The 142,432-nt window shown below is 42.3% G+C and overlaps 11 protein-coding genes, 1 long non-coding RNA gene and 1 pseudogene across 13 annotated transcripts; 3 read left to right on the forward strand and 10 right to left on the reverse strand.

The window, feature by feature from the left end:
- Positions 1–37,265: 37,265 nt before the first annotated feature.
- Positions 37,266–39,082, reverse strand: LOC143506533 (ferritin, middle subunit-like). The gene is made up of 4 exons (XM_076996345.1): positions 38,849–39,082; positions 38,579–38,725; positions 38,144–38,269; positions 37,266–37,610 (listed from the first exon to the last, which is right to left on the reverse strand). The coding sequence occupies exons 1-4, from the start codon at positions 38,951–38,953 to the stop codon at positions 37,455–37,457; spliced, it is 534 nt and encodes a 177-aa protein (XP_076852460.1). The 5' UTR covers positions 38,954–39,082; the 3' UTR covers positions 37,266–37,454.
- LOC143506549 (uncharacterized) lies at positions 38,150–38,662 on the forward strand. Its single transcript, XR_013128383.1, has 2 exons — positions 38,150–38,344; positions 38,542–38,662. It is a non-coding gene; the product is annotated as an uncharacterized LOC143506549 (long non-coding RNA).
- A 3,901-nt stretch (positions 39,083–42,983) lies between the features above and the next one.
- LOC143506564 (ferritin, middle subunit-like) lies at positions 42,984–44,308 on the reverse strand. Its single transcript, XM_076996364.1, has 5 exons — positions 44,210–44,308; positions 43,945–44,020; positions 43,573–43,643; positions 43,279–43,404; positions 42,984–43,140 (listed from the first exon to the last, which is right to left on the reverse strand). Exons 1-5 carry the CDS (start codon positions 44,306–44,308, stop codon positions 42,985–42,987), a joined length of 528 nt encoding a protein of 175 aa, XP_076852479.1. The 3' UTR covers position 42,984.
- A 1,805-nt stretch (positions 44,309–46,113) lies between these two features.
- LOC143506558 (ferritin, middle subunit-like) lies at positions 46,114–47,487 on the reverse strand. Its single transcript, XM_076996351.1, has 4 exons — positions 47,214–47,487; positions 46,834–46,980; positions 46,596–46,721; positions 46,114–46,456 (listed from the first exon to the last, which is right to left on the reverse strand). The coding sequence occupies exons 1-4, from the start codon at positions 47,316–47,318 to the stop codon at positions 46,301–46,303; spliced, it is 534 nt and encodes a 177-aa protein (XP_076852466.1). The 5' UTR covers positions 47,319–47,487; the 3' UTR covers positions 46,114–46,300.
- Positions 47,488–51,191: 3,704 nt separating this feature from the next.
- LOC143506575 (ferritin, middle subunit-like) lies at positions 51,192–53,381 on the reverse strand. Its single transcript, XM_076996369.1, has 4 exons — positions 53,145–53,381; positions 52,155–52,301; positions 51,895–52,020; positions 51,192–51,651 (listed from the first exon to the last, which is right to left on the reverse strand). The coding sequence occupies exons 1-4, from the start codon at positions 53,244–53,246 to the stop codon at positions 51,496–51,498; spliced, it is 531 nt and encodes a 176-aa protein (XP_076852484.1). The 5' UTR covers positions 53,247–53,381; the 3' UTR covers positions 51,192–51,495.
- Positions 53,382–55,084: 1,703 nt separating this feature from the next.
- Positions 55,085–56,608, reverse strand: LOC143506606 (ferritin, middle subunit-like). Its single transcript, XM_076996371.1, has 4 exons — positions 56,367–56,608; positions 55,938–56,084; positions 55,680–55,805; positions 55,085–55,476 (listed from the first exon to the last, which is right to left on the reverse strand). Exons 1-4 carry the CDS (start codon positions 56,469–56,471, stop codon positions 55,321–55,323), a joined length of 534 nt encoding a protein of 177 aa, XP_076852486.1. The 5' UTR covers positions 56,472–56,608; the 3' UTR covers positions 55,085–55,320.
- A 3,513-nt stretch (positions 56,609–60,121) lies between these two features.
- On the reverse strand, positions 60,122–62,008 carry LOC143506590 (ferritin, middle subunit-like). The gene is made up of 4 exons (XM_076996370.1): positions 61,772–62,008; positions 60,907–61,053; positions 60,666–60,791; positions 60,122–60,475 (listed from the first exon to the last, which is right to left on the reverse strand). Exons 1-4 carry the CDS (start codon positions 61,874–61,876, stop codon positions 60,320–60,322), a joined length of 534 nt encoding a protein of 177 aa, XP_076852485.1. The 5' UTR covers positions 61,877–62,008; the 3' UTR covers positions 60,122–60,319.
- Positions 62,009–65,094: 3,086 nt separating this feature from the next.
- LOC143506643 (ferritin, middle subunit-like) lies at positions 65,095–66,494 on the reverse strand. The gene is made up of 4 exons (XM_076996373.1): positions 66,232–66,494; positions 65,863–66,009; positions 65,609–65,734; positions 65,095–65,467 (listed from the first exon to the last, which is right to left on the reverse strand). The coding sequence occupies exons 1-4, from the start codon at positions 66,334–66,336 to the stop codon at positions 65,312–65,314; spliced, it is 534 nt and encodes a 177-aa protein (XP_076852488.1). The 5' UTR covers positions 66,337–66,494; the 3' UTR covers positions 65,095–65,311.
- A 1,919-nt stretch (positions 66,495–68,413) lies between these two features.
- aldh16a1 (aldehyde dehydrogenase 16 family, member A1) lies at positions 68,414–76,349 on the reverse strand. 2 transcript variants are annotated; one of them, XM_076996372.1, is made up of 17 exons: positions 76,042–76,344; positions 75,547–75,646; positions 75,289–75,415; positions 74,953–75,110; positions 74,536–74,613; positions 73,985–74,169; positions 73,715–73,873; positions 73,053–73,211; positions 72,674–72,830; positions 72,358–72,433; positions 72,071–72,176; positions 71,801–71,931; positions 71,541–71,708; positions 70,954–71,158; positions 70,641–70,826; positions 70,420–70,545; positions 68,414–70,300 (listed from the first exon to the last, which is right to left on the reverse strand). In XM_076996372.1, exons 1-17 carry the CDS (start codon positions 76,129–76,131, stop codon positions 70,118–70,120), a joined length of 2,394 nt encoding a protein of 797 aa, XP_076852487.1. In that variant the 5' UTR covers positions 76,132–76,344; the 3' UTR covers positions 68,414–70,117. The 2 variants fall into 2 exon arrangements, 1 of the variants encoding a protein (XP_076852487.1); XR_013128437.1 differs by having other exon boundaries at positions 70,161–70,300; positions 70,420–70,555; positions 76,042–76,349.
- A 389-nt stretch (positions 76,350–76,738) lies between these two features.
- baxb (BCL2 associated X, apoptosis regulator b) lies at positions 76,739–91,822 on the forward strand. The gene is made up of 6 exons (XM_076996376.1): positions 76,739–76,957; positions 77,079–77,109; positions 81,647–81,817; positions 82,932–83,067; positions 83,169–83,273; positions 89,172–91,822. Exons 1-6 carry the CDS (start codon positions 76,936–76,938, stop codon positions 89,325–89,327), a joined length of 621 nt encoding a protein of 206 aa, XP_076852491.1. The 5' UTR covers positions 76,739–76,935; the 3' UTR covers positions 89,328–91,822.
- Positions 91,535–96,675, reverse strand: LOC143506659 (uncharacterized). The gene has a single exon (XM_076996375.1). It carries the CDS (start codon positions 96,449–96,451, stop codon positions 93,653–93,655), a length of 2,799 nt encoding a protein of 932 aa, XP_076852490.1. The 5' UTR covers positions 96,452–96,675; the 3' UTR covers positions 91,535–93,652.
- Positions 96,676–101,049: 4,374 nt separating this feature from the next.
- Positions 101,050–110,051, reverse strand: LOC143508691 (uncharacterized; annotated as a pseudogene).
- Positions 110,052–126,343: 16,292 nt separating this feature from the next.
- On the forward strand, positions 126,344–129,797 carry LOC143508692 (uncharacterized). Its single transcript, XM_076997353.1, is given in 3 exon segments — positions 126,344–126,379; positions 127,151–127,890; positions 127,892–129,797. Coding segments are annotated over 3 exon segments (2,682 nt in total).
- The last annotated feature ends 12,635 nt before the right edge of the window (positions 129,798–142,432 follow it).

Here is a 142,432-nt window from a genome sequence, read left to right on the forward strand (position 1 = left end):
GCTCCACTCCATGGACTGCTCTGGGCTGCCACCCTGGGAGCAGTCCATCGCACTCTCGCCAGAACGATCGGAGGGTGGACTCCCCTTCGTAGTCCCGACTGTTCTTTCAGAGGAGGGCGGACTGTCCTCCTCCTCCTCCGTATAGGAGTCCTCCTCCTCTTCCTCCCCGCCTTCCTCTACGGTGGGAGAGGGACCTACGGGCGGAGGGAGGTATTCGTCTTCCTCCGACTCCTCCTCCTCTTCACCATAGTCGACGGTGGAAACGTCGCATAGCGACGGAGGGTAGCCCTCTTCCTCGTCGTCCTGCTCCTCCCCCCCACCGTAGTCCACGGTGGAGGCGGAGTCCTCTGATGGAGGGTAGTCATCCTCCTCCTCCCCTCCACCGTAGTCTACAGTGGAGGCGTCGTATAGCGACGGAGGGTAGGTCTCCTCCTCGTCCTCCTACTCCTCCTCCTCGCTTGGAGAGTCCCCCTCCCCAAACTCGCTCTCGGGGGTCCTCTCCATCCCGCAGAACACAAAGGAGCCCACCCGCAGGGGTGAGGGATCCCTGGAGGATGAGGGGTGATATTTTCCCCACAGCCGCACCGCCTCCTGGCGGACCTTCTCCGCAGACTCGGGGTTGTCATGCTCCCGAGCCTGACGCAGCAGGGACGCACACACCGGTTCCTCTTCCAGCTGTGCCAGAGTCAGCGGGGCTTTGCGGCGCGGGGGGGAGGAAGAAGAGCGGTGGTGCCGCTTGCAGGGCTTCTTCCCCTTCTTCGGCTTCGTTTTGTAGCCTGGCATATTGGTGTCTCTTGTCGGCTCGTCGTTCTGTGACGCTGGGGCGCTGGAGAAAGGACAAGACACGAGTCCAGGTCTCTGGTCCGAACAACACGTTTTATTTGACGTATATTGCGCAATAGCGCACGAAGAACAAACACAAAGCACACAACATGCAGACTATAGACAACGACGAACACAGGACACTGCGCGAGCACACATTAAATAGACAAACCACATTAGCCCCACGTGATTACGAGATTATCACATGACAGAGCCATAACCATGGATATCCACAGACGCAGACGATGCACGTAGACTACGTAAACACACGCCCAAAAGGGAGGGGCCGGGGTCCTCAACGTGACAGAAGCCCCTTCCAAGGGCACTACTCATCCCAGGGTGCCAACAGGACCGAGTGCCCCGAACCCACGACGATGGGCGGATCCGACGCGCTCAGTCCTGCGTCTGGGAGGTGACTGCCCCTGGCGAAGCATCCGTCATGAATCGCCTAGCACACCCTCCCTGGGAAAACCGGGGAAAAGACGTTAGACACAGTAAACGGAACATTCACAAACACACACACAGGCACGTTTACACACAGTGGCACAAGAGGGAAAAATGGGTTAGGCACACAAATGGGGAGACTAACAAAACACTGTTACACATACACACGATATAGGCGCCAGGCTTCGCGCCAGGAGGAGAGCGAGTAGGGGAGAGAGATCCGGAGCTGCTGGTGCTGCGTTGGGCAGTCCCCCTCCTGCCTTCGCTGCGAACCCTCCGCCGGGTGCAGCGCAGCGGGCGGACGTGCCAGGTGCAGCGCGGCGGGCGGACATGCCAGGTGCAGCGCGGCTGGCGGACGTGCCGGGTGCAGCGCGAGGGAGCTCCTCCTCACAGTCCATCATCTCCTCCTCACCCTCCAGGATCCCCTCCATGGACTCTGCCGGGCTCTCACCCCGGGAACAGTCCATGGGGCTGGCCCTGGAAGATCTGGAGGACGCATTCTCCCCCGGAGTCCTCCGCCCCTTTACAGTTCCCACGGAGGAGGGAAGGCTCTCCTCCTCGTCCTCCGTGTAGGGATCCCTCTCCGTGTATTCAGATATGCCAGACCCCACGGACGGGGAATAGTCCTCCGCGCCGTAATCTACGGTGGACGCGTCGTCCTCCTGTACCGTAGGAGAGGGACCTACAGGCGGAGGGAGGTAGTCCTCCTCTTCTGACTCCTCCTCCTCCTCCTCTTCACCGTAGTCGACGGTGGTGTCGTCGCCGCAGATGGACGGAGGTTGATCCTCATCGTAGTCGACGGTGGTGTCGTCGCAGACGGACGGAGGGTACTCCTCATCCTCCTCCCCCTCCCCAACATAGTCAATGGTGGGAGCGGAGTAAACAGACGGAGGGTAATCCTCTTCCTCTGCCTCCTCCTCGGAGTCCTCCTCCCCGAATTCCGTCTCCGGGGTCGAGTCCATGACGCTGATCATATTGGGACCCTTTTCCGGAGGCGAGGGGACGCGGGAAGGAGGGGAGTGTAGCTCCTGCCAAATCCATACCGCGACCTGCCAGAAGGTCTCCGCCAGCTTGGGGTTTCTCTCTTCTACCCTCCTGGCCGCAGCCAGCTGGAGGGCGCACACCGGGTCCTTCTCCAGCTGTTCTTGCGTGGGCGAAGATCCTTGGTGCGGGGAGGAGCCTTCCTCTCGACCGGGGGAAGGGGGGGGGGGGGGTCCTCCTCCAGCTCCTGGACACCCCTCCGCAGGGGCAAGAGCTCCCGAGAAGGAGAGGGATGCCTCTCCTCCCACACCCGCGGAGCTGTCCGGCGGTACTCCTCCGCCAACTCGGGTATGGAGGTCTCCCGTGCCGCACACAGCAGGTAAGAGCACTCAGGGTCCTCCATCAGCTGTTCCCGAGTCGGTGGGGTTAAGCGGCGCGGGGCAGAGGAGGAAGAGCGGTGGTGCCGCTTACTGGGGCAAAGTGCCTTCTTTGGCCGGGTGGCGTAGCCTGGCATCTTTTGGTGTCTCTGACAGCTCGTTGTTCTGTGACGCTCGTGGGTCGGCGAAGGACGAGACACAAAATCCTTCCTTTATGACTGACGTCACTTTTAATTTTGACAATGATTGCCCAATAGCGCACAGATAACAAAAAACTCACACAGCAACGTGTAGACTTTAGACAATGACGAGAACAGGACACTGCGCGAGCGCACATTAAATAGACAAACCACATTAGCCCCACGTGATTACGAGATGATTCACAGGTGAGACAGATTATCAGTTGACATAACCATAACGGGAATATATATATATATGTATGTATAAACATAAATGTGAAACCCCACTGTCTTCAGGTTGGCTAATGAATGATGAATGAATGTTCGATTTATATAGCGCCTTTCCAAATTCCCAAGGCGCTTTACAATTTAACACAGGTACAAGTCACAGACAACCAATCACACACACACCGGCGAGAAGCGGCAGCCAATTGCGCACAGCGTACTCTCTACCGGAAGCCACAGTCCCCTGGGGGACTGAATGGGGTGCAGGAAGGGGAGAGAGGACAGACCCTAGTGGCAGAGCACCATCCACCACTGGGCACACAAGCTCATGTGCGCGCACACACACACACACAGACACTACTTTTTTTTTTATTGAACATAGAGACATAGACACACACTCAGGGAGAATTTTTTGTTGACTGCCAATTTACCTAACCTCCATGTTTTTGGACTGTGGGAGGAAACCGGAGATCCCGGAGGAAACCCACGCAGACACGGGGAGAACATGGAAACTCCACTCAGATAGGGACTTGAACCCAAGACCCCAGTGCTGAGAGGCAAACGTGCTAACCACCAAGGCACCGTGTTGCCTTCGGCTAAGGCTGAAAACCCAAAACAAAAGAATAACCACTACACCAAATGACAAATCAAACAGCCACCAACCCCAACCAGGGGTGACCTGGACATGCACCATACAAAACTATAATATATACAAAAACAATGAACAGCTGCAACAAAATGCCTCAGAAATAAAGTCCACAGAAAGCTAATCTACTATTTAGGGTTTACAACCATGGTCCAAAGTGAGCACAATCAGGTTTCGACAAAACAGACGGCAAACGAGTCACATAAGAATTAGAACCAGAACGCCGCCTGGTGCAAACGAATGATCCATTTTTATTTTTCTGCGTTCCAACAGCATCCGCATTCCATTCACTTCCACATTCCGCGACACAGGTCTCAGTCTGTAAACCACCCCCTGTCGGGGCAGCGCAACTCTGTCTAGAAGAGACACTGAACACACATGCATAACAAAACAACCCCCAAATACACATGGACATAACACCCCCCCCCCACACACACACACAAAAACTAACCTCTAGGGCGGAGCTCAACACCTAGAGAGAGCGTCTGCAACCACATTCCCTCTATTCCCTTTTTGTGATGAATGGATAAATTAAAGCTCTGCAAAATCAGAGACCAATGCATGAGCCTCTGGTTTTTGTTGCACATGCGTTGTACAAACACAAGAGGGTTGTGGTCAGTAAATACTAGTATCGGATGAGGGCCGTCACCTAAATAGACGTCGAAATGTTGTAATGCCAACATCAAGGCTAAAGCTTCTTTCTCGATGGTGCTGTATGCCAGATGATGCCTCAGGAACTTCTTGGAAAAGTAACATACAGGATGGTCTATATTATCATCACCTTCTTGGAGGAGAACCGCTCCGACCCCAGTGTCACTAGCATCCACTTCTAACTTAAAGGGATTACAGGTTTTAGGAGCAGTCAGAACGGGTGAGCTGCTCAATAACAACCGGCATTATACTCATGGGACCACGAGAAAAGAGCATTTTTGCGGAGGAGATTGGTGAGGAGCGCCACCACCACTGCGAAGTTTTTACAAAAACGATAGTAACCCGCCATCCCCAGAAAATGCCTTAATTCTCGCCGAGTGGTCAGCACAGGAAAATCAGCAATATGCCCGCACTTTGGCATCAAGGGGTTTCACATGACATTGTCCCACCAATTTCCCCAAATATGACACAACCGCTCTACCGAACTCAATCAATCAATCAATCAATCAAAGTTTATTTGTATAGCGCTTTTAACAACTCAAGTTGTCGCAAAGCAGCTTTACAGGGTTTACAAGGTTAACAATACTATGGGTCCAGAACCCTAATGAGCAAGCCAAAGGCGACAGTGGCGAGGAAAAACTCCCTATGGTGGTGGGGAATAGGAAGAAACCTCGGGAGAACCAAGACTCAAAAGTAGTGTTGTCACGATACTAAGAATTACAACTTCGATACGATACTTTAAAAAGTATTGAAATTCGATACGATTTTCGATACCAAAGTCAGATACTGTGCTCATTTCCATTTTAAAGGCTTTTTATTTATTTTTTATAAACAAACAAATGAATATTGTATTTTGTTTCACAAATGTCAAATAAATAAAAGGTGTAGTCCCTACCACATTAAAACAGAAAAATAAATAATTGCACATTAATATAAATTAACATAAATAATAGTAGTGCACTCTGGAATTCACATTTAGAAGTTAAAAAAGGCTAGTGCAAAAAGTGTATTTTAAGTATACTTTAACTCTTTAAGTAACTAAAACTTCAGTATTAGAGTTCAGTATTCATAGATGATTGATCCATTGTAGTACAATCACTCTTTTTTTCTCCCTGTATGCTGTCGCACTTTCGGCTCTTAAACCAAGAATATGACATTTGCTAGGATACCATAATCGGACACATAATTTTGTATGCTATAATACTAGAAATGGGAATAATCACCAACCTCTTGGAATGTTTTGTACAAATATGCGTGCCTTCAGGTGTTTGGCCAGATTCGTTGTGTTAAGCTAGGTTTAAACTTTCGCGAGTGACCGTAGCGTGCGAGTCCACACACCTTGTCCGCGTGCTTGAAAATGCTTGAAACAAATAACTGTCTGACTGAACAGTTCTCTTGTATTACGTTAACAAATACGAGCCTCTTGTAATTCCAGGATGAAACATGAGAGAACGTGAAGACGTTAAAATTGGGCGTTTTGAAAATAAACAACCATTAAATAATGTGATAAAAAGCGAATAATTTCGAGTATATGTATAAATATTTAACTAAAGTTTAACGTGCTGGGAAATATTGAAATGGACCTTGAAAGTGACGTACAAGTGCTTTAATTCCACCTTGTTGGTGTATGAACCCTACAAACATGACTGTTCATTGCGCTGCGGCGCGCGCTAAGTTACAAAATTCTAGAGGTGCACGACCTCGCGAATTGACAGCGTGCGAGGCTACTGCGATTACATCATTTTCGCCGCGCGGACCCTCGCGCTGCTCGCGGGGCGTCAAGTATAAACAAGGCTTTAGCGCCCTTCGTTGAAATGTTCCGAAAGCACCGCCTGCAAACTGGCTTGTTCATGTCCTTCAGTTTTCCATCTGTATCTGCTTCGAATACAAAGTATTTCCACACAGCACTTCTGCTGCTTTCCTTGTTTAATTAAGACGAGCTGCGAACACACTGCGTTTGTTTTAGCTGCCATTTCAGCATTACCAACTGTTCTGTGCATTACGGCACCTTGGGTGGGTCAAACGAAAGCTCATTTTATGTAAAAAGAATCGATTGGCTCCTTTGGTTGGTACAGCTTTAAAGCACCGTTTGCAGACCGGTTTTGATGTGTCCACGGGGTTGCCATGACTGTCTGAAATGTATGCAAATAATTCCATATTTCGCTTAGTGCGTGTAGTTTTTCAACAAGCTGAGGACAGTCCGCAATATTGCTTGTATTATCAGCCATCGTACACCGTTTCTTCTTATTCTGCAGAGAGGAGGCAAGCGCTGCACTGCTGTACGCGCACACTGCCCCCGTGTGGCACTCTTTGGAAATACTGCTCTTAAAAAAAAAAAAAAAAACGCACTTAGTCCTATAGCACCGATACTAAGCAAACGGGGTATAGTACCGTTTTTAGTGACGAAGTATCGCGATACTACTCTAGTATCGGTATACCGTGCAACACTACTCAAAAGGGAACCCATCCTCCATTGGGCGGCCCGTTAACACACAAATACACAAGTCACACATAATTCACACAATCAGACTAGGTAGAAGGTAGAATTGAAAGTTCTGGGTTTTGATATTGTCACTGTAAATGTCTGTTGATGAATGCCAGGCTTTCATTCCGTGTCGGAGCAGTGATGCTGGTATTGTAGGCTCCGACTGCAGTGTTACTCCCCAGGTGAACCCCGGCATCAGCACATCCACCGGCAGCCAGACCATCCCCCAGGTGCCTGCAGGTGCCTGTATCCAATCGTCTTGGGTAGAGCCTTGCAAGAAGATAGATAATACAGACTGAGTGGACATGAATTTAAACCACCGTTGATTTAAATGTACGTAGCTCACGTGCCAGTGATCAGCATGTGGCTCCGGCAGACTAATCTATAGCAGCATAACTAAAGGGAGGGGTTCAGAGGTGACCACAGTCATGAGGGCTCACTGAGACATTGCTTTCCAGTCAAGTCATAGTCACAAATAGAGTGATGCCATGACACAGCTGGATGACAGCATCAACATCTCAGATCACCAGAAATCTCAACACCTGGGGGCCCCCAAGCCCCTACACCTTACAAGGGGAATTTTAGCTGAAGGCTTGACTAAACAGGTGAGTCTTAAGTCTAGATTTAAAGATTGGAACTGTGTCAGAGTCTCGGATTGGAGCTGGAAGGCTATTCCATAATTGAGGGGCTTTAAAAGAGAAAGCTCTGCCTCCGGCTGTAGTTTTACTAATTTTTGGAACTACGAGAAATCCAGCATTTTGGGAGCGCAAAGGGAGAGATGGGTTGTAGTAATCAATGAGTTCACTCAGATATTGTGGGGCAAGACCATTTAACGCCTTATAGGTTAACAGGAGAACTTTAAATTCAATGCGATATTTAATCGGCAGCCAGTGTAGTGCGGTGAGAGTGGGACTAATATGATCGAATTTCCTGGCCTTGGTTAGGACTCTAGCTGCGGCATTTTGTACAAGTTGTAGCTTCTTTATGGACTGTTTAGAGCATCCAATTAGAAGACTATTACAGTAGTCCAATCTCGACGAGACAAAAGCATGAACTAGCTTCTCTGCATCAGCTAATGAAAGTAAGTGTCTCAGCTTGGCAATATTACGTAAATGGAAAAAGGCAGCCTTAGTGACATTGCATACATGTGTGTCAAATGAAAGATCAGAATCAATAGTGACACCTAAACTTTTTGCAGTAGATTTTGGTGTTACTGAAAAACCATCTAGGGTAAGGGGAATATCAGCCCAATTGCTTCTAACAGCTTTAGGCCCAAGAATCAGTACCTCAGTCTTGTCAGAATTTAGTTTAAGAAAATTAGACGCCATCCAGTTTTTAATATCCTGGACGCAGTTCTCAATCTTGAGAGTTGTGGTGGTATCATCTGGATTAGAAGATATATACAACTGAGTATCATCTGCGTAGCAATGGAAGCTAATACCATGCCTATGAATGATAGTGCCCAGTGGTAGCATATATAATGAGAATAATATGGGGCCCAGTACAGATCCTTGTGGGACACCATACTTTACTTTAGAATGCTCAGAGCATTCGTTATTTACTAGCACAAATTGGTAACGATCTGTCAGGTAGGACCTGAACCAGGAGAGTGCTTGACCTCTTATGCCAATGAGTGTCTCCAGTCTATTAAGTAGAATATTATGATCAATGGTGTCAAAAGCAGCACTGAGATCTAGCAGTATGAGAAACAAAATGTGTCCTTTATCAGAGGATATTAAGAGATCATTCAGTACTTTAGTTAGTGCTGTTTCAGTGCTGTGATGAGCTCTAAATCCAGACTGAAATAACTCTAAGACGTGTTCTGTCTGTAAGAAGGAAGAGAGTTGTGAAGAAACTACTTTCTCTAAAATTTTGGATATGAATGACAGATTAGAAATTGGCCTATAGTTGGACAGTTCTTGGGGGTTAAGACCAGGTTTTTTAATTAGCGGCTTGATGACTGCAAGTTTAAATGAACTGGGAACGTAGCCCAGGCTCAGAGAATAATTTATTATAGTAAGCAACGGTTCTACATTGCTGTGCAGTAATTCTTTAAGTAGATGGGTTGGTACAGCATCTAGTATGCATGTGGAGGGTTTAGCAGATTTCACCAGTGAAATAAGCTCCTCACGACCAATTGGGGAGGAGGACTCTAACAGGGCATCAGAGCTGACCAGACAGCTGTCAAGGTGGATTGGCATGTTGACAGGCTCTGAGATAGCACTACTAATGTTTTCCCTAATTTTATCAATCTTATCATTAAAGAATTTCATAAAATTGTTACTGCTACACTCTAGTGGAATAAGAGCATTGTTTTGTTCATGACTCCTCGTAAGGCTGGAAACAGTTTTAAAAAGGAGTCCTGAATTGTTTTTATGTTTTTCTATTAATGCCGATAAGTATAAGGACTTTGCCATATGGAGGGCATGCTTATATTCAATAAGGCTGCTTTTCCATGATAGTCTATACACTTCTAACTTCATATTTCGCCATTTACGTTCCAGGATCCGCGCGGCTCGTTTGAGGCTACGCGTGTGCTCATTGTTCCATGGCGCTATTCTTCTCTCCGTGGCTCTCTTATATCGTAGTGGTGCAACTTTGTCTAAAGCTGTACGAAGGGAAGTCTCGACGTGCTCGGTGAAACGCTCTAGTCCTTCCGGAGCTACAAGTGGATCAGTGTTTGTCAGACCCGGTAAAATATCAGTGAGCGCGGCTATGGTGCTGGGTGTTATAGCTCGTTTAATTTGATAGCGGGGTGGCCGATGAACACAGTCAGTTAAACACAACTCGTATGTTATGAGGCTGTGGTCAGAAACAGCCTCACTCTGAGGAAGAATTGCTAAACTGGATATGTCAATACCAAATGACAAGACCAAGTCTAAAGTATGACTACAGTTATGCGTAGGACCCACCACATTCTGAGTGATACCCATTGAATCAAGAATTGCTTGAAAATGAATGCTAAAAGAGTCACACCGATTTTCAAAATGGATATTAAAATCACCCACTATAATCACCTTATCGGCTGATAGCACTACATGAGACAGGAAGTCTGAAAACTCCTGCAAGAACTCAGAGTATGAACCAGGGGGGCGGTAAATAGTAATTAACATAAACGACTGTGACACTTTGTTGCTTGTTAAATTTGAAACATTTGATACAGTGAGGATGAGGTGTTCAAAAGAATTAAACTTGAAGCCAAATTTTTGAGAAATGCCTATATCAGAGTCATATATTGTGGCGACCCCACCTCCTCGACCATTTGGACGGGGGTTATGGACGTATCTATAGCCAGAGGGAGAAGCTTCATTTAGGGCCATATAGTCGTCTGGTCGGGTCCAGGTTTCCGTCAAGCAAAGCATGCATAGATCATGATCGGTAATCATTTCATTAACAAGCAATGCTTTAGATGACAAAAGTGAAAACTCACACTTTTCCAAGTTCAAAACCAAGGAGGCATTTCCAAAACCTCCAGATGATGTTCCCATGTTTCGGTATAAATGACTGTCATCTAGATAGGCCACACAGTTTTGGACATCCCCCAAGGTGAGGTTCATTAAACACTGAAATGTGGCAGGCGTGCTACAAAGACCGAAGGGCATAACCGTGTATTGTAAAAACGCATCAGGGGTTGAAAATGCAGAGATGTCAGAAGCGCGCTTTGTTAGCGGTACCTGCCAATACCCTTTTAACAGGTCCAACTTGGTTACAATATTCGCAGAACCAACACAGTCGATACAGTCCTCCAGATGAGGAAGGGGGAAAGAGTCAGGTGTGGTGATTGCGTTTTATTGCGTTCACTTTTCGAAAATTGGTACATAACCGCTGAGTTCCGTCAGGTTTCGGAACCAACAAACACGGAGATGACCACGGGCTACGGCTGGGTATGGCCAAACCATTTTCCACTAAATAGGACATTTCCTGGGAGAGCACTGTCCTTTTCCTAGGGATTTACACACCAACATCTATGTCATGTTCCAACACTGTTGTATGGCCAGGGGCGTCCGTAAATAGGGAAGGATAATCTGTAATCATTCTCTTAATATCTTGAGAGAGATGGGGAACATCAACCAATTTAGCATCTAGTAAAGCTATAGCCTCTGAGTTTGGGAGACAGGCACAGGGAAGACTGTAAATGCCTAATTTGATATTGTCCATTTCAGGCGAGTAATCAGCGAGCGTGGGAGGAGATGCGATAGAAACAGGAGTCTCGTTGCAGGTGGGCGTTACCGAAACAGGGGTTCTGGCTTTGTAGAACTTCAACAAGTTAATGTGACAGACCCTGGTTTTTCGTTTTCAGTCTGGGGTAGTAATGACGTAGGTGGTGTCATCAACCTTTTCTTTCACCTCATAGGGACCAGAAAATTTAGCGGGCAACGGGGCCCCCCACAATTGGCAACAGGGCCAGAACTTGATCTCCTACTTTGAAGGATCGCAACACGGCTTTTTATCATATCTCGTCTTCATAAGATTAAGATTCAATACTTTATTGCCATGCAACTTGTGCTAGTTGCTAGGGATTTGTTTCAGTGTGCTCATTGACAAGAAACATAAAAACACAGTAAAAGACATAAATAACATATTACACACAAGATACATAATAAATATATATAGTAAATATCAAATAAAAGTATTAACAACTATATGTCTTAGTCACAGTGGCTTAATTTAAGGTGTTGGTGCAGTGTAGGGAGGCTATTTAAGTGCCTGATGGCGCTGCAGTATGTGCTGTTGAGAAAACGTGATGTTTTAGATGTTATGGCTCTCAACCTCCTACCTGATGGGAGGACGCTAAAGAAGGAGTTAGCTGGATGTGATCGATCATGTAGTATTTTCAGTGCTTTCCGACAGATGCGTGTTTTGTAAATGCTAGAGATGCAGGGAAGTTTGCAGCCAATGATTTTTGAGGCTGTGCGAACTACCTTGTCTACCTGCATCCTCTGCTGGACCGTAGAGTTGCCATACCAGATAGTGATAGAAAAGGTCAGAACACTTTCAATAACTGCATGGTAAAACTGCAACATCCCCTCACGGGCCACCCCAAACTTCCTTAGCTGACGCAAGAAGAGTCTCTGGTGAGCTTTTTTGATGATACAATTAAGATTTTGGTCCCATTTCAGGGAAGATTCTATTGTTGTGCCTAGGATTTTAAAACTATTCACTCGTTCCACTTCCACACTGTTTATGTACAGGGGCTGAGATGCCTTCTTTTGTCTGCGGAAGTCTACAACTAGCTCCTTAGTTTTAGCTACATTTACCTCTAGATTATGGATGTCACACCATTGCATAAGTGCTTGTACCTCGTTCCTATATGCAGAATCATTATCATCCGAAATTAGACCTACTACTATAGTATCATCCGCAAATTTTATCATTTTAACAGACTCAGTGTGTGATTTACAATCATTTGTGTACAGAGAATATAAAAGAGGTGATAGCACACATCCCTGAGGGGCACCAGTGCTTATGAATCTGACCTCTGAGGTGCTATTATGGATTTTGACCACTTGTGATCTCTGTGTTAAAAAGTCAAGAATCCAATTACAGAGGGAATTATGAATTCCCATCTGCTGCAGCTTATAAAATAGCTTGCTGGGCAAGATTGTATTAAAAGCCGAACTATAGTCTATAAAAAAGAATCTTGGCATAGTTGCCTGGGACCTCAAGGTGCTGCAGGATGGAGTGTAAACATAAGGACACACCATCGTCGACTGACCTATATGGCCTGTATGCAAACTGACCAGGGTCCAGGCTGGTCATTTTGGACAGGCGATCGCATAGTAGTCGCTCAAAGATCTTCATCACCACAGATGTTAGGGCTACCGGTCTGTAATCATTCAGGCATCTGATAATGGGTTTCTTGGGCACCGGAATAACAATAGCAGATTTAAAACAAGCAGGGACCCTGTTTTCCCTCAATGACCAGTTAAAAATATCAGTAAAAACAGAGGTTAATTCATTAGCACAGAACTTTATGATGGCAGATGATACAATATCTGGTCCTGCAGCTTTCCTGCTATTTTGTCTTTGCAACAGGAGTCTAACCTCATGTTCTTCAATAATAAAGGGGGGTTTGGAGGGATTGGTAATTGTTTGTCCAGCGATAACATCTTGCTGCTTATCAAAGTGACAGTAAAACTCATTAAGACTCTCAGGCAGCTCAGGATCATCACTGACCACCAATTTTTTACCTGCATAATTAGTTATCTGCCTCAGGCCCTCCCATACCCCTTTGCTATCTGTAACCATAAGATAACGGATAACGGATTGTGACGATACTAACGCTTTCTTAGCCATCGAGTGAGCCAACCGCATTTCCTCTCTTAGGGCGCACACGTAAAACACCCACAGACTTTCTTTCAGCAGGCAATGTCAGAGCCAACCACTGTTCATATAGGGCTTTTAAGGGCCCACGTACCACATGCCCAAAAACCAATTCAGAGGGAGTGAATCCAGTGGATTCCTGTACAGCCTCTCTAACTGCAAACAACAAGAGGGGGATCCCCTCATCCCAATCTCTTCCAGTCTCTAGGCAGTAAGACAGAAGTTTGATGAAAACGCTCGAGAGCTCCCTGTGATTCAGGGTGATATGCGCTCGACATCTGGTGTTTTATTTTCAATTCGGGCATCACCTGGGCGAATAACCTGGAGGTAAAATTTGAACCTTAATCGGATTGTATAACTTTAGGCAAACCAAAAGTGGTGCAGAACTTCACCAAAGCTTTAACCACCGATCGCGTATGTAAGCTCCTTAAGGGTATCGCCTCTGGATATCTCGTTGCAGCGCACATCACCGTAAGCAGGTAACTGTAGCCGGTTCGAGTTTTTGGCAAGGGACCTACACAGTCGATAATAATATGGGGTTGGACAGCGACAGGACGCAGCGGGGCAGGCGGTATCTTCTGATTAGGTTTTCCCACCAGCTGACAGGTATGACAGGTACGACAATATTCAGCAATGTCAGACTTCACGGTAGGCCAATAAAAATATTTCAATAGGTGCAGCAGGGTTTTTGCACCCCGAAATGGCCTGCACATGGGTGGTCATGTGCTAAAGCTAAAACCTGCGGTCTAAGGTCCACAGGGACCACCACTTGATAAACCATGTCGGTCATCTACTGCGTTTGGAGGAGACCATTTCCTCATCAACAAACCATCCATAACAAAATACCATTCAGCGTTAGAAGCACTCGCGACTGAGATACAGCTCTAAGGAAGCATCTGCCCTTTGGGCAGTAGTTAGTTGAGACCTGTTGAAAGTACTTTCTGACAGAGAGGTGGAGGTCAGTGGCCCTGTCCTTTTCAGTACTACGCTCGTATGCTTGTTCTCTACCTGTAACAGGCATCGCAATAGCCATAAAAGGTGTCGGACAGATCTATCACATCAGTGTATTTCTTGTTCTGAGCCCAAGTTAACACACATGCTGGAAATAATGGATGTAAATCAGTGCTTTGGGGTTCGGATACCACTTCAGGATGGCATGTGCCACAAAATACGTCATCCGCAATCAGCACATGCCGATCAGCAGTGGCACATGCCAATTAGAAGTAGCATGTGCCACAAAATCGTGGCACTTAGTGTGGCTAGTGCCACTCGATTTTGGCATCTGCTTTATGTTTGGGGAATGATTCTAGCCGATAGCCGGCTAACTAGCTCCAAGTTAAGAGTTTTTATGTTGTTTGACGATATCATGTCGAATTTAGATTATAGTGTGTTACACTGGTAACAGTTTACGAAGACATTATATATTAATTTGGCACCAGATTCAAACAGCAAGAGCAGAGAGAATAGATCTACATGTGGTATTCTTAGATCTGGCTAATGCTTTTGGTTCGGTACCGCATGCTCTATTGTGGAAGGCATTTGAATTTTTTCAGGTTCCAGATGAGAATACGAGGTTAGTTAAAGCTTAATTTGGAGACATTCAGTTATGTTTCAGCACAGAGGAGTTTGTAACATCTTGGCAACGTCTGGAAGTAGGTATAATGGCAGGGTGCACAATCTCACCATTGGCTTTTACAATGGCAATGGAGGTGATTATTAGGGCTTCTAAGTGGGTTGTAGGTTGGGAGAGGTTGCATGATGGCACCCGGCTCCCACCGATTCGGGCATACATGGATGACATAAGATAAGATAAGAACCTTTATTGATCCCACGAATGGGAAATTCAGTTTCCCCAGGACCCCGGTGTAAAGCACCGAGAACCTGGAGTGGCCATGCTTCGGGCGCCGCCGTACAGATTAAGGAGAAACAGAGAGAGATAACATTAGGAGGAGACAAAAAAATATGACCACAGATTATTCTCACGAACAGGACAACAGTCTGTGTGCATGGAAAAAATCCCCATAGCACATACAGCATTGATAACACAGACAGTAAGCAATGAGAGGCATGATCCATTCAGAGAGGGAGGGGGGAGCCAGAGGCCTGGCACACAGTTTTTGTGTCAAAGTTCACGGTGGAAGGCGAAAGCCATCTCTGACAGTCTGTGTGGGGGTAGGAGCAGGTAAAGACGACGACCTTCTGGGAGAATTTGTTTGGGCGCCAATGCAGATAATCATGAATGAAGAATTTAGCAGTTAGCAGGGAGCTCGTCCTTGAGTGTTTGAGCACACAAACTCCCCTTAAGTCAGCGGTCTCTCAACTGATCCTGCTTCACGCGTAGAGCATTGATTCCCTCCATGACCAAATCCAGCTTTTTAAAAGTCACAGTCTGTGTTTCAACAGTTCCAACAGCTCTACCCACCGCGTCAATCAAGTTGGGCAATTTTCATGGGTGTTCGATAACTGACCCCACTCTTTTAATTTCCTGATACACCAGGGCAACGCCTAATCCAATCAGCAGGACCCCAGTGATCAAAGTTCCAAATAAGAACACATCCTCAGCATCTTCCAGGGAGAGAGGCGCAAGACACAAACTACGCCACGTCCCCCCTGAGCCAAACACATATCCAGATGAGGACGGTCCATCCAGACATGTGGGTTCTCCCACACCATGACTCCACATGGAAAACATAATGCCAATTGCGTTGAGAGACCACTTGATCAAATCCATTTTCTTTGCTAAAGTTCGAAGAACCACGTCAGGAAACTAAGACGAGACAAAGAAGCTAAGCCAGCTGAAACGAGGGAGTGCAGGAGCAGAGATAAAGTGCGACCGCCTCTCATGATAGCCGGAAGAGACTACATGACTACATTAACGACTACTGTTCCATGTACTCTGCGGCTGTTGGAGAAGCTAGGTGATAATCTTAGGCTGGCTAGGATGAAGGATATACCCAGTAAGTCTAGGAGTGTTTCAATTGTGAAAGGGACGTTGACATAAGAAAAGTATGTGATGGAGGGAGAAGTAATACCGTCTATTCTGGAGAAATCAGTTAAGAGTCTAGGTAGGTGGTACACCGCAGCACTGAACGACAAAGAGCAGGTTGTAGAGTTAAGGAAGGAATTGGGTGAGGTAAATTAAAGTTGTGGTGTTTACAGTTTGGATTGTTGCCTCGTCTAGGGTGGCCAGTGGCCACTGACAGTGTATGATATTCCGATGACTGAAGTTGAGAGGCTAGAAAGGATTGTTAATAAGGCTGTAAGAAAATGGCTTGGGGTTCCACATTGTCTTAGTAGTGTGGCATGGTTTGGGAGAGGAGTGCTAGAACTGCCACTAACAAGCTTAGTTGAGGAGTTTAAATGTGCCAAGGTAGGCCGAGAAATGTTGTTGATGAGGTCGAAAGATGCACTGATCAAAGCAGCGGCACCAGTGACACATACAGGAAGAAAGTGGAATTCCCAAGAGGCCACTCAGGCAGCAAAGAGGGCATTGGAGCATAGAGATGGTGTAGGGCAGGTGCAAAATGGGAGGGCAGGACTAGGGTCAGGTGATACATGGAGGGCATTCAGCAAGGCCACATCTCCTGAGAGAAGGCGAATGGTGACTGGTTTTATTCGAGAGCAGGAGGAGGAAGTAAGACGAGCAAAAGCTGCAGGACAGAGTAAGCAGGGACAGTGGATGAAATGGGACAGTGTGGAGAAGAGGAGAATCACCTGGCGAGAGTTGTGGGCATTGGATGCAAGTCGTATAAAGTTTCTTGTGGGAGCTACTTATGGTGTGCTTCCAACTCCACAAAACCTTGGGCAGTGGTTAGGTGAGGATCCAACTTGTAAGCTATGTGCAGGAAGTGGTACATTGAAGCACATCCTGTTGGCATGCAAGGTGAGTTTGTCACATGGAGGCATAATCAGGTACTCAAATCATTGGCAGGTGCATTTGATAAGAAGCGGTTGGATGTTAATGGCATGCCAGTTGCTAGTTCCAATAGAGTAATTAGGTTTGTGTGTGAGGGGCAGCATAGCAAGGAGCCAGCACAGTTGTCAAAAGTCGGTGGTAATTGGGCTGATGCAAGAGATTGGAAACTGTTGGTTGATGTAGGCTGTAAATTGCAGGTTCCAGAGTGTATTGTAGTCACAAACCTGAGGCCAGATGTTGTGTTGTATTCTGAAAGTAATAGTGTATTTCATAGAGCTAACTGTTCCATTTGAAGACGAAGTTGATGCAGCATATGAAAGGAAAAGGTTGAAGTATGCAGATTTGGTGGCTGAGGTAAGAGAGCAGGGCTGGCAAGCACATATTAGACCTGTAGAGGTAGGGGCTAGGGGTTTCGTGGCGAAGTCTGCCACAAGACTACTGGCTGAGTTTGGATTTAGAGGATGTGTGATGAGAGCAGTGGTAAAGGAGTTGTCAGAGGTAGCTGAGAGATCTAGTCAGTGGATGTGGCTAAGAAGGGCTGAGTTTACGTGGGGTAAGGATAGTACTTGGAGATAAATTGTTTGGTGTGTGTGATGTTGATATATGGGTAGGGTTGTCACTTGGCTTTTCCGATAGCCCTCGGGTTGCCGGGTTGTTGGTAAATTTTGTGATGGGCTACATTGTGAGCTTGGAGGGGGGTAGGTCTGGGACACCAGACTCCACTGATGAGCCTTCTGGAGGTGTTGGGGGCTCAATTCATCGAAACACCAACAAAGGGAGGTGCCTTCCTGATGACCCCAAAGAAAAGCTTGCAAGGTATTGTGTGTGTGTCCATGTCACTTTGTTTTGAAGGTCAGTCCAGGTTTGTTTGGTGGTCTGAGTACTTGGCAGTTGAGGCAATGGACCATGAACATAGTGCGCTGTGCTTCTGGATCCTTGTCGAGCCAGTATCAGATTGTAGCTGCTGCTGTGTTCTGTTCAAGCAACTAGTGTGTGCATAGGGTGTGTGAAATCTATCTTGTCTTCTTAGTAGTATTGGGTAGTTGAGACGATGGGTCATGGGCATAGTAGTAGGTATTATTAGATCATAGTCGTTGGTTGGTTAATACATCCTAGCCAAGCCTGTTGCATGACTCCGGATGTTAGGTGCAGGATTTTATCATCCTCCTGTATTATGTTACTAAAGGATTTATTATATTTCTCGGTGTATTCTCATGTTGTTCATGCCATCAGCGTATTATACACCACTGCGAGCGAGTAGCACCGCTGAATACAATCGGCACCTGCCTCCACTACGTGTCACCCGCAATAGGCACATGTCTATCAGCAATCGGCACATGCCAATTATAAGTGGAAACCGCAAACATAACCGGCCTCTCAGAAGTGGCACCCACCATCGCCAATGTCACCAGCCACTTGAAAACCATTTGTAGAATTTGTGTAAACTAAGATTTATAACTTTTGTTTGTTAGTTTTTGTTGGGTGAACGAGCTGACAGCCGGCTTGTCATCTACAATATGTGGAATGTACGTAGGCTTAAAAGTGGTAATCCAGGGATGGAGTGCCAACATTTGCTGAGGACCAACAATGCACTGGCATATTCTAGTCTCCCATTCCTGACAGATGAAGCCCTTCAAATGATGATTGACAAGAGGCCTCATCTCAAGAATCAGAAAAAAGTCATGTTGGGAAATGAATGCAAAGGCATCTTCTGAAGAAGTGGATTGTGTTTTTCCAGTCTTTTGGGGAGAAAATAGTCTCTCTGAAAGATTTATATATTTTTCGGTGTATACAAATCAAAAGGACAACTGGTGTCAGTTTGGAAGGACCCATGTAACGTTTGATAGGCAGTCAGGTCAGTGGCACTGCCAGTGCCGAGTGAAGAGCAAGGTCATATGCCTACACAGGTACCTTTCAATATGGTACATTTTCCAGGAACGTTGCTTTTAACAAATGTCAATGGCAGATTTTAATATAGAGGATATTGATGACATGGAAGAGAGGGCCACAGACACAGAGGAACCACAAAGGCAGTATGCTGAAAGCTTGACTGATGTCGTTAAAATGACAGAATATTTGTGGAAGGAAAAGAAAATCCCAGAGGACCTGCCTTATGACCTTGCCACCAAAGAACAGCCAGTCTCAGTGTTATTTGAACCACTGGAGCTTGAGGAGCTGCTTCTTTACAAGGATTTATACCCTAAAATGTTCATCAAACTTCAGAAAACTGGAGGTACAAACAGAGACTTAAGATACAGCCATTTAAGAGATATCATGATTGGTGTTCAAAATTGCAAAAGTTCTGAAAAGTTATGCACATTACTATTTAGTGTTTCTGTGCATAAATATATTTAGTTTTGCTAAACATTTGTGAATGTATTACTGAACCGATATTTCAGTTGATGTTTTAGTTCTGTTACAGCTGAAACTGCTTGTAATTGCTGTGATTCTGTTACAGGTGGCATTTTACATATGGGATGTATATATTCTGTTGTGTATTATGAATCTCCACTGTGGTGGCAGGAGTCGGCTCGTGACCATGGGGATGCCCTACTGAGCTTCAAACACCTGCACACTGTTTATATTTCAGACATTGCAGGACGTGTGGCACGACATGTCAATAACCGCATGGCTCAGCGTTTTTCCCAGCCAAATGATGGTCGGCTTTGTCCATCAACCAATGAAAACATACAAGCTGCAGTTAGCAAAAAAGCTGCAAATACAGTTCCCATGGATTTCACGCATTGGGCTAATGTCTGCAACTGCTGCCAAAAATGATGGTTCAGGGGATTGTTGGTCTAGCAGTCATCCTGAGACAGGAACAAGCAATAGATATTCATTATATGACAGGTTCCACCAAAAGAATCAGAAAAAACACAGAAGAGCTACTAAGAAATTTAAAGTTGGTGCCAGATCTGGCAACCCTGCTAAATTAGTCTGTGACTTGAGAGAAAATATGCTTCTTTCAGATCTCACCCCTTTGTCTTAATCGTCTCCTGCCGGTCAACCCCTGGTGGGGCAACCAGTGTGATGGTTGCCCACATTTGCATGCCCAGCACCTCTGTCCTTTATTTGTATATCCTCTGTCCTTTGTTGTATATCCTTTGATGTCTTAACCCTAAGGTGCAACTACCCAACCAAATGTAGATTGCACCTTCATCCCCAATTTACCCCCCCCTTAAACTCCTCGTCTTCCTCCACAATGTATAAAAGGCTTCCCACATGGACCCCAGTAGATCTGGTCGTGCTCCACCTTGTTACATGCTCTGCGTGTCAATAAACTTGTCAACACTGAAGCCGTCCAGTCTCCTGACTCCTGAATCTGATTCCTGAAGGCCGAATTTCTAACAGACTGAGCAGATCAACAGGGAGCTTTCATCAAGCAAATACTCACTCTGTCAAATGAAGGACATTCATTTCATGTTTTCTCTTCGTCTTTATTTCCATATGCATAACAAAAAAATAAACAACAACTACATACAAAATTTGCAGAGACAGACAAAGGAAGTACTGCTGATGGGTCCAAATGGAAAACTAACATTTGGGATGCAAGGTACACGAATGCATATAGAGACAAATATTATATTATATGTAGTCACTATGCACTGTGGTAATTCACACAGAAGCCTGCATTTGGATTCTTTTTGTTCAGCTTTTAAGATACAAGTAATGTTTTTGTAACTCAACATTATGAAATAATGTATAATTAAAGTATATTATTTTACCTTGTGCTCACAGAATGTAGCTTGAACATGTTTCTATTTGATTTCTAAAGGAGACAATTACAATTTCCAGATGCAGAATTACAGCCACAATCTGGCCCCCATAGCTCCTATGGAAGCACATTCATTGTCTATGTTCCCAACAGAGCCAGAAAACTTGGTAAGCATTATATTTTCCATTTTTTCCACTAATCAGTTTTATTGTATATTTATGTAATGTTTTCATTAATTGATTTTGCATAGGACAAACTCTTGAAATTTTACAAGGACATGAGCAATGACCGACAGACACTTGTTAGTTTCACTGATAATGCAGCAATAAACCTCAGAGATCTCATGAGCATTTGTCCATATCTGATTGAAGCTCCAAAGTCCTCAAAGAATGGCCTTCCCTGGCTTACTGACAAGAAGTTTTATCTGTTTTCCAAATATTAAAAAAAAAATTTTAATTTAAAATATTTTTTCCTTGAATATTTAAAGTAATATTGCACTAATGTCAAAGGCTGTTAATTCCCGTGTTGCCCAGATTGCAAAAAACAGACAAAACCAAAAAGTAATGTGCAGAGTTGTGCATGTGACAAGCATGAGAAAAGTAGATTAGATTAGATTTTTGGGGTTTAAGAAACTCTGTAACTTTTTTCCCTCTTCTCCAGCTACAGACAGTGGCAGACACCTGATGCATCCCAGCTCCTATAAGGTGAAAGTAGGGTGTTCGGACGCCTCAGCTGAGTGGGTGGAAGTGCAGATTGGGCATGCCCACACTCCAAGCACAACAACTGTCAAGAAAGGTCAACGATCACCCACCATGAACCCTATGCTCTTGCTCATAGGGAAGAGCAGGTAAACAAGACACCGTAACTCTAAATACCAGATTTACATGATAACATCTCTATTATCATTGACCACATGAAACAACGGGCTGGGGCAGACGGGCTGGGGAAGATCTGGGAGGACATAGTAGCGAACTGGGGAACCTGGCTGGCGACTGTGTGTACCCCAGTGATTGTTGTGTTACTATTGATTTTATTCTGTGTACCTTGTTTGCTGTCTCTCCTGAGTAAGTGTGTCTTGCAGGCTGCAGACACGGCGCTAAAACCTAAAGGACCTCACGATGATAACAGATGTCAAGGTCACCATTTACTGTTTGGCACAGAGAATGGCAGACTAACAGGCACATACCAGATAGTGAAATTGCCCTTTTGATGGTAAAATAAATTGAATTATACATTAGTCACATTACGCATGTTTAATGTCATTTTATAATTTCGTTATTTACTCCTGACCTTTCAATGAATGTTTCTTTATTTAAAGGATGCAGAGAAGGTTCTCTGGCCTTGTATTGTTGGGGAATCCCTTGTTTCTGAGTGGGGAAACCATTTTATTCTTTGGGTAATAAAATTTTTTACTTTATAGCACAACACTTTTTTTTATTAAAAATATAAAAAGCAGTTAATTGTATGTTTTTTAATTTATGCAAAACAGTTTTTTGATATTCTTGCAAAACAAATCAAAATGTGACTCATATGGGAAACACTCCACGATTGAAGAGGATGTAATGGAAATGCTCAGGTATGATATTTTTTGGTATTTATTAAGATTAATGTATCTATTGTTTTATAACTGTCAAATTGAGTAGCCTATATTTGCAAAATCACTCAGATGTTTTTTTTTGTTGTTGTAGGCATGGCTTTCAGCATCATGGCTCATTACATGGCTGGAAAATCTGTAGCATACACCTCAAATGTGGCAGCAGTCAGTTTCTTTCAACTGTGGGGTGTTTGTATGCACGGTATAATTAATATTTTTAATTTATTTACTTGTTTGTCATTTTTTAAACAGTCTAAATGTCTGATTTACGGTTGGTTTTCTGTCAGAGCGGGAGATGTAGGAGACATTTCTCCCGCGGAAGTTTTAGGATGGCGAACCCAAGCACCTCGTCCGTGCACTGAACGACAGTACACACGCGAGGGAACAAAGACACGGCTCGCTGTGTTTTCAGTGCCAAGGGTGAACTGAAGGTAATCGCGGAGAAACTCGACGCGTATAAATAGGGGAGAACTTAAACAATCGCGGAAATACTCAACGCGTGTAACGGGGGAAAACAGAAAACAATCGCGGAAATAATCAACGCGTGTAACGGGGGAAAACAGGAAAACAATCGCGGAAATAATCAACGCGTGTAACGGGGGAAAACAGGAAAACAATCGCGGAAATACTCAACGCGTAACGAACAAACAGTCCTTTGATTTTCAAAGAGAAAACAAAGGACGCCAGGGGAAGTAGCTGGCTGGCTGGCAAACGCCGCGAGGAACAAAAAACCCTTCCCAAAAACCAAAATCAAACGGACAGGAAGAATAACAGCGGGAGGAAAACTTGAGAGAGGCCAGGGTGCGGCGCAGGAGGTAAGTACTCGAATGGACAGATAAACAAACAAAACAACTGAAATGAGCTAGGGGCAGGGTGGCTAGACACCGAGCAAAGACATAGTGAAAGGGCTGGAGGTTGACGACATGAAGCAGACAACTCAGCGGTGAGGCACTGCGTCTGTCGTCCTTATAAAGGAAGGATGGCAGGTGCATGCCATCACCGCTGATTAGCCTGTGGTCTGACTCGGGGGCTTCTCCTGTTGCCATCAGGACGAGCCGCCCTGGGGCCAGCCCTGACAACAATGCCATGCAAAATCGTTGTTGACAAAGTCTTTTTTCTTTTGAAAGATCACTATCCTGGTCCTGAAGAAGCTGGAAGGTTTCACCAGATTCCAAGCTGAAATGACTTTTGGCAGCTATATATTCTTTTTAGAGTTTGCCTTAATAACTATATACCTTTGTTTAGAGTTTATTCTTTATTCTCTTTTGTTGTTTGTTTTTTTAAATACCAAAGTAATACTTGATTTCATGTTAAGTAATTTGTAAAAACAATTTAATATTAAATTTCAGTTCAATTTCTTTTTACGTTTTGTATTGTATCTGTAATTAATGAAAGCTGAGCCAACAATATAAAAAAGTCAAACAAGCAAATCATTAAAGGTAGTTTATTTAATTAAGTGGCAAATAAATAGGGATTCAATTACTGAATGCAAAAAATGTGAGACATCTTTGTGCAGAGAGGTGGACTTGTAGACTTTGAGAATAGTGAAAGAAATAGTGTGTACTAGCAAATTAAACTAGTTGATGACTAAATCTGGGCTCAAAAGATATAACAAAAGTTATAAAACACAAAACCTACAAACGGTACTTTGGCCAGCGTAACAAATGGTTTTCAAGTGGCTGGTGACATTGGCGGTGGTCGGTGCCACGTCTGAGAGGCCTGTTTGCGGTTGCCACTTCTAATCGGCATGTGCCGATGGCTGATCGGCATGTGCCTATTGCGGGTGACGTGTAGTGGAGGCAGGTGCCGATTGTATTCAGCGGTGCTACTCGCTCGCAGTGGTTTACGCGGATGGCATGAACAACATGAACATACACCGAGAAATATAATAAATCCTCTAATATAATGTCTTTGATAACTGTTACCAGTGTAACACACTATAATCTAACTTCGACATGATATCGTCAAACAACATAAAATCTCTTAATTTAGAGCTAGTTAGCTGGCTATCGGCTAGAATCGTTCACCAAACATAAAGCAGATGCCAAAATCGAGTGGCACTAGCCACACTAAGTGCCACGATTTTGTGGCACATGCCACTTCTAATCGGCATGTGCCACTGCTGATCAACATGTGCCGATTGCGGATGACGTATTTTGTGGCACATGTCGCTAGGTGTCACTTCCTGTTGCCACATGCCAAACAAGGACTGAACCCCCTCTCCAAAATGAGGTCAATGCCACTTATAGGCAACGTAGGGCGTACAGCGACTTTCACTTCCCCCTTGAAATCCGTCATTTCTAAGCACACTTTATGCAAAGGTACTCAAATAACTCCCATTTCGATTCCCTGAATTAACACATCGCAACCACAGTAACTGTCCTCCGACAAAGGTAAAACCGAATCTAACATCAGCGTCTGTGCAGCTCCTGTGTCTCTTAAAATACGAATAGAGTGTTTCTCTGAAGTCCCCGAGGTATTGGTAACAAAACCAGAAAACGTGAAGGGCTTAAACTCCTGCCCTGCATCCGACGGCGGTTGGTCCTGCGACCCCACTGCACCAATTTTTTTAAATGTTTTTACGCAAGAGAACAGGGCAGTTAGCTATCAAGTGCCCTCGTTCATGACAATAAAAACAGTCTCGTTTTTCAGAGCTCCGATCCGTCTTCGGGACAGTATCGGACTGCAACTTACGGGGCAAACGAGGCTTGGGTGAATACGGAGGCGTAAAAACTGTTTTGTGCACAAACTCATCTGCCAATACAGCTGCTTGTGACAAAGTAGACACCCTCTGTTAATTTAAATGAACCACCAACTGCAAAGGAAAGTAGTTTTTGAATTCCTCCAACAACACAAACTCTTTCAACTAATTGAAAGTGTGACAATGGCTGCACACCATTTGTCAAATAACACAGCCTTTTCACTGGCAAATTCCACAAATGTTTGGCAGACAGGTTTTTCTAATTGTCTAAAATTTTGTCTGTAGGCTTTGGGGACTAATTCATAGGTCCTCAATACCAAAGCCTTTACTATTTCATAGTCCATACTATCGGCTAAGGATAATGACGAACACACCTCCTGCGCTTTGCCACATAATTTGCATTGAAGTAAGAGAGACCACAATCCTTTCAGCCAGTTCAAGGTAGTGGCTATTCATTCGAATACGGGAAAATATGAGTCTACCTCATGCTCCCTGAATACAGGTACTAACTAGGGGTGCAGGAAAAAAACAATTCAAGGTCGAATCGCATTTCTAACATTGAACGATTCAGAATCAATTCTCATTTTCAAAAAATCTATTTTTTTCGGGTACGGGTGTGCCTTCTGAGTCACCATAGTGCTAGGAAAAACGCTAAAGTATGAAGAAAAAGAAGTCCAAACGGCTCCGCGGTCTTTGAAAGCAACCATTTGGAAACACTTTAGATTTCACCGTCAACCCGGCCCGGGTAAGAATAAGCTTGATCGTTTGCACACGCACAAAGACGCTACAGATGATATTCGGGAGTTACAGTGATTATTACTTAGTTCAGTGAGCACTCTAGTTTTGTCCTAACTAGATATGTATACATAATACCGCTGTAATACTGGGAAGTCATGGTCAGAGGTGAACTTCGGTATAGCTGGTGTGTATTTTATTTAAAATAATTAATACCCTTGAGGCAGTGTGTTTTTGGACATAGATAATGCTGTTTGCTGTGATTGATAATTAAAGTTTAGCTCTTATTTATGCATAGAAACGTAAATCAACAATATAATCTGTAGCGTCTTTATGCGGATAAACGAGAGGAGTCGAAATTCGCCACAACACCGGCTGAAAGCCAAAACTGTCGCACATGAAATGCTACAGGCACCATTCAGAAACTGATCAGTTCAGTTAAATGTATTCAGTTCAGTAGATATATGCGGCTTTTAGAAAATACGGTATATATACAGTGTAATATATATATATATACCATTAGTTCACTTTCCATTGCTGAGGATGTTGTACCTGTTTCCACTCATGTTACAAATCTTGGTGTGATTTTGGACAGCACGCTCTCTTTTTCCACTCACATAAACAATACCTCCCGGATTGCTTTTTTCCACTTGAGAAACATCTCCAGATTAAGGCCCATCCTATCACAACACTCTACAGAAATACTAGTCAATACATTAGTTACATCACGGATCGACTACTGCAATGCAATACTGGCAGGCCTTCCAAATAAACTCATCCAAAGACTTCAGCTTATACAGAATTCAGCAGCACGGATAATTACACGCACCAAGTCCACCGAGCACGTCACACCCCTGCTTATCCAGTTACACTGGCTCCCAGTATCACAACGGATCAGTTTTAAAATTGTGTTACTGACATTTAAGGCACTTCACAACCTGGCACCTGACTATTTTACAGATCTCCTTCAGTTTTACACTCCCTCCCGCACTCTGCGCTCCTCTTCTGCAGGATTCCTGGTAGAACCAACTGCTAATCTCCGCACAATGGGCGCAAGGGCTTTTTCCCATGTTGCTCCAAAGCTTTGGAACACACTCCCCACACACATACGAACATTGCACTCTATTTCAGAATTCAAAACTGCTCTTAAAACTCATCTGTTCAAACTGGCTTTTTCACTTTAACAAATGTATTTTATCTCTGTTGCTGTGTTAGAATTTTATATTTATTGTATGTTTTAATTTTGTTTCAATTTTGTAAGGTGACCTTGAGTGCCATGAAAGGCGCCAAACAAATAAAATTTATTATTATTATTATTATTATTATTATTATATATATATATATATATACAGTGTGTATATATATATATATATATATATATATATATATATATACACACTACCGTAAAAGTTTGGGGTCACCTAGACAATTTTGTGTTTTCCCTGAAATCTCATACTTTTATTTATCAAATGAGTTGCAAAATGAATAGAAATATAGTCCAGACATTGACAAGGTAGAAATAATGTTTTTTTTTATTTATTTGAAATAATTTTCTACTTTAAACTTTGCTTTCGTCAAAGAATGCTCCCTTAGCAGCAATTACAGCATTGCAGACCTTTGGCATTCTAGCTGTTAATTTGCTGAGGTAATCTGGAGAAATTTCACCCCATGCTTCCAGAAGCCGCTCCCACAAGTTTGATTGGGTTAATGGGCACTTTTTTCGTACCATACGGTCAAACTGCTCCCACAACAGCTCAATGGGGTTGAGATCTGGTGACTGCGCTGGCCACTCCATTACCGATAAAACACCAGCTGCCTGCTTCTTGTCTAAATAGTTTGTGCATAATTTGGAGGTGTGCTTTGGGTCATTGTCCTGTTGCAGGATGAAATTGGCTCCAATCAAGCACTGTCCACAGGGTATGGCATGGTGTTGCAAAATGGAGTGATAGCCTTCCTTATTCAAAATCCCTTTTACCTTGTACAAATCTCCCACTTTACCAGCACCAAAGCAACCCCAGACCATCACATTACCTCCACCATGTTTGACAGATGGTGTCAGGCACTCTTCCTGCATCTTTTCAGTTGTTCTGTGTCTCACAAATGTTTGTCTGTGTGATCCAAACACCTCAAACTTTGATTCATCTGTCCATAACACTTTTTTCCAATCTTCCTCTGTCCAATGTCTGTGTTCTTTTGCCCATATTAATCTTTTTCTTTTATTAGCCAGATATGGCTTTTTTTTGCCACCCTGCCATGAAAGCCAGCATCCCGGAGTCGCCTCTTCACTGTAGACGTTGACACTGGCGTTTTGCGGGCACTATTTAATGAAGCTGCTAGTTGAGGACCTGTGAGGCGTCGATTTCTCAAACTGGAGACTCTAATGTACTTGTCTTCTTGCTCAGTTGTGCAGCGGGGCCTTCCACTTCTCCTTCTCCTCTGGTTAGAGCCTGTCTGTGCTCTCCTCTGAAGGGAGTAGTACACACCATTGTAGGAAATCTTCAGTTTCTTGGCAATTTCTCGCATGGAATAGACTTCATTTCTCAGAACAAGAATAGACTGTCGAGTTTCAATTGAAAGTTGTTTTTTTTCTTGCCATTTTGTGAGTTTAATCGAACCAACAATTGTAATGCTCCAGATATATATATATATATATATATGGCCAGGTGTAGAAGGAGGGAAACCAGACAGCTCTAAAGTTATTGTGGGGCTTTTATTTCCCGACTGATCCCAAAAGGAAACAGCATTAACTTTGTTTGATTTGGATACTTAAATTAACAACTATAAAATTAACAAGTACTTCAGAAAAAAAAGAAAGACAACAGTAGTGGACTGTTCATTCAAAAAATTACAGACAGCCTCTTTAACGGAAGGACACACACTCCAGTGGACAGTCTTATCTCCCCTCTAAATCAAACAAAGATACATCTATATCAATAAAACACATTTTTACATTGTTAACACATAAACATGACACATAAACATTTAATAAAACTTTGTTGAAACACTTACGCCGACACACTACTTCACGTTTTACAGAGAGGCGGTTGGTGATACTTATCAATGTTTCTGTCCGTTATAGTTTCAGTTAGGCTCTCGTACTGGGTGACGTCATATGTGCAATTATATACATGCACGAGAAACTGGCCTATACTACTTCTCAACAGTGCCACCTACTGGATACTTAAAATAGCATGCGAGGCATAGGAGAGAATGATGACCATTTCATATGGAAATAATAACTTTATTATTCACCTGGCTACATTCTCCCCTGCCTGAAGTCAACGTCCCGATGACTTCCTAAACATTAACTGTAGCATTTTGCATTGACGTGTAAAGAACCGTTCCCGCTAACACCTAAAACAATGCCTCTGGGGTGAAAGACACAGCATTACATGCAGACATGGGTAAATTAAATGGGTTTCTGTTTTTGCCAGCATTTGTTCTAGCACATCTGCGTGGTGGAGGTGTTGGCATAGGTGTGTTTATATCTGATTGTCCTACCCTCCGCAGCGGAGCAGGTACAGGTATCTCTACTGGTTCCTCTTCAGACAAACCTGGACTTTTCTCAACAGGTTGTGGTTGAAGAGGCATTTCTTCACTGAAGATGTCACCCAGTTCAACATCATGTGATTGCTCACTTCCCACATCACTTCTACTTTCATCCTCAAGTTGACTTTCAAGGTCCTTTAACATTTCACCAATGGGTTCTCGTTCTTGATCCACCAACAGGATCTCAGGAATCCGAAGCTGAATCTATTGAGTCAGAACCTAATTTATTTCAGGCTCACAAACAGGAGCTGCTTGGGGGATGTGTCTAGAAGCTGGTATAGGACTTACACACAGGCGCAGATTGGATCTATGCACTCTCTTTATTGGTCCTCCATTCACAGGTAACACTGCGTGTGTCGTTCCTTGTACATCCACAACTTTTTACACTATGGATGACCATGCATCTTGAATCTTATTTCTACCAATAGGGCGATAACGAAGATAGACATACTGGCCTATTTCTACTGGTGGACAGTGCATTTTTGCATTCTGGTGAGCCATTCTGTCAGCAGCTTTCCTTTCTGCAAATGCCTTGGCTCTCTCATGGGCATCTTGAAGACGTTCTCTGTGGGCTGTAAGCCAATCAGACCCTTCTTCTTTTATTTGTTATTTTCCTAATAGGGCATCAACTGGCAAGTGAGGTTGCACTCCAAACAACAAGTAATATGGAGAGTAACCGGTGGAGGAGTGGGGTGTCACATTATAAGCATACACAAGTTCCGCAAGATGCTCAGGCCAGCATTGTTTTTTTTAGGGGGCAATGTTCTCAAAAGGTTATGCAAGGTCCTGTTAAACCTCTCACACTGGGGGTTTCCTTGGGGGTGATGAGGTGTGGTGCGTGTTTTCTTTACTCCATACAGCCTACACAATTCTGCAATCACAGCACTTTCAAAATTTCTGCCTTGGTCTGAGTGTAAGCGTTCTGGCACCCTGTAATTTAAAAACCACTCGTTTAATATGACTTTAGCAGTTGTGTCTGCTCTCTGGTCTCTTGTAGGGAATGCTTAAGTAAACTTAGTGAAAACATCTGTGACTATGAGTACATTTTCGCAACCATTACCCATCTGATCATGTACACTGGAGAGCACCTTTTCTATGAGACATGCAGGTAACAACAGCTGGTGACATTTTCCAAGGTGAGTATCTTCAATCTCACGGTACAGGAGTTCATCTTTTTCTTTGAGACGGGGCCACTGTTTTAGGAGGGAACGTACTGGTAGAGGCAAGGTTTGTCTTTCTTTGAAGGATGGCTTTCTTTTCCTGTTCCAAAACTTTTTCAACACACTAAGTGTGGGGTCAGAGGCTTGGAAGTTCTGGAGCTCAATTTTAGTGTAACCAGGGAGTGTAGGTGTGTTTATCCCATCATCTGTGTCTTCACTGTCTGGGTTTGAGGCATTTAACTGCCTCACCTGAAATTGCTCAACACCTGCAGATACTAACTCAGGATCTAAGCCAGTGCCTACTCTAAGGCTGTCACATATGGCAACACAACCATCGAACTCTGCATCTTCTGAAAAAGGATCTGAGTCACTTAAAGCTGGCTGTCTGGAAAGGGCATCAGCTGACGAGTTACAGCGACCGGGCCTGTACTTAACATCAAAATTAAACACAGCCAACTGTGCAACCCAACGCTGCTGGATAGCCCCTAACTTAGCAGTGGAAAGGTGACAAAGTGGATTGTTGTCTGTCAGGATTGTGAACTTGGACCCGAGGAGATAACTCCTAAACTTCTCTGTAACTGACCATTTTAATGCAAGAAGTTCTAATTTCATACTACTATAGTTTTTGTCGTTCCTTTCAGCCCCTCTGAGTCTAAGACTCGCATAAGCTATGACCCTTTTCTTCCCTCCCTGAATCTGGTACAGAACTGCACCTAACCCCAGGTTGCTAGCATCTGTCTCTACTACAAAAGGAAGCTTAAAGTCTGCATAGCCTAATATGGGCGCACTTGTTAACTTTTCTCTAAGGAGTTCAAAGGCCTGGGAACACTCTGGTGTCCAAGCGGACTGAAACAACTGGTTGGCTTTGGTCAGGCTGCTCTCTCTAAGGCAGGTATTGACCACATCATGGAGAGGTCCTGCAACCTGGGAAAACTTCTCAATAAACCTCCTGTAATAGCTACAGAAACCTAAAAAAGACCTGAGCTCTTTTACAGTACTGGGAATGGGCCAACCCTTTACTGCATTTATTTTGTCTGGATCAGTGCCTATCCCCTCAGCTGATACTCTGTGACCCAAAAACTTGACTTCGGACTGGAGAAAGTGACATTTCTCAACTTTAACTTTGAGACCAGGGTCTTTTAGCCTTTTAAGAACTGTCTCCAGTCTCTGCAGGTGTTCTTCGAAGGTTTGGGAAAACACAAGGAGGTCATCAAGGTATACTAAAACTAGCTGAAACACAAGGTCACTCATTATTGCTTGCATTAGACGTTGAAAGGTGGCTGTTGCATTGCATAATCCAAAAGGCATCCGCAGGTATTCATATAGGCCAAAAGGAATTGTGAAAGCCGTTTTGTGCCTATCTTTCTCATGGACTGCAACCTGGTTGTAGCCACTTGCAAGGTCAATACTGGAGAAGAACTTTGCATTGCACAGAGCATCAAGACTTTTATCTATGCGTGGCAGTGGGAATGCATAACGTCTGGTCTTTGAGTTCAGCTTTCTGTAATCTACACATAGCCTTAGACTGCCATCAGGTTTTCGGACTAGGACAATTGGCGAAGCATAAGAGCTGGCACTCTCCTGAATCACACCCTTTCTTAATAGTTCTGATATGCGGTTTCTGACCTCTTTGTACTGATTTGGTGGGATCCGTCTGTAGGGCTGGGAAACTGGGGTCTCATCCATTACAGGGATTTCATGTCTGACTTGGTCGGTGTAGCCTAGGTCTTCATCATTCACTGCAAAAACATCAGCATATTTTAACAACAGTGACTTTAGCTCTTCTTGCTGCTCTGGAGTGCCCCCTAGATGTAGCCGATCAAACAGGGTCTGTTGGTCTCTGTTGGGCCCTTTACTGCCCTTCTGATTGACAGTAACTTCCTCATGGTTAGTTGCTATGCGCTGGAATTGAACTTCATAAGGGTCACCTTCTAAGCACTGACAGGGAGTAGGAACACGTAACCTGGCTTTAACTGGGAGCCAGACTTCATCTTGTGAGAAGTTGATTACTTGGACTGGAAAATTGTGACTATTGGCAGATATTACAGTGGGCACAACAATCACTCCACCAGGCAGTGGGGTATTGCCTGGTTCTAATGCCAGAGTGGAGGGGTGATTACAATGTCTCTTAAGGTAAACTGTGGAGACTGATCGAGCAGGCAGGTGACATTTATCTTTTTGCGCCACACGTGCCATGGCTGTCTTTGCTACCATTTCTGTTTCCTGTACATGCTGAAAGGCCTCTCTCCAATATGAATCCAGCTCTCCTCCTAAAGCTGCATCAAACTCTGCTAGTATCAGCTCTTTACATCGTTTAGCAATGTTCATTCCAATAATACCAGGTGGGGATGAATCAAGTTCTTTGTTGTCCATGGTGCTGTCATCTGTTGTTATCAAAAATCCACATTCCAGGATGGTTATTCCCATGACTTCAATATCGAGTTCTACATAACCTAGGTAGGGCAATGGGAGCTTGTTAGTAGCTGTGATTTTAAGCCATTTAGATGTACAGTGCATGTCTTTGTCTTCTCCATGGAGGTGGTCTCTGAAAAAGCTTTCTTTTAAGGTACTCACATTGCTTCCTGAGTCAAAAAGGCACTTCAGGGGGACATTGTCAATGTGTATGTCTACTATAGGGAATTTTCCTACTGCATTTTGAAAAAAAACGCTCTTTTGTTAATGTCTGAGGTGAGCCTCTAGATTTACCTCGCATTGCTCGGCTCATAGCAACCGAGAGCCCTCGTTTCCCTGCACAGCAGAAACAGGCTGAGTGTTAGACTGACTGGGGGCTCTGCGTGCGGGGCAATGTCTGGCCATGTGTCCTACACCCTCACATCTGAGACAGATGGGCTGGCCATCTTCTGTGTATCTGGGTATGACTTTTGGCTTATTACTCAAATTCACTGCATTTGGCTTCGCTTTATGGGTGGTCAGTTCACGTACAGCACTTGTTAATTCTCCAATGGCTTTGCCTTGTTAAGCTATTATTTTGACAACTTCCTGGAGTGTTGTGGCTAAATCACTTTCTGGGTTGCACGCCTTCAATAAACTGATCCCGGATCGCGAGCTGTGGGTCAGCAATTACACCAGAAGAATTTATCAGTGCAGAGTTAAGCAACTGAGCGAGTCCATGCAAGTAATCTCTCAGATCTTCTCCATCTAACTGACGCCGTGCATAGAATGCATGTAACAACTGTGGTGTGCTGCGTGGGTTTAACGGATTGTCCATGCATACGTAATTTCACTTCATCTAAAGCAGAACCTTTTAGCAGTGACATAATAAAGTCTATTTGGTCATGTTCTCTTAGACCCCTTAGACTGATAGCTCGTTCAACCTCTTCAATAAATTCATCTACAGAGTGAGCATTGTTACCCGGGTCACCACTAAATGACACAATCTGTTTCTCCCTAGGCACATACACAATGGATCTAGTTTGTACATCACCTATAATGAAGCAATGCTTGACATTACAGCGTCATGTTTTTTACTCAGTTCAATAATTTGTGACTGCAACTGTATTAGTTGATCACCACTATTACCACTCTCATATGGAGGTGTAGCAGAATCCCCATCTGCGTGGCTGGTTCCAGGCATGGACATGCCCAGCCTTTCCTCGTTGTCTGACATTTTGTGAAGTCTCTTTTGGAGTCACACAGTCTCTCGAAGTCTCTAAATGTCTCTTGGCCTTGTCTTTTGGAGCCGATGAGTGGCTCACACCTGAGCAGACACCGTGTCTTGTCCTGCAGCTCAGCTCGTCCTCAGTCAACCCTTCGGGAAACCTTGCTCCACTCACAACAGTCCGGATGGGACTCCTCTTCACCACTACTGTTGTCTTATATTACTAAAAAAAATTTGTTTTAAATATTGTCCTGTCAAAAATGCCAATAAAAAAAACAACAAATCAAACTGGAAACCCCACTCCTGGTACCAAAAAGGGCTGGTGGATGTGTGGCCAGGTGTAGAAGGAGGGAATCACACAAACCAGACAGCTCTAAAATTAATGTGATGCTTTTATTTCCCGACTGATCCCAAAAGGAAACAGCATTAACTTTGTTTGATTTGGATACTTAAATTAACAACTATAAAATTAACAAGTACTTCAGAAAAAAAAGAAAGACAACAGTAGTGGACTGTTCATTCAAAAAATTACAGACAGCCTCTTTAACGGAAGGACACACACTCCAGTGGGCAGTCTTATCTCCCATCTAAATCAAACAAAGATACATCTATATCAATAAAACTCATTTTTACATTGTTATCACATAAACATGACACATAAACATTTAATAAAACTTTGTTGAAACACTCACGCCGACACACTACTTCACGTTTTACAGAGAGGCGGTTGGTGATACTTATCAACGTCTCTGTCCGTTACAGTTTCAGTTAGGCTCTCGTGCTGGGTGACGTCATACGTGCAATTATATACATGCACGAGAAACTGGCCTATACTACCTCTCAACAGTGCCACCTACTGGATACTTAAAATAGCATGCGAGGCAAAGGAGAGAATGATGACCATTTCATATGGAAATAATAACTTTATTATTCACCTGCCTTCACATAAGAGGCATAAAAGGTTTGTGAGAACATTGTTATCTTGTAGAGAAAATACATTCTTATTTCAGTAGGTTAATTTAGCTAACTGTAAGCATGCTTTAGGTACTTTGGTGTACTCACACTAGGCACGGTTTGCTGGTTCCGTGCTGGGGCCCGGTTATCCCCCCTCCCCGCTCCCCCTCTGGCCTGCACTCACACTGGCTTTATCAAGCCGGCCCGAGCACGCTTACGTCATCACAACGTGATTTTATTTGGAAAAAAAGCGCGCTCGCACAACACGATTCTCTTTTTATTGTATTTTTGGAGTCGTTTTGGGAGTGCAGAAACACGGTGCAAGCACAGATTTATCGATCATTTAACACGATTGTCTGCTAATCGCTTTGCCGCTATGACTGTTTAACGTGAGCGTCGCATCACTGACGTCATGTTTGAGTTCCAGCTAAATGAACCAATCAGACGAGGCACCAAGCGGGCCCGAGCACGGATAGCGCTCACACTAGAAGCGAACCGTGCCCGAGTCCACGCGAATCGTGCCCTGGCCCACCTCTTCAAGCAGGCCCGAGCACGGTTGGAGCGCTCACACTAGCCAAACAAACCATGCTTCGGCAGGGAACCGTGCCCAGGCCCGGATCACAGAGCCTAGTGTGAGTACGCCCTAGTCTAACAACAATTCACGGCAAAATAGGCTGGCCAATTGCAGGTAATGTCACTTAGGGCGTACTCACACTAGGCACGGTTTGCTGGTTCCGTGCTGGGGCCCGGTTATCCCCCCTCCCCACTCCCCCTCTGGTCTGCACTCACACTCACTTCAGCAACCCGGCCCGAGCACGCTTACGTCATCACAACGCCGCTTTATTTGGAAAAAAAGCGCGCTCGCACAACACTATGGAGTTCACGATTATTTTTTTATTGAGACATTTTAAGTGTTTAATCCAAAATGAAATGAATAATTCCAAATGTATGTCCAGCTGACTTTCTATACTGTATCAATGTCTGCACTTTATTGCACTTTATTTCACACTGCACCCCTGCACTGCTGGACCATGGGACTTAAAAATTACAACCAGAGACAATACTCTACCCCTGCGTATACAGTACTACTCCATACCTTGCTCTGTCATTACTACAGTATCAAACTCACTGTGATCACTGGTACTTCTGCACATCTATGCAGCATTATATAATCCATAGCCTGTTACATTCATCTCATTCACTGTGCAATATCACATGTATATTTAATATATTGTAAACAAATTAGAACAACACTTTTTATTTACATGACACTACACAGTAAGTTTTTATATGTACATACACTAGCCAATTGTTGTAATTTTTACATCTTATTGTAAATATTGTTACTGCAAATTGTGGAACTTGCACACAAGTTTTTCACTCACCGGTGTACCTGTACACTGGTGATGTGACAATGAATCTGATTTGATTTGATAAAACAAATCTAATTTGTTTTAACTACTACACTGAGAAAAAATACTTTAAATCAACGACAGCAGTGTTTTAATTTTTACAGTATGTAGGGTAAAAATGGTCATGTTAACAAAACAGTCGTGGGTTTACTGTTACCTGGGAGTCGTGTGTGCTCAAGCCCCACCGAGTAACCAGACTTATATCTGGTCGGAAATGCCATATTTACATCCTATACCATAGGTGGCCAACCCGTCATAGACCAAGAGCCACTTTTCTTGCTGTGTTACGGCAAAGAGCCACATCATACATGGGCGAGTGTAGATTGTTGAGCGGGGGTTGGCGAGTTTAATTTGTTGAGCGGGGGGGGGGGGTGGGGTGGCGAGTGTAAATTATTAGCTGTGAAGACAGTCAAATGCGTGTTTTCCACTACGCCGGTTTTAAAAGTATTAGCGGCTCGCTAGGCTTGTAAACAAACCACGCACCACGAAAATGTAGCAGTGTGTCGCCCCGTTTGTGTAGGTGAGCCCGCGGACCGGCTGGGGAGCCGCATGAAACCAGGCAAAGAGCCGCATGTAGCTCGCGAGCCGCGGGTTGGCCACTCCTGTCCTATACAGTACGCGATAAAGGGTAGTATGTCCGAATACATGTCCGTATGCAACAAAGTTGAAATCAGTCAAGTGTCAGTGTTAGCCAAGTCACATCCTACAAATTAAATCCAGCTATGACTATGGTAAAGCACTCAAGTATTTAAATGTTAAAGCAGACAGAGGAAATCTCCAGCTCAAAATGTTTATTTGTCAAATTCGTAACATGTAGAAATCCACCATGTTAATCATAAATTGACTGGGCAAAGACAACAAAATAAGACACCAAAATATATTTATGTAATCCTTGTGTTTTCACATATTTTTAGTAGATTTCCAATGGGGCTTCTACAGGACTTGGTTGAAGCCTTTGTCTGGATTTAGCTCTTGCTCCCCAGGGTGTGCTTGTCAAACAGATACTCGGCCATCCTGTTCTTGGCAGCGTCCATCTTGCTGAGGTTGGTGATGTGGTCACCCAGCTTCTTGATCATCTCCACCTGCTCATTCAGGTACTCGGACTCCAGGAAGTCACACAGCTGTTGGACAGTAAAAGAAATTGTATGTAGAAAAAGTACAAATTTGGACCACATAAAAAAGGTAGTATACAATCACTGGTGCATTAGTAAGCAGACATTACCACAGAACTAGAAGTCTTTAGTGCATGATTTACTGCTATAAACACTGCATTGTGTTTTTGACCAAGATGAAAATTGCTTTGCATAAAAGCATACAAGCCAAATGGAGGAAGTTGGGATTTTTCTACAGACTAACGTAAAATTGGGTAGTCATGGTCTGGTGGTTAGGGAACCGGTCTTGTGACCAGAGGGTCATTGGTTCACTTCCCAGGCCTGAGGCCATGACTGAGGTGCCCTTGAGCAAGGCACTGCTCCCCAGACGCCAGGCTGCCTGCTGTTCTGGGCACGTGTGTAACCACGCGCGTGTGTGTGTGTGAGAGAGAGAGAGATCACTGCACAAATGGGTAAATGCAGAGGACAACTTTTGATTAGGGTGAAAATCACAATTGACGAAACATGGCACATTTGCAATTTTCTAATACATGTGGACTTACATGAGGGTCACCCTTCTCAGAGGAGAGTTTGTGCAGATCGAGCAGTGCCTGGTTCACCTTCTTCTCCAGTTCCAGAGCACACTGCATGGCTTCCAGTCCAGTGCCCCACTCATCACGCTCAGGTTTCTGATGGAGGTGGGAGATCACAAGGGTTAACAGATTCATCTCCAATGCAAGACCTTACCCAATTAACAAACATTTGTAAGTCAGCTACGGTCCAACTAGGGTTTTTCCACTTAATTCTTAGTTAAAAGGTTAATTATTTGTCTTGTATCTGCATGTCTGTGTATGCACATGTAGAATATAACCCTGTTGGCTACCTGTTGCAGGAGAGAAAGCCATACTGATTTTAGACTGTCATTGGATTTCATGTTTATAATTTTGCTATGTGTTTGCAGACTGTAGCCTACTCGACAGGATGGCAAATGAACGAACCTTGACATCCTGGAGGAAAATGCGTCCCCCCCTTTTATTCTGTAAGGACATGAACTTCTCCGCGTGCTCACGTTCCTCGTGACTGTTCTCTTTGAAAAAATGGGCGAAACCCTCGAGGGCGACATTATCCCGAGAGAAGTAGAAAGCCTGTTTTTAAAAACATGATCACTGGAAATTAAATTAAGGAAATCAAGAGAAACAATAAAATCTGTTGCAAAAGCTGTTATTGCAAATTACCATCATATGAAATTGTTCATTCTACCAACTCACCATCGAGCTGTAGGTGTAGGATGCGTAAAGCTCCATGTTAATCATCTTGTTAATAGCGGACTCACAGTCGCGGTGGTAGTTCTGACGAATTTGAGAAGTCGCCATTTCGATGGATTTCTTTTTCTTTGTTTTAAAACTTGGAATACCTAATATTACGGAAAAATAAAGAAGTTCCGTTCAATCACTGTTGAAGCAAGAACCTCTAACAAGTCTTCCGAAGATTGTGACAATGATGCACGAGCTCGGTTTTTTATTATCGCAATGGAAAAGCCACGCGGCCGTAGGCAACCAATCAAATGCAAGAAAACAATGACGAACCACGCGGGCAGGCAAGTGGGTTTGCAACAAAACCTGCTGACAGCTGCTGACACAAAAATTACGTGGTCATTAGACAAGTTACAATAGACAATAATAGGTAAACCTTAATGTTATTTTTAAATTTAAGTCTATAAACCTTTGATTTTGGGTGCCTGGTTTCTATTTCAGAGCAAATTTACTACGCATAGGCATTCACCCTAATTGCTATAAAACGAGACATAAAGAGAGGCGTATTAGTCCATACTAAAACTTCTTACTAGAGCTGCATGCATCCATTTTTACATAAAACATGCAAGCCAAATATATCTTTGTATTTTTATAGTGGCTTGATACCACTAATTTCAAGATGGTTGTGAGTAGCATAGCTAATCTCTACAATGGTTTGCTGTGATTATAGCCACTACTAGCTGACATAACTGGAGAAGCATGTTTATGTTCTTCAGATGTATAAAAACACATTTGGCTGTAGTTATGCTGGAACTAAACAAGCTATTTATCAATCGTATAATGTTGCAGTTGCAGAAATACAGGCTGCATACGTTTGTTTAGTTTAGACCAGAGGCTTCAATTTTTGGTTCTACTTTTCAGGACAATGAAAGACTGACTTGTTATAGCTTTTAATAGTCTATTAAAATATTTTCATTAATAAAGTACCAACTTCTAACTTTGTCACATTTGTATATCACTCTGGATAAGAGCGTCAGCTATATGCCACAAATGTAAAGGCATTCTGAGCCTCTGAGCTGAGGTGATCACTGACCTTGGCCCGCTCCTCTCATGGGTCAAACACACTTATCTCTGTTTTGTTTTCACATGATTGAATTTTGTCCCATCCCGTTTTTTACAGCATTGACAGAAACACAACATTTTGGATTTGTTGTGTCTTTGAAAATAAAAATAAAATTAGTCAAACTATCTGGAGATGGCGACTCACAGACATGTGTATGCTTGCTCAAAAATGCACTTAGAGAGAAATATTGCCCCAAAATATAAAAAGTTTTTATTGTGCAGTGCAAATGTTCAGAAAATGTCAATGCTGAAAGGTGTAGCATGGTTATGTGGTCTTTAAATGCAAGAAATAGCATGGTTATGTGGTCTTTAAATGCAAGTTTTGATTAGTGATGAATAATAAAGAACTGGATAGCAAGGTAGAACTTAATAACATAACATTTAAGGCATTACATTAGAAGAAAAAAGTAGAAAATTAGAAAAAAGTCATGTTTCTGTTCATCTTCAGTAAATAATATTATATATTGAACCTTATTGAAGTGTCTTTAGAGAGTAAAACAAGTTGGTGAAGGTCCTTTGACAGAAATTCTCCTGACATGTGCTGAGGCCTTATGACTTAGCATTCACTCTCTTCCCGTACCGCTAGCAGGTGTCCAGTTACGTCTGCAAGGGTCTGCATGTGGAAACCAGAAAGATCATCAAATATTCACACTGAGTCCACAGAAACAGCCCCTATCCTGCATGTGCACCAGGTGGAGAAACAAAGATCTTTGAGTTTGATAAGAGGAGGGTTTTAAAATGTGCTCATAGCCAATTGACACATATATTCATACATATATATTGATTAATGTCAGCTTGTATGCAGTGATGGCTAAGTTACCTTGAGAAAGTAATCCGATTACTGATTACTGATTACTCCTTTTAAAAGTAACTTAGTTACATTACATATTACTTGATTTTAAAAGTAACTACGTTAGATTACAAGTTACTTTAGTAGTTACATTCAGCAGCAAAATAAATTTTTCCAATACTCACTTTATTGGAAGTGCATTTTTAACAGTAACAATGTATTGAAGCAGGTTCGGTAACCGAGGCAGAAACTGCTTAATCCAAAAATCCCGAGGAGGGAAACTTTATTGATAACGCAACCCTGGCGCGCGCAGGCTGCGCCCCCCAGTGTCACTTAAAGGGCAAGACTCGCCGTGAGGAGTAGGAGTCGCTACAGTATCTCCTGACATTACGTTTGTGTAGCTGCGCGGTATTATTTGTAAATTTATTTGTAAACGTAATACAAGCGAACTGGGGTGGGTTTCCCGAAACGTTCGTAGCGCCAAGTACTTCGTAACCTCGTATGAAGCTACGAACGTTTCGGGAAACCCACCCCAGTTCAGTCAGACAGCTTGTGAAACGAAATACCATTACAATTTCAAGCACGTTAGTCAAAATTCCAGCACTTTTCAAACGTGGAACACAAAGCAACATTAAAATTCATCAGGTAAATGTTCCTTCCCCTGTTTTTGAGGGGTGTTTCTTTATACTACCACATATCGTTACGGGAGGACACAGCAAAGAATGACTTGTAAAACGTGCTCGCGCTCTCACAGGGTCGCGCGCAGCGTGCGGAGTCGAGCGCTACGGTCAGACGCAAAAGTAGAACTGAGCCAAGAAGAAAGCAAAAATATATATTTTACTAGGGAAAATATAAATAGTAACGCACAGTTATTTGGATAAGTAACTTTAATCTGATTACTGGACTGGAAATAGTAGCGCGTTATATTACTCGTTACCGAAAAAAGTGGTAAGATTAGAGAAGATTAGACAGCACTGTATATAGCTTTATAAAAATGTAATCTTTTCCAAAGCACTTCCTCTCACATTCAACTTGGAAGACAGTATACAAGCATACAGATATAATGCAAATGTACACGTCACACTGCAGAATTCACACCTTCAGCTCCCTGTCCTTCATCAGCATGTCCAACTGGTTAATCTCTTCTACTTCAAATTCTGTGTTGCCCTCATCTGTGGAAACTTTACCCTGCAAGGAAAACCTGGGTTCACATCTCACGATTGTGTTCCACAAGCATCCTGCATACACAAACTGCTCCCAGAATCATGTTTTAGAAATGTTTCAGGTTGTAATGGAAACTTGTGGATTTAATTTGTGAACCTACTTTGTAGAATTTTCATTCAAATTTTCCATTGACATTTTGCATTGTTAGCTTTATTTATAGGCATTCATGTGATACATTGAGTTTATGATTCACTTTGTCACTTTCATTCCTGTTCTTTTTGCCCTTTTACATTAGGTTTATGCAGTTGCGAACCGTGACCATTAAAAAAATTTTTTTGCCTCTCCTAATAAACTGCAATAAAGAATAAAGAAAAAACCGAGACTCTTTGTCAATTTTGCTGTCACTTGAAACTGGTATTGCGCTGAATTATAACTGCCAGGCCCTCTGTAAACGAACAGTGGGCATCACAGTCCTGATAGGGGGAGACACAGGCTCACAGGTTTCCACTTAACCCCTCACCTTCCAACACAGATTGAATAGACACGGTTGAATAATTTATTTGCTTATATTTTTGTAATTGTTTAGATGTCGATTGTAAAATTGGAAGTAGATAAAATAAAATTGGATAATTATATATATAATGTTTTAAGAATATTTTAGGCCCTCTGAGAGGGCGTAGAGGGCTCTGACGGTTCCCCACTGGGTTTATGATTCACTTTGCTGCTTTCATTCCTCTGCTCTTTTCAGAATTCACTTGATTTTGCTCTAATTTAAGTAGTTCAGTTGCAACATATAAGAAACTATTAAATCGATTATATAGTAATGTCTTCATCATCGGTGTTGAAAAATGCCATGATGTACAGCTCAAAATGTGTATTCAGATTCAGCAGATGGTAAAATTAAATGTCAACAGGCACAAATCATCCAGTTAGGTCTAGAATTAATTATTATTGACAGGACAATGCGTGGAACCACCCATTAGATTTTCAAGATTTTTTTCATGATTTTTAATTTAATTATTACATAAAAAATTTAATATATGGAAGGAGGCTTGGTTGAAGCCTGGGGCTGCATTTAACTCTTGCTCCCCAGGGTGTGCTTGTCAAACAGATACTCGGCCATCCTGTTCTTGCCAGCGTCCATCTTGCTGAGGTTGGTGATGTGGTCACCCAGCTTCTTGATCATCTCCACCTGCTCGTTCAGGTACTCAGACTCCAGGAAGTCACAAAGCTTGAAAAATGTTTAGAGATCAGAAAGGTTCTACAGGAAAACCATTGATCTCATGAGGTAACGATTTATCTGCTGTTCTGAGTCGAGATGGTTTTGAACTGAATTGAGTGAATGGGCACATCAGAGATTCAGACTCACATGAGGGTCGCTGTTGTCTGTAGCGATCTTGTGCACATCCAGCAGAGCCTGGTTCACCTTCTTCTCCAGTTCCAGAGTACACTGCATAGCTTCCAGTCCAGTGCCCCACTCATCACGCTCAGGTTTCTGATGGGGGAACCACAATGGTGGAATTATAAAGAGGATAACTCTTATATATTATAAAGAGGATAACTGTTGCTGAAGTTTGCCCTAAAACAGAAAAATCATCAAAATCATACTGTCCTACTGTCATACTGATAATATTCACAACTATATTTATTGATGGCAAAATACCTTCACATCCTGGAGGAAAATGCGACCACCTCTCTTGTTCTGGAAAGACATCAACTTCTCTGCGTGGGGCAGTCATGGCTTGGCGGTTAGGGAACTGGTCTTGTGACCGGAGGGTCGTGGGATCGATTCCCAGACCTGAGGCCATGACTGAGGTGCCCTTGAGCAAGGCACCTAACCCCAACTGCTCCCCGGGTGCCGGGCTAGGGCTGCCCACCGCTCTGGGCACGTGTGCACCACAGCCCCCTAGTAATCACTAGTGTGTGTGTGTGTGTGTGTGTGTGTGTGTTCTGATTGCACAGATGGGTTAAAAGCGGAGGACAAATTTCGATTGGGGTGTAAAAATCACAATTGACAAAAAATGGCTCATTTCATGTTCTTCATGACTGTTCTCCTTAAAGAATTGAGCAAAACCCTCAAGGGCGACATCATCCCGGGAGAAGTAGAAAGTCTATTGAAAACATGATGGGAGAGAAAATAATTCTACATATTAACAGAGACCTTCTGTAAAGAACAGGAAACACTATATACATATGTTTAAATTTTTACTTTTAATGAAAAAGTGAATATTATATGGCACTGATTTAGCTATTTAGTAGACGACTAACAGCTGTTTACCAGAGGTTTAAGAATAACGCACCATTGAAGAGTAGGTGTAGGAGGCATAAAGCTCCATGTTAATCAATCTGTTAATAGCAGCTTCATTGTTGCGGTGGTAGTTCTGACGAATATGGGCCATTTTAGCGAATCTCCTTTTTGTACAAGTAGAAATGTACAGAAAAAACTACGTTCTGAAAGAAGTTCTGTTCAATTTTTGTTGTTGCAAGAACCTCTTATGAGTCTTCTCAAGGCTGTGAAATAATGTGACTTGTTCTCAGTTTTTATTTCTACTACAGCAATGCGACGGTGCCATCCACAGCCAACCAATGCCAGCAATGTACTGACGTAAGCATGTCGAAGAAGGCGGGGCAACTGTTCTAAGTCCAGAATTGCTGACACTATCAAGTCTGTGGATACAAACACTATAAGAAGAACACTATAAGAAGGAAACAATGTATTTCAATTCTATTATTTAAATTAAAAATCTTGAAAATATTTTCTTAGACAGTAATTGTAAATCCTAAATAGAATTCTGATTAAACAAACCAAACAGTATAAAGAGGACAAGAAATCCTGAAGAAGAGGGAAGTTTTTTCATCTTTCACAGTGACAAAGCTGTTTTGGTTGTCTGAACCCTTAGGATCCAGTTTCCTAGACAGAGTAACCAACTAATGAATTGAGGATACAGTTTACTAGAATTCTAAACAGAAAACCTGTTGTAATTTGTGGGCTGAAAATCTATGGATGTAAATTGGTCTCTAAATTAAAATTATAATGTAATACGTAAAATGGCAATGTAAGCCTAAATTGGCATTTGCATGTTAGACTCATACAAGCAACTTTGAACAATTCAAATGTAATAATTCCATTTACATTTTCACTTTGGTAGATGTCTATTCATATTTCATTGAGCAAAACCCTTATTTACACATACATTTGGATGCTTCATTGTGCCTTTATTTAAATGAAAATGTATTTCCTGATTTGAATTGTCAAGTTTCATGACATCATGCAAAGGCTATATCAAATTTATAATTAAAATGTTATTCATTTAATATGCATTTGCATTCCATGATAATGTGTTTGAAATGTAATTTTCAACCTCACCACCACTCTAAAAAGATGTAAAAATTCAAATGTTAAAGGGGAAATAACAACTATGCTGTTTGCAATAACATTACGATTGGACGAGATGAGAGGGGCATCACAATCCTGACATGCTATCTGATGGTGTCAAAATAGATTTGCAGTTTCTTTGGGCAGTGCTGTTACACAAATGTTCATCAGTCTAGTCTGTAAAATGTACTGTAAAATATAACATTTATTGTAAATTAGATTATGGATATTATGAATTTTTTACATTGAAGTATTTACACTGCAGTGTATCAAAATGTACACTACTATACAATATATGAATGAGGAAATTCAAGGTATTTTATAGTCTTATCTTTAGTCACCCGTCTCATGTCAATGGTAGAGAGATAGGCTTGCAAGCCCACACTGTAGATGCCACCTCTCAAAAAAGCTCTTCCATCAGCATGTCGAGTTAAAATGACAATGCTTGAAAAAGAACTGCTCATTATAAATCTCACAAAAAGGGTTATATTATGGAAGATACAAATTCCACATTTAAAAAAAAATGCTTTCCAGACATCATGAAGTTGTCTGACAAGATCGTATTTTGTGTTCATTTTAATTTCACCTTGATCTTGTACACATTAGGTGGTTTTCAACATCTTAAACACTTGGAAATAGCAACAGAGGTATGCCCAAATCAGGCACAACTGCATGACTTGGGAATCCAGCAAGTCACAAATGGTTTGACCACTGATGCATCCAGCAGCTAGACATTTATTTACAGCTGTGGCCAGTTTCTTAATGCATCAGTCCATATGCCCCAAAGCCATCCATCCAACTATGTAAGAAAAACGCAACAAGTCCAAGGACTAGTTAAATGTTTATTTAGATTCAGGAGTTGAAATTTGTGTTCACATCCAAAAAAATCCCTGCACTTGGATGTAGGGAGATCTTCCTGATCATAATAATCACGTGTAAAATCATGGACCCACTCAAACTGGTCAAATTTGCCCAACCATAATCTGAACACCTTGGTTGAAGCCTTAGACTGGATTTAACTCTTGTTCCCCAGGGTATGCTTATCAAACAGATACTCTGCCATCCTGTTGTTGCCAGCATCCATCTTGCTGAGGTTGGTGATATGGTCACCCAGCTTCTTGATCATCTCCACCTGTTCCTTCAAGTAGTGGGACTCGAGGAAGTCACACAGCTGTGGAGATAAGACCAAAGTCAGAAGAAGCACTCCAATTCCACAACCTCATGTTCACTGGTATTCTGAGGGAACACTAAAAGACAGCTATACTACAGCTTGCCCGACTAGCAGGTATACCAAGCCCACTGAGACTCACATGAGGGTCAGCCTTCTCAGTAGCGAGCTTGTGCAGGTCCAGCAGAGCCTGGTTCACCTTCTTCTCCAGTTCCAGGGCACACTGCATAGCTTCCAGACCAGTGCCCCACTCATCACGCTCAGGTTTCTGATGGGGAACCAGAAGGATGTAATTAGAAATAAAGGCAGAAATCTACTAATGAAACCATGCTTAAACAGAAGTGGGTACAATTCATAACTAATTCATAATGACAATGTACCTTCACATCCTGGAGGAAAATGCGTCCACCTCTCTTATTCTGAAAGGACATGAACTTCTCTGCGTGCTCACGTTCCTCGTGACTGTTCTCCTTGAAGAAGTGGGCAAAATTCTCCAGGGCAACATCATCCCTAGAGAAGTAGTAAGCCTGTTGAAAACAACGATTACGAAGTTACGAAGATGCAGTTTAAACGCACCCGCACACAACCTAACCTACAAACACCTGGGTACCGTTTTCCACTAATTAGGAGTCTTATCGACAGCTTCAGTTTCAATATGCAGTAATCCTACTTTTACTCAAATAGCGAACATTGCATTTCGCTGCAACGATGTTGATATTGCCTATCGCCGACATTAATTACAGCGAAATAGTCTGCGCACCATCGAAGAGTAGGTGTAGGACGCGTAAAACTCCATGTTAATCATCCTGTTGATGGCGGCTTCGCTATCGCGGTGATAGTTCTGACGAATCTGAGAATTCTCCATTTCAACTACTAATATTTATTTTCTTTTACAGTCAAGAAAGTACAATATGTATATATATAGGCTATATATATTTGAAAGCGCGCGAGACAATGTTCCGTTCAATCACTGTTGACGCTAGAATCTCTCGTGAGTTCACAAAACTTTGACACAGCTAGTCGTCCTCAGTATTTATTATTACACCGGTAACCCTACGGCGCAGTCTCCAGCCAACCACCTGCAAGAATTTGTTAACGTAGGGGAGGAGGGCGCGAATTACATGCGACCAATCAATCAAAACCTGCCGACAATAGAAATATTAAGGCTACAAAAAAGTTACTTTTATAGTTATGTTTGCAACGTTACAATCGTGAACATCTAAAGAAAGACATAAAGACCAAAGATATAAAAAGCAACGTTTTATTGTTCATGGTGGCGAAGATGTTTTTAGCATTTAGAGCTGTGGTTTTATATGCTGTGGGCTATTGGCTGCAGTTAATCAGATTTATGAGCGTCATAGCATTTTAACAGTATCTGTTAAAGCCAAATTGCGCTTTGAAACTGAATGTGTAACATGTCAAGAAACCGTACATGACTCAGCTCAATACTGGCTCACTTTAGCTGACTTAAGAGATCTTACCTTTCTAAATAATAGATGAATAGTCATGTTACAAGATATGTGAACAGATGGTGTCTGCATCTTCAGGACAGTAAACTTACTTTTGCTCCAAGCAACCTAGAAAGTTTTCAAATCTTATTTCATATCTTAACCAAATAAAGTTGATTAAAAACACTAATAGCTTCCAACCACAATTCACAATGAAACAACTGTGTTTGACTATTGGATTTATATCTCGTCTCAGTCTTCACTCTGAATGATGCTTGATTTGTGTACGCCTCAGAGAGCAGTGTCTGACGTCACACTCGCACGTATGACAGTGGGGGAGGGGGGTCATCAGGGACCGAGGGCTCAGTTATCACGTGACAGGTAATTGGCTATTGTGATGGTGTGGAGATTTGTACTGTCACAGTGACTCTGCACTTCCCATCAACATCAGTGAGGAAATTAGACAAACCATGTTAAAGATAAAGGATAAATCATTTAAAAATAATAGTACTCCCAAATTAAGTTATTTGTGACTTGCATTTATTTTGAATGTACTGTCTATGTTTTCTGAAGACAGCCATTAAATTTGCTTTTCCTTAAATAAAAATTTTATATTTCCTAAAGTAAATTGATACCTAGACAAGGTAATTTGTCACTTTTTTGTCAGTTGTGATTTTCACCCGAATCAAAATTTGTCCTCTGCATTTACCCATCTGTGCAATTAGAACACACACTAGTGATAGGGGGCTGTGGTGCACACGTGCCCAGAGTGGTGGCCAGCCCTAGCCTGGCACCTGGGGAGCAGTTGGGGTTAGGTGCCTCAGTCATGGCCTCAGGCCTCAGAATCAAACCCACAACCCTCCAGTTACAAGACTGGTTCCCTAAACACCAGACCATGACCAAGACAATAGTTTGTATTGGAAGCAAGTATTCAATAGGTGACACTATATGAGTGTAGTATTCTCATTACCGGAAAGACACTCATTTCCTAGAAGTAAGCAAGCTCTCTGTTCATTTATCCCAACAGTTGCCCTTGTTCAGGTGACACTAGCACTAATGAAGTCTCAGGGTATGATTCTCTACTTCTCTCACTAATGAACTCTGAGTGCTGGAGAGAACTTTCATTCATCTCCACCTGCATCACTTTAAATAGTTCCTGTAGGACCTAGAGGCATATATTTAGATGTAAGCTGTTACCTATGTGATGCACTTACTTGGTTTTGAGGAATCTTGAATGCTTTGTATAAACTTAATTTTACACATTGTCAGAGCTAAAACTGTCATTTGTATCTGTGCACGGACTCTGTTGAATCCACTAATTTTACCTGGATTGCTAATTAGAAAATCTAGCAAGCTTGAGCAAAATCCTGGTGAGGACTTTTAATCGCGGCACCTGGAATTGACAGCGCTAATATATATACAAAAAGACAACAGAGTCCGTGCACAGATACAAATGACAGTTTTTAAAAAACTAAAATTAAGTTTATACAAAGCGTTCAAGACTCGCATAACTTAGACTGGGTCTTGGGCATTATAGGTCAAGGACTTAAAGCAGAAGAAACTTTGGGAGGCTGCAGTTGGAAACTACACGCCCGTCTGCATATGAACAAAAAATAAATCCAAATGAAATCAATATTTGGTGTGACCACCGTTTGCCTTCAAAACAGCATTGATTCTTCTAGGTTTACTTTTATTTTGAAGGAATTTGGCAGTGAAGTTGCTAAACATGGTCAGTCAAAGTGATCTGAACTAACAACAGATCAACAGTGGATGTGAGCTTGCTCACCTCATTTGGTTTCTTCCTGCAATCCCAGATAAATTTGAAGGTTAGACGATCTCGTTGCCATCACCCTGAGCTTTAGCTCCCTTCAGAGATTCTCAGTCGGATTCAAGTCAGGACTCCGGCTGGGCCATGGCATAATGTTAATGTTTTTGTCCTAACAATTTCTTCACCACTTTAGCTGTGTGCTTTTGGTTGGTGTCATGCTGAAATGGCATTGGGTACCAGTGGACAAGTTTCTCTGCAGCCTGAAGTTGTTGTTGAGGATCTTGATATATTGTTCTTTTCTCGTGGTGTCATTTACTGTGATTAGGTTCCCTGGTCCATTGGCTGAAAAACACCTCCAAATCATTAGGTTCTTACACCAAATGAAGGATATATCATTATGGCCAAACAATTCAATTTGTTTAATCTGACCATCAAGCAGAAGTCCAGAAGTCTTCTTTTTCTGGAGACATGGCATCTTCCGTGGTCTGCATCCGCAGAAACCAACAGTGCGCAGTGTCTATTGGATCTTCTGCCTTGAGACATTGCCACCAGCAGAGCCCAGATTCACCAGGATGGTGGTGAATCCTTGGATTCTTTGTCACTTTTCACTATCCTCCTGTCCAGCACAGGTGTCACGTTTGGCTTCTAACCATGTCCTCTGAGATTTTTGACAGTGCAGAACATCTTGTATTTTTAATAATACTTTGCACTGTAGCCACTGGAACTTGAAAATACTTAGATATGTCAATATAACATTTTCCTGACGTGAGTAGCCACAGGCCCTTGGTAAGATCCTTTGTTTTAGCTATGACTGTCCACAAACCGACTGCAGAGAGCTGCTGTTTTTCACCTATTCATTAAAACAGCTGTTGTCGTTAGGATGCTTTAGAACAGCTTGGAATGGTATAGAAATTTGGTTTGTTCCATAGACTGCAAGAGTTTGCAAAGATTATGAATAATTTTGGACATGCCACTTTTTGTTCAAATGTAAATAAAAGCGGAGAATTTTTTTATTTTTTACACAATGAGGTCTCTTGTACACCATCTTACCATCTAGGAGACACCTGTGTCATTTCTGGGGGAAAAAAAACTTGTTGGCTGAATAAAAGTAAAAATTTGCCAGGGATATGAATAATTTCAGGCTTCACATATCTCTCTCTATATATAAATATATATACACACACACACACAGCCCCTCTCACACACACACACCATGTCATGTCACAGCAGCAAGGGAACATAGGCACTTGTTTTTTTGGAGGACAAAGAGTGCTGGAAACATATTCCAAGAGATTAACCGGACTTGAGTGCAGTGCTCATATAAAAACAAAAAGAATGATAAACAATTTAAATCTATTAATCATTTATGTAGTAATTTTTTAACCATTAACAATGTCGGTTTGTCTTGACTATGGGTTTGGTCTGAACTTTTGCTACTTGCAAATATGACACGAAAGATAGAACAGTATGAAGTTTTAGAATCGCTGCAGCAAGTTAATAAAAAAAAAATCTGAATCTCATACACATCCACCACAAAATATTTATTCATCAGATTAAGTTCAATCAGACTCACTCGTCTAAATTCTGGTGATCACATTCAGAAAATAGCTGCTTGTACAAAACGGTAAATGACTGAAGCAACAAGGCAAATAAGTCACAAAATAGATTGAGTCATGTTTTTACTGGCCAACTTCTCATACTTGGTGTATTTAATTATATAATTTAGATGTAGACTTTGTAATCCTTTAGCTTGTTCACAGGCATTTACATGTCATGGACCACAAGCAGTGCATTTAGCAGGCCTTGGTTGAAGCTTAGGGCTACATTTAGCTCTTGCTCCCCAGGGTGTGCTTATCAAACAGGTACTCGGCCATCTTGTTGTTGCCAGCGTCCATCTTGCTGAGGTTGGTGATGTGGTCACCCAGCTTCTTGATCATCTCCACCTTTTCATCCAGGCACTTGGACTCCAGGAAGTCACAAAGCTGTTGTACAAATTTAGAGTGAAACACAGCCGATTACTAGCCATATAAATTGCAATTAAAATATTAGAATATTTTGGAGACTCATGATCTTTGACCAGGGCTTATATTTGTGTGGATGGGTTGAAACAAAGCAAGCACCATAACCACATTTGCCCAATCAAGACAAAAAAAAAAAAAAAAAAAGTGTGCACACAAATGTTCGAGTCTAGGGTCTCTGAGCATGTTGAACCCACTGAAACTCACATGAGGGTCGGCCTTCTCAGTGGCGATCTTGTGCAGATCCAGTAGGGCCTGGTTGACCTTCTTCTCCAGCTGCAGAGCACACTGCATAGCTTCCAGTCCAGTGCCCCACTCATTACGTTCAGGTTTCTGATATAAAAAGTTGACATTTGGTTAAAAAAAAAATTTAGTTCTAGTATTGCATAAATACTCAAGTTTTCACATACATGAGGACTCAGGCAATAGGGGAATGCTGAGCTCCTCTGAGCTTCTTCAGGATCTACCTTGATGTCCTGAAGGGAAATTTGGCCACCTCTCTTGTTCTGGAAGCACATCAACTTCTCTGCATGCTCACGTTCCTCATGGCTGTTCTCCTTGAAGAAGTGGGAGAAACCCTCAAGGGCGACATCATCCCGGGAGAAGTAGAAAGCCTATGGGCAAAAGCAGAGGTCAATGATGCTGGTTATGCATTTAAGATACATTCGGTGAAAGATATGCAAGGCCTTGGTTAGATATAAAATTATTATTTAAAAATCACATATGCCTTAGTGCAAGGTCTGGTGAGTTTTGACCAACACCAACTTCTCCCATTTGCATTCTGTAAAGGTCAATGAAAGTTTTTAACCTTCCTTCCACATGGGTTTGGGAATCATCGTTCATTTTATTTGCTAAAATCATGCTCAAACTTCCTTGATAAGTCACCATGCTTACCCTGCTGTATTTACACTGCCAGCAGGTAAAACAATCTGCTGAACACAGTGAACTCAGTGAGCCAGTTTTCTCCAGATTTCCTTTGTGATTTGGAATGACCAAAATGAATGAAGTATGCAGGTTAAATGAGAACATAACCACAATGGTCTGCTGCCTTGTGGATGTAACCTTGTGGCTACTATGATATGGAAGAGACGCCTTCCTTTTTGCCAGACACTTAATGTTTTTTTTTTTCGGGTGAAGTTTTATTTAACTGCAGTTCATCTCAATATGTAATCTTAGCCCACACACACAACAACCGGAGTTGGGCAGGGTTGTAAAACACGCATGCAAACTATAAAAATGTGTTTCTTATAGAATGAATATAAAGTGCACAGAACATAAAATAATAACGTGGTCTGTCGTATTATAAGGAGGCATGGTAGGACTAGTTTTTTTTTTGCTACACCAGTGTTTAAAATAAGTTAACTTTAACTAGAAAACACGGTAGCTTCAAAGCAGCATCTTTCCTCAGTCTACGAATTCTGCAAAGGCTAAAATTTATATTTTTATGAATTACTCACCATCGAAGTGTATGTGTAGGACGCATAAAGCTCCATGTTAATCGTCCTGTTAACAGCCTCCTCAGAGTCGCGGTTATAGTTCTGACGAATCTGGGAATTCATTTTGTCGCTTTTTAAATTATCACTATTTTACCCTAATACACAGCTAAGAGCAAGATGACGAAGTTCGAGTGACAAATCTAAAAGCCTCCGTCCAATCACAGTTGACGCAAGAGTCTTCCACGACACGAGATAGACGCGCTTGGTTTCAGTATTTATGATCGTTAACACAGAATGACACGGTGAAAAACAACCAATCAGATTTAAGAATTCGATCCACATACGTAGATACCCTATAGCTTTAAAATACTGACACCAGCATGAGGCTGGAGAGAAGACTCATTAAAGATTTACAATAATTATTTATTTATTTGAAACATTTCAATAATGACTAAACAAAACCTCTAAAGACGTGTAAACAATGTTTTTTTCCCTGGAAAGCTACTAGCCTACATATTTCAGCACATTTGCTCTAATCAGAAGTAACTAATGGTCTCAAATAACTGGATCACGTATCCTGCAGGTATGTAGTATTAGAGTTAAGGACCCTTGTTTTAAAGAGGCACTGCATGACCTGTTGTTGGTGACCTACTGATTTCCCCCCTAACATGTCAAAGGATCATTCATTAGTTTTCTTCAGGCAGGGTTCTCAAACAGCCTACATCACAAATCTGCAGTGTGAGCAGGTAGTGGTTCTTCTTCAAACCTTCACACTTTCAATATGCATCAGTACAATTTTTAATAACCTATAATCAACAATTTGATCAGTAGGGATAAATGACACAGTAAGAGCAGTCAAATCCCAAATTTAAGTTGAAGAGAGAGCCAATGGCAAACTTGTCTTAGTGCTTGATTTAACACCTCACTCTGTTTCCTAATTTGCACTGCATATAGTTTCTTATAGTATCAAGCATCCTTTGGGCCTGATATGATACAAGTCAGCAGATGCAACTAATTTGAGTCCAGTGGTCAAATAAACAAACATGAGTAGTTTTCGTACATTAATTTTTATTTGTGCATTGTGTAGTATTACCAAATACAAGCAATGTTGTCTTTGTTTTGTTTGTTCTTTTGTTAATTGTCTACAGTTTATTTCTTTTTTAAATATGGACCCCTGTAAGTAGTAACTATATAGGTAACCTCATTACTCTGCTGTTGGAAACAGGAGTTCCTGAAAGAAATGCATAGAAAGAACGAGTACATACGACACGTGAGGAAGATGGCCACATCACTGTGGGTTGAAGTCACAACTGGTGGTTTTATTTAATGTACTAAAGTTTACCTTTAAATAGAAGTTGGAGCCCAATTGAGTGAAAGATGCCTCGTCTATTCTCATGACAAAATAAAGAGGAAGAAAAATACATAAAAAAGACATTACATTTTCCCTTTGCGAGACATTAAGGTCTGAAAAACAACCAGATCAAGTTTAAATTATTTTCCCTTCAGACAAATACTCTCTATGGCAGTTTCTTATCCAGTCATGTTTAGTTGCAAATGTCTATTTGGTAACAGAAACCAGATTTGACATTTAGTATCTGTAATTGATGAAAGACCCTTTACATGACCCACCAACTCAGCACTTGGTTATAAAGACCTAATCACTTATACTGTAGCAATCTCCAAAGTCCCTTATGAATGGTGTCAAACACCCTTTACAGAGAGCCAATTGTAACTATGGTTTCAATTTAACATGGGTTTCAACTTCCCAATAGACTGGTTTGCATTTTGAGTAAAGTTCAGAGATCTAAAAAGGTTCTTTACAGACTGCATACTGAGAATTATGTACTTCAAGTACCAATACTAAACTTTCTGGAACAGTTGTTGATTATACAAAATCTGACAATCAGCCACAAGTACACCTATTGAACTTGTGTAAAATAAAAACCCTGAGCGAACTCCTATAATGCTTAGATAACTTTTATTAATTTTTAAAGTGCAGATCATCCTTACAGGGGTGTACAATATCTACCTGCACTTCACAAGAGTCACATTCTGCAGAAAGTGTTTATTGTCCAGATTCAATGAGGGTTAGTTTGTACAGACATTTAAAGATGCTCTTGGCCATCTTAGAACAAAATTGGTACAGTTTGAACACATCAATTTCAACCCTAACCCTGCTTGAAGCTTGGGGCTATATTTAACTCTTGCTCCCCAAGGTGTGCTTATCAAACAGGTACTCGGCCATCCTGTTCTTGCCAGCGTCCATCTTGCTGAGGTTGGTGATATGGTCACCCAGCTTCTTTATCATCTTCACCTGCTCATTCAGATACTCTGACTCCAGGAAGTCACACAGCTGTGGAAAACACATTAGAACAAAGTCAAAATAAAACAGGGATCATTCTGATCATTAAAAATGCCTTGTGTCCTAAAGCTGCCACATGAGCAACCCAAACCACATCAAAGAAAATTGTATGCAGGCTCTCAAAACAAGTTCACTGAATGGAGAGATAAACTGGAGAGATATAAACTGGGAGTGTGGTGGGAACATGGACTCACATGAGGGTCGGCCTTCTCAGTTGCGAGCTTGTGCAGGTCCAGCAGAGCCTGGTTCACCTTCTTCTCCAGTTCCAGAGCACACTGCATAGCTTCCAGTCCAGTGCCCCACTCATCACGCTCAGGTTTCTGATGGGGGAACCACAAGGACAGAGTATTAGATACAATAATAAAGCAGATATGGTGCTAAACCTTCAATTAATCATGTTAATGCTCACCATCAATAAAAGGTTAAAAGTCATAACTAGAGTTAATATCTACCTTGACATCCTGGAGGAAAATGCGTCCACCCCTTTTATTCTGGAAGGACATGAACTTCTCTGCATGCTCACGCTCTTCGTGGCTGTTCTCCTTGAAGAAGTGGGAGAAACCCTCGAGAGCGACGTCATCCCGGGAGAAGTAGAAAGCCTGTTAAAATGATAGAAGTTAAAAAAAAAAAAAAAAAAAAAAAAAAAAAAGTACAAATTAAATAGTAAAAAAAAAATAGTTATCGAGATCAATGAAATTCCGCCTACCACGCTTAATGTTGCACAAGTCAAGTAAATTTAGCTAATAACTTTCTTTTCTATCTTTATCCTTCATTGTACACAGGTGTACGTAGAACGAAATTTCGTTGCAATTTTCCTTGCAAGTAACGTGTTCCTTAGACTTCAGGTTACCTAATGCGAATTGTATGTGTTAGTTACTCACCATCGAGCTGTAGGTGTAGGAGGCGTAAAGCTCCATGTTAATCATCTTGTTAATAGCGGCCTCACAGTCGCGGTGATAGTTCTGACGAATCTGAGAAGTCTCCATTTCGGCAGATATTTTGCTGTATTTTTATTCAAAATACAAAACGTAAATTAGGAAAAGGGAAAAGTAAGTGCGAAGAAGCTCCGTTCAATCGCTGCTGAAGCAAGAACTTCTTTGAATCTTCCCAAGGCTTTGAAATCAACGCCTTTGCTCTCAGACTTTATTGCTGCCACTGAAAGATGACGCGGCTGTGAGAAGCCAATCAAGTGTCAGAATTGAATGAAAAATTAATTAGAAAGTAGAAACGATGCCCTGTGAAGGCAAAGAACAAAATTTCAAAGGATGCTTTACAATGAATTACATTTTTCATTTATTTTAAAACGTTAAATGTTAAACAGTAATGACTGGTTCACCTCTGCCTAAATGAATGTCATCTCTCGATTGAAATTTGGGACCCACGTGTTCATATGTGATTTTTAAATCATAGTTCTTGAAGGAAAATGGTAGACATTGAAATGCAAATATCAGTTGAAGGGCGTTTTTAATTAGCTGTTACTTTAGCAGCCCTATTTATAAGTAAATTGTAAAAAACGGAACATGATTCACGAAATCATTTCAGTAAAACCTTGTATGGCCAAACGTCTTCAATATGCACTGTGACTCAGCAGTTTTTACACGTTCAGGTTGACTTGGCTGTCTTTACAAGCCCAGGTATCCTGTTCATGGTCGTGATAGTGGGGGGGAAAGTGGACCTGACTACCCAGGGCCCGAGTAGGGAGAGGGGCCCATTTTGCTCATGTGCCTCGTTAACTGGCATTTATAGGGGCCCACTGACTTTGAGAGTGTACAGGGTTATACACACACACACATATATATATATATATATATGTGTGTGTGTGTGTGTGTGTGTATACACAGAGGTGGGCATTCCAGGTTCAGAAAGTAAAAATGCTCACCAAGATTTTGTAGAATGCAAGAGAAAAGTGAAGGAAAACAATTTTGTCCTCAAATTCGTCAGTACTTATGTAGATTTGAAGCCTACATAGGTTTAAGTGGTGCATGAACTGTTTCCACTTTAAATACTGAATATTTGTGTTACATAGTGCTGTGTGTACTGTGTCGGGGACATGAGGACTTTTGGGACTATCAGATGTACCCATCTCATATTCAGAGATGTGCTGAGACATTCTGAGTCAGCATTTGCTCAGTTCACAAAGACTGTCTATGTTTGTTCACTGGGAGAATGGCTTGTACACACACTTTCAAAAATTATTGCAATTTTAAAAACATGCCTAATTAGATATACTTGCTCCAGCAACAAATGTAGCTAAATCTAATTTGCAGCTTCTTTATGTTTGTCAGGTTTGCCTTAGGTCTACCTTGGTTGTACCACCAGCCCTTGCAGGCAGGGGTCTCCCTCCCCAGAATACTGATCAGTCACCATAGCAACATTCCCTGTGAAATTTCTGTGAACTGTTAGGACTCAACACAGGTGCGTTTATTTCTGTTAATGTTGATGATCATGGCTTACAGCCAATGAAAACCCAAAATCATTATCTCAAAAAATTAGAATATTATATAAGATCAACTAAAAAAATTACTTTTAATTCAGAAATGTTGGTCAGAAAAGTATGTACAGTAAATGCACTCAATACTTGGTCGGGGCTCCTTTTGCATGAATTACTGCTTCAATGCAGAGTGGCATAGAGGCAATCAGCCGGTGGCACTGCTGAGATGTTATGGAAGCCCAGGTGGTTTTGATAGCAGCCTTCAACTCGTCTGTATAGTTGGGTCTGGTGTCTCATCTTCCTCTTGACAATACCCCATTATCTATGAGGTTTAGGTCAGGCAAGTTTGCTGGCCAATCAAGCACAGTGATATTGTGGTTATTAAACCAGGTATTGGTACTTTTGGCAGTGTGGACAGTGTGCCAGGAAAATATCCCCCACACTATTGCACCACCACCACCAGCCTGAACCAGTGATACAAGGTAGGATGGATCCATGCTTTCATGTCGTTGATGCCGAATTCTGACCCTACCATCCGAATGTCGCAGCAGAAATCGAGACTCATCACACCAGGCAGTTTTTGCAGTCTTCTATTGTCTAATTTTGGTGAGCCTGTGCAAATTGTAGCCTCAGTGTCCTGTTCTTAGCTGACAGGAGTGGCACCCAGTGTTGTCTTCTGCTGCTGTAGCCCAACCTGCTCAAAGTTTGACATATTGTGTATTCAGAGATGCTCTTCTGCATGCCTCAGTCATAACGACTGGTTATTTGAGTTACTGTTGCCGTTCTATCAGCTCAAACCAGACTGGCCATTCTCCTCTGAACTCTGGCATCAACAAAGCAAAGCATCAAACTGCTGCTTACATGATATTATCTCTTTTTCAGCCCATTCTCTGTAAACCCTAGAAATGGTTGTGCATGAAAATCCCAGTAAGTCAGCAGTTTCTGAAATACTCAGACCAGCCCGTCTGGTACCAACAACCATGCCCAAGGTCAAAATCACTTAAATTACCTTTCTTCCGATGCTTGGTTCAAACTGCAGCAGATTGTCTTAGCCATGTCTACATGCCTAAATGCTTTGAGTTGCTGCCATATGATTGGCTGATTCAACATTTGCGTTAATGAGCAGTTGGACAGGTGTACCTAATAAAGTGGCTGGTGAGTGTATATAATATATGCATTTCACATTTTGTATTTAATTAAATAAATTACCTTTTTGATTATATTCTAATTTATTGAGATGCAGCTGTTCATGGAGTCAATTTAATGCAATGGAGAGCTGCATGTAATTACAATGTCTTGCCCTTTCTAAAGTGAGCATGTCTGAGCAATTATCTGTATCGCTGTTCCCATGATTGTATTTTAACTAATGTTTAGTGTGTTTTTGTACTGTTGGTGATCCCCTTGGAAATCCTGTATATTTAGCATTGCCTGTTTAATTTAAACCAGCAAATGGATCCCACCGTGCCTTGCAGTTTGTTTTGTTCACGAACATGTATGCTTGTCCCTGTACTTATTTGGACATTTTTCTCCCTATGTGAGCAGCAACAGCACTGAAAATGCTACACACATCGGAGGCTTCATCTGGCAGTATTCCAGGCAACGGTGAAGCCGTTTTAAAGACCCCATTGTCCGTTCAGCATCTTCCAGATAACACACTCCATTCCAATTCCTCAGAACTACAGTTCATTGTTTCCCTTGTGCCAGTTCAGGGATGTCCTCACTGTACAATCATACTCACTTTACAATCAAGAAAAGCCTCAAGAGGTTCAGAGGCTTTGTGCCCATTTGCTAACAATTGTGCTGTGTTCCTTAGCTCACATACCTTTGCTTTGCTCCCATTACCTAGTGCTTGTGTGTCAGCAGAATGAAGGGTGTTATTTTACGAATGGTGCATGGGGTGCTAGGGATAGTACTGTGTCTTTGTTGGTAGTTAGTGCTGTTTTTGGGTTGTGCTGCACAAAGGCAAATGCTCCCATCAAAAACAGAATTGTAGTAAGTATAATTAGTACAAATGGAATCAAGATTAAATGGTGTTTTCATACCTTTTGAAGCCAAAGTATTGTTTTACAGAGTGAATTATTACATTAGTTTTACTCTTTTCATACAGCCTCACTGCAGTCTTAATCAGGTCCTTGAACAAAGGTCGAGTTATGCACTCTGGGTTTGTAACCCCACACATATGGAGGAGAAAAAAACTCCCACACATCCAGCTCAAAATGTTTATTCACCAGATTGTCATGGTTAAGATTAAATCAGCACACATGTTGAGAAGCCAGTCTTAGCCAGAAAGACAACCCTCTACAAGATGTACAGATGACAGTATCTTAAATTTTGCACTACAGTAAGAGCAGAGGCACAGTTTGAATGCATGCTGTAGACCCTGCTTGAAGCCTGCAGCTGAATTTAGCTCTTGCTCCCCAGTGTGTGCTTATCAAACAGGTACTCGGCCATCCTGTTGTTGCCAGCGTCCATCTTGCTGAGGTTGGTGATGTGGTCACCCAGCTTCTTTATCATCTCCACCTGTTCATTCAGGTACTCAGACTCCAGGAAGTCACACAGCTGTGGAAAATGGATCAGAACAATGTCAATAAAACAGGGATCATTCTGACCATTAATAATGCCTAGTGCCCCAAAGATGACATATGAGGGACCCAAACATCATCAAAGTCAAACGTATTGTATGTAGGCTCTCAACAATGATTTAACTGCATAGAGATAAACTGGGAGTGTGGTGGGAACATGGACTCACATGAGGGTCACCCTTCTCAGTGGCGAGCTTGTGCAGGTCCAACAGAGCCTGGTTCACCTTCTTCTCCAGTTCCAGAGCACACTGCATAGCTTCCAGTCCAGTGCCCCACTCATCGCGCTCAGGTTTCTGATGGGGAACCAGAAGGAGAGTATTAGAAATAATAAAAGTAGACATCTACCAATGAATCTATGCTTCACACACTTCAAAAGATACGAAGGGCCTGTAATTCATAAAAACATACCTTCACATCCTGTAGGAAAATGCGTCCACCTCTCTTATTCTGGAAGGACATGAACTTCTCAGCATGCTCACGTTCCTCATGGCTGTTCTCCTTGAAGAAGTGGGAGAAACCCTCAAGGGCAACATCATCCCGGGAGAAGTAGAAAGCCTGTTAAATCAGATGGGAAAAAATTGCACAAATGAGTTCATTTTAAACTAAACCTGTACAGAACATGAAACATGGTAAGTATCTGTTTGAACTTGCCATTTTCCATACTGATAATGGAAAAGTGAATACTAGGTCATGGTAGTGATTTATCTAACCATTTAGTAGATGACAGCCTAACAGTAGTTTATGAATAACAGACCACCAAGGAGTACTTGGAGGGGTAAAGCTAATTACCAAACCACATTTACCAAATGGTTATACTTTAGGGATGTCCTGTGCAGAATAAGGCTTCATGAGTTTTAAGAAATAACGGACACTATTAGAGTTTTCCAGTGCTTTAAACTTTTCAATTTTTTAAAATATATGCGAGGTAAATTAAACCATTTTGGAGGTTATAGCAGCCTAAAGCCTGCACAAACGTATTTTTTTCGGATGTTTATTAATACGCAGTAACCTACTTAATTTGTTTGGTGTGTATGCAGACATGTACGAGTCGCACCTAACTACTGAATCCTGATTCTTCTCACCATTTGTCATAGACGAGAGAGGGTGTAGTTAAGGTAGTTAGTGAACGAAAATGCCCCAGTTGCAACTTTATACACGTGCACTAATCTAAAAATATTTCAAAGATTATAGAATATATGGAAAAAACACTTTTCTTTGCAAGATCAACTATACATTTTAGCAAGCCGACCATTTACATTTTTAAATTACTCACCATCGAGCTGTAGGTGTAGGAGGCGTAAAGCTCCAGGTTAATCATCTTGTTAATAGCGGCTTCGCAGTCGCGGTGGTAGTTCTGACGAATCTGAGAAGTCTCCATTTCGACCGACTTTCACTTCTGTTTCTTAACAAAATATAAATAACGAAATTCGAAGATTATCGATGGACAAAGAAGCTCCGTTCAATCACTGTTGAAGCAAGAACCTCTCGTGAGTCTTTCCGAGGATGAGATGGACGCGTTCGAGCTCAGTACTTATTGTCACCACCGCAGGTGACGTGGCTGTAATCTACCAATCAGGTTCCATCATTTCATGAGGAACTAAGGAGACATGAGAAGTTGCCCTGTCATAATAAAAGTACTGTCACCAGCATGACACTGAAGTACTATGAAAAATTAATTGTATTTATTTGAAACATTTAAATGTCAACTTGTAATGACTGATCAAAAAATCAAACCATAAAGTGTTGATTTCAAAGTCTCTCTATTCATTTTTTTTTGGGACCCACACGTCTTCATGGACATCTTTCAAGCAGATATGTCTGGCAAAAATACCTTTCTATGACGAACTTCTATGAGCCTTCAAATGCAAATATGTTATGAAAGAGACATTGATTGTATTGAACCACTATTTAAATATGCATATTTAGTCAGCCAATAGTCCAAGAGTAAACATGACTCCCATGATCATTTCTAACATGATACAAGAGGAGACATCTTCAGTATGCACTGTGACTCAGCTGTTTTTACAAGGCTGGGATGAGTCATCTGTTTCACAAGCTCAGGTAACCTGTTGCCTCCCTGGTGTTCAATGATTGTGTTGAGACGGAAAAAACAACCCTGTTCAGTTTTCTTCTCTGAGAATTCAAAGGCAGTCAACATTATTTCCCAGTCTGCATTTATTTCGACAGATGATCGCTTTCAATGTCTTCAGAACTTACAGAGCTCTGCAGATGTCCAAGGCCACCCCTACAAATAATGCTTAAAGCCATTTATCAGGCCAGTAAATGTTTACTGATCTGAAAAAGTTGTTTCAGTGTAATATTAATGCTTCTTCTTGATTTCACGAGATAAAAGAGGATCTTCTTCATTACCTTCCAAACCTAAATAAATTCCACAGGCATCTATAGAAAAATGCCAAAAACAGACTAAATGTTTTTAATCAACCAATTCTTATCAGTGGTAAAATAAATATCTTCACAGTAAAAGTGTTTATGGGCCCTGAAGCATAGGATCAACACTAGTGAAACAGACATTGTTTTGGAAACATTTTTGGGCAAATAGCACAGGACTAATACTTCATACACATTTATTTTCCAAGATTGGGTATCCAGTGTAGTCTCAAAGTGTGGATTTTCTTTTATGTGTTCTGTATGGTTCTCCCTGTCCTCACAGCAGTCTGTATAACTATAAAAATGGATTTTTAAATGTATACAAATTTTGAACTTTTTGAATATACATTTTTGAATATTCCAAGATTATCCACTAAGAGTCTCCCATACGTGTACAACATGGTTATTTTTAATTTTGTGTGCCTCTTTAGATGAGCTCTGGCTTGTGTCCTATTCAATAATAAATGAATAATCATGTTACACAGAGTTGTGAGTATACTCATGTTGAGGATATTAGATGACATGCAGAACCCTTGGCCTATCAGATTTACATAGGGGAAAAACCTCACATTCATGTGCTGAGTGTGACATGATGAGATATTCTGAATCAGCACTGTCTGTGACTGTCCATTCATAGCAGAATTGCATGCCCAGACTATTTTAGTTATTACTACCATAGAAAATGCACATATTACTATAGATGTATTATAGATTTTACATTACATCTTCATCCTATGCATTTTGTCTTGTCAATTTTCGTGAATTCCTGATATAATCTATTTCTATTGGAGATATATCAAATAGGCTAGTCGCAAAAGTGATGCTCTATAGAGCTGAACAACATTATGCCAAACAAAAAGTTAGTTAATATAGTCTGCCTCTGTAGCACAGATAGTTGTTTACAAAGTCACTCAGGCATTACATGACCTGTGAGTCAGACTCAAAAATGTTTTATTGTTTTGAAGTTATAATGACCTGACACTACTACACATCACATGCATGGTATTTCCAAAAGGAGCTAGCAAATTTCACTCACAAAGGCCCTACACAAGGGCTGAGCCAAGCATGCTAGCTGAGAAGGTTTGGGAGATGTGACAGACATTGGGAGGAGGTGTGGTGCTTAGCCAAGTATTTATCTCAGACATACTGAACAGTGTCTATAAGCAGAATGACGAATCATGAACGTTTGTGCCAGGGCCGGCGCCAGAACATATACAGTGAGGGGGCGTCAGAAAATTTCGGGGGGGCGAACGTAAGTTGTTGAGCGGGGAGGAGAGGGGGGTGCGTGTAACGATTGTCGAGCGGCCGAGGGGGCACCATGTAGCGATTCTTGTAAAATAAATGGGTCTTATTTTTTACATTGAGGGGGCAGGACACCTCGCCTGAGGGGGCGACGCCCCCATTCGCCCCCCCGTGGCGCCGGCCCTGGTTTGTGCCCTACGCTGTATCTCACAGCTATGAAAATGACACGGGTTGTGAGGTTCCCCTCTGTTCTCCTTCTTTCTTTCGTTTAAGGGTGGAGCTAGTTAACACTCGGTGGTTAGAATTACATAGGTATGAATTTTATCTAAAGGTTTACAGTTCTGTAACTACTGTTCGCTATCATATCATCCACTGGCAAACAGTAACTATGATTATCTAGGACTAAACTACTCAGCTTAAACAGCCAAGTCTTTCAAATTAGAAATGTAAGAGATGTAAATAATGGCCAATTTATTTTGCCTGCTTGGTGCTAAACCTCAGCCTACTGATTGTACCGCTAGGTGTCGACTTGGTGCATGTTCAAATTCAGGAAGTTCCCCAGTTCCTCTTTTCTAACACTACTGCTAGACCACAATTACTGGAGCACTGGCAGCCTCATTTCTAGGCACATGACCAGTCATGTGGTACGAGAAAAGTAGCCTCCATTACCCTTAAAGACACAGAATGATACTGCAGCATTAAGTTCATAGCACCAAAGAGTTACATATACATTTTATAATCTTTTATCATATAATTTGTGTTATCAAAAGTCCATTTCATGCCTGGTGCATTTGTCCACCCCACCCATTGAACAGCTGGAGGCCAACCAATCTACTGAAATATATCAGAGAACCAAGAACATATGCCCTGTGGGGAAACTTTAATCCCACATTGATTGCTGCAACACACTTGACCATCCATACATAACTGAAGGTAGAGGCAGGAATAAGAGGCAGAAGGCACATGTCCAGGACAAAATGTTTATTCAACAGATTCAAAATCAGTTAAGATCATGTTGGGCTGTGATTAGAAAAGCCGTTTACCATAAGAGCCTTCTAGTGATTAACATGACAGCTTAAGTTCAATTTTGCACAACACAGCAAGAGCTGATTTCTTAGGATTTAACACACTCCGCAGGCCCTAGATGTTTTAAACTTGGGCTTGGATTTAGCTTTGTCTGGATTTAGCTCTTGCTCCCCAGGGTGTGCTTGTCAAACAGATACTCGGCCATCCTGTTCTTGCCAGCGTCCATCTTGCTGAGGTTGGTGATGTGGTCACCCAGCTTCTTGATCATCTCCACCTGCTCGTTCAGATACTCGGACTCCAGGAAGTCACACAGCTGGAGGAGGAAAGAAATGGCAATATATTTTTAGAATATGAATGTTAAGGGCGTGTTGTTTTGAATCACAAGTAGCATGACTGACGTATCTCGAATCACCACACCCATGGGTGTGGGCATGTTTAAGCACAAATAACTCACATGAGGGTCACCCTTCTCAGTGGCGAGCTTGTGCAGGTCCAGCAGAGCCTGGTTCACCTTCTTCTCCAGTTCCAGAGCACACTGCATAGCATCCAGTCCAGTGCCCCACTCATCACGCTCAGGTTTCTAATGGGGGAACCACAAGGACAGAGTATTAGATACAATAATAAAGCAGATATGGTGCTAAACCTCTGCTTAATCATTTTAATGCTCATCGTCAATAAGAGGTTAAGTCATAACGAGTTAATATCTACCTTGACATCCTGGAGGAAAATGCGTCCACCCCTTTTATTCTGGAAGGACATGAACTTCTCTGCATGCTCACGTTCCTCATGGCTGTTCTCCTTGAAGAAGTGGGAGAAACCCTCGAGAGCAACGTCATCCCGGGAGAAGTAGAAAGCCTGTTGAAATGATAGAAGTGAAGATTTTTTAAGTTATAAAATGTACAAATTAAATGGTAAAAAAAAAATTGTTATCGAGATCACAATGAAATTCCGAATACCACGTTTTATGTCGCACAAGTCAAGTAATTTAGCTAAAAACAAGTAACGTGTTACTTCAGGTCAGGTCAGGACGTCAGGTTACCTAAAGCGAATTGTGTGAAAGACATGTTTGTTACTCACCATCGAGCTGTAGGTGTAGGAGGCGTAAAGCTCCATGTTAATCATCTTGTTAATAGCGGACTCACAGTCGCGGTGGTAGTTCTGACGAATCTGAGAAGTCTCCATTTCGGCAGATTTTGTTCTTTTTTATTATCAAAACGTACAAAAATAGAATCTATACAATGAAGTTCGAAGATGGTCTAGAATGATCAATTCTTCGCGACAAAGAAGTTCCGTTCAAGCACTGTTGAAGCAAGAACCTTCTGAAACCTTTCCTGTAAAATGGAACTGTTTGTTCTCAGTATTTATAATCATCATGCAAAACGGTAGATCTGTGGACAGCCAACCACATGTAAGAATGCAGTAAAACAGGCGGGCTCAAACTGCGTGGCCAATCATGATTGCGGCACGTTTGCCCGATAACGCGAAGTCAAAGAAGACAGAAAGAGATCTTCTAGAACATCGTACTTCATTTACACATGACAGGAAACTGTTTTCAGATATCGAATTTATAATTTAACTTTCACCAAACGAGCGTGCTTAATTGTAATTGTAATACATATCAACGTGGGATTATTTAGAAAGGGTTCCTCATAACACATAAAGTGCATAGGAAACAAGGTACCTGGGCTTTGGTTAGGTTTGAAACTTGGATCTGTTTCAGGTCGACACAAACAATTTAACCTGCATAATCGATATGATTATCAAGAGTTAATTTCAGTTATTGGTAAATTAATAATAGGGTACAGTTTAACAGTGTAAAAGTATAAATAACGGAGAAGGGGGAAGTCGCATCGAACTATAGGGTAGTCAATACTGCAAGACATCCACAAAGTTATTCCAGTTCCTAGTTTCACGTTAGCCTTCACAGAGCTGGTTTAATATGTCAGTCTATGGACTTTGTTCTAGACAACCTCAATAAATAGACAACGGGGCACATTAAACTAACTTTTAATCATAAACCTTCACTGGAGTTGATCTTTGGTCCTTGTCATCTGCCAATATATCCACAAAAGAGATCGTTTGTAGAGTGGAAACAAAGGATTGTACAGTTCACGTTATGCTTTCAGATGAAAAACAATGCATGAAAGCGAATTTACAAGTCATCTTCATATACCAACAACATTTGTAACGAAGAAAGAGGGTAAATCTCACAAACGTATCATTAGTGAACAACAAAGTTAAACGAAGCCAAAACAATATATGAAAGATCAACGTCACGTCTCCTGCTAGAAAGGTATAATAATAAATAAAACGTAGGCTACCTGAAACAGCTGACAGTCCTATATAAAAAGTATGATGCTGACATATCTGCTATGGTTGAGTATTTTCTAGTATTTTTTTGTATCGATTTCAGGATCTGAAAGATTCAGCAAAGTAAATACTACATTTCTATTTCACAAGTTTGTTTACATGTTAACTTCTTTCACCAAGAGCCTATTTTTTTTACAAGTGATCAGTAATGATAAGTAATGATTATTATTTTGTAGTCAGTCAGTATGTTCTTTCTGGCATGATAGGTCTTAGGATGTCATAGGCATTATATTTAAGTTATCTTAATTCCTTCATTGTATTTGATTGTCAACAGAACTTGGAATAGCTACTACAAGAAAGGTAGAATTATTAAAGGTTCTATACAAAGGAACTCATGTGAATACTAAAATGAATGTTTTAGTTACACAGTGGAAACAGCCAGAGTTCACAATGTGCTTTGTCACTATGACTCAGCAGTTCCTGTTTTCCACAGGACTGTCATGGGGTTTGTAGCTATGATAACACACCCACATGGTTGTGGCATGATTGCTTGAAACTGGTTTTATTATAACAGAAGTCATGAAGTCAAACTATATACAAGACTTAGAAACCCAAGACAATAACAAACATTCAAAAAATTTAATTAAATTTCTATTGTTCGGATTCAGACTGTCAGTCTGCTTTTATTGCTTGAGAAGCATACATTTATACACCAAAGCAGTTTTCAAAACTCAAATAAAACTTTCACCTATAAAACAAACCAGTAGTCAAATATTAAAGAGAATTCAAATCAATTGGCTCCTTTCGAATGTTTGTATATGTAATGTTTTGTGTATATAATGTTTTATTTTCTGGTAGTTTACGTTTGTGTTACATATTTTTTTATTTCCACAGACAAGACAAAGTAGTTAAATGTAGTTTGTTAATAAAATGACAATTGCAATGTTAATACGAATTAATCTGATTTTAATCTTGTCCAACTCATTTTTCATTCTGGATTAAAGTCACATGGCAAAATAAGTTGCTCTGGAGAAAAGTTTCACTTAAAAGTTGCCATAGGTTATTACAACAATGTAAGCTTATGTGGACCACCTGGTTTACCTGTTTTATCCCACAGTACAACCAGAAATAAGACAATGACATCTACAAAACTGTTTATTAGATGGATAAAGTAAGGACACTTGGATATATGTACTTGGTTCTGACACCTTTGTAAGGTTCCCACATCCCTTCTCTGTCCCCACATTACTGCATGATTAATGCAAAGTCTGCTTTATTGCCATGTCAGTGTTAATGACTGGCTGACTATTATGGTTTTATGGTGTGACCAAACATGACTAGCATATTACTACACTACCATATAAGGTTGTGTTATTCCATATAAAGATTCCCCCCTCCCAACAAAGAACTCTCTTTGTAAACGAAGGGAGCTTTGCTGGTAAAATCAGCTGTTATACTGTTGGCCCCAGATGACACAGCACTCTTAAGGCAGTAGTACCCGATTCCAATTCTGAAGATCTAGCTCTATCATTTAGTTCCAGCCCTGATCCAACACTCCCCATTCAGTTAACCCAGGCCTTCTGCAGCCTCTGAATATAAACCAGACGCTACAAGATGGCATAATCACCATACGTGCAGCGGTTTCAGTTTGAGAGGCCTATTCATGACATATTAGCAATTGTCAAGCCCTTCATAACTGTTCTCAGATGCACAGAAGCCAGGCAAGCAAACTGGGGCAAGTCTTTGGAGAGGTCTAAACTAAATCTAAACAATTTAGACTACGATAATTATAACTTGCCCTGTAGAGGCCTGTAGTTCTCTGCCCTTACATAAACTCCTCCCCATTAGTGAATGCCAGTCAACAAGTGTCAGATCATGACTAAACAGAACCAGAAGATTTCAAGAGGGAACAAAATGACACAAGCGATCCTAAACAGGCACTCAGTTCTCAGTCTGCCCATTTGTGCATGGATCTAATACAGAATCTTCCATTTCAATTATATAGATTAATTTTGATAGCAGAGTAAATTCTCAGGGAATGCTTAAAAGATGTCGAGGAAAAAGGATGACTGCATTAACATAGATGGAGTATACTACACACACTAATGCAGACACATTGCATTAACATAGGAGTATACGAACAAGTGTTTCATGTTCATACTGAATACCAGCCTACTCAATATCTTAATTTTACTCATTATCTTCACTTTAATGAAGATCTGTAATTTGTTTGTTGGCTTTATGAACAACAACATAATTTAAACTTTCAAAAAGTATCTACCATTTTTGGCTTGGTTTATTTGTATCAACACTGACTTGGTATATAGGTTTGATTTAAGCTAATTAACAAGTAAATGAAATGGTGGCTAGACAATTTTTCTATGAAGTGCAGTATTTCAAGTCTGGGCAAAGCACTACATCTGAGGTGCAGTGTTCTGAGGGAGACTGCGGTTTGTTGTAGAGTGCATGAGAGGTAGTTAGGAATGTACAGCAAACTGGTCTCAAACTGTTTCCCACTTTACAAATAGTATCATGAGGGGAAACAAGGAACTGAGACCAAATGCAGAAAAATAAACCATTTTTGCTTCTTCATTTTGTCTAACCGCATGTTCCTCTGTAATCTCCCAGGAACACAGACCCTCATTCAGCATGGCTACGCAGTGGGGATCCACACACTCTTCCACACCACAGCCTCCCTCCACATTTCCTCCTTGAAGGAGGGACTTGGGTGTGTCCAGTATCTTCCTCGCTCTTTGTCCTCCTCTTCCTCTTCTTTGCAATGCAGCCACATACGTTTCAGTGGACTGCAACAGGTGTGCTGAATAAACTGACAACCCTGTGCAGAAGACAAAAATGAGAGAATGAGACAGTCAGAGATAGACACATACAAAGAGATACTTTACAGTAAAACAGATAAGTTGACACAGTCTTCTATTATAGAAGTAACACACTCACTTCCACAGTGCCCCAATACCATATGGCCTGAATCTCACTGTGATTGGCCAGTGCCTGGGTCAGCTGATCTCTTCCACCAGTAATGACACTAACCACACCACCAGGGATGTCTGACATCTGGAGAACCTAAAGAAGTCTAGTGTTTATAATCACATCATGGCTAAAAGAGTCTTTAGTGGAGAACAAGCTTCATATCATCGTTTGCACAAATGAATACGCACTTCAGTGAAATCGATGGCTGGAAGAGGGTGCTTTTCACTTGCTACCATTATGACAGCATTGCCCATGGCAACAGCTGCCCCCAATAGAGACACCAAGGGCAGGAGAGGCCTGGTGTCTGGGAGGACAACACCCACAACTCCTAATGCCTCCGGGATTAAGAAGGCGGATCCGGTCTGGGGAAGGGGCTTTGGAGAGACAGCCATGTTATTAGCACTAGCACAACATGCAGATGAGTATGAGCCAGGTAGGTGTGAGATTTTCACATGTGAGATTTTGAAGGTAAATCCTAAAAAGCAGAAGTCAGTCACTTACTGGCACTACTCCACTTTGTTTATCACAACGTGCAGCCCAATCAGAAAGCCTGGAGATGCTAAGCTCCACCTCCTTCTCAGCTTCATTCATAGAGAAACCTGTCTGACCCTGGATTGACGCAGCCATGTCCCGCCTTCTCTTGTCCAGACTGTCAGCAAGGGCGTAGAGAGAATGGGCACGAGCAGCTGTGCTCTTTTTCTGCCACCTGTGATTAAATTAAGAAAAAAAAAAAAACCAAATACAGGATTTAGAACAATGACAGTAACCACAGTAGAAAAACAAACCAAGTCCCACAGACACACACTGCTGTGACACCAGGTCTTTCATTTGCACACTGTCAAAAATAAAATTGATGGAAAATTATATTTTGTAGAAAATATTAAAACACAGGTTGTTCCTGGTAATAAAAATCTAAAATGACTAATGCTTTATTACTAATGCCTTATTACTAATACATTATTTTCTACATTAATCCAGCACAATACTGAATAAGACATTAGAAGACACTGGTACATTGGACCAAAAAGCATTTATATATATTGTTTGTAATAGCTTTATGGACAAAGATAGGATGCATCACTCCGTACCCTGGCTGGACTTTTAAAGCGGCCTCCACAGCATTACGGATGTCCTTTCTTCCTCCTTCAGGACAGTGAGCCAATACAGCACCCCCTGGTGACCTCACTGCCCTACTGCAGCCCGAGTCAGCCTTACAAAGCTTACCACCGATGAACTGTGAGCAGGAACGAGGGACACTGTAAGAGGAAAAAGACAAAGAAACAAAAAATTGAACTATGATTATGTTACTGATTTGTTGCAAAGCAATACTAATGTGCACTGGACACACCTGGATGGGTCAAATCCCTCAGGTACCATGAACGTGGAGGCAGTTGTGCCGAACATGCTGTAGTCCAGGGAGCGGGGCGTGGAACGGGGCAGTCGGGGGGCAAGAGACGGCCACAGGAACTGATACAGACCCTGCGTTGCAACAACCAGGCCTGTTAGCTGGGATTGTTGAAGCCACCCTGAGAAGACTCATTCAGGTAGCACAGATTTCAAGCATGCTCGCATTGCATAGCCACAGGAATGTAGGACCAGCAAGCAGAAGGCCGCCCACCTCTCTCCCCCCGTCAGTGCAGGTCCCACTGTCTCTCCGTCCAGACTGCAGCAGGGAGGGGTCAGTGACCGAGTGACTGTTCACCCACACTGAGCCTACTCGCAAACTATGCACACACACACACACACACACACACACACACACACACACACACACACAATATTTTCACAACATCCATAGCCAGCATGACCTGCAATTTTATTTAGAGATCAAGACATTTGCATGTAAATACTTGTAAAGAACAAGTATTTACACAGACTGAATTAAACAACTAGTTGTGGGTGTACCTTCTGGCAGCCTCCAAAGCTAAAGTCAAGTCCTCCGTCCAGATAGAAGCAGCCTGGCCATGAGGACTGTGGTTACCTTTATACATTCATAGATCACAAGGGAAACAACTCAGAAATTTGGTCTCACATGCAGGACAACATACAAACAGTCTGCAGTACTTTAGCTATCTGGATTAGGAGATTACTGAAAACCACTCTGACCATAACTGCACCCTTTCTGAGCTGTGCTCCTGAGTAGGAAAAATGTGCAGAGTTTGACAGCACAGCCCAAAAGACATTTACACACTTCTGCAAGAATGAGAAAACAGGATTTTACCCAGCGTAACTCCCTCGACTGCACTCCTGAAGGAAAGGAGGGGTAGAAGCGGCCCTGGAGGGGGCGTGGTCACTGCAGAGCAGGGCGGAGCCAGCCCACACAAAACCGTAGGGGGGTAGAGACCACCGGTGGAAGGTGGGGGGCATGACTGGATCAACTAGAAAAGACCCGCACGCACACGCACACACACACACACACCTTATGCTGAAAGTGATGAAAATGACCAAATAGTGCTTGTGTTTTTCTTTTGCCCTCTGCCTATGTCTTTATATAGTTATAACGTGCAAAATACAATGATAAAAACAAAGGCAATACATACATTTGGACACGATGCATTTACTTATGATAAATGTGAGAAAATATGTCAATCGTGACTCACTGTGGCCCCCTGCTGGAGGGCCTCTTTCACAGCAGTGTCTACTAGGCCCCTGTGTGTCTGATTAGCCAGTGGGACACACTTCATTCCAGTCATCCTCAGCTTCAGCCTGGCCACCACGCTGTCCCACACAGACTCCTGCACACACAGCACCCACTGCCACTGTGGGAAGAATCAGCCGTGTTACACATACAAGGAATTTGTTTTGTTGAGTGACCTGCTAATTAGACCGATAGACAAATAGAAACGACATGGAATATGAAATAAACTACACCTAAATAAAGAATATAAAACGGTTATTGTAAAATAAAGTACAATAGAACAGTTAAAAAGGAATGAACTATAGTTCACCTGGATGAACTTACCACCAAGACTGTGGCACATATCCACACAGACACTCAGTGGGGAAGACATTTGATTTTCCAGAGAACTTAAACTCTAATCTATTTACTGACTTATTTGCAAGCTAATAGGAGATACAGATTCATAGAATTGATTTGGCATAAAACTACTACCGACGTGATAAATAGTAATACCAATAAATCTACCTTCAATAAACTCAACTGGTATGAAACCAAGAGAAGGAGGGAGGGTATGTGATGTTCAGTAGGGCCATCTCTCACACACACAGGAACATTTAAACTTCATTCGGTCTGCTTGCTTACATCTTTGCTCTTTTTGAACGCAGCCTCTATCACTCCATCCACAGCGCTGTCGATGTCCGCAGACTCAAAGATGATGAAAGGGCACATGGCACTGACAGACAGGCTGAGGGACCAGGGCACACCCCAACCTGCCAGCTGCTTTGCTAGGTGTTCTCCATCCTGGGGAGGACAAGGACATGTTTTTTTCTTTTTATTATAGTACTACTTTCACATAAACAAAAAATACATCCAAACTGTCTCTCTCTCTCTCTGTCTCTCGCACATACACACCTGCTTACTCCCACAGTAGGTCAGGTAGCTGACGTGGAAGCTCTGAGCCACTTTGGCACCCAGAGAGCAATCACCTGTTATCACATTCAGCACTCCAGCAGGAAGTCCTGCCTCCATAAAAACCTGAGCCAATAAAAGGGCAGGGGGCGCCATTTTCACACCAGGAACCACAATGACAGCATTTCCTATGAAACAGTTAAAGGACACAGGTCATGTTTGGTTGATCAAAGGTTGTTTGCCTTACTAAGAGGTGTATGAACTGTGAATATGTGCAAACATGTGTGACTCTATGCTCACTGGATGGAACAAACACCTGGTTACTATATCACCAGGTTACTGAATAGAGTGGTTAGATAGACAAGAAATGCACTTGGACATAGTAATACTAATTACAGATGAAAGAATAATTTAATCTGAAAGAAAAAAAGAACAGTCTGTGGTTTGAAAGAAAGATTGCATGTATATGCGTGTGTGTGTGTGTGTGTGTGTGTGTGTGAGAGAGAGAGAGAGAGAGAGAGAGAGAACTGGTAGAAAGTGCAAGCTACACTCACCCATAGCCAGAGCAGGCAAGGCCTTAAGCCAAATAGAGTAAAAAGGGCAGTCATCAGAAACAACTACAGCGACCACACCTAGGACACACCATAGCACGTATGTTTAGACCATGGAAAAACGGCATAATCAGGCATGCATTCTTTTGTTCATTTATTCAAGGTCATGTTCTTGGAGTCATATATGAAATTTAATTGCTCCTTTCAAAACACTGCTCCAAAACGATGTGTCAGGGAAAGCAATTATTTAATAATTTTAAATTATAATAAAACTTGCAGTGCAGTTTATTCATCAATTAGGTATTTAATAAAGTTCACGTGATTGAATTTATTCAGATCAAGTTCCTTCAGTTCAGCAAATTACTGTGCAATTAAATGTACGAAATGTGCACATGCTGTGTCCGGGGCACAGGCACAAACCCCGTGGTGTCCAGTCAGGCATGAGTGTGTCTCGGAGCTGGGCCCAGCCTGCATAGTACTGCGCAAGTCTGACCAGCGCAGAAGGAGAGCTTGGACACTGGGACAGGTCACACAGTTCAGACACACACTGGCTGTACCTCTGCAGTGTTCTCGCCAACCTGCAACACACACACAGTACTAAGTAACACATTCAGAGTGCTGTGCTATAATGGTAGTGGAAGAGATAGACTGATTTAGCTCCTGTGAGTCAGGGGTTTGAGGGTCTCGTAGTGACACCTGGCTCTGTATTGCTCAGCACCTCTCTGCTGCCAGTCCCTGATGTCCCTGTGTTCATACCTGAGCAGGACTTTAGATCTATGGTGGGCGCTCTGCTCACTCCAGGCCTTGAAGCCTGCAGACGCAGATGATACACAGGCCGAAACATCCTCGTCCTTCGCACAGATGATGCTGCAAAGAGCCGCACCTGGTGTGGAGCACAGCAAACTTTAAGAGAATTTACGGGCAAAGGACAATGAAGTAGAGGGTGAGGAGCAGATGGGCAGATGACGAGAGTCATCAAGTGATGCAATCACAGATCAGTTGTATAGGACTCACCTGAGGAGTCAGTAGCTGGAATGGTCTGCCTCTCTACTGGACTAACAAATTTCCCATCAACAAAGAGGCCGAGAGACTCTGAGTGCTGCTCAAGCCAAGACTGAGGGAGAGGATCCACAAGCAAGATTATGAAGATTATGGTGGCGCTTCAAATAACGTTTGCATCATTAATTCTTTATGCATAAACAAAATGCCATTGCCAATGTTAAGTTCGAGCATATAGTTTAGCATATAGCGGCGCATAAGTGACAGTGAAAGCTAGTCAAGATGGCTAAATCTAAAACTCACAGCTGGTTCACGGTCACATGCTCGCCATGTGAGTAGCCTTGCAACTGCAGTTACACATACCCCGTCATCTAGCTAGCGAATACGGTAATGCACACAGATGGGAGAGCATTGGCGTGCATGCACCCCCTCGCTAACCAACCTGTCGAATATGTTCAATTCTACTTCCGATATTTTTCTCAAACGGTAGAAGCGGTCCATCCACCTTACCCGGGCAGCGGCGGAGCTGCTGGAAACAGATGGCCCGTACTCCATTGACTGAAAGATGTCGTACACAGTTTTGGGGGCGCCACTTGCCATAACACGCACGTTAAATGTCCACGCAGCCAGCGAACTACACCAAAAGCGCAGTTGAAATAGCAGCGTGCACTTTCCCCGGTCATTACCAAGCTCCTCCCTGGCCCAGACAGGGGAAGGGACATGCGGATGTGATCTATCTCTCCCTCTGTGTAGCGCAAAATATATTAATTAATGGCTGAGTAGACGTACACGGCCATACTCGGACATACTCGAATACCTCCAGATTCACCTTTTAAAAATAGTTCCTAGTTTTGAATTAAGGTCGGACACAATCAGACCTTTTCATGATTTCCACACGGCCGCTTGAACAACGCACACTTTACGGTGTAGAGCTTTATTTAATTTTTTTTAAAGATTTTTCTTTATATGACCACAAAAAAGTAATGGTTATTTCCTTGACATAATTAACAAACCGCACAAATATGTAAAATAATGAAACAGCATAGCCTAATATAACCATGTAAAGCATTAATGCCGTCTACGCATCTTTATAATGATCAGCACTGCGCTGCAAAAGCGCAAACCGAGCTACAAACCTTTATGGAAGTTCATGGCATACATATCAGACTACGATCCACAGTTTGTAAGTATCTGTTATGTTCCAGTCGGGCTTTTATGAATTAGGAAGAAGGGACAAGAATTCGACCCGTCAGATATGAGATATGCAATACTTTAGAGATCTCATTTTAGAATATGCTGGTTCTTCTTCCTGAGTAGAAAACAACCATACCAAGAAGAACTTTATGCTGGGTTAATTTTCTGTTTTTGTTGAATCCTAGTAGTCGACTACAAGTGTCAATCGACATGTCGTGTGAAAGAACGCCTGGTAAGTAAAGTTTCTTAGCTAAGTTTACTTTTTACTTTATTTACTTTATTCTCATTCAGTTTGAATTAATGAAATTAGAGTATTCCAAGTGTACAGATCTCATCTATTCTTCTCCCTTCAGATGACCAAATCGGAGAGGCACTTTTGATCGGGTGAGTCTTCTCTCGCGCACTTTGGTGCTGAGGCGTCATATTAATAACCACCAGTGTATGAGTAAAACACTGTAGAAGAACAAGAATGTACAATATAACTACAGTACAGTGTTTTATATGATACTAAAAGAATACAGAATATAGAACTAAAGTACAGTCCTTTGTATGATTAAATAAAAATATAGAACTACAGTAGCCTAGTCCTTTTAAAAATACAATACGATCTGCCAAGGGAGGGTATTGGGGTTCCCCACAAGAAGCGAACCCCAAAATCGAAAGTGAAAGTAGTGTGAACATAAACTATGCCTATATATTAAGGATGTATATCTTCACCACTAAGGTAGATTCAATACACATCTCGATACACTGTCACCGAAACGATATAACTGCGATACTCTGAAACCCCTTGTCGATACGATGCGATACAAATCACTCCTGTTCACGATATGATGCGATTCAAAATGATTTGATAACTATATGACTTATTATATGAGGATTCGGTTTGATAAATGATAATTCGATACAGTTAGTTGAGGTTTGAGGATGTATTGGCCTAACCCATCAGTTTTCTTAACTCAATAGCCAGAGGTGGGTAGGAACGCGTTACATTTACTTCGTTACATTTACTCAAGTAGCTTTTTGGACAAAAATGTACTTGTAGGAGTAGTTTTAATATGAAAGACTTCTACTTTTACTTGAGTAAATATGTGGTGAGAAAAACGCGACTTTTACTCCGTTACAATCGGATTTGCGCCACGCGCTACCGTTACTTTCGTTTAGTAAATAATTCGTCTTTTCAGTGAGAAGACTGACCAACGTCTCGTCAACTGACTATGAGTGACCAATCAAATGAAGCCGGTCAGTCACGTGATCACATACACAAACTTTCTCCACTGTAGCAAGAAAGTGACAGAAAAACCTACCGAAAATCCCTGACCTCATACAGCCAATGTTTATATCACAAAAGTGTAAAAGGACAGCTATATAATGCGCTGCAGGGTTGCCAAGTTTTCAAGATCAAGATTTAAACCGGGGTGGGGGGTGGGGGTTTGGGTGGTGAACGTAAATTGTTGACGGGGGGGGTGTAAAATGGACACAAATTAAGTGTTATATAAGTGTTAAGTGGTTGTCGCCAGAGCGAACAACTAGTAACTCATTGAATCATAGATATGGATCAGAGGTAAATAAACTAGATTTTTTTCGACGTGAGAAATCTGATGTGTGGCGTGTAAGTGTGTGAAGACAGCCAAATGCGTGTGTCTCACGCTCAATGCATGAGAGTTTGCAACCTTGGCGCTGCCAATTGTGTCTGCAAACGTGTGGACATTTCAGCCTACAAGAACTCAACATCAAATATGAGGAAACACGATGCGATAAGTTTGCTGTATGTATAATTTTGTGTAATGCTATATCTCTGAGGCATAACGTTTGTATGATGTAATTATTAAATGTAACGCAGTGCAATACTAAAAACCAGTTCTCACACTGATTGTACACACTAGCAATATAGGATGATTAAGTCTGCGACAAATTGATTCAGTTGGTGTCAAGTTGTAGCTACACGTATTGGCTGACAGTCTCATCAGTTAGTGCCTTTGTGGAACACATTAAAGTTACACAGGCCTAATAATTAGGAACAAACAAAAATACATATTATTTATAATAAATAATTTATATATATAATATTTCTTTATAATAAATTATTTTTATCATTAAAAGTCATTGTTTCCCGTAATTCAATTTCCCATGATGTAATTTACTGACACGAGACAGTACTCATGCATTTACTCACTACTTGAGTAGCTTTTAATCAAAGTACTTTTTTACTTTTTGTAACGTTCTGCGTGGTGCAGAGCATGGAGGCGGACTTAAACGCTGAGAAGAGCGAGATTTATTACAGGGCATTACAGTCGAAGTAGCTGGCAGAGGTCACAACGGGAGAGCCATCCAGATTAGACAAGTAAATGGGCATTTCAAGACTGGACTCAACACAACGGGAAAACACGGAACGGGTAACAGAAACACAGAGCAGACTCACGTAAAACAGCGAACAGGGAGGAACAAAGCATAAGCCGACTGGTAGACAAAACAACCGACAACCAGACAGGGGAAATACAGGGACTATATGAACACGGAACTAAACTAGGGACAGGTGCTAACAATGATGACAGGGGCGGGACTAATGGGCAAGGAATAACAGAAAACACGAGGAACAGACATTGGAGTGACAGCGGGGAGAGGGGGGTGTAGCCCTACGTGACACTTTTACTCAAGTACATGTTTGGGATGCATACTTTTACTTTTACTTGAGTAACATTTGGTTCAAGTAACTGTACTTTTACTTGAGTAAAATTGTTGAATACTCTACCCACCTCTGTCAATAGCACAATTCTACTTTACTCTCTAACAATTTAAGGGATGTATGCATCTGGGGTGGGTTTCCCGAAACGTTCGTAGCACTTCGTAACCTCGTATGAAACGTATGAGGTTAAGAAGTACTTAGCGCTAAGAACGTTTCGGGAAACTCACCCCTGGCTGTTTTCAATGGAGCAAAACCAATACATAATATAAAAAAAATGTATAATTCAGTATATTCAGACAGAGCATTAATTTATTCAAGTGAATTATTCAGTTATTTTCTCCATCTATGTAAGTACTGTATTAACATAGTGAAAATTATGATCTGCAACACTACTGTCTGCTAGACTTATGAGGGGTTAGTGGCCGCAGAGATGTCCACACCGTGCCGTCTTTTCATGTGTGTCGCCAGGTTCGTTGTGCTACTAACGTATTTGATATAGTGACGTGTCGTTCGCGAACGATCCGGCTCTAAGAGCCGGCTCTTTGAAGTGAACGATTGGAACCAGCTCCACAATGGGAGCCGTTTTAGGATCCTATTTGGGAGTCGCTTTTTCCTTCAGTATTGCGCTTGTGCTCTGTAAGTGCCACAGTTTTTTTCCAACATCGTTTTTATTTGTCCTTCGGTGCCTCGCTGTCTCTCCCTCTCCTTGCGCGTATTGCTCTGTTTCTGCCAGTGGTAGAGCATACTTGGCGCGTCGCGACCAGCGCGAGGGTCCGTGCGCCGAAAATGACGCAATCGCGGTGGCTCCGCCCCTGCGTGAGGACCCCCGTGCGAAGCGAGGTCGTGCACCTCTTCAGCGCAATGAACAAAGTTATGTATGCCGGGTTCATACGTATGTTACTTGCCATTTTCAATATTTCCCAGCACCTTAAACTTAAATATTTATACATGTACTCGAAATTATTCGCTTTTTTATCACATCGATTCAGTCAGACATCTATTTGTTGTGAAACAAAATACAGTTACATTTTCAAGTACTTTAGCCTACTTTAGCACTTTTCAAACCTGGAGCACAATGCAACATTAATTTTCGTCAGGTAAAATCCTGTTTTTCCCTGTTTTTTAGGGGTGTTTCTTTATACTACCACCCATATCGTTTCAGACAACACTGCAAAGAACTTCTCCACTGCCCGCATGTCAAGCGTGTGCTCCACACATCTGACCAATCACACGCAGCTTTCAGTTAATAATGTGGTGGGAAAACACTGGAAAAAAAAAAGTCTCCACTTTTTTTGTGGAAACGGCAGGCAATTGGCCAAGCTGTATTGCGTTCTATTTTGTTATAATTTAATAATTGGTTATAATAAAACTTTTATTTATAAAGCATTGTTATGCAGCATTTTTACTTAATGTCAATAATGAAACAAAATGTTATAAAATTAGGTTTAAGCTATTAATTAATTAATAATGTAAAAATATATATGGGGAGCCGTTTGGGAGCCGAAAGAGCCGGCTCTCCACAGTAAGAAGAGCCATTAGAGCCGCATCTCAAAATAGAGCCGAAAATCCCATCACTAATTTGATAGCCCCACGGCAATGTTTGCAGATTGCGTGCGTCTTGTCAAGTTGACTACCTCGCTTAAAAAACCCAAAATATTGCCACACGTTTGATTTGTGTGTCTTTTTTGGTGCATTAAATATCTTTGTCATTGCTAATGCTCTTGTTTCCCTCCATCTTTGTTGTGTATGTCTGCGTGTTTGCGTCAGTACCTGAGGACACGATGGTGCATTTATGTTGCCTCGAAAAAAAAAGAAATCAATAAAAATAAAAAGTATGTTGCCTCTGTAAATACGTTAGAATAAGGAATAGATATTGGAAAACAAAACACCCCATTTTAACCATGGTATTTGCCGATGCAAAAAGGCTAGAGTCGATGCACTGTAAATTTGCCCACAAATTAAACCCGATGCACGTTGAATCTACCGGTGCAGTCGAATCGCAGACGTGTGTACCGAATCACCGATGTGAATCGGTGAATCTCCCCATCACTACTATATATACACCTATATAAGATACGTGGACCAGTTAGAACACTTTCTGAATTTGTAATCGCCTTCATGACATTTAGACAGCTGTACAGTATTGTTAGTTTGCCTCCATTGAAGTATAGTACAATATGGTAAGTATTGAATTATTGTACAGCATCAGTTTTATTATCCCTTTGTGTCATTCAGAGTAATAAAGGACCAGGTAAAGAACGTGACATCTGAAGGAAGCGTCCCTTTAGTGGATCTCCCAGAACCAAATCCAATTACCAATGCACGGGATCAGAGGCTAGTGAATCAAATTGCAGAGACGATAAGAGTTATTGGTGATCGGCTTGATCAAGATCCTCGTTTTAATGAGTAAGTATTAAATCCAAGTCTGTATTAAATCCCAAATAATGAAGTTTAGCAGAGTTCACAATAGATGTTTTGTATTGCACTGAAAAAAGTGAGAGTTCAGTTTGTCCTGTGTCAAAGAAGCAGCACGACAACTTCAGGGTTGCCAACTTTTCAAGATCGCTTGGAGTGAGATTTGAACCTGGAGTAGGTGGCTAGTGTTAATTGTTGACGGGGGGCGGTGGCGAACGTAAGTTGTTACCGGGCGGGGTGTAAAATGGACACAAATTAAGTATTATATCGCGATCAATTGATCGCGAGTGGTTGGCGCCAGAGCGAACTAGTAACTCATTGGATCATAGATGTGGATAAACTAGATTTTTTTTTCGGCATGAGATATCGGATGTGTGGCGTGAGAGCGTGTGAAAACGGTCAAATGCGTGTGTCTCACGCTCAATGAGAGTTGGCAACCCTGCAACTTAACTACAAGTAGTGTGAAAATGTCACAGGCAGCACACTTGATATGGCATTTAAAAGGTTTGGCCTAATAAAACATTTAACATGTTTCTGGAGGAATGCTGGCATTTCCCCAAGACACAGAATGTGTTGTGGATTCTAGAATTAGAAAATCACACTTACAAAATATTTACAAAATCACATTCCACTGTAACACTTTGCTAAAAAAGTAGAAGTTTGTGTTTTCATAATAAAAGATGTTTTATTTGTGAAAATTATCTTTGAAATTGTGCTCTTTGGCAATATGGAAAAACATCTTAAATCAGTTATAAATAGTTAAAGCACATAGCTATATTAAATATAAATAAAATTCACTACATGGCTACACTGTTTATAACACCTTGTGGTTATTGAGGTCAAATAAGTGCTTTGCATCAATCTGGATTTAAACCTGTCCCCATTTATGGGAGAGTAGTGCAAACTTGGTCCACCAACCCAAGAGCATAGTAGTCACAGAATGCTAAAAAAAGAGTCAGAATGCCAGATCCGGAAGGGAACTAACCCTAACTGGGCTTGGGTCATTCTGGAGTAACCTCTCCTGCAACAACATCAAAAGGTCCAATGTGGGGTTTGAAGCAAAACTCAGACCTGCTGTTCACTGTGATTTTTGTCTGCTTGTCAGTATGATCGATGGACTGGGACGTGTAGCTGATAAAAGCTGTTTCTGGAAGCTGGTGGAGAGTGTCTTCAGCGATGAGCAAATTAACTGGGGAAGAATTATTGTGCTGTTCTACTCAATAGGAAAACTGTCTGCTAAGGTCCTACTTTTCTACAGCCGTCAGTACACTGGACTGTCATAGTTCAATTTGTGTGCACGTGTACATGTTTGTAACATGATCATTTGCTGTAACACACACAGATGGTCCTAGCTCGCCTGCCTGCAGTGTTCTCAGATATACTTTCTTTAAGCCTGGACTTCTTCAGGAAAAAGCTTCTGGAATGGATCTGCAACATGGGAGGATGGGTAAGAAGAAACCAGCACACACGACACAGTTTTGCAAATATGAGGAATCATACAATTATAAAATATGAGAAAACATCAAATGTTGGCTGTTTTGTGTCCTTTACAAAGTATCAACAGACTTTATACATATACATACCCTATACAACAAAAATAAGTCCAGCTCTGTTAAATATCACGTGTATGTTAAATGATTTAAAAAATTTTAATGACAAAAAGTTCATATTAAAGAATACATGGTTTTATTTTAGTCAGATCCAGGGGCGGACTGGCATACATTACTACCAGGGATTTCCCCAGTGGGCCTATGGGTTAGTGTGCCGCCGGTGGTTTAACAGTCTTGCTGGGGCCCAGGACAAGAAGGTTTCATGAACCCCCCCCCCCCCCCCCCCCCCCACAATCCTTGTGTTAGGTCATATAGTATATAATATAGCCACACATCAAAGCTGTTTCTGACAGCTGACTGGTTTATACTTGACGCGTCGCGAGCGGCGAGAGGGAATGCGCAGCGAAAATGACATAATCGCAGTGGCACCGCCCGTGCACGAGGGCCTCGCGGTGTCGATTCGCGATACACCTTTATAAGGTGGAATTAAAGCACTTGTACGTCACTTTAAAGGTCCATTTCAATATTTCAGGGCTGGAGTGGGACACTTTTTCATGCCCGGGAGTTTCATGCCCAAATCCGGCCCAAAATTATTTTTCCCTCCCAATCGGCCCAAACTAGAGACTGACATGAGCCGGCCCATCGGGAATCCTCCCGAATCTCCCGATTAGCCATTCCGGCTCTGCATATACTCGAAATGATTCGAAATAATTCACTTTTAATCACATTAATTAATGGTTGTTTATTTTCAAAACGCCCAATCTTAACGTCTTCACGTTCTCTCATGTTTCGTCCTGGAATTACAAGAGGCTCGTATTTGTTAACGTAATACAAGAGAACTGTTCAGTCAGACAGCTATTTGTTGTGAAACGAAGTAGTTACAATTTCAAGCATTTTCAAGTACTTTAGCCTAACTTCCAGCACTTTTCATATCTGAAACACAAAGCAACATTAAAATTGGTCAGGTAAATGTTTTTCCTTTCTTTTCTGCACTCCAGATTTCTGTTTACTGTAACTAACCACAACTATATTTCCCGCTGTTGGGCGGGTACCAGCTGGCTACAGTCGGTGCTGGATCAAACCATTTTTCAGTGGGAGGCGGGGGTGTACTTAATGGAAAATATGCAGATAGGTAAAAAACATATATATTTTAGCCATTGAGCTTATTTTGAGTACAGAATTTTATATTAATGAAAGATTTCAAGATTATATTTAAAATTATAGACTTTAAATAAAAAATAAATTGCTGGGCTCTTTGATGGGCCCCCTAGCCCTGGGGCCTGGGACAACAGACCCGGTCCCCCCCCCCCCCTTTCGACGGAGCTGTGTGGTAGTATAAGAAACACCCCTCAAAAACAGGGGAAGGAACATTTACCTGACGAATTTTAATTGTGCATTGTGTTCCAGGTTTGAAAAGTGCTGGAATTAAGGCTAAAGTACTTAAAAATGCTTGAAATCGTAACTGTATTTTGATTCATAACAAATAGCTGACTGAACAGGGGGGTATTCCAGAAAGCGGATTCAGCGACGAAACCGGTTAAGTAAAGGTTTATACACCTTTACAAGGTGGAATTAAAGCATTTGTACGTCACTTTCAAGGTCCACTTCAACATTTCCCAACACGTTAAACTTAATTAAGTTAAATATTTATACATATACTCGAAATGATTCGAAATAATTAGCTTTTTCCTCAAATTATTTAATGGTTTAATCTTAACGTCTTCACGCTCTCTCATGTTTCGTCCTGGAATTACAAGAGGCTCGTATTTACTCATCGTAATACAGGAGAACTATTCAGTCAGACAGCTATTTGTTGTGAAACGAAGTAGTTACAATTTCAAGCATTTTCAAGTACTTTAGCCTAAATTCCAGCACTTTTCAAATCTGAAACAAAAAGCAACATTAAAATTTGTCATGTTCCTTCCCCTGTTTTTGAGGGGTTCTTGTTTGTTGTATTCCTATAAACTTGTTCAGCTGTTTGTTGTATTTCTATTGTTTGTGGAGATGAATGATGAGTAAGTTAAAAAATATTTGCACTGATTTAATGATTGTTTGTTTTCTTCTCTACACCACAATTTCACTACTAATTATACATATTTTCAGAATAGTTTTACCAGTACCAGCTATTCAACATATATCATTTGGTGCATTTTACAATGGAAGAAAATTTAGTAGAATTAAGTTCAAGTTATCATTTGTGTGGCCCTCTGACACAATTCAGGTTTCTCATGTGGCCCCTTGTAAAAAATAATTGCCCACCCCTGCAAAACGTAAAGATGGCGCTGAGAAAGAAAAAGAGGTTGCTATATATATGTATATCAGTGGCGGATGCTGGTCTTTCAAGGAGGGGAAGCTCAATTTCGGCTTGAGTGATAGAAGTCAGTCTCCAAACACAAGCAGCTACAACAAAAACCACCAGAAATAGAAGCTCGATTTGTTGCTAGTCATTTTTAACGAAGAAAATGCCGCTAAGAGGATTAGGAAAATCTCCGGTTCAACTCAGAACAGAATGAAAAAAAAAATTGAAAATAAATGCTCCCGCGGAGGTTTACGCCAAAAGATTGCTGATTCGCTCATTTCGCTGTCAATCAAAAAGGGATTCAGCCTCAGACAGATCATCCAATCATCATGCAGAAGCTGAGCGTCCGGGCCAGCCGAGGCCAGTCCACTGCTTCATAGACCCCCAGAGACGCTGAGCGTCCGATGGGCGGGACAAAGCCCAGAATTCATCCAATGGCTCATCTCGTTTCGCTGCACTCTTTGCTTCGCTATTGAACTCTGTAGATGCTCAGCGTCCACACCGTTTAAAGCGCCGTGAAGCTGCGGGACTGAGTGAGAGGAAAGCCGCGTCGTTACCAGTGATAAGAAGGTGATTCTGAACAAAAGTTGAGCGCGTTGTAGCGCATATTTAGACAATGACATGTACACGCAACAGTATATGTCTGATCACTTATTTTTTTGACATTTTAGGGGAAGCTGAGCTTCCCTTGCAGTCTTAAAGCAATCGCCACTGATGTGTGTGTGTATATATATATATATATATATATATATATATATATATATATATATATATATATATATATATATATATATATATATATATAGTGGGCCATATATATATGGCCAGTCTGTCAGGAACTCCCGGGCCACTTTTTCTTCCCAGTCCGCCCCTGGTCAGGTCAGACCAGAGGTGGGTAGAGTATTCAACAATTTTACTCAAGTAAAAGTACTGTTACTTGAACCAAATGTTACTCAAGTAAAAGTAAAAGTATGCATCCAAAAATTTACTTGAGTAAAAGTAAAAAAGTACTTTGATTAAAAGCTACTCAAGTAGTGAGTAAATGCATGAGTACTGTCTCGTGTCAATAAATTACATCATGGGAAACTGAATTACTGGAAACAATGACTTTTAATGATAACAAAAATAATTTATTATAAATAAATATAATATATAACAATGATTTATTATAAATAATATGTATTTTTGTTTGTTCCTAATTATTAGGCCTGTGTAACTTTAATATGTTCCAAAAAGGCACTAACTAATGAGACTGTGAGCCAATACATGTAGCTACAACTTGACGCCAACTGAATCAATTTATAGCTAAATTAATCTTCATATATTGCTAGTGTGTACACTCAGTGTGAACTGGTTTTTAGTATTGCACTGTGTTACATTTAATAATTGCATCATACAAACTTTATGCCTCAGAGATATAGCATTACACAAAATTATACGTACGGCAAACTTATCGCATCGTGTTTCCTCAAATTTGATGTTTAGTTCTTGTAGGCTGAAATGTCCACACGTTTGGCAGACACAACTGACAGCACATTATACTGTATAACTGTATGAGGTCAGGGATGCTCGGTAGGTTTTTCTGTCACTTTCTTGCTACCGATGGAGAAAGTGTGCGTATGTGATCACGTGACTGACCGGCTTAATTTGATTGGTCACTCATACTCAGGTGCCCAGACGTTGGTCAGTCTTCTCACTGAAAAGACGAATTATTTACATAACTAAAGTAACGGTAGTGCGCGGCGCAAATCCGATTGTAACGGAGTAAAAGTCGCGTTTTTCTCAGCACATATTTACTCAAGTAAAAGTAGAAGTCGTTAATATTAAAACTACTCTTACAAGTACATTTTTGTCCAAAATGCCACTCAAGTAAATGTAACGCGTTCCTACCCACCTCTGGGTCAGATATACTATACTTAAATTACAGACTCAGCTGTGAAATGTGGAACCAAAGCAAGTAGATTTGTACTGCAATGTCGAATTTAGGTGTAACATATAAGTCCTATAACAATAACCTACAAGGAAAGACTGAAACACTATTGATGTCAATCTCGAAACGCAGAATCGAACTGAATCGATTAATTTGAATCATGGTGTTCTGAAACACTGTTTCGAAGTCCGTATCAAAACGGGAAAGCCACGTGACTTCCAAAAACGGGTTTCGTTACTCACGAAGTTTCAATACGTTTCAAATCTTTTCGCGCATTTTAGTCCGCACTTAAGTTCAAGCAGCTGGTCTGAGATCAAAATGTTTAGTTGTGATTACAACTGATTACTTGTAATGTTTACTAAATAAAGGATTACACAAGCATATCTTGCATCTTGCAATGTAAAATTAATAATGTCTGCTATATCAAAGCACAGACTAACCGTGTATCATAATGAAAAATACATCATAATGACATCATTAAAACAAACCTATTCTCTGCTAAATTATATGTTTTCATGACAAAAAAAATTATTTAGGGACATAATATGCTATGGGGGAATATTTCATGTCATTTTTCATAAAAATAAAAAAAAACACATAACTTTTGTTTCTGTTAAGAAAAAGTTGTGGATTTAGGCCCTGGTTGCCCACTAGATGTCACTGTGGCGAATCCTGATTTCTGATTTCATTTGATTTGATCTCCCAAAAGCCCCACTTTTGCCATCACTACAGGGCCGGCACCAGAACATGTACAGTGAGGGGTCATCAGAAAATTTCGGGGTGGCGAACGTATGTTGTTGAGCGGGGGGGGGGGGGGGGGGTGACACACACGTAAGTTCTTGAGCGGTTGATGGCGTGTAACGATTGTTGAGCGGCTGAGGGGGTGCCATGTAGCAATTGTTGTAAAATAAATGGGTCTTATTATTTACATTGAGGGGGCGGGACACCTCGCCTCACCTTTTGCCCCCCCGTGGCGCCGGCCCTGCATCACTATGAAACACACAGGGAATAAATACCAAACCAATCACTCTAACAGAACTAGAAACAGCTGAAACACATAGGGAGGTGAAGTTATAGACAAGGGGGCGTGATCAACAGAATGAGACACATTCAGAGTTGCCAGGTTAGCGGTTTTCCCGCCAAATTGGGCTTGTTTGAAAATCCAGCCGCGGGTAAAAATTCTGGGGTCGTGGGGTGCGGTTTTTTGGGCTACTTTTGAGGTTTTTTGGGCTTCTGGAGGGTGGGTTTTACACTGACTTTGTGCGGGATATTTTTGTAGGACCTGGCAACCCTGGACAAATGGAAAGCAAAGACGTCTGGCGGAGCATTCAATTCAATTTTCAATTTCAATGTTTATTTCAAATATGGAAAACTAAAAACAAAACAAATGATAAAACAGATAACAAAACAATTTTACATATTTGAAAAGGAATGGGAAGAAGTATAAAACTTAGCATTAGCATCAGCATTAGGCTGATGATTACTTGTCCTGAGACAGCAATGATCCTAATTCTGAATTCCTAATCCTAATCTTACTGTCCCCTTTTTTTTATTCTCCTCATAAAGATTAACAGCATTTCCGAACTGGCCCGTTTCTCCATAGAGCGGTTTTGTCCTTCCTCCATCAGCACCATCTCCTCTTCTGTAGCTCTTGGCCTGGTGTTCCTCACTGGGGCACTGCTGGGGGCCGTCATCGTCTGGAGACTCAACAGATTCAACTGAGAGATACAGAACGACAGCAAGAAGGTGAACAAGAGCATTTGGCTGAAGCCAGGTGGGAGGGACTGTCAGGACGGATGGGAGCGAAAAAGCAAAGGGAAGTGACGCAAACTCAGGTGGAGATCTAGGCATGAGGGGAATCACAGGCTAAATCCGAAATGCCGTACTTAAGCAGTATGCACTAGATTTCAATACAGTATGTTCTGTTCAACCGTTAAAGCAGTACGTTCTTTCAGTAGGCAACTGGGCAGTTTGCATACAACCTCGGACATACTACATTCGCCATTTTACTTATGTCATATGACATCACATTACCACAGTTAAAGACCGCTATTCATTAAAAGCGCCATTCGATATTTTTCTGTTATATATTTTTACAACATTTACCTTGTTTGGTTATGGATTTACAATCAGCATCAAGACAGCGTCGAGGAGTAGCAGAGTTACAACAACCATTAACCTCAATTTAGCCTTAATAATGCCAAAGCTAGATATGTTAAATAGTAAAAGTCCTCACCAGGATTTTGCTCAGGCTTTCTGGATTGTGTTGATTCCACTAATTTTACCTGGATTGCATGAGTTAGAAAATCTAGCAAGCTTGAACCTGAACCTGGATTATACACCTCTGTAAATAGAGATATATATGGATATATTTATATTTGAAATGGTTAGGACATCATTTGGCATTTCACTAACATTGCTGACAAGGTGAGGTGAATCCACCAACTCTATTATGTCAGCACAATTAGGCAACCAAGATTTAAAATAAACAAAAACAGCAGTCAGAGTGTTAATGAGATAATATATACTGATCTAGACATAAAGAAAAACTCAAATTGTCATTGGAATGCAAAACAAATGCATTGAGGCACATATCATGAGTTTGTTATTTATTATTCACCATTTTGTTTAACCAAGTTGTCCTAGGTGATAAATAGCTTGTTTATTTTTGTGACCTGTTATATTTTAATATATCTAGCCCTGGTTCAATTCATTCTTTTGACCTTTGTTTCATCATACTGTATCTGAGTTCCCTTGTATAATTGTAGTTTAAAGATTAAATTATAATAATTTTGTAAGTTAAAGACCTGTTGCTGATTACAACTTAAAGTGGCAATGAGGTCTTAAACATTTTTTGGAAGGTCTTTTAAAAGTATTTAAAAGGTATTGAATTTAATTTCAATATTTCTGCCTATACCCTGTTGTATCTCATTTATATTCGTAAACAGCCGACTCGCTACCTTCCGCCATTTTTTCTCTGCTCCAAACGCCTGCTCCACTCCAGTTGAATTATGGGATAGGACAGTGTGCCGCAATACTTCAAAATGGCAGCAGATTCAGTAAGCCACCTGGGTACTTTTCACTTACTTAATGCATCCTGTGTATTCGGACATACTACCCTTTATTGCATACTGCTTTGGCGTACTGAATTAGAGGGAAGTACGGCATTTCATACAGAGCCACATTCTTGTTCTATAGTTAGAGATAGTTGAGCACAATGCCAAACCTGCACATTTAAATTTAGCTAAACATCTGTCTTTATTTACATTTTAATGTCAATTATAAAAATTCACATGCTTTGATTGTTGTATTTGTAAAATAAAAGTGAGATTCTAAGGAAAGGGTTGATAATAAGTAAGAGTTATGTAATATGTTGTACAGTCATCACAGATCATTCAGTGCCTCCATTTTAGCTCTCAGGCATTAAGAACCTACGGACTCTACCTCATCCATAAGCAGAGTACTGTACCCAAACATATCCTTAAGCATTGGGATTGCTTTTGTTTTATTACTTGTTACAAAAGCCTACACAAAAAGCCTATAATATAAAAAAAATACCAGTGGAGACATGCAAAAATCTGGTCAGCAATTACAGGAAGCGTTTGATTGCTGTAATATCAAATCAAATCAAATCAAAGTTTATTTGTATTGTGCTTTTAACAACTCAAGTTGTCGCAAAGCAGCTTTACAGGGTTTACAAGGTTAACAATACTATGGGTCCAGAACCCTAATGAGCAAGCCAAAGGCGACAGTGGCGAGGAAAAACTCCCTATGATGGTGGGAAATAGGAAGAAACCTCGGGAGAACCAAGGCCTAATAGCCAATAAATGCTTTTCTATTAATTATTGAGAAGGGTATGAATAATTTTGGACATGCCACTTTTTGTTCAAATGTGAATAAAAGCTGAGAAATATTTTTTCCCACAATGATGCCTCTTGTACATCATCGTAGTATCTCCTGGGAGATGCCTGTGTCATTTCCAGTCAAAAGTATAATTTCTGGTTAAATAAAAGTAAATTTAAGTCAAAATTTGTTATGGTTATGAATACTTTCGGGCATGACTGTATATATAAAATGGTTTGTGATGGTTTGTGATGGTGAAGTAACTTAAGTTTAAAAGCTGTTAGGTGTATTTGGCATATAAACACATACACACACTCACCAGACACTTTTGCCATCAAAACTGTCTTTATTGTTTGTGGCATAAATTTAGAGGTTTAGTAAAAACTTTGTGTGTGTGTATGTATGTATGTGTTTGTGTGTATATAATTATTATATTATATAATTAATATACTTATATATATTCTAAAATTGATTATTATAAAATGTTATACTTTTGTATTATGAGTGGCTTATTATAAAACATTATTTACATTTTATTTCATGATTTAAAATAAAAATGTGTGTTTAAATTGGCAGTATATTTATCTCTGGCTTGTGTAGAAGATCTCACTCTTGGGCCTCAGCAAATAGTGTCACATCTCTGTGTCACATAAGCTGTGAGTTTATAGATTAAAGGAAGATATTATTATAGCTTTCTTGTTTGGGTACAGATTAAATAAAGACAGTTTGCTGAATAAGTGTGGATGTGAACCACTCAATAACTATGTTTATTAGGTATGTTCAATTGTATTTATATACACGTGTTTAAGCTATGTTCAAGTACATTTATTTGTGTTAATTAGCTATGTTCAAGTACATTTATTGATGTGTTTTTTAGCTGTGTTCAAGTGCATTTCCAGGTTAGAAAGCATAGTTTATCGTATGAAGAATGTATGAAGTACATATTTTATGAATAATGTCAAACAAGCTTAAGACCGAGCTAAGCTAATCCATTTTAAGAGGAGGAGTCTAGAAATAGGAACATAGGACGTAAAGGGCATATTCAAATACAAACACTCAATATATGTTTTAAACATTGATACAAAAATACATGGAAACGATCTAAAAAAAATAAGTGCAATTACATAATCAGACACAAGAACATGGAGAGGTTAACCAATATTTTAACCATTTTAACACTAGAAGTCCCAGAGAAGGGTCTTTCAACACTTCTACCATCGGAACCCAGAGAAGGGTCGAGAGAACTGAAGGATTTTAGCTAACACCCTATTATCAGCTGCGAGCAGGCACTTTTGTTCTGTAAATAAGGCCATTACTGGCGCACCACAGGAGGGGGCATGCTTCAGCTCACAACTAATTGTAGTTTTTCATTGAGTTTAGCCATTTAGTTAGTTCTATTCAGTTTGTTGTATTTTATAATATAAAGGTTATATATATTGTATATAGTTTAGTTTTATCTGAGCAACAAAGCACAAACAATAAATTATTTTTTAATATTTTAAATAGAAAATTAGACATTTTATAGCCAGGTACATGTGAGTAATGACCAGAAGCATTTGTGTCTAAGTCAGGAGGACTGAAATTTCAGCATGAGAAACATACAAAAGAACAACTGTTATGTTTCCATGCTTTTTTATGTTCCATGCTTTTTATTATTGCCATAAAATTATACAAAAAATACAAGGAATAAAACAATTCCACACATATTTACAATAGGCTGCAGTGCAGGGCTGTGTGTGTGTGTGTGTGTGTGTGTGTGTGTGTGTGTGTGTGTGTGTGTGTGTGAGTGGCATGTCCTTCTTGTGTGACTAGCACTTCAGCAGTCACTCAGCAAATGAGGGAGTGGCAGACTGAGTGGATAATTGTATGTGAGTGCTCTGTTGAGAACATTTCAACTTTATTGTATATATTTCTAAACTTACATCATGTCCTCTGTAGCTTCTGCTCTCAGCCAGGCCCTCTGACTGCCTCTCTCACCTTATGCATGTCCCCTGCACAACAATGCAGCTGGGGGATGGGCAGACACACTCAGGACCAGCTTACACACTTTTGCATGACCTTTTTTGAGGTCATTGCAACAGGCCTTGCGGTCCTTCTCCATAATTGTTCAAATCAAAGGACAACTCTGAATTTATTTGTTTGAATAATGAACTTCTCTGTGGAAAAGCACCAAATTTAGAATGGAAAATACCAAATGATCAACTCTATGTAGCAGGTTCAGGAGCAAGCTTTGTCCAAAGTTTGTCCCAGAATGCATTGCGTTGAGCTGGGTCTTGTGGCCAGTCTATGTAGGTCTTTGTCTTCATCAGTCGGGCAAGTCTGTGATGCACATTTATTAGCTCAGAAGGAATTGTTTCCAGGAAGACCAGGACAAGGATGTCCTTGTGTTCAGCCATCAACCTGTAAGTAGCCAAGCGCATCTCCACTGAACACCAGTTACTGCGGAGGTAGTTGCGGCTAACCAGGCAGAGAGTGTATCTGCTTCTGTAGAGGCTGTCTGTAATGTTCTCCACAATGGCTTTTCCTGGCTGGAAATCCCTGCTGTGAAGGCACAGCCTGAGGAAAGGGGGTCCTCTTTGCTCCAGGTTGGGCAGAAGCTCATCAACCACCCAGCGCTCATCCCTCCCACAGTAGGACACAAAAACATCAAAACTATGTCCTCCTTTGTTCGCCCTGGTAGCCTCCTCCAACCAGCCTCGAGCTATGTGGAAGAAGGCCAGCAGGTATTCACCAGCCAGCTGATGGAGCAGCACCACCAGCATGAAGAACAATATTCCCACCAAAGAGCAAACAAAAAACAGAAACTCAACATCCAGAACACAGTGGTCCTGAACATATTTGGACAACAGCTTAGTTTCATCAGCACTTTTACATGGCAGCATCTCTACTGAGCACCATGAAAGAAACACCTGAACATGCTGTTGGTATTTTGCCCATTCAGTCATCCAGACATTTTCACAGCTACAGTGAAGAAGCGGATTTTCCATAACAAGGTATCTAAGGTTATGTAGGGGCTCCAGAAAGCTCTCTGTAACACTATATGCATTATCTATGTTCAAATACAATATTTTAAGTGACTGCAGATCTCTGCTCAAGTCATTATCCAGCAACGGTATCCAGCAGAAGTCAAATAGCAGGAATTCCAGACTGGACAAATTGTGGAAAATCACATCAAGACTAGGCTGCAGAGATAAATCTATGTTTACAAGGACTAGACTCTTCAGGTGGACAAGCTGATTCAAATCTGTCAAATCCATTTGTGCTGTTTTGTGCAGTAATGTGATTTTTAGGTGCTTTAGAGACTTGGGGAACCGAGCAGGTAAAGACTGACCACATAGCACACGGTCTGTCTGTACAGTTAACTGGGCAAGAGATTCAAAAAGTGGACCCTCACAATCATGAAAAGTGACAGATTGGCCAATAACATGCAGGTGTAGGCCTGCTATATGTTTACTGTCTTTGCCTAATATCAGTATTATTGGTCTTATTCCAGAATTCATGTACAAGTAAGTCAGATTTTCAGGGAAAACTCCAAATAACAAACTAAGGTTGATCTGGACATGTGAAGATTCAATAGATGGATATTGAAAGAGTCCCAGTTGTAATCTTTTTATGGACTTTAAATGCATAAATGTTAATTCTTCAAGAATAATTAAATGATTGTGTGTAAGTATGAGAGTTTCTAGATTTAACAAGCCAAAAAATGTATATGCAGTAAGGTTTGATATTTTGTTCCAAGACAGGTCTAACATTTTTAATAAAACATTGTTTTTAAATGAAAAATCCTCTATATATTCAGTTTCACTGTTTGTCCAGGTCAGACTCTCAAGCTCTTTTAAGCAACTAAACTGCTTGCAGCTGATATTTCTGTTTTTGCTACTTAAAACTTCCACTGAGTGTAGTTTAGTGGCAATAACCTGCTGATTTTCACAGAGTGCCAAATCTTTTTTATTATACTTCTCACTGACTCTCCATTTCACCATCAATGTAATGAGATTTCTCAGAGCACCAATTAATGTAAAACGTAAATACGCAAGGTCAAACTGCACTGAGCTAATTTCAAGGTGTAAAAGCATTGAAGAGTTCTCTAGATTGGGAAGAAAGTTATCAGTTATATCGACAAATGATACTGTCAGACTTGTGGTCAAAAGTTCTGATGCAGTTTTACAGATACTTTCTAACTGATAACTGTACATATCAGTTAGCCACAGAAAATCAATGTTTTTCATTTCAGCTCTTAAAATATTAAATTCTTTCCAGCCGATTGCTAAACCCGACAATTTCTGAAAGTATTTTAAGGCAGTTTTATCCAACACTGTTACATTGTCAAAATAGAGATTGATGTGCTCAAATGAAAATTCTTTAACAACAAAAGATGTCCCATTTGTGAATGTACACTTTGGATGTCCAAGAGTAGTTAGCAATATCTCCACAGTTAATTCTATTAGTGTAGATGACACGAGTGTTAATCTACACAGCAACTCAGAAAAGTCATCTGTGTTGTCTGTGATTATAAGCTGTTCCAACTTCATAATCCCTCTAAAGACATCTACCGCCATTGATGACACTTTGCAATTAACAAATTTCAACCTTTTTAGATTCTGAAGGTCACTGAGGACCTCAGAGGACAGTGAAAATGTTGAGTATCTCAAACAATAAAAATACAAAATTTGCAGACGTGATAGATGTTTAAAGGCTTCATGTAATATGTCAGGCATTTCACCAGATATTTCTAAGTATCGAAGGCTCTTAAATCTTGTGAGAGAATTTGATTGTAGAATTGAACCCTTCACAAAGTCCAGACAGAGAGCTTCTACTTTGGATGGAATTGTGGCCAAGTCCATTATCACATCGCTGATGTTTTGACAGTGTCCCGTTAAATTGCTTTTTGGACATGCAGTTTCAAAGCCAAGTTCCACATAATCTTCATACAAAAAACATTTCTCAGACATCCAACACAATCCGTGGACCACAAGGTATGTGAACACAACAAAAAAATGCATGTTTTCTATAAACAAATTACCGTGCGTCGTCCCAGAGATGCCACAAACTTCTATTCATTAGCACATGTTGTGTTGAATAGTTTCCAGATACCTGACTGCAGCAGCTGTAATTCCATAAACATGTGTTTTCATAGAAAACCCTGTGGTTGTCCGTAGCTGAATGCTGAAGATACAGCAGAATTAAGCCGAAGTGCATTTCAAATGAGGACAGAACTTTTTATGGACATCAACTTTTCACATCCTCTATTTCTACTTCTGTTTTTCTTCTCTTTTACAGTACATCATCTGACAAAAGCAGAAGTGGCTCATCATATTTTATTAAAGTGTTTTTACAATATTTTCTGCAGTGGATGTGATTTCCTGACATGTCGCAATGGCATTAACTCTGTGTATTCTACATTCTCAATCTAGTCTAAAGTACTTTCCAGTTTTAGTATTCATTATTTATTGCATGTGACGCACAGTGACTGTGGTGAGTGAGGGAGGTAAAGTCAGAGTGGTGCACAGACACAGACATTTATTTTCTCAAAGGATGAGTAACGTCTAGACAGATGACATTAACACAAATGTACAATGACCATCAACGAAGGAGAAAACCACGAGGGTTTAAATACAAATTATGCTGAAGAAAGTACGAGTGATTGGTGTAACAGAATAACAGAGGCCAGAGTAACAAGGGAGTGTGGCAGCATACAATTACACAGCGAACAACAGCAAACCCATGTGGTGGCTAGTGTACAATATATACAATTGACAGTAAAACTAAATAATATACAATATAGTTATTGAAGCTCGATACATACACTATATTGCCAAAAGTATTCGCTCACCCATCCAAATTATCGGAATCAGGTATTCCTGCTTCCTGTACTTCTGTAACAGGATGGACTGTGTTCAGGGTGGGTGTAATGCCTGGGCTGGGACAATAGGGTAGCTGTGGCGCTGAGTGACAGGAAGTGCCCAGTATGAAATGATTGCTCCCCTTTAAAAGCAGGAAGTTGGAGGTGCTGGGAGGGTTTTTTTTAGTCTCCTCTGTGCAGGGGGTGAGGTTGGTGGCATACAGGTTGGTTTCTTTTGGAGTGTCTGCGTTAGGTTTGTGAGGTATCGTTGGTGTATTATTGGGCAGTCATGGCCTGGTGGTTAGGGAACTGGTCTTGTGACTGGAGGGTCGTGGGTTCTATTCCCAGACCTGAGGCCATGACTGAGGTGCCCCTGAGCAAGGCCCTTAACCCTCAATTGCTCACTTGTATTTAAAAAAAAAAAAGATAAAAATGTAAGTCGCTCTGGATAAGGGTGTCTGCCAAATGCTGTAAATGTGTGTGGGTGTTGAGGCTGTTTGACTGGTCTGGTTAACTTATCGATGACTTGCCTCATCTCCATGGTTGGGGTTTGCTGACCCAGCAGGCATTTCGACGTTGGATTTTGTGTCGATTTTGAAATGTGAATCAACGTTGATATGCCAACGTTGTTTCAACCGCATACATTCAACCTTGAATATACCACAAAACTCACGGTCATGATGCTCAAAATTGCATGGGAGAGAGGAAAAAAAACGACTGTATGCCATAATGAAAAAAGAACAATTTTATTTTTTTTATTCTCTCTGTAAATGTCTTCTCTGAGAACCAGCACACAACCTCTCCGGTGCATACTTGAGGTGTTTAGCCATCGTGTCCATTGCCTCCTGTTGTGTGATTTTGTGTCTAAAGAGGAAAAGCAAACATCATAAATACTGTACATCCTGTATACAGTACCAACAATTTTTAATGAACGAACATCTAAATTTGTAAAAATATTGTATTTTCATCCAGTCGTTTCTAGCTCATGCTAGCTAGTCAGGCATCCTCAACACCTATCCAGGAAAGCTAACCAGCTAGCGTTACTGGGGTCGCTTGTTTTAGTAACTCTATGTGTAATTAATAATATTATGCTCCTCAGGTATTGACTAAACTTTGGCTTTACTTACCGTAACTTAACTTTAAAAGATGCCAAGTGAGCTAAAATGCCAAACTCTCCCAGCATACCCCACACCAACGTACGCCACGCCAAGCAGCCAGGGTCGCCGGGTCTGGTGGAACAGAAAAAAATGCCTTGATATTAATATATGATACGATATAATACCGCGCATATTATGTAAGAAGAAAACATAAAAAGGACATACATACCTTTACATTTCATGCCCTCCGCCTGCATCACTGACGACACTGCCAGAATCCCTCGAGTGATCACACAAGACTCACAGTTGTTCTGCCTGATGTACAATACTTTCTCCTGCTCTATTTAAACTTGTTGATTTGTCATTGCGAAGTTTTGTTTCTGCCTCAAAACATTTCAAACTGTTTCATTGCCTGATGTTGTCTTCCTGGTTAATACCTGCCTGTTTTTGACGACGTTTTTGGACGAATTAATAAATAAATAAAAATTATATTATTATTATTACTAATAATAATAATAATTAATACCTCTTTCAAAACCCTCATCCAATGCCAAAGAGTTGTTTCTACTTTTTTATTGTATTGTGTTTTTTTTAACCTGAAATGGTAATACAAAGGCAGGTTGAAGATATTATGTTGATTCACCGTTAATAGTTGTTACGTCCAGCCCCTCCCTCGTCCCTGGTCCCGCCTAGCTTCCCGCTCCCATTCGTTCCTCCCCCTGTCTGTCACACCCTCGTCGTTTGTCACACACACCTGAGCCTCGTTTCACCGTCTTGTTTCCAGTGTATAAAAACCCCCTAGTGTTTTGCTCCCATGTCGGTCATTGTTTGTTCTGTTTCCCTTTCGCCTTGCCCCGTGCTCTCCTTTATCCACTTGCTGTGTGGTTCTGGTTTGTAGGTTGAGTTGCCCAGTGTTCTTAGCGCGTGTTGCTGTCCGGTCCAGGTTAGTCTTCGGCTCGTGTTCTACGTCTGTCTTGTTCACAAAAGTTTATTTCGTTCTCATCTGCTTTTACTCTCCGTTCTTCCCCTCCCTACGTGTTTAGTAGTGTTTGTGTCTAGATCGCTGTCTCTCTGTTTGGATTTCTTATAGTAGTGTTTGTGTTTAGTTCGCTGTCTCTCTGTTTAGATTATTGTTTACACGCCTGTGCTGGTTAGTGTCGCTGTTGGTTTTCCAGTGTTTGTATTCTTTGGTTGGTTAATGTTTCATTGCTTGTGTATGTGCGTGCTTCGTTGACCTTCTTTATTATTGCTGTTAGTGTATACCCCATGTCATTGAGTCCTCCTTCCGTTGTTCGCTTCTCCTTATGCCTGGTTGTTCTGCTTCTGTTTGGTTTTGTTGCGTGTCTTTTATTAAATATTCAAAACCCGCTATTGCGTCACCCCTTCCCTGTTAAATCATTACAATAGTTCAACATTTGCGCAACCATTTAACATTAAAACGTTGATTCAACGTTGAAACAACAGACAGTATTTCAACGTTGAAGGTCGGTCGTGTGCCAGCTGGGGAGATTTGGGGGAGTGTATGGGTGGGTGCCATTTCAACGTCTGAGTTGGTGCATTGTTGTATTTGTGTGTGGGTTTACTTCAGTTGGTTTTTGTTTGTCTCAGACGGGGTGGCCAACCGGTGCTGGGACACTGTGCGCCACCAATTATTCTAGCCAGTAGCTTAGTGCAGGCAGTAGTTTGGTTTCGGCAATGTGTGGTTGATGTACATTTTTAGATATTGCTTGTTGAAGCTAATAAAGGTAATTCTATTTAATTAGTGGGTTTTAAGCTTGTGCATTGGGGCCACTGGCTGGGGTGAGGAGTCTAGCTGTTCACTACAGGCTTATTCCAGGTTTCGTAGAGGTTTTCTTCTGATGAGCTTGTAATGTTTTTAACCCTTTTCACACCAAATGGTTTGGTGGTTTTGTAGTGGGCTTTGTAGCTGGGTTGTATGATTGCTGTGCTCCCTGTTTGTAGTGTTGCCCCTGTAGGTGAGCAGCTACCCCTCCAATCCTCCAATGTGTCTATTATTCGCTTTAATAAACCCTTGAGTACATTTGATCTGTCTTATTGCTCTTCTGTGGTGTTGACAACTTACTGGTGTCCGAACCTGGTGTTAAACTTCCATGGCAACAGATGTATAAAATTTCGCACCTAGGCATGCAGTCTGTTTTTACAAACATTTGTGAAAGTATGGGTTGATCTCAGGAGCTCAGTGAATTTGAGTGTGGAACTGTGATAGGATGCCACTTGTGCAACAAGTCGTGAAATGTCCTTGCTCCTAAATATTCCAAACCCTCACAATGGCATTCTCTCTTAGCAAAATCCTAAAGGTCTACATTATCAAACTTGTCTAAAATACTTTCTAGTGTTAGAATGCAGTATTTATTGCATGTGACAAGGAATGACTGTTGTGAGTTAGGGAGGGTCAGTCAGAGTGGTGCACAGACACAGGCATTTATTTTCTCAAAGGTCAAGTGACATATAGACAACCAGGAGTTTATAATGACCAACAATGAAGAGGAAAACCATGAGAGTTTAAATACAAGTTACGCTGAAGAGAGTAGAAGTGACAGGTGTAACACTGATCCTCGTGCCAGGGCTCCTGGTTCTGACTGAGAGAAGCGAATTCTGACTGGATCAAAGTTTCATCTGAGGATTAAGTTGTCGTCTGTCTTCACTACTCTGACCATTTTAATGTCTCAACCTTTTTTGGACATGCACTAATTTTAGAATAATACATATGGAAAAATCTAAAGGATAAAAATTGTGGCAGGTACAGGTGCAAGCTTTGTCCAAAGTTTGTCCCAGAATGCATTGCGTTGAGCCGGGTCTTGTGGCCAATCAATGTAGGTCTTGGTCCTCATCAGTCGGGCCAGTCGGTGATGCACACTTATTAGCTCAGAAGGAATTGTTTCCAGGAAGACCAGGACAAGGATGTCCTTGTGTTCAGCCATCAACCTGTAAGTAGCCAAGCGCATCTCCACTGAACACCAGTTACTGCGGAGGTAGTTGCGGCTAACCAGGCAGAGAGTGTATCTGCTTCTGTAGAGGCTGTCTGTAATGTTCTCCACAATGGCTTTTCCTGGCTGGAAATCCCTGCTGTGAAGGCACAGCCTGAGGAAAGGGGGTCCTCTTTGCTCCAGGTTGGGCAGAAGCTCATCAACCACCCAGCGCTCATTCCTCCCACAGTAGGACACAAAAGCATCAAAACTATGTCCTCCTTTGTTCGCCCTGGTAGCCTCCTCCAACCAGCCTCGAGCTATGTGGAAGAAGGCCAGCAAGTATTCACCAGCCAGCTGATGGAGCAGCACCACCAGCATAAAGAACAATATTCCCACCAAAGAGCAAACAAAAAACAGAAACTCAACATCCAGAACACAGTGGTCCTGAACATATTTGGACAACAGCTTAGTTTCATCAGCACTTTTACATGGAAGCATCTCTACTGAGCACCATGAAAGAAACACCTGAACATGCTGTTGGTATTTTGCCCATTCAGTCATCCAGACATTTTCACAGCTACAGTGAAGAAGCGGATTTTCCATAACAAGGTATCTAAGGTTATGTAGGGGCTCCAGAAAGCTCTCTGTAACACTATATGCATTATATATGTTCAAATACAATAACTTAAGTGACTGCAGATCTCTGCTCAAGTCATTATCCAGCAACGATATCCAGCAGAAGTCAAATTGCAGGAATTCCAGACTGGACAAATTGTGGAAAATCACATCAAGACTAGGCTGCAGAGATTCTTCAGGTGGACGAGCTGGTTCAAATCTGTCAAATCCATTTGTGCTGTCTTGTGCAGTAATGTGATTTTTAGGTGCTTTAGAGACTTGGGGAACCGAGCAGGTAAAGACTGACCACATAGCACACGGTCTGTCTGTACAGTTAACTGGGCAAGAGATTCAAAAAGTGGACCCTCACAATCAAGAAGTGACAGATTGGCCAATAACATGCAGGTGTAGGCCTGCTTTATGTTTACTGTCTTTGCCTAATATCAGTATTATTGGTCTTATTCCAGAATTCATGTACAAGTCAGATTTTCAGGGAAAACTCCAAATAACAAACTAAGGTTGATCTGGATCTGGATTCAATAGATGGATATTGAAAGAGTCCCAGTTGTAATCTTTTTATGGACTTTAAATGCATAAATGTTAATTCTTCAAGAACAATTAAATGATTGTGTGTAAGTATGAGTTTCTAGATTTAACAAGCCAAAAAATGTATATGCAGTAAGCTTTGATATTTTGTTCCAAGACAGGTCTAACATTTTTAATAAAACATTGTTTTTAAATGAATAATCCTCTATATATTCATTTTCACTGTTTGTCCAGGTCAGATTCTCAAGCTCTCTTAAGCAACTAAACTGCTTGCAGCTGATATTTCTGTTTTTGCTACTTAAAACGTACACTGAGTGTAGTTTAGTGGCAATAACCTGCTGATTTTCAGAGTGCCAACTTTTTTATTATACTTCTCACCGACTCTCCATTTCACCAACAATGTAATGAGATTTCTCAGAGCACCAATTAATGTAAAACGTAAAAACGCAAGGTCAAACTGCACTGAGCTAATTTCAAGGTGTAAAAGCATTGAAGAGTTCTCTAGATTGAGGAGAAAGTTCAGTTATATCGTCAAATGATATTGTCAGTCTTGTGGTCAAAAGTTCTGATGCAGTTTTACAGATACTTTCTAACCGATAACTGTGCATATCAGTTAGCCACAGAAAATCAATGTTTTTCATTTCAGCTCTTAAAATATTAAATTCTTTCCAGCCGATTGCTAAACCCGACAATTTCTGAAAGTATTTTAAGGCAGTTTTATCCAACACTGTTACATTGTCAAAATAGAGATTGATGTGCTCAAATGAAAATTCTTTAACAACAAAAGATGTCCCATTTGTGAATGTACACTTTGGATGTCCAAGAGTAGTTAGCAATATCTCCACAGTTAATTCTTTTAGTGTAGATGACACGAGTGTTAATCTACACAGCAACTCAGAAAAGTCATCTGTGTTGTCTCTGATTATCAGCTGTTCCAACTTCATAATCCCTCTAAAGACATCTACCGCCATTGATGACACTTTGCAATCAAAAAATGTCAACCTTCTTAGATTCTGAAGGTCACTGAGGACCTCAGAGGGCAGGGAAAATGTTGAGGATCTCAAACAACCAAAATGCAAAATTTGCAGACGTGATAGATATTTAAAGGCTCCAAGTAATATATCAGGCATTTCACCAGATATTTCTAAGTATCGAAGGCTCTTAAATCTTGTGAGAGAATTTGATTGTAGAATTGAACCCTTCACAAAGTGCAAACAGAGAGCTTCTACTTTGGATGGAACTCTGGCCAAGTCCATTATAACATTGCTGATGTTTTGACAGTGTCCCGTTAAATTGCTTTTTGGACATGCAGTTTTAAAGCCAAGATCCACATAATCTTCATACAAAAAACATTTTTCAGACATCCAACACAATCCGTTGACCACAAGGTATGTGAACACAACAAAAAACACCAGGACATGTTTCGAGTACCGTGAATCAAGTCTCATGGTGTTCACAGAGACGTGGCTTCACCAGGATATTCCCAATTCCTTGGTTGAAGTAGATGGATTCTCTCTTGTCCGTGCTGATAGGAATGAATCGTCAGGAAAGGACAGAGGTGGGGGCGTCTGTGTGTTTGTGAGTAACTACTGGTGCAAACAGTACACAGTGAGAGAAAAGGTCTGTAATCCTGATGTTGAACTTCTTTGCTTAAGCTTAAGGCCGTTTTATCTCCCGAGGGAATTTGGGAACGTGACTATTTGCGCAGTCTATGTGCCACCTAGCGCAAATGCAACGAGAGCAGCACTTGCTATATCAGACTGTGTTCATAAACAGCTCCAGCGCTCACCCGGTGCTCCGATTTTTATTGTAGGTGATTTTATTAATTGTAAATTGGAAACAGTTCTACCAGGCTTTTTTCAGTATGTTAAATGTGGAACTAGAGAAGGCAAAGTCCTGGATAAATGCTATGGTAATATTAAGAATGGCTATACTGCAAAATCCAAACCTCCCTTGGCAAACTCTGACCACAGCACAGTTCACCTAATACCAGTTTACAAGACCTTACTTAAACGCAGCAAACCAGTGGTTAAAACGGTGACCCTGTGGGAGAAGGATGGAATAGAAGCACTGAAAGGCTGCTTTTTGTGTACAGACTGGGATATATTTAACAATGCGGATGTTAATGAAGCTACAGATGCAGTAACTGACTATATTACTTTTTGTGTGGATAATGTTCTAGCTAAAAAAGAAATAATTATATATCCTAACAATAAGCCACACATAACAAAGCAAGTAAAGGACTGTATTAATAAGAAAAAAGCTGCCTTCAGGAACCAGGACCGAGCTAAGTTGAAAGAAGTACAAAAGGAGCTTGATCAGATGCTGAAGGAAGCAAGGAAACATCAAAGGGATATTATTGAACAACATTTCCAAACTGCAAGTTCCAGAAAACTGTGGGGTTGTATGAAAGTCATAACTCAAATGCAAACAAAAGGTAACCAGCTTGTTACCAAGGATGAGCTGCACATGGCCAATGAACTAAATGAATTTTATCTTAGGTTTGAGATGCAAAATTCCACTCAAGAATGTAATAGTGTGTTGGAAACTGTTTTATGCGACCCTGACTCCAGGCTGGTTGTGGATCCACAAAAGGTCCAGAGACTTTTTAGTCAGCTGTGTACCAAGAAGTCCACAGGTCCTGACAGAATATCTGCATTATTACTAAGGACTTGTGCAGAAGAACTCACCCCAGCTTGGTGTCCAATTTTCCAGCAGTCATTGGACTTGCATACTGTTCCTACACTTTGGAAAAAAACTATCATTATCCCTGTTCCAAAGAAGTCATGTCCAGTTGACAGTAATGATTACAGGCCTATAGCATTAACTTCGGTTGTGATGAAATGCTTAGAGAAATATGTTGTGTCTTTGCTCAAAACTGATGTAACTCCCTTGTTAGATCCTTTTCAGTTTGCTTACAAACAGGGACGAGGCACACAAGATGCAATTAACATTCTGACCCATCTGGTCCTAAGGCATTTAGAAGATCATAAATGTTATGCACGTCTGCTTTTTATTGATTTTAGCTCAGCTTTTAATTGCCTTCTGCCCCACTTACTACTGGACAAAATGAAACAAATGAACATTAATCCTTTTATTATCAAGTGGTATTTTTCTTTTTTGACTGATCGTATGCAGTATGTGAATGTCAATGGCACTCTTTCAGATCCTAAATCCATTAGTACAGGTGCACCCCAAGGTTGTGTGAGTTCACCTATGTTATTTACTTTGTACACGAATGGTTGTGTGAGTAGACACCCAGGCAACTATGTATTGAAGTTCTCGGATGATACTCCCATCCTTAGTTTACTATATAAAGATTGTGGTGCATCTAATTATTATTCTGAAATAGAAAGTTTTGTCCAGTGGTGTGACATTAATAATCTCACTGTAAATGTGAGTAAAACAGAGGAGATGGTATTTGACCCTAGAGCCTTAGGTGACCATTGTCCTGTGATTATCCATGATATACCTGTTAAACAGGTTAGCTCTTATAAATACCTCGGTGTTTATATTAATAATTTGTTTACCTGGACGGCCCATGTAGGAAGTTTATGTACTAAACTGCAGCAGAGATTGTACTTTCTCCGAAGGCTTAGGTTGTATGGACTGGGCCAAGAAATAATGTTTTTGTTTTATCGGGCAGTTTTACAAAGCTTGATCAGCTACGGGATACAGTCATGGTACGGTAATCTCTCAGTGAAGTTAAAATCTCAGCTCAATTATCTGGTCAAAACTGCTATGAAGGTTATTGGGGAAAAAAGAATATAACACACTTCAGTCTGTCTATGAACAGTCTGTGCTCAAAGGAGCTCAGAAGATAGTGGCCAATGTATCTCATGTGCTTCACCATGAATATCAACTCCTTCCCTCTGGTAGAAGGTATATGATGCCAAGGTGTCGGCTCAATAGATATAAGAACTCATTTGTACCAGCTTCTATAAAGCTCTTAAATAGTCTTAAATAGTAATGTCTAGGGCTGTGCGATACTTGTGCTATGGTAGAGGGAATGTGCAATATCTGTTGTGCTATGCTACATGGAATGTGCAATACTTGTGCTATGTTAGAGGGAATGTGCAATACAAAGATGCCAATTTTTAAAATGGTTTTTATGTAAAGTGTGTTATTGTTGTAATGATGTGAGAATGTTTGAATGATTGTAGATGTTGCAGCAGGATGCATGTGAAGGCCAAGAAGAATTTCCCCTTGGGGGACAATAAAGTATATCTTATCTTAAAAATGCATGTTTTCTATAAACAAATTACCGTGCGTCGTCCCAGAGATACCACAAACTTCTATTCATTAGCACATGTTGTGTTGAATAACGTTTCCAGATACCTGACTGCAGCAGCTGTAATTCCATAGAAAACCCTGTGGTTGTCCGTAGCTGAATGCTAAAAATACAGCAGAATTAAGCTGTGTTAATGGTGAGAATAAGCAGAAGTGCATTTCAAATGAGGAGAGAGCTTTTTATGGACATCAACATTTCACATCCTCTATTTCTACTTCTGTTTTTCTTCTCTTTTACAGTACATCATCTGACAAAAGCAGAAGTGGCTCATCATATTTTATTAAAATGTTTTTACAATATTTTCTGCAGTGGATGTGATTTCCTGACATGTAGCAATGGCATTAACTCTGTGTATTCCTAAAGGTCTACATTCTCAATCTAGTCTAAAGTCAAAGTCAAATTTATTTATATAGTGCTTTTCACAGCACATGTTGTCACAAAGCAGCTTTACAATCGTATGGGTCCAGATCCCTAATGAGCAAGCCAAAGGCGACAGTGGCAAGGAAAAACTCCCTATGATGGTGGGAATTAGGAAGAAACCTCGGGAGGACCAAGACTCAAAAGGGAACCCATCCTCCATTGGGCGGCCCGTTAGCACAAGTCCGTGGTGAGCAGGATGGTTCTACAGATAAAGTTTGTAGGTGCTTGCATGCAATCGTCTTGGGTGGAAGCATGCAAAAAGATAGACAATAAAGACTGAGCGTGTGGACATCAATTTATACCATAATTAATATAAATGTACACAACTCACATGCCAGTTATTGGCAGGGGTGGAAAGTAATTAATTACATTTACTCACATTACTGTAATTAAGTACATTTTATGAGTAATTTGAAATTTTCTGAGTAGTTTTTGAAATATGTAATTTTTACTTTTACTCGAGTAAATTTTGACCCAAGTAGTTTCACTTTGCTACATTTGAACCCCCTCACGTTACTGAGTAAAAAAATATTGATGGTGAAAAATTAAATGCGGGCAGAAATTTTAATGAGTCCTGGAACTGAAAGTCAATTGCGTTGTCAGGGCTGGCTCGGCTGACGCTCCTCCTAACACTAGAGGCACCCGAGTCAGTAATAGACTCTCCAGGCCCAATCAGCAGTGATTCATTTTAGCTGTCTCTATGGCTTCTTAAGGAAGCTTAGTGAAACAGATCACTGCTGAATCGTTTTGGCTTGCCTTCACGTCCTCAGCCCTTTCTCTATGATCTCTGGTTGCGTTTCTTGTGTTTAGGTGTCTCGCCACCTTATGCTCTCTCTCGCTCTCTCTTATCTCTCTTGCTTTTTTACTACTTATTCGAGTAACTATCTCCTGCGCTGCTTACTAGCCTACCTCAAGTTTTCCTCCTGCTTTATCTCTTCCTATCCGTTCTTCATTTATTTTGGGAAGGGTTTTTGTTTTGTCGCTAGATAGGAACAATATTCCATTTGTTCACGTCGCTTTAATGGGTATAGCGGTATAACAGGTTAACAACGTCTCTCTGAATGCTGTAAGGCATCACTTCAACATGTTATACACTTCCTGTTTTCCCGTGTCACAGTATAACGTAACTTAGTGCAACATTCTCTATCTCCCCCCGAGCCTTTAACACCCGTAAACAAAGGCTGAAGAATAATAAAATGCAGGTGGCGTAAATAGTGCAGAAACAACGGCAAACAACAAACAAAGCGGTAACGTACATTGAAACAAATTGTACCATGCACAGAAACCCATTAAAGGCTACCCTATAACATAGTCTTTGTGCCAGGCAGGCACGCCGGACGGCCTTGTGGATTGGCGCAAGCCCATCGCAGGTGCAGGGGCTACCGGAGCAGGTGACGTAGAGAGGGGGCCTTGGGCTGAGGCCACTGGCATGGGAGGCCGCCCAGTGAGCCCAGAAAAGTCCAAGGGAGGCAGGGCAAGAGGCAAAGTGCCCTGAGGAGGCAAGGGGGTTCCCGGACCTGTCGCAGTCTTCGCCGGACCATCCAGAGAGCCGGGCAGCAGTGGCGGTGTGACAGGCGGTGGGGTGCTAGCGCAAGTTGCCAGATCATCGTAGATAGACCGGGGGCAGGCAGGTTGTTGTGAATTGGGTGAAACCTGCGCAGGAATCTCCGGTTCCGAAGGGAGACCCTGCCTGATCCATCAACCTTGACCACGTACTGATCATGCTGGCGCACCTCAACGACGCAGCCGGTCCTGTCCTACTTGTTGGGGTGAGGCCCGGTCTGGTTCTGCATGCATACCAACTCCCCCACTTTGAGGGGTGGCAGGCGTTTGGTGTGCTCCGCCAAATTGTTAGCTGTGCGGATGTGGCGTTTTCGGAGGGCCTTCTCCCTCAGTGTCAGCGTCTCACGCCATGTTGCATGGGGCCTGTATCTCCCAGGTGGAATAGGGATGAAGTCCCGTATTGGCCGGCCAAAGACGCACATCGCAGGGGAAAGTTTTGTGTCAGGGTCAGACATGTTGCGGTAATGCAGTATCGCCCTCTGGACGGAGTCAGTGTCCAGTTCCCCTTTCGGGCCAGTGTTGTCCGTGATGAGTCGCTTCATCGTCTTGATGCCGATCTCAGCACGGCAGTGGGGGAAGGCCACAGACGCAAGGCGGTGGTGCACGCCCCATCTACGCAGGAAGGATCTGGTGTCGGCAGAGGTGAGTTCGGGCCTCCCGTCGGAAACTAGTTCTTCAGGTGTCCCATATGTGGCCAAGGCCTGGCGCAGGCGGCATATGAGGTCTGCAGCGCCACCCTCAGACTTGGATATGACCGGCCAGTTAGAGTAACGGTCCACTATCACAAAGTAGTGTACACCTCTGTGCATGAAGAAGTCAGCACATGAAGAAGTCAGCACACACAGCCTGGAAGGGGTACACAGGCAAGATGGGGGGAGTGGGTGGCGCTGCAGGCTGAGAGGGCGCCATCCATGGCGCCAGCCATGACAATGTTCGCAGTCATTCCGAGTGGCAAGGATGTCGGTCGTGCAGGGCATCCAGCACCTCGTTACGGAGAGAGGGCGGTATCACCACCCTGTCCCTGTACAGGACAACCCCATCAGCTGACGTTATGTCCTCGCGATACTGGTGGAAGCCACGGATCCCCGCCCTGGACTCGGCAAAGCCGTCTGCCGCCATCTCCTCTAGCACCTGCATGTCATCGTCACTGCTGGTGGCCTCCCTGACGCGGTCCCATGTCACAGACTGCAGTGACTCAAGACCTGCAGTGCACCACGTCAGGTCACCACTGTTGTCGTCACCCACGAGCCCATCCGTCGAATGAGAGACAGAACATCGGCGTGAAAGGTGGGTTACCATGGCAGCGTTATCGTCTGGGAGATCCATGGGCAATGGGCAAGGCATGCCAACTGGTCTGTGTGGCGTCCGCTGCCCTGTTCTTCATGCCCGGGACATGTATGATGCGGTAGCGCAGGGTCTTTTCCTTGAGGTTCCTGAGGCGAGGGTTGGGTATGTCGTCGAGCTCCCTATCACCGAGGAGCTTAAGCAATGGCTTGTGGTCAATAGCCACGATGAGGTCCTTGCAGCCCAACACGAAGTAGCAGGCCTTGTCCAATGCGTCAGCGACCACAAGTGCCTCACCCTCTATGGGTGTGTATCTGGACTCAGCGGCATGGGTGAACCTGCTCCAGACCAGGGTCACCTTCCAGCTATTGGTGCAGCAGAATAGTTTTATTGGAGTGCACTGGCAATGCTTCTGGAACAGCCAGAAGCCGACCCCCTCCTTTGACCAGTCTGTGGCAAGGCATGTGGGTTTGGACTTGTCGAAGATGCAGACACCACGCTCGATCTCTCGGACAATCGTCTCCTTGGACTCGCGGAAGACATCCTCCAGCTCTGAGGACCAATCGAAGCGCACGCCGTTCTGCAGGAGTCTCCGGAACGGTTGCTTGCGCTCAGCCATATTGAAGGCGTAGGCCACCTGGTTGACTAGACCAAACCAGGACCTGACATCGGTGACGTTACGTGGCCGGGGAAAGTCTCTGATCGCCTCCAGGTAATGACTGCATGGCCGAACGTAAGTCATGGTGATGGTGAAGCCAGCGAAGTCCACCGTGGGTGAGGCGAAGACGAACTTGTTGGGGTTGAGGATGATGCCATTCCTGCCGCAGATATCGAGCCATTGTGCTGCTTGGAAGTAGGCTTTTTCGATAGTGTCAGCCCACAGCAATGAGTCGTCCACACACTTGGTCTTGTTGCCAATATCCGCAACCACCTCATCGTATTGCCATGAGTAACCATCCCCGGATGCTATGTAGCCCTGCGGGGCTGAGAGGTACCGGTATCTCCCCCATGGGGTGATGAAAGTCGTTTTGTGGCAGTCATCATTGTGCAGTGGGACACTGTGGTAGCCATTCCAGGCATCGAACACGGTTTTGTACTTCCCGCTGGGTACCTGCCTTGCCTGGTGAAATGGTGACTGTGTGTGGTGGGTCTCACGGAGGGCATGCTTGTTCAGGGCCTGGAAGTCAACGGTGTGCCGTGGCTTGCTGGTCTTTTTTGCGCATATCACCATCCAGTGACACCATGTCACTGGTGTGCCAATGGATACCTCCTCCAGCACTCCGAGGCGAACGTCCTGGTCGAGGCCGGCCTTTACTTCGCTCTGCCAGTGTATGGCCACCAGGATGGGGGTGTGGTGAGCCACTGGTGTTGCGTCATCGTCGAGCATGAGGCGAAGCGGAGGGCCGGACATCCTTGGCAGGGGCTGGTGAAGGCATGTATTGAATGTGCTCTGAGTGTACAGCTGCAGGAGGTGCCCCAGTTAAGCCTTCCTGTTGGCCTCCGTGGCTGGCATGGGAAGCGTGGTAGGTTTGGTTGGGGGCTCTGCACGTCGAGGGCAGTCACATGGGTCTGAGGTCGCCAGGTTGACTTTGTCGAGTGTCGGGAATTTGTCCGATATCATGCTGAGGTCCACGCAGGCCGTACGAGAGAGGAATATACAGTCTGAGGTGTCCGTCACGTATGTGACCTGACGCGTCTCCAACCTCCGGGCGTCACTGCTGCTGCCGGCAAATCTGACGATGGCAGCTCGATGATGCGTATTCCCTCATTGTTCGCAGCTCTCATGGTCATGGACACGGGGATGAGGTCGTCGGTGCTCAGACCCAGCTGCTGGGCAACCTTGACACTGATCAGACAGCTCTGGCAACCCGTGTCAGCCATGGCGGGTAGGGTCACAGCGAGGGTGTGTTTCCGAAGGTCAAGACCCAGTGCTTTGTAATTGTCACACTTGACGGCGAGGGTGAGGCGGATGTATGGTTGTGGACTAGACGGGCGCTTCATCCACTTGTCGCACATGTCGTCATACAGATGGTGGGCTAAGGGCAGCGTGCACACCTTGTTGTTGTCACCGTCCATGGTGAGTGTGCATAATTTGCCAAACGCTACCATCTGCTGTTCCTCACATACCCCGTCAGCTTCCTCTGGTGGGGGTCTGGATGAGCGGCCACCTAGACAGACTTTGACGTCCTGTTGTTTCCCTCGCCGATATAAGCTGCTGATTGAGTCTGTGCTTTGGGGGTCGAGCAAGCGTGAGGCCGAGCGCTTTCCTGACTCTTTAGCTTCAATATACTCTGTCATGTCTCTTAATGGCATATTTTGATTTTTTTTGCCCAGTAAGTCAAGCTGTATCTCATGTGATTGCCCGAGGCATAGCAGACCATCATGTAATATTTCCTCAGTAAAGTAATTCATTTGGCCGCAGCCCTCTTTAGTGCACCTCATTTCGTATTTACATGTGTCTGCTGGCCCCTTCAAGCGAGCATGGAATGACCTGATGGGCTCCTCGTGTCCCTGCCGCATATTGGATATGGCAACTTGAGCCACCATTGTGTTTTCTGCACAGACGGTGAGTGCTTTCATAGATGAAAGGAAGTCTTTTTCATAACTGTCCACAAGACTTCTGCCTGCCGCACAGGTGAGGTCTTTTCTTAAATCCTCCTCACAGCACTCCAGCAGCTGCGTGACGACGTCAGAACCGGCCAACTTAGTGCCCCTCTTGTATTCGTCCCAGCGGTTCAGGAAGTACGACCATGTCTCGGCCGTCCCCGCCAACGCGATGGAGGGTCGCTTGAGCTTCTCTGCCTTAGCGTTTGTGTGCGGTTCTCTGGGGGCTGCAGTGTGAGTGGTAGGGGTGTATTCAACTAAGGATTTTCATAGTCAAATCTGATTTGTCAGCTTTTCCCTTTAGTCAACTAATAGTCAAATCGGGTTTATTTTAATTTTTTTTATTTAGAGTACCTTAAACGGGATCCCGTTCTCAATCAGGACTTTTTTTCCTCTTCAAAGTAAAAACCTAAAACACTCAGATAAATGAATAAACACGGTAGGTTGGCTTTATTCAGCTTTTATTTATTTACTTATTTATTTTTTATGAAATGTTAGAGAACATTAACCGTCAGTGCGCATTGCGCATATCGAACTGTCAGACAGGCACAGTGCAAAATGTCAAAAATATTTTTAATAAAATATGCCTGCCTGACCAGAGACTGTATATACGGTCTTTGGTTTTGATGCGGTGTTCACTTGTTGGTACACCAGACATTACATGTGTGCACTTTATGGTACAGGGTGTGATTGTCCTTGTGCTGTGAGGAAGTATGTTCCTGAGCCCAACTGATCTTTTGCAAGTGTGGATGTGCACTTAAATACACTTTGAAATCGATTAAAACAACTGAATTTGATTCATGACTCATCCTTTTTTTGCATTAAATAACTGAAAGTAACTAAAGTAACTTGTACTCAAATTACATTTTAAATGAAGTAATTTTGTACTTTTACTCGAGTAAATTTTGAGATGGGTAATTTTACTTTAACTCTGAGTAAAATTTAGGCAAAGTAAAGATACTTTTACTCAATTACAATTTTTCAGTACTCTTTCCACCTCTGGTGATTGGCATGTGGCACCGGCAGGCTAATCTATAGCAGCATAACTAAAGGGAGGAGTTTGGAGGTGACCACAGTCATGTCACTGAGACAATGTCACTGAGACATTACTTTCCAGTCAAGTCATTGTCACAACTGAGTGATGCCATGACGCAGCTGGAAGATAGCACCAACATCTCAGATTACCAGAAATCCCCCCCCCCCCCCCCCCCCCCCCCCGCCCGAGTCCCACACCTTACAAGGGGAATATTAGCTGAAGGCTTGATTAAAAAGTTGAGTCTTAAGTCTAGATCTAAAGATTGGAACTGTGTCAGAATCTCAGATTGGAGCTGGAAGGCTATTCCATAATTGAGGGGCTTTAAAGGAGAAGGCTCTGCCTCCGGCTGTAGTCTTACAAATTTTTGGAATTAGGAGAAATCCAGCATTTTGGGAGCGCAAAGGGTGAGATGGGTTGTAGTACACAATGAGTTCACTCAGATATTGTGGGGCAAGACCATTTAATGCCTTATAGGTTAACAGAAGAATTTTAAATTCAATTCTATATTTATTCGGAAGCCAGTGTAATGCTGTGAGAGTGGGACTAATATGATCGAATTTTCTAGCCTTAGTTAGGACTCTAGCTGCAGCATTTTGAACAAGTTGTAGCTTCTTTATGGACTGTTTAGAGCATCCAATTAGAAGACTATTACAGTAGTCCAATCTTGACGAGACAAAAGCATGGACCAGCTTGGCGATATTACATAAATGGAAAAAGACATTGCATATATGTGTGTCAAATGAAAGATCAGAATCAATAGTAACACCCAAGCTATTTGCGGTAGATTTAGGTGTTAATGAAAAAGCATCTAGGGTAAAAGGAATATGAGCCCAATTGCTTCTAGCACCTTTAGGCCCAAGAATCAGCACCTCAGTCTTATCAGAGTTTAATTGAAGAAAATTAGACGCCATCCACTTTTTAATGTCCTGGACGCTCTCAATCTTGAGAGTAGTAGTGAGATCATCCGGATTGGAATATATATACAACTGAGTATCATCTGCATAGCAATGGAAGCTAATACCATGCCTATGAATGATGGTGCCCAGTGTTGCATATATAAAATATCTATAAATATCTGGGCGTGCACATTGACAACAAACTGGACTGGACTAAGAACACCGACGCCCTCTACAAGAAGGGCCAAAGTCATCTCTATTTTCTGAGGCGGCTGAGGTCCTTCAATATCTGCTGGACCATGCTGAGGATATTTTATGAGTCTGTAGTGGCCAGTACCATCCTATATATGGTGGCATGCTGGGGCAGCAGGCTGAGGGTGGCAGATGCCAACAGACTCAATAAATTGATCCGAAGAGCCAGTGATGTTGTGGGTGTGGAGCTGGACTCGCTGATGGCAGTGTCTGAGAGGAGGATACTGGCCAAGCTGCAGACCATCATGGACAATGGCTTCAACCCAGCCACATCACCAACATGGACGAGGTCCCCCTCACTTTCAACATCCCTGTGAACCATACTGTGGAGAAGAAGGGGACTAGCACGGTATCAATATGTACCACGGGGCATGTGAAGTCGGCATTCACCATTGTTCTTGGCTGTCAAGGTAATGGACAGAAACTACCACCTATGGTCATTTTCAAGAGGAAGACGCTGCCGAAAGAAAAGTTTCCAGCCGGAGTCATAATTAAGGCTAACCAAAAGGGCTGGATGGACGAGGAGAAAATGAGAGAGTGGCTGAGAGAGGTGTATGTAAAGAGACCTTGTGGTTTTTTCCACACATCACCATCCCTGCTGATCTGTGACTCCATGCGCGCTCATCTCACAGACAACATTAAAAGCCAAGTGAAGAAAATTAATTCAGAGCTTGCCGTCATTCCTGGAGGATTAACCAAAGAACTCCAACCGCTGGACATTGGCGTAAATAGGGCGTTTAAAGTAAAGTTGCGAGCGGCGTGGGAGCAATGGATGATAGACGGCAAACACACGTTTACTAAAACTGGGAGGCAGCGGCAGGCGAGTTACGCCACCGTCTGTGAATGGATTGTGGATGCCTGGGCTAAGGTTTCTGCTGTAACTAGAAACTAAGGTTGTGCTGTAACGAGCTTTCATGAAAGCCGGCATCATTGCTGAATAACCGCCTGGTGACGAGACTGACTCAGACATTGATAAGAGGGAACCCAGTGTGCTTGTTAGTGAAATTGCGCAGCTTTTTAATTCTGACACAGAAGATGAGGACTTTGATGGATTTGTGGGAGAAGAGTGAGTAAAAATGTGCGTTTGTGTGTTGTCAAGTAGTAGAATAAACTTCAATTAAAAATCAGTTTCGCGTCCTTTACTTTTCTTGTAGACCATATGTTTTAGCATGTGCCTTATAATACGGTACCGTACAGAAATAGAGTCCATAATTCAGACTGCGCCTTATAATACGGTGTGCCTTATAGTCCGGAAAATACGATACGTTCTAATTTTAGTATTCATTATTTATTGCATGTGACGCGCAGTGACTGTGGTGAGTGAGGGAGGTGAAGTCAGAGTGGTGCACAGACACAGACGTTTATTTTCTCAAAGGATGAGTAACATATAGACCAGTAGCGAACCGTGACCATTATACCTGGGCCCGCTCCCCCGGGAAAAAATTAGTTTCCTCTCCTAATTAACTGCAATAAAAAAAAAGATTAAGACGACAGTAGACCTTTAGAAAAGCAATAAACAATAGCCTACTATCTGTACTAGATAACTTCTTAAACAAAAAGAGGTTCACAGCTCCGTGTTCCTCGGGAGCGGAATATGTAAACAACGCACACGAGGGCATCAAAGGACTGAATCGAAACTAGCTAGCAGTGGTACGCTAACGCCAGCTAGCGTCGCCACAGCGGGCGGAAATTATCATACAGTTAAGCCCGCCCACTAAGAGGGAAGATATGATTGGTCAATTTTGCTGTCATTTGAAACTGGTATTGCCAAGCCCTCTGTAAACGAACAGCGGGCATCACAGTTCTGATAGGGAGAGACACAGGCTCACAGGCTTCCACTAAATTATATTATATACACTACTGTTCAAAAGTTTGGGGTCACTTAGAAATGTTCTTATTTTTGAAAGAAAAGCAGTTTTTTTTCAATGTAGCTAACAATAAATGCATCAAAAATACACTCTATACATTGTTAATGTGGTAAATGACTATTCTAGCTGTAAACGTCTGGTTTTTAATGCAATATCTACATAGATGTATGATGGAGACCCATTTCCAACAACCATCACTCCAGTGTTCTAATGGTACATTGTGTATGCTCTCTGTAAGGAGGCTATTGGATATTTAGAAAACCCTTGTGCAAGTAGGTTAGCACAGACAGGCTCTAACCAGAGTAGAAGGAGAAGTGGAAGGCCCCGCTGCACAACTGAGCAAGAACACAAGTACATTAGAGTCTCCAGTTTGAGAAATCGACGCCTCACAGGTCCTCAACTGGCAGCTTCATTAAATAGTACCCGCAAAACGCCAGTGTCAACGTCTACAGTGAAGAGGCGACTCCGGGATGCTGGCCTTCAGGGCAGAGTGGCAAAGAAAAAGCCATATCTGGCTAATAAAAGAAAAAGATTAATATGGGCAAAAGAACACAGACATTGAACAGAGGAAGATTGGAAAAGTTTGAGGTGTTTGGATCACACAGACGAACATTTGTGAGACGCAGAACAACTGAAAAGATGCTGGAAGAGTGCCTGACACCATCTGTCAAACATGGTGGAGGTAATGTGATGGTCTGGGGTTGCTTTGGTGCTGGTAAAGTGGGAGATTTGAACAAGGTAAAGGGGATTTTGAATAAGGAAGGCCATCACTCCATTTTGCAACACCATGCCATACCCTGTGGACAGTGCTTGATTGGAGCCAATTTCATCCTGCAACAGGTCAATGACCCAAAGCACACCTCCAAATTATGCACAAACTATTTAGAGAAGAAACAGGCAGCTGGTGTTTTATCGGTAATGGAGTGGCCAGCGCAGCAAGGTTATAATAGCTTTGGATTTTTCATTATAGTTTAGTTTTTATTTCATTGTGACTTTTTTTTCCTAATTCAGTTAGTTTTATTTAGTTTTTACAGCATGTTTGCTAGTTTTTATTAGTTTTAATAATTTTTTAAAGCTTAGTTTTAGTTTAGTTTTCATTAGTTCTAGTATTAGTTTTAGTTTTTTTTATACTTTGGGATATTTGTCAGGTGCAGGATTAAAAAAGTCCAAAGTAAATATTGTGTAATAAAAACTCATCAAAAGATACCATTTTAAAAAGTGCATTCAATTACTGTTGAACAACCAACAGTCCACAATATAGAAGCCTTAAGTGCAAAATGTGTAATATTGCTGCTGAAAATTGTCAGACTAAGACGGACACGAACAGAGCGTAACCCTATTTTGATTCGTGTGAAAAGCCAAACTTTTTGAAGGCAATCGAGTAACACAGTCGTGTTGACATCCAGTCTCAACACATTAACTAGTGCATCCACTGCATTAACTAACCAGCAGCTATTTGATCACTGGTGAAAACGGTCCATTATGGTTTTTCTGCATTAACTAACCAGCAGCTATTTGATCATTGGTGAAAACGGTCCATTACGGTTCTCCTTCCCGGTGCTGCCTAGCCGGGATGGTGCTTCTCTTTCGGCGGAGCTACTTAAGAGTCTAGCTTGTCAAGGTACTGACAGTTAGCCCTCTTGTGTGAACTTTGAGATTCGTGGGGTTTTGCCTCTTGAGAACTACTCCATATATTTTATCACCTGTTTCCACTACAAGACATGTAGTCTTTCTCGTAGTCATATTTAAAAAATCCCATACAGGACTCGCCGTTTTCTCCCAACTTTTGTTGTCGTAATTGTGCAGGCTAGCAAACCGAGCAGGAGCTCTAAACAAGAGACGTGATGGACCATGAGGTGTCGTACTCTGCCAGCTAATATAAAACTTCTAGTGAAAAAAATTGATCTCATATCAGTTCACAAGACTTATAAATAAACTGACAAACACGAAAACGAAGGGTATCCTATCTATAATTTCAGTACGTTTTAGTTAGTTTTCTAAACATGTAATATAGTTATAGTTAGTTATCGTTTTTTTCTTTTAATTACCGTTATTATTTATTTCAGTTAACGAAAATGTTTTTCAATATTAGTTTTCGTTTTTTCGTTCGTTTTTGTTAACGATTATAACCTTGCAGCGCAGTCACCAGATCTCAACCCCATTGAGCTGGTGTTGGAGCAGCTTGACCGTATGGTACGAAAAAAGTGCTCATTAACCCAATCAAACTTGTGGGAGCGGCTTCTGGAAGCATGGGGTGAAATTTCTCCAGACTACCTCAGCAAATTAACAGCTAGAATGCCAAAGGTCTGCAATGCTGTAATTGCTGCTAAGGGAGCATTCTTTGACGAAAGCAAAGTTTAAAGTAGAAAATTATTTATAATAAAAAAAAACATTATTTCTACCTTGTCAATGTCTGGACTATATTTCTATTCATTTTGCAACTCATTTGATAAATAAAAGTATGAGATTTCAGGGAAAACACAAAATTGTCTAGGTGACCCCAAACTTTTGAACGGTTGTGTATATATACACACACACACACAGATTTGATATAATTACTATAATTATAATTATTTAGTTGTAAAACTTCACTCAGGATTCCAAAAACTGATGACCAAAATGTACTGAGTGAGGGACAAGACCAAAAGGCATGAGCTAGGTCTGCTGGGGAAAAGGAGCACCTCTCACATCCAGGGTCAAGTCCAGGGTACATATTTGCAAGCCAAGCTTTACTTAAAGGGGCTCTGTGTAGCACTTTAAATTGAATGAGCCCCAATCTAGCACATGATGAAGAGGAATGGATACTTTTGAGTGCCTTCTCGCAGATTTCGTCAGACAATACTATGCCAAGTTCTTCCACCCATCTGGCTTTACTCTTATCTGGATTCTGGATCTCCAATGACACCAATTGATAGTATAAAGTTGAGATAAGTCCCCTATTTTTAAATGTAAAAGTAAGCTTTTCCCACATGGAAGATTAGGAAAAGATTTAAACGTTTTCTTTGTAAAGTCGCGTATTTGTAGGTATTTAAAAAAGTTTAAAAAAAAAGTATTTATTCTTTAAATTATCAAAAGTGTCTGTATATAGATCTTTAAGACACATTAGACCACTCGGACCTCACTGTTTAAATGTTGAATCTTGATCAGAAGAAGGGGACAGATGATTTTTGTATATAGGGCCCTGAGCTGAAGCTGTGGTAAAGTTGTAATGATTGCAAAATTGATAGAAGATTTTTAGGGTGGAAAGTACTAGTGGGTTGGAAATAAACTGAGAAATCATCAATGGCAGGGAAGAGTACACTAGGGCTGGGAGGCATGAAGAACGACAAGATTGCATTTTCAGTTGAACCCAATCCGCATCTGGTTTATGAAGCCAGTAAAGTATTTTTTGGATTTTGGTCGCCCAATAGTAGTGAATGGATCTAGGAAGACCAAACCCCCCTTCCTCACAATGTCTCAGAAGAACCTGTTTGTTAACTCTAGGCACCTTCCCATTCCAAATAAAGGAGCATATACATTGATCCATCAGTTTGAAGAAGGATTTGGTTATAAAAACTGGTAGACTCTGAAACAAGTAAAGAAACCTAGGTAATACTGTCATTTTTACTGACTGTATTCTCCCAGCCATAGTAAGAGGAAGGGTACTCCATCTGTTAAAGCCGTCCTTCATTCGGTTAAACTAGATTGTATAATTGGCTTCAAACAGAGCTGAGAAGGTGCGGGTAATGTGTATTCCTAAGTATGAGAAACCGTCTCGATGTAGGGGAAAAGGTAAAGACTCCTGCCGAAACTGTAAGGCCAAATTGTTAATAGGGTAACGTGCTTTTTTGAAAATTTTATTTATATCCAAAGAAAGTTCCAAATCGAGTTAGTAGAGAAACGATTGTCGGGCTACTAGCAGCCGGATCTGTGATACAAAGTAAGAGGTCATCTGCATATAAAGAGATGCGATACTCAGCATCTCCTCTTCTGATGCCACAGAACAAAGTGGATGATCTGAGTGCAATAGAAAGGGGCTCAATAGCTATCACAAAGAGCATTGGTGACCGTGGTCAGCCCTGTCGAGTGCCACGGCCAAGGTAAAAGTAATCAGAGTGACAATGGTTAGTTTGTATACGTGCCATTGGAGAGTGATATAGTAGTTTGACCCAATCTTTAAACCCACTTTCAAAACCAAATTTCTCTAAAACTTTAAATAAATATGCCCATTCCACCCGATCAAACACCTTCTCTGCGTCTAAGGAAACAACAACCTCTGGACTCGTGGTATTACAGGGAGAAAAAAGCACATTAATTAATTGACGAATATTAGTAAATGAGTGAAGGTTTTTAATAAAACCTGTCTGTTCTGCAGAGATTATCTTAGGAAGAAAGGATTCCAAGCGAATTGCAAGAACCTTTTCCAGAATTTTCATATCAGCATATAATATGGAAATTGGATGATATGATCCACATTGGGTTGGATCTTTGTCTTTCTTGAGGAGTAGTGAAATACATGCATGATACAGAGAATCTGGTAAGTGACCGTTTTGGAACAACTCAGCGAATACCTCAATGAGAATTGGGATGAGCTTATCTTTAATTTTTTTGTTGAACTCAATGGGGTACCCATCATGGCCTGGTGTTTTACCACTCTGTGTTGCCATGATGAATGAATGAATGTTTGATTTATATAGCGCCTTTCAGAATACCCAAGGCGCTTTACAATTTAACACAGGTACAAGTCACAGACAACCAATCTGTAACGATACAAAGTCGGAGAGACGCGTGCAGATCAACAGGTCTTTTAATAGGAATACAGAAACGTAAAGTAGTCCTGATGACACAGAACTCCGGGAACAGGCAGGAGTATCAGGCAACCAAATCCGAGGGAGCAGGCTAGGAACGAGATACCAGGACACAAGCAGAAGTCAGAACCAGAACTGTAGCCGTGGAAACGCTTGGTATGCACACATGAGAACTGAGGCAATACTTCGCAACTAATGAAAAGGGAAAGGGGCTTAAATAACAGAGGAACAGACTTGCAGGTGAAATCAATAATCCGGTGATGATGATCTTATTATGGCACTTTGGGCTGGGGAGAGTGAGGAATTCTGGGTATTTGAGTCCAGTTGGTTGTGTGATGTGACAGTACCACCCCCCGAGGCGTCCGGGACGGCAGTAGAACGAGAGCGGCCTGGACGCCGACCATCTCCCGCAGCACCACCAACGGATCTTTTGCAAGGGCGGCCCCGGGGACGAGGGGCTGGCTTGTGTGGATAGCGGGCATGAAAGTCCGCCAGGAGCCCTGGGGCCAGTACGTCCTTCCGAGGGACCCACCTCCTCTCCTCTGGGCCGTATCCCTCCCAATCAATGAGGTACTCCAGGTTACTGCCTCGTCTCCTAGAATCCAGAATGAGGTTAATAGCATAGATGGGATCCTCCTCGCTCATGATGGGAAGGGAAGGAACATCTGGAGATAGGTTCACTCCCAAGGGCCCTGGAACGACTGGCTTCAATAGAGACACATGGAATGAACGTGACATACGACAGTGACTAGGTAGCTTGAGACGGTAGGTAACCTCGTTAATACGTTTGTCGATTTCAAAAGGGCCCGTGTATTTGGGTCCTAACTTACGACAGGAATCTGCTGAGCGGAAGTTACGTGTAGATACCCATACCCGATCACCAGGCTTGTATACAGGAGTCTCTCCTCTGCGCCGGTCGGCTTGCCTCTTCTGTCGTTGCAATACCTGCTCTATCCGTTTGTGTGTCTCCTCCCACACCCTTTCACTGCGTCCCATCCAGTCATCCACTGCAGGTATGTTGGACATAGAAGGAGACCAGGGGGCCATGGGTGGTTGGAACCCTAGAACACACTCAAATGGGGTAATACCCGTAGCAGAACTGGTAAGAGAGTTTTGTGCCATCTCTGCCCACGGCAAAAATCTGGACCAATCAGTAGGGTTGTTCATGCAAAAACATCTCAAAAATTTGCCCAGCTCCTGGTTCATCCGTTCGCATTGACCATTGGATTGGGGATGGTAACCTGAAGTCAAGCTGACAGCCACCCCTATGCGTTCAAAAAATGCAGACCATACTTTGGAGATGAATTGGGGGCCCCTGTCGGACAGAATATCCTCTGGAATCCCAAAGACACGAAATACATGGCTAAACAGTGCTTCAGCAGTCTGGAAAGCAGTGGGTAGAGCAGCGAACGGAATGAAACGTACAGCACGTGAAAAGCGATCCACAACAGTTAGGACTGCCGTGTTGCCTAAGGAACAAGGCAGGTCTGTCACAAAATCCACAGCAATGTGTGACCAAGGTCTCTCTGGAACTGGGAGAGGCATGAGTTTGCCTGCAGGTAAGGTTTTAGGCACTTTACTCTGACTGCAGGTAGAACAAGACGCGACAAACCGGTGCACATCAGTGACCAACGACTCCCACCAATACCGGCTGGACAACAGTTGTCGTGTTCGTGTCTCCCCTGGGTGACCTGTTGTAGGAGAGGAGTGAGCCCATGTGATCAGCTGCTCCCTACAGGAGATGGGGACAAATGTCCTGTCTGCGGGACACTCAGGTGGAACCTCTACCTCCTGGAGTAGTCGCTCAATTTTTTCATCTATCTCCCACCTGATGGATGACAAGTGCACGTGCGGAGGAAGAATTAATTCCTCCCTGGTCTCCTCCTCCTCATCACTCTCCTGGGATAGGCGGGACAGAGCATCAGCCTTAGCGTTACGTCGGCCTGGAAGATAACTGATTTTGAACTGAAAACGTGAGAAAAACAACGACCACCTGGACTGTCGTGCATTGAGACGTCTGGCAGTTTTTAGATATTCTAGGTTCTTGTGATCGGATAGTACTAAAAATGGATGATTAGCTCCCTCCAGCCAATGTCTCCACTCCTCCAATGCCAACTTAATGGCCAGCAACTCCCTCTCTCCAATGCCGTAATTTCTTTCCGCTGGAGATAACTTGTGAGAAAAATAAGCTATGGGGCGGAGCCTGGAGTGGACATCCCTCTGCGACAGAACGGCTCCCACGCCAACACTGGAGGCGTCCACCTCGACAACGAAAGGTAGTGAAGGGTTGGGATGCCTGAGTACCGGGGCTGTGGTGAATGCCCTCTTGAGTTTGTCAAATGCCTGTCTAGCCTCCGGGGTCCAACGAAGCGTGGTGACAGAGCCCTTAAGTAGAGCAGTGAGGGGAGCAGCAACAGTACCATAATTCCTAATGAAACGTCTATAGAAATTGGCAAACCCTAAGAAACTCTGCAACTTCTTAACTGAAGTAGGGAGTGGCCACTGAAGCACAGCCTCAACCTTACTGTCATCCATGGTAATGCCCCCTTGGTTAACTATATACCCCAAAAATGAGACTGAAGTAAGGTGGAATTCACACTTCTCTCCCTTCACGTACAAGTGATTTTCCAAGAGTCTCTTAAGCACCGACCTAACCTGTTGCACATGAGAAACCATGTCACTGGAATAAATCAAAATGTCGTCTATGTAAGCAATGACGAAGCGTCCAATAAAATCTCGAAGTACGTCATTAATGAAAGACTGAAACACTGATGGAGCCACACTAAGGCCATATGGCATAACTCTGTACTCATAATGCCCCCTAGTGGTGACAAAGGCAGTTTTCCATTCGTCTCCTTCCTTAATGCGAATTAAATTGTAAGCGCTACGGAGGTCAAGCTTAGTGAAGTACCTGGCCTCTTTAAGCTGTTCGAGTGCTGAGGGGATTAATGGAAGAGGGTAAGGATATTTCTTAGATATCTGATTGAGATTCCTATAATCGATACATGGACGTAGACCTCCGTCTTTTTTCTTAACAAAAAAGAAGCCAGAAGCCAGAGGCGAGGTGGAGGGCTGAATAAAACCTTGCTTGAGCGACTCCTTTATATATTGCTCCATAGCTCGTTCCTCCTCCTGCGTGAGTGGGTAAACCCGTGCACTGGGAAACGTTGCCCCTTCGTTCAAGTCGATGGCACAGTCGTAAGGACGATGAGGTGGTAACTGTGTGGCTTTTTCTTTGCTGAAGACGGCAGAGAGATCGCGATATTCCTCTGGAATCTTAACGGCAGGATAATCGCTAGGGCTTTCAATACTAGTGGAACATGCACGTATAGACTCAAGGCTTAGGCAGTGTGAAAAACAGTAAGGCGACCAACTGGTGATGTCTCGTGTTGTCCACGATATATTAGGATTATGTTTTTCTAGCCAGGGTAAACCAAGAATGATGGGATAAGATACCGATTCGAGCACGAGAAATGACACCGTTTCAGAGTGCAGGCTACTAGTGTGGAGTTTAATAGGTTGCGTACAAAGCGAAACAACTCCCAACCCAACAGGATCCCCATCCAAGGCAGCTACTTTAAGGAGTCGTGACAGAGGTCGGGTAGGGATTCCCATCTCCTCGACCAGCCTCGCCTGTATGAAATTTCCTTCTGCACCGGAATCTATAAGGGCTGTAAGATAACGAGGGGACTCAGAGTGAATAACGACAGGTATAGTCAAAGACTTTGACACCAGCTGACTTTCAGTAGAACTCACCACTGTCGTACGCGACAAGGACCTGGTCTCCTCGCTAGGAGCATGGTAACGCAGAGGGCGTACAGGGCATGTACGTATGGTGTGCCCCGCTTGACCGCAATACAAGCACAAACCCTCTCTTAAGCGCCTTCCTCTCTCCTCGGCTGTGAGACGAGCAGAGTCGCACTGCATGGGCTCTGGTGAATTCTCCAGACGCGGAATGGCTTTGACATCAGTACTGGACTGTGCAGGTTGAACATAAGGACGTGAACCGGCTCTTTTGACTCGACGTTCTCTGATGAATTGGTCTAGACGAATGGCTAGCGCAACGAGTCCATCCAGCGTAAGGTCATCATCTCGGCAGGCTAGTTCGTGTAAAACCTCCGCGTTGAGACCATTACGAAACGCCACGATAAGAGCAGGGTCGTTCCAGCCACTACCTGCCGCAATAGTGCGGAATTCCCTGGCATAGTCAGCTACAGAGCGATTCGCCTGTCTCAATCTGTGGAGCCTCTCTCCACATGCTCTACCTTCGTAGGGATGATCAAATACAGCCTTAAATTGTGACAAAAATTCACTATATGCCAAACTCTGAACCGTATCCCAAACTGCTGTAGCCCAATCCAGAGCCTTACCGGTAAGCCGAGAGATGAAGAACTTGATTCGTTCCTGGTCAGTGCTGGGGTTACCGGAGAAATACAGAGAGCACTGCAGCAAGAACCCTCGACATTGCTCAGGGGCGCCGTCATACTTCTCGGGTTTGCTTACGGACAGGGGCTCGTGCTGAGAATCATTAGGGACGGCTGGTTCAGATGACACCTCTCTCTGCACAAAGAGCGACAGGGATTGGAGCTGAGACGTGATCTCTTGCATGGTCTGTCCTAAACCAGCCATTTGAGCCCGGTGCTCGGTCTGTTGTTCCACCACCACATTCATGGACAGACTGACTTCCTCGAGCAGTTGTTGGTGCTGGCCGAGCATACGTCCCTGCGCGGAGACGGCCAGTTTCAGGGACTCTTGATCTGCCATCTGCTTAGAGGCGAAGTATTCTGTAACGATACAAAGTCGGAGAGACGCGTGCAGATCAACAGGTCTTTTAATAGGAATACAGAAACGTAAAGTAGTCCTGATGACACAGAACTCCGGGAACAGGCAGGAGTATCAGGCAACCAAATCCGAGGGAGCAGGCTAGGAACGAGATACCAGGACACAAGCAGAAGTCGGAACCAGAACTGTAGCCGTGGAAACGCTTGGTATGCACACATGAGAACTGAGGCAATACTTCGCAACTAATGAAAAGGGAAAGGGGCTTAAATAACAGAGGAACAGACTTGCAGGTGAAATCAATAATCCGGTGATGATGATCTTATTATGGCACTTTGGGCTGGGGAGAGTGAGGAATTCTGGGTATTTGAGTCCAGTTGGTTGTGTGATGTGACACAATCACACACACACCGGCGAGAAGCGGCAGCCAATTGCACACAGCGTACTCTCTACCGGAAGCCACAGCCCCCTGGGGGACTGAATGGGGTGCAGGAAGGGGAGAGAGGAGACCCTAGTGGCAGAGCACCATCCACCACTGGGCATACAAGCACACACACACACTCAGACATGATGGCCCTATTGAGGTCTTCCTGATTTATATCCAGGTCCAAAAGCTCTGCCTGTTCCAAAGGGTGGGAAATTCCAAATTGTTCAGAAACCTTTCCATGTCCAAACTATCCAAGGGGAATTCTGAGGTATAAAGAGAATAATAGAAGTCTGAGAATTTTTTTTTTTTCTTTCAGATTGGTTATTTTCTGTTGCATATCTCTTATCTGAAGGATGAGTCTAGATGCCTGACATTTTAGCTGATGTGCAATCAATCAACTGGCCTTGTCTCCATGTTCATAATAGGTTGCATGAGTCCTATGAATCAGTTGTTCTGCATTATTAGAACAACTGCATTATTGCAGTTGTTCTAGCAGGAACGGCTGAGCAGAAAGTCAATACTCTCACAACAATAACCTACAACCTGGCCAAAGAACGGTTTGGAATTGAGGAGAAGAAAGGTAACATCAAAGCCACATACCAGCCAAGCAGAAGGGAAAGGGAAATGCATCGTCTGAGGGGAGAAATCAAGAATCTCACCAAGCTGTTCAAAAGCGCCTCTGTTGAGGAAAGGGAAGGCATTAAGGATCTGACAAGTCAACTCCGGGAGCATCTCTGCAGACTCCGAAGAGCAGAAAGTACTCGGAAGAAGAGGAAGGATAAGGAGAACAAAAGATCCCAGTTCACCAAAGACCCCTTCAGATTCACAAGATCACTGCTGGGTGAAGCAAAATCAGGAAGGATGACCAGCCCCAGGGAGGATGTGGAAGCGTTCTTGAGGAACACTCACAATGACGCATCTAGGAACCAGGCCCTGGATGCCAACCCAAGAATTAACAACGTAAAACCTCCGGAAAAAGAGCTCAACATCACTGAACCATCTTGGAAGGAAGTCCAAGAGGTGGTGAAGAAGGCCAGAACAGGATCTGCCCCTGGCCCAAGTTGTATACACTACAAGGTGTATAAGAAATGCCCAATGCTCCTGCAGAGGCTGTGGAAGCTGTTCCGGAGGATCTGGAGAAAGGGTACCATTCCATTATGCTGGAAGAAGGCAGAGGGCTGCTTTGTACCAAAGGAGGATAACTCCAACTATTGACCAATTCAGAACAATATCACTACTAAGTGTAGAGGGCAAAATCTTCTTTTCTGTACTGGCCAGGAGGATGACCTCATACATGACAGAGAATGGATATATCAACACCGCTATCCAGAAAGGTGGAATCCCAGGCTTCTCAGGATGCCTGGAACATACCGGAGTTCTCAGTCAGATGATCCATGAAGCTAAAGCCAGTAAAGGCAACTTGACTGTTGTCTGGCTGGATTTGGCCAACGCCTATGGATCAATCCCTCATGCCCTCATCCATGTAGCACTAGACCACTACCACATCCCTCAGCACATCAAGGGAATGATCACCAGCTACTTTGGAGGAATCCAACTACGATTCAAGACAGCCCAATTTACAACACAGTGGCAAAGTTTGGAAAAAGGAATCGTGACTGGTTGTACAATCTCCCCCATCCTCTTTCTCATGGGAATGAACCTCCTAATAACAGCTGCAGGAACGGAAGCCAGGGGTCCAAAGATGGAATCAGGCATCTGTCAACCCCCAAAAAGAGGTTACATGGATGACCTTACAGTGACGACCACGACCCATGTGGAGGCGAGGTGGGTGCTAACTGTTCTGGACCACATGGTAATGTGGGCCAGGATGAAGTTTAAGCCGAAGAAATGCAGGAGCATGGTGATCAGGAATGGGAAGGTGACCAGCAGGTTCAAGCTTTATGTGCAAGAGGAAGTGATTCCATCGATAGAGGAGAATCCAATCAAGTGCCTCGGAAAGTGGTTTGATGAATCACTGAAGGACAGGAACAGCATTGCCAGCACAGAAAAGCAGATGGAGGAATGGTTGAGAAGGATTGAGAAATCAGGGCTCCCGGGGAAGTTTAAAGCATGGCTCTATCAACACGGACTGTTACCAAGACTCATGTGGCTGCTGACTGTGTACGAAGTCCCAATGACGTGTGTGGAAGGAGTGGAGAGGAAGATCAATAAGTACCTCCGGAAGTGGTTGGGAATCCCTCCAAGCTTCACTTCAGTAGGCCTCTATATAAGATCAGGGCAGCTCCAACTCCCACTGTCATCTGTGGTTGAGGAATACAAAGTGGCAAAGTGCAGAGTCGTAATGACATACAGAGACTCTCAGGATGAACAAGTCAGATATGCCGGCATCACTACAAGATCAGGACGCAAGTGGGCAGCTAATGCATCTGTTGCACAAGCTGAGAGCGTGCTGAAACTTCGTGACATCATTGGGGTGCCATGCATAGGAAGACAGGGCCTTGGAACCTCCCATTTCCAACAGTGGAGGAAGGCAGGAACTAGGGACAGAAGAGCCATGATTCAGGAGGAGGTACGGAATCTGGAGGAGGAAAGACGAAGGTCAAGGGCAGTGGAGCTAGCTTCACAAGGAGCCTGGACCAGATGGGACCTCCCCATGAGGAAGATCACCTGGGCGGACCTGTGGAGACTGGAGCCATTCCGCATTTCCTTCCTGCTGAGATCAGTGTATGACACACTCCCAACCCCAACAAACTTGCAAAGGTGGGGCCTGAGAGAGGACCCATTGTGCAGGCTTTGCCAAGAGAGGGGCACCATGGCACACATGCTCTCTGGGTGTAAAACAGGACTAACCCAAGGAAGGTACAGGTGGCGCCATGACAAGGTGCTCATGACACTGGCCAACACCTTAGAGCAGGAGAGGAAAAAGAAACGTCAACCACTGCGGAAAACAACAGCAATCCAGTTTGTAAGGGAGGGGGAAAAGCCACCAACCACAGCAACAACAAGAACTAGTCTGCTACAAAAGGTCCAAGCATGGGAAATGAAGGTCGACCTTGGAGGAAGGCTGAACTTCCCCCAGGTTGTTCAGACAACCCTTAGGCCGGATGTGGTACTGTGGTCGGAAGACGCAAAAAAAGATCATCCTCATTGAACTTACAGTCCCATGGGAGGAGGGGTGTGAACAGGCCTCTGAAAGAAAGAGAGCCAAATACCAAGACCTTCTGCATGATTGCAGGGAGAAGGGATGGCAGGCATGGCTTTTCCCAGTCGAGGTCGGCTGTAGAGGATTCCCGGCGAAGTCAGTATGGAAAATGCATACAGCCATTGGAATGACAGGAAAGGAGAGAAAGGCAGCAGCTCGCAGGATGGGGGAGGCAGCAGAAACGGCATCTTGCTGATTATGGAGTAGGAGAGAGGAGCTGGGCTCGAAGCCAGGAGGAGGAGATGGGCAGTGACTTGGCCACCACTGCCGGCCCGCCATCGGGAGGGTGTTGTGGATAAGGGTTGAAACGCCCAGTGAACGATGGGTACCACCTGATGACATCAAATCCTCCTGGCCAAGGCTACACTCGCGTAAAGCGAGTGAAGGCGAAGCATCGTCGGATGTATTTGTAATACTGGATAAGAGGTTGAATTTTGTTTGCAACTATTCTTTTCTTATATAATTCGGCCGTAGGAGTCTGAGAGTATTGTTTATCCAGATCTTGAATAGACTGCAATAGAGCTTGCATGTTGTTTTTACTTTCCTTTTTGAAATGCGAGGTGTATGATATAATTAGACCTGATGTAAGCCTTGAGGGTGTCCCACAGCAATGAATATGATGGCTTCTTTTCTAATAATTTCAAAAAATAAATCAATATTAGTAGATATTAAATTACAGAATCTCTGAGGATTAAGTTGTAGTCTGTCTTCACTACTATGACTATTTTAATGTCTCAACCTTTGGACAAGCACCAAGTTGAGAATAATATGTAGCAATATTGATAGATTATCAATAATTATAAGGGGCACCACCCTGAAATTTCAGGGTATTATGTACAGTATTTGATAACTGGAATAGATGAAATCATGATATATCAGTCTCATTACCGAAGGTGATGCTCAGAATCTGCGCAGTGACCCAATACCACTGGTTGAAATATATTTTCCACAGTAGTTGGTTTAGTGAATAAATGCAAATTTTATTGGTCAATAGATATCAACAATTTAACGTGATCATGCATACAACCCATAAGGTCAAAAACGTGGTTTAGGTTCAGAGAGTTAATCAAGATATTAACTGAATCAGAGGAAGGACAAACCAACTTAAATTAAACTAACTCAAAAGGTACGATGATTAAAGTAAATGAAAATAGGGGGAAATGCCTTATAGAAGAAACTATTGTAAGTGTTGGGTTCCGTGTAATGTGGTTAGATCACTCTTTGGTTGAAAAGAAAACTGGATGGAGACGGATTCCAAACATTTTTTTTTTTTACCACTCTTCAGGCACACACCCTTCTCTACTATCGTTTCTGATGTACTTCCTCTCAACACAGACCATGCGACTCCTTCAACCAATCACAAAGCAGAACAGATATTTACATGAAAACAAAACATTATTTTAGTTTGTACTACTAGAACTTAGTGTAACATTAGATTATATAATCTTAGAACTATTAATTTTTAACTACTTAGTAGTAAATTACAACAAATAGAAAGCTTACACTATTATCTGGAAGATACTGGCATATCTTATATCTATGGTAAAATTAGATGAAAGCTAGGTCTGAAATGTAAGCTAAGAACTGGATAAAATGTATGTATCACATTTTGTCAGAGATGTTAGTCCTATAGTGAGGATAAATGATAATAGTGTAAGAATGGAAAAATATTTTATTTTCAAATCATTTTGTTTTAAATTTTGTAAATCCTCTTTTGATGTATGTGCATTCACAGCCGTTAAGAGGCTGTATTTGATTGCTCTCCCCTGTGAGCGCTGGGGTTGATGGGTCGAGAGGGAGAGCAGGAAACGAACCCGGAGATGTCAGTTCTGTTATCCGAGCAGGAGATAAAAAGCATTAAGAAAGAGCTCGTTTGTGTGCTTGTCTTTCCTTTATCCACGACCACGCTACCTACGGAACAACGGACCCAATATTACACTGGTGACAACGGTGTTGGTTCTTTTTTTTTTCTTTTGCAAGTTCATCGAGTCTCGTCTTAACTTTTTTTGCATCGGATACGGACTGATTAGCTACACTAAGCTAAACACGGTGTGCTCCCGCTGATACTGCGATAGTACGCAATTGTTCTCATTGTTTTGCTACTTTATTAATTTACAGTAAAAGTTTACACGTTTTTTTTTTTCTTGGGTTACTTTTCCTTGAAGCGGAATCATGTCTGATGAAGAGCCATCTCGTCCGGACAACGGAGCTCCAGCGGTGGTGGGCCTGCACCACGCTGTTCAAAGAACACCGCGGGACATTCCGCTACCTCCACTGTTCAGAAACGACGGCACGGAGTCTTTTCAGCTGTGGGCTCGACGCTATGAGGTAATTCAAGAAGCTCGTTATAAAAGACACCGGCGTTCAGATGGATTCAGTATTAGCATCTGAGCTACCTACCAGACTGCCACCTGAACTCTTTATTGTTTGGGACAATTTACCTGCTGCAATTCAGGGCTCGTTTGCTGCGACAAAAAAAATGTTTACAAGAAGCTTTCGGACAGAAAGATGTGATTGCGTCTTTTCAGACATTCCCCAATTCACGTCATAGATTGCCGAACGAGGCACTTGAAGTCTATGCAGCTGACGTTTGTCGTCTTGTGAAAGAGGCTTTTCCAGATTTTGAACAAAATGCCACAGAGTACATGAAGCTGTCACGATTTTTAGCTGGATTAGATCAAGAGCTTCAAATTAAATGTCATGAAAAAGGTGTGAAAACATTCCAGGAGGCATTTGAAGCTGCAGCTCTGGCTGAAAGAGCACGACACGCAGCCAAACTGGTGCCGCCAATTATGTCCGCTAACACTGACTGCTCCGCTGCAGCTATTCAGTCAGTCAGCACTGTTTCACGAAACGACACGCACCTCCTGCAAGCTGTACAGGACCTCACTGAAACAGTCAAAGACCTAAGCAAAGACATGGCTGCACTAAAGCTACAGCTGCATGATAAAGAACATTGGCAGCATAGTGACAAATACACTACTACTACTAGACGCCATGGCTCTCCTTCTCCACAGTGGAGGAGCCCAGGCAGGTACCGACCCAGACAAAGCCCATCCCATGTTCAGTTTCCTAGCGGGTATTCAGGCTCTCACCGTTCTGTGCCAGAGCCCTATTCGTTTTCGTCACACCGCAGCAGAGACTACATCAGACGTGGCAGAGACATGGACCAGCATGACAAATTGGACTTTCAGTCGCACACCAACACACCAAAGGACTGTTACAATTTTCAAAATTCTCCCGACCAGCCCTTTGACTACTATGATGACAGACAAAAACCCCACTACACAGTCACGTACAGTGCCAGATCACCATCTCGTCGTCGGAGTCCAAGTCCTCACACCAAGCATGTCTCCTTTCAAGATCATGTAGACCACATCAAGGGACCCCGACAAGCTCACTACCAAAACCAGGAGCGTTCCCAATATGATGGGAGGGCTCATCTGCATGATCGTCAGGGAAACTACCACTAGTTGATGAGGTGGGGCGCTCATCAGCTATTCCTACACCAGCCCCTACTGTCAATCTCCTCGGTGAGTCAAATAACCAATGTACAGTACAGCCACCATGCAGTACCGCTACTACCACTGCTAAGTTTGATGGCAAAATGTTCACTGCTTACATAAAAGGCATTGTGGAAGGCACTGACATGCATATTTTGTTAGACACGGGCTCTAGTATATCTTTCACTAATGAAAACACACGAATGTCGAATATCTATGCTAAAGAATTTCATTCTTTCCAAATCAGTGACAGGTCAAAGTTTGGATACTTTAGGTACTATAGGGGTTACTTTGACACTGGGTAACCTTACCTTGCAGCACGATATGCAGGTCATTAGAAACGTGGGTCATGGCATCATACTTGGCTGGGATTTTCTTCAGCAACACCATGCCACTTTAGACCTTGATAAAGGGTTGTGCTGTCTCTACAATCAGAACTTGCCACTCCTGCACACGAACCAAATGATTTCGGAGAGCTGTGTAGCCCAAATCTCTGTGAGCACAACCATACCTCCACATTGTGAAATGCATTGTCTGACTTCACTTGTACCTCCTTCTATTAATTCAGGCATTCCAGATGGGTATTGTGGTATTCTTGAGCCTTGCCTTTTCAATATAGATGGTATTGCTGTGGCCCGGACACTGAGTTCAGCTGATCGTGGCCTTACAATTGTGCATGTGATGAATCCAACAAACAGCCCAGTGGTGCTTCAACCAGGTATGCAACTTGGTCAGTTCACGCGAGTAAATGAAGAAGACATTCCACCTTCAGCATTGGTGTGTAACGTGTCTACTCCGCCTGCTCAGTCATCTGTGCTCCCTTTAGTCATTGAACGTGAAAATCTCACAGAACGTCAACATGCTGATCTTAATGCTCTGCTCATGTCCTACAGTGATGTGTTCAGTAAAGGTCCAACTGATTTTGGCAGGACAGATTTAGTTAAGCACAAAATTAACACAGATTCTGCAGCACCAATTAGAAAACGTGCTTATCGCACATCACCACAAATGCAAAAGGAAATTGAATCACAAATTGATGAAATGTTAGCTAAAGGCATTGTAGAAGTGAGTCATAGTCCATGGGCAGCTCCTGTGGTTATGGTTAGAAAAAAAGACGGCACATGGCGCTTTTGTGTAGATTATAGAGGTCTGAACTCTGTCACCGTTAAGGATGCTCATCCCTTACCCAGGACAGATGACACCTTGGATGCACTAAGTGGTTCTGCTGTTTTCAGCACAATGGATTTATCATCTGGTTATTGGCAAGTTCAACTTGATGAGCAAGACAAGGTGAAGACAGCGTTTACCACAGGCCGCTCATTATACCATTTTCAGGTGATGCCTATGGGGTTGGTAAATGCCCCTCCCACTTTCCAGCATCTTATGCAATTAGTCTTACAGGGACTGTCTTGGAAAACATGCCTTGTATATTTAGATGACATCATTGTGTACAGCAAGAATTTTACAGAGCACATAGAGCACTTAAGAGAAGTCCTTAAACGTCTGAGAGCTGCAAATTTGAAATTGAAACCATCCAAGTGCAGTTTTGCAAAACAGCAAGTGACATTCCTGGGGCATGTTGTATCTTCAGCAGGTCTTCAACCTGACCCCAAAAACATACAGAAAGTGAGAGACTGGCCTATTCCTGAAAACCCAACCGAAGTCAGAGCATTTCTAGGCCTCTGCTCTTACTACAGATGATTTATACTCCACTTTGCGAAAATGTCGCAACCACTGCATGCTCTCACACAGAAAGGCAAGCCTTTTATATGGACAGACACTGAACAGGGAGCATTCGATTCTCTCCGCTTTGCACTGACTCAGGCTCCAATTCTGGCATATCCTAACTTCACTAAGGAATTTCTCCTCTTTACTGATGCCTCCAATACGGCAATTGGATGTGTTTTGTCTCGGTTAGATGAGGACAGCAAGGAGGTGGTTGTTGCCTATGCCAGCCACATTTTGACGCCTACAGAGAGGCGTTGGTCCACCTATGATCGGGAGTTGTGGGCCATTGTATGGTCAATTCGTCACTTCCGCCAGTATCTAACTGGGTATTCTTTTCGCATAATCACTGACCACAAGCCACTTCTTGGTCTGAGAAAAATGGCATTAGATTGTGATCCCACGGGGCGTCGAGCAAGATGGGCGCTTGAAATTGACCCTTACACATGGACTATTGAATATAGACAAGGACTGAAACATGCGAACGCTGATTCCATGTCACGTCGACCTTCTACAGATGGAAATGCTGGTCTTCAGTCAGTTCACACACAGACAGAAATGGAGAAAGTTAGCATTTTCTGCTCCTGTCTGTTCTTTAACACAGTCAGTCGTCCCCAGCACACCTACAACTCAGCCAGCCTTACCCAATTCTCTCACCCAGGGTGCACATCTGTCTCTTGATATGCATAACACGGTGATTGTACAAGCCCAAAGGGATGATCCTGTGTTAAAACCAGTTATAGACTGGGTTTTAGCTGATAGTAGGCCTCCATATGCCAGACTTAAAGCTCACTCACCTGTTTTACGGTATTTTTGGAAAGAGTTTCCCAGGCTGACTTTTGTGGACTCAGTTCTGTGTCGCAAGGTTAGGCCACCGCCTAGTTGTAGTGCCGGGTAGTTTACAGCGTAAGGTGTTTGACACTTTACATGGGCACACACTTACGGGTCATTTCAGTACACAGAAAACATTACATGGGCACACACGGGTCATTTCAGTACACAGAAAACATTACAACGTGCACTATCTCGATGTTACTGGCCCCACATGTCGAGAGACATTACGGAGTGGTGCTTTCAGTGCCCTGCTTGTGAAGTACGACGACCACAGACTCCTCACCAGCAAGCGCCAATGAAAAACATTGTCACAGAAATGCCATTTGAAAAGATAGCAGCTGACCTAACTGAGCTGCCTCTCACTCAGAGGTAATCGTTATTTACTTGTTGTGATGGATTATTTCACAAAGTTCTTGGATATGTATGCTCTTCCAGACCAACGAGCAACAATAGTGGTGAAATGTTTGTTTGAAGACTATGTGAGCCGTCATGGAGTCCCCTACAGTCTTCATACTGATCAAGGTCGACAGTTTGACTCCGATTTGGTAAAAAACTTGTGTTCCCAACTTGGAATACACAAGACACGCACATCTCCTTACCATGCTATGTCAGATGGAATGGTTGAACGTGCTAATAGATCCATCAAGGACCAGTTAGCCAAATACTTGTATGAAAAAGGTGGTGAATGGGATGACCATCTGAAACAAGTTGAATTCGCTTACAACACAAGCGTTCACTCTTCGACTAAACACACTCCTTTCTTCTTAGCTCATGGTAGAGAAGCACGTCTCCCTACTGATGTCCTTCTGGGAGATTCCCCTGCATTTTCCAATGCAACGCGTGGTACTCCAAGCGAGTATGCAACATCTGTACTTAGAAAGCTGTGCTCAGCTTTTCATGTGGTTGGGGATAACATTGCTGCAGCAGCAGCTCACCAAAAGTACTACTATGACTGGCACATGAGGCACACTCCTTATGAGCCAGGTGACTTAGTCTGGATGGACCTTCCGGCTCTGGCTAGACAAAAACTTTCTCCCAAATGGACTGGTCCATACAAAGTTCTGCGGAGACTTGATTCACCCAGTGGTGACATTGGAGTGGACTATGAGCTTCAAAACCAACTTGATGTGCGGGCTAAACCTAAGGTCATACATTATAACTGTCTTAAGCCCTACCACTCTTTGTGGTCACAAGCCTCGTCCTGCTTTTCTGGTAGTAAACAGACTCCTGCTTCAGCTGTAGTATATGGCCCACCTCCTCTCACTGCACTTTCTGGTTCCAGGCCTTACATCTACCAAAACTCTGCCAGCACACAGCCTGCCAGGACTCCACTACAGCCAGCCCCTGACATTGCAACCCCTGAACGTGCAACTGTGGCTCCAAAAGCATCAGAGGCACTGCCAGGAGCTCATTCTACTACGCTGCAGACCAGGTCAGGGCGCTGTGTACGTCCTCCATCTCGCTATAGGGATGATGCTTAAAATATAGTAAAAAAAAAGGGACTTATATCAGTAATTGTCCTGCACGAAAAGGGACAGGGAAAAAAGGACTAAGTTTAAAAAAAAAAAAAAAAAAAAAAAGTAACCAAGTGAAACTGTTCACTGACATATCAGTATGTGTTAGAAAATACTGACTGTTATGTTCTTCTAAGCACTGTGTTCATTTTTTTTTGTATGGTTGAGTCTGTTAATTATTTCTTTATGCTGAAACGAGGACGTTTCTTTTCAAAAGAGGGGAAGTAGTGTAAGAATGGAAAAATATTTTATTATTTTCAAATCATTTTGTTTTAAATTTTGTAAATCCTCTTTTGATGTATGTGCATTCACAGCCGTTAAGAGGCTGTATTTGATTGCTCTCCCCTGTGAGCGCTGGGGTTGATGGGTTGAGAGGGAGAGCGGGAAACGAACCCGGAGATGTCAGTTCTGTTATCCGAGCAGGAGATAAAAAGCATTAAGAAAGAGCTCGTGTGTGTTTGTCTTTCCTTTATCCACGACCACGCTACCCACGGAACAATGGACCCAATATTACAATAGCAGCAAACCAGACTGGCATCAAAGCAGCATGATGAATGAAGGCGCCTTACTCAGGGTGAGAGTCTTCCAGGCTTGTATGGCTGTCCACTGGTGCCAGTAGGAATACGCGGTATTTTGTACCAAGCACTCACAGTGACCAGCTGTTGAGCGACGATGTATGAGCAGGTCCGTTCTGGACCGCTGTACACTTGGTTGAGTAATGCAGGCCTTTGTAGATTTAGACAGGTGTGCTCATTAGCCAGTATATAGGAATGCCAGTAGAATTTGTATTAATTTCTTCTGAAGATAGAACTAATCCTGAATAATAATGAGACAGGATTTAATCCTGTGTGGGAAACAACTCTCTGCTTAACAACTTAATTAACTTCTTTTCACACTTTGTGTGAGGCACAAAACAACACACACCCAAAAAGACCCCACCCCCTCCGCATGATCAAACACTGTGTCTTTCTGTTGCAAATGTGAAGAGGACACTAGCTACAGTCAACACTCGCAAGGCAACAGGCCCAGACAACATCCCTGGGTGCGTGCTCAAAGACTGTGCTGAAGAACTTAGAGGTCTTTACAGACCTCTTTAACACTTCATTGAAGCAAGCTATTGTTCCAACATGCTTCAAAACTACAACCATCATACCTGTGCCCAAAAAACCTGCTCCGACCAGCTTTAATGACTACCGTCCTGTGGCACTAACTCCCATCATTATGAAGTGCTTCGAACGGCTAGTCAAGACACACATTAAAACAACCCTCCCACCAACTCTGAACCCCTGTCAGTTTGCAGACCGTGAAAAGCGATCCACAGAAGATGCAATCCGCTCTGCCCTTCATCCAGCCCACACCCATCTTGACAAAACGGACTCATATGTGCGAATGCTATTCATAGATTTCAGCTCGGCATTCAATACCATAATACCCCAACAACTCATCTGCAAACTTAACAAGCTCGAGCTTAGCACCTCCCTCTGCAACTGGCTGCTAGACGTCCTTAGCCAGTGACCACAAGCAGTACGAGTAGGCAACAACACCTCAAGCAGCACTACACTGAGCACAGGAGTCCCCCAAGGTTTTGTGCTCAGTCCATTACTCTTCACCCTACTGACACATGACTGCACAACAACATAAAGCACAAATCACATAGTGAAGTTTGCAGACGACACCACTCTAGTGGGTCTTATCACCAAAGGCGACGAGACCTATTACAGGAAGGACGTCACCCTTCTGACTATGTGGTGCAAGAACAACAATATGCTGCAGCGTGTTGTGAAAACAGCTGGTAAGATCATTGGGGCTCCACTACCATCAGGACATATACACTACCCACCTCACTCGGAAAGAAAAAACAATTGCGAGTGATAAAAGCCACCCTGCACACAGTCTGTTCAGCATCCTCCCTTCTGTGAGAAGGTACAGAAGTCTTCGCTCCAACACCACAAGACTCAAAAACAGCTTAATTCACCAGGCGGTAAGGATGCTGAATTCCCTTCCGGACCATTATGGAAATAACCCCCCCTCCACTTCACACAAGACATTTTTTTGCACTATTATGCCTCTTGCACAAACAAACATTCTGTTGCTGCTGCGACTCACTCAACCTTGCTGCTAATGCGATCCATTTGCACAAATTGTCACGTAGGGCAACACCCCCTCTCGTAGCTGTCACTCTGGGTTCCCTCATGTCCGTGTTCCCTGCCTGTTTGTCCCGCCCTGCTCGTTTGTCTTCGTGTTTCCTTGTTTGTTGCCACGCCCCAGTGTCATTGCCATCACCTGTCCCTAGTTAGTTTCTATGTATAAAGTCCCGTCATTCCCCAGTCGTGTCATCCGTGATTTTGTCTATTCAGTTGTTCATGCTGTTTGTCTATGCCTTGTGCTTACGCGTTGTCTCTGTATCCTGCCCGTTATCCTGTCTCGTGAGTACTCCCCGTTTGCTGCCCAGTTGCCCTGTTGTCTGTTTGTTTCAGTTACTCTACGTTTTACCCGTGTTTTGTTTTCTAGTCTCTAGTCATGTCGCTCCATGTTTCTCGTTCGGACTCCCTTTCGGCTTTGACCACTGCATTCCTGTTTGACCCTGATTTTGGTATTCCCTTCATTAAATCTCGCTCATCTCAGCATTTGTGTCCGTCTCCTCGCTCAGTGGCGCGAGCCACGTTACACAAATACTATTTATTTTTATTAACACTTTGTGAAACACCAATTCAGGACTACTTATCACTATTTATTACAACCACATATTTATTTTATTACATTGTATTCCTGTGTATTGTCTTTTTATGTCCTAAATATGTTGAAATGTCTGTTGTGTCAACACAGAGGGAAAGTGGGGAACATAATTTCGATTACTTTGTATGTCCAGAACATTGACAATAAAGCCTACTTTGACTTTGACCAAATCAAATCAAATATATTTGTATAGCGCTTTTCACAACACATGTCACAAAGCAGCTTTACAGGATTTACAAGTTTTAACAATCATATGGGTCCAAATCCCTAATGAGCAAGCCAGAGGCGACAGTGGCAAGGAAAAACTCCCTAGATGGTGGGGAATAGGAAGAAACCTTGGGAGCCAAAAAAAAGGGTCGCTCAAAAATAAATGTTAATATATTTAATAAATTATTATATTAATGGATTATACTTTCGCGAGTGACCGTAGCGCGACAGCGCGAACGGTGGAGGCGTTTATACTTGGCGATTGATCGCGATATGATACTCGCTACCCCCCCCCCCCCCCCCTCAACAACTTACGTTCGCCACCCAGCAAACATTATTTTTTTTATGTTGGTTGGGTCGCGTGAAAATTCATGGACAAAATGTGGGTCACCAGAAAACAAGTTTGAAAAACACTGGTATAGAGTATGGTCAGCTTTCATATGTTACCTATCTCCTATTACACTTGCACTTGTTTATAGTAAAATATATGAGTGTGTGCATGTGTGTATGTATTATGTTTTACTGTGTCTGTTATTTTTTGTTGTGTTTGTGTTGTTTAGTGTGGATTCTTTTTATTTTTATCAAGTGGCTCTGCTACTTGCCAGGCCGCCATTGTAAATAAGAACTTGTTCTTAATGTCTTGCCTGGTAAAATAAAGGTTTAATAATAATAATAATATTAGGTTCAACATTGTCATTTTTGGTGGAGTGGATGGCTTCTCAAGAAAGGTGATTTTATAGTTGTTTCTTGAATTGCAGTACCTTTTTAAATCTTGCAGGTTTTTATTTCTTTCTCTTACATTACTAGCATTAACTCCTTGTCAGTGTGAAAACTGTGTTATTATTTCCTGTCTATGACGTTTTTTGTATAATGTTTTAAATTATTTTATTGCACTTGTTTGGTTTGCTATATCATCAGTGATGTCAGTAACGCGTTACTTAGTAACGCGTCACTCTAATCTTACCACTTTTTTCGGTAACGAGTAATATAACGCGCTACTATTTCCAGTCCAGTAATCAGATTAAAGTTACTTATCCAAATAACTGTGCGTTACTATTTTTATTTTCCCTAGTAAAATATATATATTTTTGCTTTCTTCTTGGCTCAGTTCTACTTTTGCGCCTGACCATAGCGCTCGACTCCGCACGCTGCGCGCGACCCTGTGAGAGCGCGAGCGCGTTTTACAAGTCATTTTTTGCAGTGTCCTCCCGTAACGATGTGTGGTAGTATAAAGAAACACCCCTCAAAAACAGGGAAAGGAACATTTACATGAAGAATTTTAATGTTGCACTGTGTTCCACGTTTGAAAAGTGCTGGAATTTTGACTAACGTCGCCTACTTTAAAATGCTTGAAATTGTAATGGTATTTCGTTTCACAAGCTGTCTGACTGAACAGGTGTGGGTTTCCTGAAACGTACGTTTCATACGAGGCTACGAAGTACTTGGCGCTACGAACGTTTCGGGAAACCCACCCCAGTTCGCTTGTATTACGTTTACAAATAAATTTACAAATAATACCACGCAGCTACACAAACGTAATGTCAGGAGATACTGTAGCGACTACTACTCCTCACGGCGAGTCTCGCCCTTTAAGTGACACTGTGGGGGGTGGGGGGGCGACTGCGCGCCCCAGGGTTGCGTTATCAATAAAGTTTCCCTCCCTCGGGATTTTTGGATTAAGCAGTTTCTGCCTCGGTTACCGAACCTGCTTCAATACATTGTTACTGTTAAAAATGCACTTCCAATAAAGTGAGTACTGGAAAAATTTATTTTGCTGCTGAATGTAACTACTAAAGTAACTTGTAATCTAACGTAGTTACTTTTAAAATCAAGTAATATGTAACGTAACTAAGTTACTTTTAAAAGGAGTAATCAGTAATCTGATTACTTTCTCAAGGTAACTTAGCCATCACTGTCCACAATAAAGATCTTGGTTCAATATACTACACTTATTTTGCTGCATTGACTAGACATTTCCTATTGTTCTTTGAATTCATACAAAAGGCTTTACAATGCTTTACAATTTTTGACTTGAAAAGGTACAGAAACATCTAGCCCAACCTGA

This window comes from Brachyhypopomus gauderio, chromosome 2 (assembly GCF_052324685.1).
Source record: "Brachyhypopomus gauderio isolate BG-103 chromosome 2, BGAUD_0.2, whole genome shotgun sequence".
NCBI lineage: Eukaryota > Metazoa > Chordata > Actinopteri > Gymnotiformes > Hypopomidae > Brachyhypopomus > Brachyhypopomus gauderio.

Bases quoted from the DNA above. Each gene is read 5' to 3' on its own strand.
- LOC143506533 (XM_076996345.1), bottom strand. From the start codon at position 38,953: ATGGCGACTTCTCAAATTCGTCAGAACTACCACCGCGACTGTGAGTCC. The intron at 38,270-38,578 runs GTTCGTTCATTT...CACCTCCATCAG, and splicing joins TTTTCCTCCAGGATGTCAAG to AAACCTGAGCGTGATGAGTG. The intron at 37,611-38,143 runs GTAAGTCCACAT...ACTGTCCAACAG, and splicing joins CTGAGAAGGGTGACCCTCAT to CTGTGTGACTTCCTGGAGTC.
- LOC143506564 (XM_076996364.1), bottom strand. From the start codon at position 44,308: ATGGCCCATATTCGTCAGAACTACCACCGCAACAATGAAGCTGCTATT. The intron at 44,021-44,209 runs GTGCGTTATTCT...TGTTTTCAATAG, and splicing joins CCTACACCTACTCTTCAATG to ACTTTCTACTTCTCCCGGGA. The intron at 43,141-43,278 runs GTGAGTCTGAAT...ACATTTTTCAAG, and splicing joins CAGACAACAGCGACCCTCAT to CTTTGTGACTTCCTGGAGTC.
- LOC143506558 (XM_076996351.1), bottom strand. From the start codon at position 47,318: ATGGAGAATTCTCAGATTCGTCAGAACTATCACCGCGATAGCGAAGCC. The intron at 46,722-46,833 runs GTACATTGTCAT...GTTCCCCATCAG, and splicing joins TTTTCCTCCAGGATGTGAAG to AAACCTGAGCGTGATGAGTG. The intron at 46,457-46,595 runs GTGAGTCTCAGT...TTATCTCCACAG, and splicing joins CTGAGAAGGCTGACCCTCAT to CTGTGTGACTTCCTCGAGTC.
- LOC143506575 (XM_076996369.1), bottom strand. From the start codon at position 53,246: ATGAATTCCCAGATTCGTCAGAACTATAACCGCGACTCTGAGGAGGCT. The intron at 52,302-53,144 runs GTGAGTAATTCA...TTTTGCCCATAG, and splicing joins CCTACACATACACTTCGATG to GCTTTCTACTTCTCCCGGGA. The intron at 52,021-52,154 runs GTAGATCCTGAA...TTTTTATATCAG, and splicing joins TTTCCCTTCAGGACATCAAG to AAACCTGAACGTAATGAGTG.
- LOC143506606 (XM_076996371.1), bottom strand. From the start codon at position 56,471: ATGGAGACTTCTCAGATTCGTCAGAACTATCACCGCGACTGTGAGGCC. The intron at 56,085-56,366 runs GTGAGTAACTAA...TCATTTTAACAG, and splicing joins CCTACACCTACAGCTCGATG to GCTTTCTACTTCTCCCGGGA. The intron at 55,806-55,937 runs GTAGATATTAAC...TTCCCCCATCAG, and splicing joins TTTTCCTCCAGGATGTCAAG to AAACCTGAGCGTGATGAGTG.
- LOC143506590 (XM_076996370.1), bottom strand. From the start codon at position 61,876: ATGGAGACTTCTCAGATTCGTCAGAACTACCACCGCGACTGCGAAGCC. The intron at 61,054-61,771 runs GTGAGTAATTTA...CTGATTTAACAG, and splicing joins CCTACACCTACAGCTCGATG to GCTTTCTACTTCTCCCGGGA. The intron at 60,476-60,665 runs GTGAGTCCATGT...CATTTTCCACAG, and splicing joins CTGAGAAGGGTGACCCTCAT to CTGTGTGACTTCCTGGAGTC.
- LOC143506643 (XM_076996373.1), bottom strand. From the start codon at position 66,336: ATGGAGACTTCTCAGATTCGTCAGAACTACCACCGCGACTGTGAGTCC. The intron at 65,735-65,862 runs GTAGATATTAAC...TTCCCCCATTAG, and splicing joins TTTTCCTCCAGGATGTCAAG to AAACCTGAGCGTGATGAGTG. The intron at 65,468-65,608 runs GTGAGTTATTTG...TTCCTCCTCCAG, and splicing joins CTGAGAAGGGTGACCCTCAT to CTGTGTGACTTCCTGGAGTC.
- aldh16a1 (XM_076996372.1), bottom strand. From the start codon at position 76,131: ATGGCAAGTGGCGCCCCCAAAACTGTGTACGACATCTTTCAGTCAATG. The intron at 75,647-76,041 runs GTAAGGTGGATG...CCTCTCCCTCAG, and splicing joins GCAGCTCCGCCGCTGCCCGG to TCTTGGCTTGAGCAGCACTC. The intron at 72,434-72,673 runs GTAAAATCCTGT...GAATGTATAAAG, and splicing joins AGTCGAGGGAGTTACGCTGG to GTAACCACAGTCCTCATGGC.
- baxb (XM_076996376.1), top strand. From the start codon at position 76,936: ATGTCGTGTGAAAGAACGCCTG. The intron at 76,958-77,078 runs GTAAGTAAAGTT...TTCTCCCTTCAG, and splicing joins GTCGTGTGAAAGAACGCCTG to ATGACCAAATCGGAGAGGCA. The intron at 77,110-81,646 runs GTGAGTCTTCTC...TGTGTCATTCAG, and splicing joins GGAGAGGCACTTTTGATCGG to AGTAATAAAGGACCAGGTAA.
- LOC143506659 (XM_076996375.1), bottom strand. From the start codon at position 96,451: ATGCATTTTTTTGTTGTGTTCACATACCTTGTGGTCCACGGATTGTGT.